General features: G+C 42.0%; 1 protein-coding gene across 1 annotated transcript; it reads left to right on the forward strand.

Moving 5' to 3' along the window:
• Positions 1-927: 927 nt before the first annotated feature.
• On the forward strand, positions 928-65,348 carry CHRDL1 (chordin like 1). Its single transcript, XM_072123592.1, has 10 exons — positions 928-1,127; positions 30,989-31,086; positions 34,430-34,542; positions 38,281-38,374; positions 44,325-44,392; positions 45,385-45,562; positions 47,497-47,691; positions 62,386-62,550; positions 62,660-62,749; positions 64,443-65,348. Exons 2-10 carry the CDS (start codon positions 31,008-31,010, stop codon positions 64,571-64,573), a joined length of 1,113 nt encoding a protein of 370 aa, XP_071979693.1. The 5' UTR covers positions 928-1,127; positions 30,989-31,007; the 3' UTR covers positions 64,574-65,348.
• The last annotated feature ends 56,695 nt before the right edge of the window (positions 65,349-122,043 follow it).

Below are 122,043 nucleotides of genomic sequence, written 5' to 3' on the forward strand. Positions count from 1 at the left end.
ACATTTTTTGCTGTAATGGGAACAAGGATTATCAATAAAGCTTCATTACAGACACCTTACAGCTGATTATTGCAGTCTGGGACTATAGTAAAGCACTTAGAAAGCTTCACCAGAGGTCAGAGGGGTCCGTCTGTAAGTATGGGTTGTCTGTAAGTCGGGTGTCCTTAAGTAGGGGACCGCCTGTACATAATAAAGATGGTTTCCCATACATGAGTGAGGCATATATTTTTTGTAGGTCATCACACCTTCTCACGCAGCCTATAATCAAAGCTATACAGCGGCTCAGCTGTGACATCACATGGACAGCCAACCACCCCAACCACTATAGTCTGAAGCTGCAGTTTGTGCCATTGAGGTGTCATAGCTGAGCATCTGTATACAAACTGACTGGAGGGCATGTGCTGCACCAGAGCATAAAGAGAGGTGAGTATAATGTGTTTGTTATCTTTATAACCCCTAGACCCATATCCAGATATCCAGAAAAACCTGCAATCCTGAACAATCCCCGTAAAGCATGGATAAACCAGGATGACTTACTCATAGATCCAGGCACTGTGACTGTGGTAATCTTCTTATATTTTTTCTGCATGGCCTCCTTTCTTCTAAAATCAACTTTTTAAATTATGCTAATGTCACCAATTGCTCTCTTCCTCCTCCCTCTGCCTGCGTAATCAAACAGCAGCAGGAAGTTTAGGGAGGTGCAGCTGATAATATTTTTCCTCACTGTACTTGTTGCTGTGTTATTACATACAAAATTGCAATTCAAATTAAAAAAAATGAAAATCCTGATCAAATCTCTGTTGCCCCTGTGTTCTCTTAGTGGCTGAACATCTCTACACCTTCATCCAGTGGCAGGTGTCCAGCAAATCCAGAAGAGAAAGAATAAGAGACAGGGAGGTGGGGTGGAGGGAGGAGGAGTGAGGGGAGGCAGGTACCCCTGCTCTGGCAATCAATCAGTCAGATACAAGCTCTGCCCTCACTCTCTACACACTCTCCAGGGACAGCCAAGGAGCTCCAGACTCAAGCACAGGACTGCACTTTGTAACAGACACTAAAAGGACACTGGATTATTAATTAGAAGATCTGCCTGGAGAGACCTACATCAAGCACTGCCACTGCCCAGGGAGGTGAGTAATCTGTCACATGTATTGCTGGAGGGGGTTACACCATAGTATTTTATGCATGAATATTACAATGTACTTCTCCAAATAAGACCATACAACAATAATCATCAGTTCTGTTATTAATAATGATATAAGCATGAATACTATTTAAGTGGATGTTAGGTTTGACACTTTGTTCCAATGATCTTGCTGGAGAAGCTGCATCTACTTTAGAACACATGGTTATTATATGAAGCGAAAAGAATGCAATGTATTTTTCGGCGATGACTTTGTGGAATACACTGTATCAAGTTCTCTCAAATAAAGTTTTATATTTTCCAGCGTTGAACGCAAATACCTCTCTATATTCAGACTTGTCTATAAATGGTCTGTTTGGACGTAGTAAGGTTTTCTTAAGTGGATTTCAGATTTGCCTTCAAGTATAGATTGTGCATTAATAGTTATTTAAAAATGTGTCCAAATGTATTTTGTAAAGAGCCAAATTTAGTTCACTTCCTAGCAGGGGTGGTTTTTTTTTTTACTACGATAGGGGTTGCATTTCACAATAAAATCTATGAGAGGGAGATCTAGTAGCAATGCATATGGGTCATTTGGCTTGGGAGGGGGGACAGAGATCTGCATTTTTAGTAAAGCACTTTTATGCTATGTAAAGGCCTGCAGTGTTGATAACTTTTGTGCTGCACTTGTAGGATTATACAGGCTGGAATAGTAATTGTGAGTGCACTTGTTGTTCTAAATAACTTCCACATCAGTGGTTTGAACACACCTACTTTATGTGTTTGATACATTGGCCCACATTTACTAAGAACAGTGCAGTGTGTACTATGCGCAGTTTGCCTGTGTATAGTGCAGGGGGCGCCAGTTTCATGAATCTGCCGCCCCCTGAACAGCTCCGACAGAGTGCACCTTTAACATGGGGCGTGCAACACATTTCTGTTGGAGTTTGTATGTTAAATCTGGCGCACAGTCCAACACTCCGCTTGTGTGCGACACATTTGTGGTGCAGACACTTCTTATATACCTGTGCAAGCAGTTTGTACCTAAAATAACGTGTAACGTGCAAAGTCCCTAGTAAATGAGCCCCACTATGTTCACGCCAAGTTTAGGCTTTCGGCTACAGAGCGAGAGAAAATTGGTCATGATAATTAAGTAAATTAACCTTTATTTGGAAGTGTAACTGCACTCCAGGGGTGTTTACCAAATAGAAGGTTTTGCAGGTAGAAAATTATTTAATATAATGGGGGTCATTTACTAAGGGCCCGATTCACGTTTTCCTGACGTGTTACCCGAATATTTCCGATTTGCGACGATTTTCCCTGTATTGCCCCGGGATTTTGGCACATATGATCAGATTGTGGCGCATGTGCACCGGCATGCACGCAACGGAAATCGGGGGGCGTGGCTGAGCGAAAACCCGACGGATTCAGAGAAACCGCCACATTTAAAACAATAAAAGTGTTGCTTGGGACGCGCTTACCTTCACTTGGTCTGGCTCGGTGAACTTGAGTGCGTTCAGATGCTTTTCAGCACAGCAGCGCCACCTGGTGGACGGCAGAGGAACTACCGGACCCGAATCCACCGCAGAGAACGCGCCGCTGGATCGCGAACGGACCGGGTAAGTAAATCTGCCCCAATATGTTTTCACAGGAACAAAGTGTCAGTCATTGTGCAGTCCATCTACAGTACAAGACTTGTGTGCTACCTTTAACCTGATATTATTAAGAAACATTTCATATAGCTTCACTGGCTTAGGCTACATTCACATGGACGTATACTGGGTGGTCATACGTCTGGCACGCTGGAAAGGGGGTGGGGTGACCAATGCCCTCTCCATAGAGATGTACGGGCCTGCACATGGGGATAGATAGGACATGTTGTATCTTTTCCCCGTGTACCGAGCGGTATGGGGCCACACGTGTGCCGTCTATGGGACAAACATACGTTCCCCACATGGTCGTGTGAATGTAACCTTATACTGTATGTCAAGCTAAAATCATCAATTGTATTCCAGATACTCCCTTCTACCATCAAAATCCATCACGATAAAACCAGGGACACTTATTCATAGACCTTGGCACCGTCATTTTCTTATATTTGTTATTCATGACCTTTTCTTCTTTTACAATAAATGTTATTATACTAATGAGGAGCTACCCTGGCCCCTCTGTGATCCGGCTTTACAGACTGTCACACTGTCTCACCCTCCCTCCTGCTCCCTCAGTACTTGCTCTGTCAGTAAGTATCCTTGGTTTATCCTGCTTGATTTTGATGGTAGATTTCCTTTAAGATGGATTTTTGTTGCTGTTTTTGTGATTGGACTGGACTTGGTTATTGTAATGCCTAAATGCAAAGGAATTTTGTCACATTTCTGGTGTTTTGTAGCAATTTATTTTCTTTTAAATTCTGTATGCACTTGGCGTGGGATTTATTTATTAGGCTTTTCTATGGGTCTTAAAACACATGTAAATGTTACTGAATATACTTTAAATGCAAGCAAAAATACTTGCCATAGCATACCTGACACAGGGGCGTAACTACAAGGTTAGTAGCCACTATGGGGCCCAAAGTGTCAGAGGGTTCCAGCATCTGGGGTATGGAGTGTGTTTATGCTGTATGTCAGTATATTGTATTTTATGTATGTAATCTATGTGTGTATATGTGATGTGTATATGCTCTATATATGATATGTGTTGTGTCTGTGTATACACTGCATGTACATGCTGTGTGTGATTGTAACTCTCATGTGTGTATACAAATATATTTTTTAAGGGGTAAGTCTGCTATGGGGTCCTGCATCTCCTGACCTTACACACATTGGGGAATATTTACTAAGGTGCTTGCGCCAGTTCTGGCAGACTTTGAATGTTCTTTTCAGTGCAAACTGCTTGCACATGTATTTAAGAAGTGTCTGCGCAAAATATGTGGCACACGTGACCCATTTGTGTCGCGGCTGCACTATTTTTCAGGCAAAATGAGCGTTTCAGACCGTGTGCCACATTTATCATGCACAAGCTGACAGAAGTATGTTGCACGCCCTATGTTAAAGGTGCACCAAAAAAAAATTGGTGCACTCTGTCGGGATAGTGCAGGGAGCACCAGATTCACGAAGAACGTGCGCCACAAATCATGAATCTGACGCCCTCTGCACACTACACAGGCAAAACGCACATAGTACAGACTGCACTCCTGTTTTTAGTAAATGTGCCCCACTGTTTTTGTGCAAAGGTAACAATATATAAAGTTATTTTTAGTGATGTTTTTTTCTGCAGGAGGTACTGGTCCCACAATAACATTGCAATGAAAAATTGGTGCCTACATTGACTACTGAATAAAGATTTGTATTTTCTTCTATATGAAAGAACTGTTATTACTGAAAGTTGCCAAGCGTTCTTTGAAGGTTAGCTTAAGAAAAGGTATGAGATTGTGCAATGTTGAAGAAAGACTATTCTTTAAGGCAAAGTGGCTTGTTGGTATCCAGTGGCATTCAGCACCCCGGGCATATGCCCTGCCAGACACTTCCAGCCACCCTCTAACTTCATTACTAGTTTGTGAGCACCATGGGAAATGGGTTTATTCTATGTCCAGAACCAGAGACAAATGCCCATACTATAAAGATAACAATATACTTAGAATGTTGTGTGGCACCCTTTATCATTCCTAAGAAACACACCTCTACTTGGTAACACCCACTACTTATAGCTTTTGGTAGGAAATAATAAAGGGTAGAACAATGAGAGAAGATGCTCAAATATTCCAAGAGGTGATAGGTTGTCCTTAAATAACATCATATTTACAACTCTTCTTCCCGGCTAAAAATTACAGGGGGTTCGACCCAGAAAGCGATAAAAATAGGAATAATTTCAACCACTCCAATGCGTCCTATTAAGGCTGCAGTTTCTCCAGTTCTGTATTTCAGTGCCCTATGAGCCTGTACGTGTTGTTTTTCAGCTGTATGCGCACGTATTGCACCGTATCCGTACTGTATCCGTATAACCCCGTATAGCTCCTGATTTTCCTAGATACAACCTAGATACAGCATACGGTGGCTACAACCTATGACACCTGTATTTTATATGTTCCCATAGACTTCAATGGGGCATACCACCGCAAGAACATGAGAAAATAGGACATGCTCTAAACTTTTATACGGCTCACATACATTACAGTACGGTACGGTGACAAATACGGCCATTCAATGTATGACCGTATTGCCCATAGGAGTGAATGGTAACGTATTCTGCCCATATATACACCCGTTTTTGTACGGTCGTGTGAAGGTAGCCAAAGGCCCGCTGTATGCCCGCGCTGCTCACCCCCGCCCTTCTCCATATATGTATTCCACACATTGCAGGGCGCCGTATTCCGTAGAGGCATAGGACAAGTCCTATCGTTGTACGGGCCATGGAACGGTGTACGGCGTCACTGTATGGTGCTGTGATGCCATTGAAGTGTATGGGGGTCGCATATACGCCGTATATACGTCGGCCATATATACGTCCCCCATATGTTCGTGTGAATGTAGCCTAACTGAGAGCTTTGTTTTTATAGTAATATTTACTCACCTAAACATATTGCTGTGATTCATTACTAGACTATTGCAGTGTGGGGGATCCCAAATAATTAACAAATTAATACTGGAACCTTTCCATAAATGGACATTAAACTTGTGTTATTGAATAGGAAAGACAATTGTGATTTCTGGGATGGTGGAATAGAGGTGACATATGGCGAGCACCCTGCTAGGTGGCACTGTTGTATCAGAATAACCAGGTGAAAACCTGATGCACAAGGGAATGGACTGGTACATGTATTGCCTCTAGTTTCCTTTAATGCTATAGAAATGAATAAACACCATCAATATGGAATCCCAATATGATGCCGACTGAGACCAAATGTGCTGCCTATTATTTGCTCCTCAGCAGAGAAGTGACTGTGGGGCACACAACATAACCTCCACATGCTTGCCAGCCAGCCATGCAGGGGCATACTGATATTATACCAGACATCATTAATATTAATTACCTGGGTGCTGCGAGTGCATTCATTTTACAACATTGAACGTTTTATTAGATGAATTACCTGGAGTTAGTGGTTTGGCTTTAGTCCGTTTTGAGATTTAATAACATACTTGTAGAACTGGCTTTCTGCCTCCTGTTTCTAAGACTTGAGGATTGGCACTAAGCTTGTTATGACACAGGCAGAGCTATGAGACGTGTTAGTGGTGTCACTAGTGCACTGTTTATGTCTGTAAAAAGGCATAAAAAAATATTTTTTTCTATGAGTTAGGAATTACATAGATAGTTTTAAAGGAAATCTACCATCCAAATCAAGCATGAAGTAAAGTGCTATGGGAAGTTCTCTAGATTCACAGGCTGTTACAATGTCTCCGTTCTGACTCATATGCATCATTTTACAAGTTAATTTTAGAAGGAAGAAGGCCATGGATAACACATATAAGAAGATTACCACAGTTACAGTGCCTGCATCTATCATAGTATATCAGGCTGGGAAAAGATGCAAATCCATTAAGTCCAGTCTTTAAAGGACACCTGTCATCAGTTCTGTGTCACTTGTCCTGTCACTATAACCTGTTGGAGCAGCTCACATGGATCCCATCCCAGCCTTTATCTAGTTAATTTATACATTAACCATTGTAAAATCGTCTTTTCTTTATTATGTAAATGAGGCTGGTCACATGGTCAGGGGCAGTGATGTCACCCTGTTACCCCTCCCCTCTCCTCCCCCTGCTCATGTCTGTGTGTAATGTATAGTAAAGCATTGCTAGTGTCTGTGCTGCATCTGCTGACATGCTGCATCCTCCTAATACACAGAGACACAGACATCAGCTACACATGTACCTGACATGTTCTGCTATATCATGGCTGCCTGGAGCTGTTGCATCTCTCCTACATACACACACACAGGCTGCAGGGGGCGCCAGCACCAGGAAGCACATCATTATACAGCCTCACATCATTGTAGAGGCTGTCAGTAAAGCACTGGGGGTGTGGCTGTACCTCCCACTCATGAATAAGCTGGACAGCTTGAATATGTTAATGACTCATTGGACATTTCACAGGTCATTTGCATACAGCTTTAGGACCTCATTGCTTAAGTTTACAGGCATGTAGAGGGACAATGAAGGGATAGAGGCAATGCTCTCTAATGGCAGTTTATGAAAATATATTTAGTTTAGGGGGGGTTATTTTGCCTGACGGGTTCTCTTTAAGAAATATTTAAACAAATGTATTTTCCCCATAAAATATTTTTCCTCCCCAGAAAGGACGCTCTCCAAAATTTTGATAGATTTCCTTTAAGATATTTTACTACTCTTCAAATGACTGTATTATCATATATTTGCATTCCCTATTAAATAACTATTTTGGTACATCTTTTCTTTTAACCCGTTCACGACCCGTGACGTAATAGCACGTCACGGGTCGGCCGCGGGTGCATGGAGAGGGCTAACGCGCTGAGCCCTCTCCATAGCCGGTAAGTCTTTGCTGCATATTGCAGCAAAGGCTTACTGGTAACACACGCGTTCGGTGCTAGCACCGATCGCGGGTGTTTTCACCTCGATCACCGCCGGCAATGCTGCCGGTGGCTTCAAAAGGATGGCGGCACGTGGGCGCCGCCATCTTTTCGAGGATCGCCGCTCCCCGTGACGTCATCGGGGAGCGGCGATCCGTCGCCATGGTAACCTCGGGTCTCACGGAGACCCGAGGCTACTTCGGGTTAACCCATGCATTACAATGTGCTATCAGCACATTGTAATGTATGAGTAGTAAAATCCCCATATACTGCCATACTGTAGTATGGCAGTATATGATAGGATCGTGCAGACACCCTAGGGTTAAAGTACCCTAGGGAGTCTGAAAAGTACTAAAAATAAAAATAAAAAAAAGTTAAAGAAAAAAAATTATAATAAAAAACCCTAAAAACTCAAATCACCCCCCTTTCCCTAGAACTGATATAAATAAACAGTAAAAATCATAAACACATTAGGTATCGCCGTGTCCGAAAATGCCCGATCTATCAAAATATGATAACAGTTTTTCACTGCGTTTAATCCCGTAACGGAAAATCGCGCCCAAAGTCGAAAATGGCACTTTTTTTGTCATTTAAAAAAATTAAAAAATTCTATAAAAAGTGATCACAAGGTCGAACAGTCCTAAAATTGATAACATTGTAAACGTCATCAAAATCCGCAAAAAACGACACCGCCCACAGCTCAGTACACCAAAGTATAAAAAAGTTATTAGCGCCAGAAGATGGCAAAATCCCCCCCAAAATTTTTGTACAGGAGGTTTTAATTTTTTTAAATGTATGAAAATATTATAATACCTATACAAATTTGGTATCCCCGTAATCGCACAGACCCAAAAGAATAAAGTAGACATGTCATTTGGGGCGCACAGTGAAATCCGTAAGATCCAAGCCCACAAGAAGACGGCACAAATGCGTTTTTTTACCAATTTCACTGCATTTGGAATTTTTTTCCCGCTTCCTAGTACACGGCATGGAATATTCAATACCATCTCTATGAAGTGCAATTTGTTACGCAGAAAATAAGCCGTCACACAGCTCTGTACATGGAAAAATAAAAAAGTTATGGATTTTTGATCATGGGGAGTAAAAAATGAAAATGAAAAAAAAAAAAAGGACCAGGTCCTGAAAGGGTTAAAGGGAACCTGTCACCAGGAGACCCATTTTGAGCACTCCCCCAGTCCCCACAGAGCATAGTACATACACTGCCAAAGTGTTTTTGTATTAAAAATAGGTTTTACAGAAAAAAAGATATGTTATATTGTACCTTTCATTAGCATCTGCTGTGTGACTAGGCAGTTGCCAAACAGGAGGGACTGGAAAGGAGCAGTTCCCCCGCACCCACCCTTAGGGAACAGCTACTACATGTGACCTTTTCAAATATATGAAAACATTCATCACTTGGCTTAGCGACGCCCCCTGCTCCTCTACAGCCAATCCTGATGTGTGGGGAGTTATTCATATATTTGAAATGGTCACATGTCTCCCAAGGGTGGGGGGGACTGCTCCTTTCCAGTCCCTCCTTTTTGGCAACTGCCTAGTCACACAGAACATGCTAATGAAAGGTACAGTATGACATATCTTTTTTTCTGTAAAACCAATTTTTTATACAAAAACACTTTGGCAGTGTATGTACTATGCTCTGTGGGGACTGGGGGAGTGCTAAAAATGGGTCTCCTGGTGACAGGTTCCCTTTAACTTTATGTTGTGTACTTCCTGTTTAATTCTTTATTGAAATATATGAGTAGTATTATAAGTGAATATTACTTGTCAGGGATGTTAATAGTTTGATACAGGCAGTGGATTTTCACATTTTGTGATGTCATGGAAACAAGGATTATCAATAAAGCCTCATTACAGACACCTTACAGCTGATCATTACAGACACCTTACAGCTGATGACCGCAGCCTGGGACTAAAGTAAAGTAGCCAGAGTGCTTCACCAGAGGTCACAGTGGGCAGAGAGGTTCGTCTATAACTAGGGGGCATCTAAGTTGGTTGTCCTTAAGTGGGGGACCACCTTTACTGTCCAATTACAGCTGCCAGTACCAGCCTGTGTTGCAACTCACCTCCAACTAGCAACACCCCCTTGTGTAACAGAAAAACTGAGAAATGGATCAACATTTTTAGAAGTAAAGATGAGGCAGAATAGGGAAAATAGTGTGTTTACTTAAAGAGGATCTATCACACTGATTTGGGACCTGAAACCAACTAAAGGCCCATACGGACCAGTGGTTTAGGGTCCACAATCAGCTTCTACATTGCCCCCATGTAAAAAACCACAGGACTTGCATCTGCAGCTGTGTTTTGTGATGCTCTGTGATGCCAGGATTAGTCCGGGCTTTAGTGTGCAAGTGCCCCACGGCGCATGCACAGTTAAGCTGGGGTGTACTACTCCAGCTTTACCTGCAGCAGGGTGCCTGTGCTTGGGAGGGAGTGTAGGTTTAAAAGTTTTTATTTTAATAGCGCCCTTCTATGAACCTCAAGGACCTGTGGGGGGGTTTAGAATTCCCAAAGGTCCTCCTTAAGCAGACATGTTATTAGAGGGCATCATTCTTCTTCATTTATCTAAATGTGTAATCTCTTTATTAACCTCTTAAAGAAATAAAATATGAAATACAGAGCTAAGCAAAAAAAGGAATACTATGCATTCAAAAAAACTAAGAAAACTGTCTACAACCATTCACCCACCACTGTCTTATCAGTCACTGCAATCAGAGAAAAACAAGTAGGAAGCGAGATCCGTGTTCTATCACATAACGCTTCCATAAAGTACCAAGCTGTATATTTAAAACAATCATTACATTTTTATATATAAAAATGATTATTTTGGTTAAATTAATGAATCTGCAAAATTACGAAAGGTTGTGGGGAATTATTTTTCATTGATAATCAGGATTTGTCCACATTTGAAAAGTTTGAAAAGTTTTTCTGGACTTAGTATCCATTAGAGTGCAACGTATTTCATGAACAGGTGGGCAGGTTTCTTCAGGGGGGGATCTGATACCATCTGTTCACGGTCCCAACCCCGCCCTGCCAAGAGCACCCTTCATAGTTTTGAGTATTACTTGCAAAAACCTTGTAATACTGTATTATACGGGACCCGTCCTCCTGTAATTTTTTCTTTTAATTAGCTCCTTTGAATTTTGTTTAATTTCTGTGAAAGTTGCAGGCCTGCTAAAGCATACCTGGCTGATTGAGAGGCACTTGCTATGGAGCTAGCTGAGCAAAAATACTGCAAGGTACTGACAGGACTTGTTAATAATGTGGCCACAGTATCATAAGTCAAACCATTATTAAAAAATATTAACAACCTATTAATAAAGATCATAATGAATGACACACTTTAAAGGAAATCTACCATCAAAATCAAGCACGGATAAACCAGGGACACTTACTCATAGATCCAGGCACTGTGACTGTGGTAATCTTCTTATATTTGTTATCCATGTCCTCCTTCCTTCTAAAATCAACATTTTAAATTATGCTAATGAGTCAGAAGGGCTCTGAGTTGTTACCAAACCTCCTCTACCTGCTGCTGTCCCTGATTTTCTTTAAATGAGTATTCTGGGAATATTAATGTCTGATACAAAAACCTATGATGCTATAAATAAATGAATATATGTCACGGGTGGTCCCGAGACCCATATCGCGGGTCGCGGGCTCACCCGTGCTCCCCGGGACTCGCAGGTGCAGTGCCAGCGCGACTCACCTCTCCCCGCTCCGGAATTGTGCCAGGTTCCGGCCGCGCACGTCCCCGCCTCCTAGGGCGCGCGTGCGGCATCTTCAGAAAATTTAAAGGGCCAGTGCACCACTAATTGGTTGGCTGATCACTTCCCCTTTAAAAACCCTGCACCTTCCTTACACTCTTGCTGGATCTTTGTGCCTCACAGCCTTAGAGAAAGCTCTGTTGTGATTTGCCTGCGTGTCTCCTGCGTTTCAGTGTCTCCTGCGTTCCTGACTTCCTCCGTGTTCCTGTGTTACCTGAGACCCTCCGTGTTCCCGTGTACCAGTGTTCCTCCGTGTTGCTGTCCAGTGTGCTGTGTTCCCGTACCCTTCTGCTTGGACCTCCTGTTGCTGACCCCAGACCAGACCCTGACGTTGCATCCCTGCCGTCTGCCCTGACATTTTGCCTGGATTTTGACCACAAGATTTTCTGCCGTCTCTGTACTTCTACCTTGGCCGCCACTGCAGACAAGTCATGCCTGAGGAACGACCTGGTGGTACCACGCCGCAGCTTGTCTAACCCACCTTGCGGCGGGCTCTGGTGAAAACTGGGTACCACTTAGACTCCGGCCCCAGGTAGTGGCTTACGTCACCGTCTGCAGTGGTCCAGAGGATCCACACCTGCAAGCCTGACAATATAACAAAACTCAATGTCATTAGTCACAAAATTGTTTGATTTTATGATTCACAAAATTTTATGGCCTCTCAAGTATACAGAGTTATCACCAAGATGGCTGCCCCTTGAAACTAGAAGTCCCATGATCCTTTAGTTCTCAGTAACTCCTCCTCTCTCTTATGCTCTGCTACCAGTGATGATCTAACAGACTTTCTTGCTCAGTTACCATAGTAATGATGTATGTAACTGTCATCACTGCACATCACCACAACACTGGCCATACTGGATGCACAGCAACCAATTGACTACAGTCAAATTGGTGATCACATGACCTGCCCAGGCAGTTTTAGGACATGTGATGTGGACATGTGACTAGCGACCATCTCCTGTCCTGTGTCTCCTAAACTTTGTATGATGCTACGCCCGGGTGGATAATATGACTATATATATTTGAACTTGTATACTTTTGGTTGTGTCCATTAGGACATGATATAGGAGATGCATATGTATTTGACTATTTAGGACCACCACCACATTTCTTTGTGTTTTTGTGGACTTTCTATCATAGTTTTTAATAAAGTTTTCTTGATTGCTGTATTTTGTGTGAATAAAAATTGACATGATCTTATGATCTTATTTCAAGTTGTGTCATAGTTTATGGTCTATGACTTTTAGTAACTTTTGTCCTATATACCTATATTGGTAGTGCTCCAAAAGGAGGAAATCAACGGCCGGTAGCATTTTAATTCTTCATTACATTGTATGTCAACGGCATTTTATCTATTAAAATATAATATAATAATATAAATCTATTAAAATATAATAGCAGTTATTCCCAGCATTAAACCTGGCAGTAAACAGAAAATATTGCCCAAATGTCCCAAATACAACTTTTTTTGCCATTTTCCAACATATAAAATATTTTACCAAAAGTGATCAAAAGGTTGTACAGTCCTTAAAATGGTAGCAATGAAAACATCAGCTCAACTCGCAAAAAAAAGACACCACACACATCCGTACACCATGTCCCTTAGAAACGAGATAGCTTCCTCTGAAACGACCACCTCACGTTTTGGCAGCGGTGGCCAGACATGCACTATTGAGTCCTGCCTGACCTCCTGGCTTCAGCAATCATTACCACAGGACGGCTGTAGGACATGCAGTAACTGCTGGACATTTCATATACAAAAACTTTTTGTTTCTTTATAAAATCCCTCCAGCAGAGGTGGCCGTATCCAAGGACACAGTCTTGTTTCTAAGGGACCATATCACTACATCTATGAGAAATTATCTTCACACAGGTAAATTTTTGATATAACATCTAATTGAAGAAATGTTTATAATGGCAGATTAATGAAACTGAATGTGAATTCCCAGACAAGACTACCCCTTTAACATTTAGTACTAGAGTGTAAAGTCAAGATCATGAAGTGCCATCACACACTATTCAAGTAATCATATGATGGACTCTTGGACTCTCCATAATTGCCAAGTAAACTTAAGCCAACAAAGTTGGATGACTAAATTAGGCTAAGTTTCAATCACACACTATTTCCTAGCCAATAAGTATAATTTGTCATAATAAGCTAATAGCTTATGTATAGTTGTCTGTTTTGGAAAAAAAACGAAAGTTATGAGACCTTGTGACATGCCTGCACCGACCATCGATTCGGTGCAGTTTTTGTAACTATAGAAGGACACTTGTTATAAAAGGGTCGCCTGCTGCTGACATATAGTGGTTTGAAAGAAGAGAACAAAACATGGATGGCAGGTACCAGGTACAAGCAACTATTAGCTAAGAGTAAAAGCAAGTAGTACGTTTATACAGGCAGTCCCCAGGTTACATACAAGATTGGGTTTACCACCACAGGAACTTACCACCACGATTCTACCTATAAAGGTAGATTGGGTGGTAGGTGGATGAATGGTACGTGAGGATAGCCCTTTTTTGGGCTAGTCCTCTCATCCCGGCTATCTTTTAGTAAACTTTAATAAGCGGGTATGTACATTTTCTAAGCGGCTCCTGGGGCGTGGAGTAGCCGCGACGTGTAGCCTTATGTCCGGCTACTCCACGCCCCAGTAGCCGCTTAAAAATATTTACATACCCGCTTACTAAAGTTTACTAAAAGATAGCCGGGACCCTTTTTTGGGCTAATCTTCACGTCCCATTCATCCACCTACCACCCGATCTACCTTTATAGGTAGAATCGTGGTGGTAGGTTCCCTTTAAGTTGAATTTGTATGTAAGTCTAAACTGTATATTTTATAATTGTAGATCCAGACAAATTTCTTTTTTTTTTTGCCCCAGTTACAATTCGAGTTTCAAAATTTTGTGCTTTAATGGGACCAAGGATTACCAATAAAGCTTTATTACAGGCACCTTACAGCTGATCATTGCAGCCTGGGACTATAGTAACATCCAGAGAGCTTCACCAGAGGTCACAGTGGGCAGATGGGTCCGTCTTTAACTAGGGGTCGTCTGTAAGTCGGGTGTCCTTAAGTAGAGGACGCTTGTAATTCAGAATGCTTCTTTTTAGACCTTAGACACTTATAATATGTACTGAAACACAAATATAAGTAGGCCTCTTCAAATTTGGTGACTCACAGGTGACACCTTCTGTGATTTGTGCTCCTTTTTTTCTTTTCTTCTCCATCCAGCCTAGACTGTCATAATGGCTCCTCCTGATCACTTCTAAGATAGCTTCTTCAGAATCTATGGCTTCTTGCTTCTACAGAACACCCCCAGCCTATTTAGGAAGACTTATAAATTCTGACCTCAGACTAGGCCCAGACCCCTGAATTAATTCAGACCTGAAGTTAAACCCCTTAATTGATCAATTAAATAAATACATTTTAATAAATACAGCCTTAAATAAATACACACTCCACAGCAAATTGCCTAGCTAATAGAGGATGATCTAATGGTCATCTACAATGGCTTGTGAATTTGACTTGACTGATCTCTTTTCTTTTATCTGCAGAGTTTCTAAATTTCCATCAAAATCAAGAATGATAAAATAGGGACACCTGTTGATGAGCTAGAATCGCTTTAGAGGGCGCTACCAGATCCCCTCTGTGCTGCAATTTTACAGGTTGTTGCTCTGTGGGCAGGATTTCCCCCATCCCAATGTGTGATGAAACTCTTCTGCCGTAAGATTACATTCAGTAGTGGGAGAGGTTGAGACAGTGTAACAGCCTGTGGAGACAGAGCACAGATGGGCTCTGATAACGCCCCACAGAGCCCTTCTAGCATATTAGCATCATTTTAAAAGTTGTTTTTTTTAAAGAAGGAAGCCATGGATAACACAAATAAGAAGATTACCAGAGTCATGGTGTCTGTATCTAGGAGTAAATGTCCCTGGTTTATCATGCTTGGTTTTGATGCTAGTTTCCTTTATATATAATATAGTTCTAACATATATATATATACTTGTCCATCAATAGTGTTTTGCACTACTTCATCCAGTACTTGGTAATGTAAAGTTTTTGTATAAATAATAATGCTAGTATCAATATTAATTACAGTATTACAGAAATCAATGAGCCCTTTAGAATGAGCTATACTTGTAAATGCTTGTGGCAAGGGGCTGAATTTTATACACCTGATACACATCTTTATACAATGATTGTGTCCATATAATGTATATTTAGAACATATAATGGTATAATGTATTTCCTAAGGTTCCCAGTCTTCTATAGTATGGGTCATTTTGAGTTTATCAATTATAACCAAATATTTCAGACATCTCCTAGCAATATACACCGAGATATTAAAGGATGGGGTCGCATGACAAAGACAAACCCTTTGAAGTGTCCTATCCTATCACTTAATCTGTAAAGATAAATGTATAATAAATCTTCTGGAACTCATTAGTGGGATTTCATTTCTTGGAAAGAGGATTGATTCCTTTCTATAAAACCCTTAAATAATTTTATCTTTAGCTTAACAGCTTGACAGACCAACTTAAAATGATGTAAGGATGTTAAAGGCTGAGAAACAGCAGCCATCTACTACAGCCAAGCAACAAACATAGTGCAGACGGTCCCCTACTTAAGGACACCTGACTTACAGACGACCCCTAGTTACAGACGGACCCCTTTGCCCTCTGTTACCTCTGGTGAAGCTCTGTGGATGCTTTTCTTTAGCCTCGGGCTGCAATGATCAGCTGTATGGTGTCTGTAATGAAGATTTATTGATAATGCTTGGTCCCATCACAGCAAAAAATTTAGAAAATCCCCCCAAAAATTTTGTCTGGAGCTACAATTATAAAATATACAGTTCCGACTTACATACAAATTCAACTTAAGTACAAATGCAAGGAACTTGTACATAACTTGTACTTGTACATAACCCGGGGACTGCCTGTTATTGCAAATAAAACAAAAGCATCATGCAAACAAGATAGCAAGCAAGCAAACATTCCCAGGGGCTCATGTAGGCAGGAGGGTCACCACATGCCTTCCTACCTATAAAAGAAGGAAAAAGGGACAAACCTAACAGTGTGCAAGGTGACATGGCAATGGTCTTTTTCTCTTGGTTGTACCTACTACACACATTTTATGCCCAATTTGTAAATATAATTATAGTCTCCTCTTTTATGTTCTCACAAAATAATGTGATATCCCTTTGGTTCCCCAGCAAAACAGTTTCTTTAAATGGGATGTTGATCCAGAGATGTATTCCTAATGCCATATTGGGATCAGGAAATTAGATTTTTTTCTATTATATGCACTAATTGCCTTCCTCTTGATCAATAGTTTAGGCACATTTACTGACCTGGTCCCTCAGAGTTCACAAAAGTTCCTGTCCGACAATAATGCACTGGGCCGCAATTCACTAAGATTGTGCGCCAAATATCCTGCATGTGTAGCTTTCCCGCTCAGGTCTGCCAGAGTTCACCATCTTCTTCCCGGTGTATGTAAGTGCAATGGTTGCGACAATACCTTTCCTTGAGTCCGTATTGGACTCCAGCACCTGTCATTCGGCCAGAGGCTCAGCTCACTGTTATAAATCCATAGCAAATTCTCCTTCTAAAATCAACATTTACATTTATGAGCCAGAAGGGTTCTGGGGGTGTTATTAGAGTCCCTCTATTCTGTAATTTTACCGGCTGTTACACTGTGCATGAGCACTTCCCCATTGTATGAGATTACAAAAGGCAAAGGGAGGGTCAGAAATGATACCTAGATGTATCAGTATGTGCCTCCAGTTTATCATGCTTGATTTCGATTGTAGATTTCCTGAGAACAAAAAACATCATGAGAATGATAGGCTTATAATTTACTCCGTTTTAGAACAAAGACAGAAGCTAGACTTCACCTACTTCACTGCTGCTGAGAAAGATTTCTAACAAGTAGCTTGTTAGCTTTCCATAAATCTGAAAACGGTAAGAAACACAATATGGACATCATTCGGTTTTTGTTGAAAGGTGGAATCACATATGACAATTTGGTAAAGCTCATTACATTTTGTGTTTGGCTGGATTTACAAACTTTCTAGGGAACTTAATTAGGTAAACTATGTCCATCAATGTCGGAGGTGTTTCATCACAATGCAGCATGCATTAACAGTAAACAAATATTTGTTTATTGTCGAAAGACCCTTCTGTCTGTAACTATATTAACTGATTTTCTGTTTCAATTCAAATTACCATAATTATGAGTCTGTTCTCAAAGTTGAGGACTAGTATGATCACTCATAATTTCCTGTATTGAAATGAGTCCAAGCATTTCAGCCAGATATCATAGCCAGCTCTGAGGTAACAAAGCAAAGAGTCAGCAGTCTATTTATGGACATCTGCTAATTCCCAGTGAAATTGGTGGCTTGGATGCACAGCCAGTCATTTCTTATATTTACAACATAAGTTCTTATGTCGAAGTCAAGTTTTCAATGAGCAACTTATCGTAAAGCTATGCCATCAAGTTCTGTGCCGAGACAACTTCCCTGCTTTAACCCTGTCCAGACGAGCGCCGTACTAAGACAGGAGTGGTTGGACAGAGAGTCCTTTGTCCTTCAGAAGTTAATACACTCAGATATAGATATTCACTTCTACATCATCACCCCTAACCTCTAGGGTTGGGGACTGGTGCTACATTATTTGCTGGATTATGTCATAATCAATAATATTTTTCTCATATACACTGATATACACAGACCACATAGAAGCACCAAAGGGCAAACAAATATTGTAGCTTATTCTAAACTAATACTTAGGGCTGGTTATACTTTCTCCAGTGACCTGTAGTACTACTGTCTGCTTTAGTTTTGCTGGACCTGAAATTCTGAACTTGTACCTAAGCCTGTATCCAGCCTGAGCTAATACCCTGAAACCCTGTCTAAACGTGAACCTGCATCTTTTTTTTTTTTTTAAAAGTATTTATTTTTGCAAATTTTTGGAAAAATTTTTTTTTTTTAACAATTGCAATAAACAAACCAAAGAACAAGATTGTCTGTTACATACTTTCTTCCCCACAATACAGAATAATTGAATAGCATCCGTGGTAATGAACAGGATCTTATTGCGTTCCAATATTAGCTAAGGGATATACCGCGATAAGTGACAGCAGATATTGTAACCAGACATCTTGATACAACACAAATAACTATTGACACATAGACAATCAGTCACACACACACACACCAGCACGCTCAGTCTCCGTCATCATGGAGAGGAGTATATCTCACAAGTGATCATAGGGCAGTATGGGGAGTCTCGCACCATCTGGACCAGATGCGGTCAAACTTCTGGGGACACTTCCTGTTGACATACAGGGACCGGTAGTGAGGAATGACGCTGTTAATAAGTAATATCCATCTTTTTAATGGAGGGGGCTCCTGGTCCTTCCAGGTCATCACCACCACTTTTCGGGCGTAGTATAATACAAACCTAAAGAAAATTTTGTCATAGTGGCCATTGATGACTTCATTTATGATACCGAGGAGACACACAGAGGGAGACAGTAATCGTGGGAAATCAAAGTGTACATTTAGGAACTCCAGCACTTCGGACCAGAAGACATGGACCCTAGGGCAGGACCAGACACAATGCAGGAAGGATCCGACTTCAGCCTGACAGCGAAAGCAAAGATCATTGGGCATTGCTCCCATACGGAATAGTCTAGCAGGGGTGAAATATACTCGATGGAGGAATTTAGATTGGATCAGGAAGTCCCTCGCACTCACTACAGATGTGAAGTAGGACAGTTCGACCTCCCTCCAGTCATCATCCGACAGGTCAGGGATATCCTGTCTCCAGCGTTCACAGGCTCTATCAAACGGTCTGGACTTTTGCTCTTGTAGGAGAGCATAGCACTGAGTGAGTGGCTTAGGGAGGTCCGGGGTACTCATCAGAGTCTCTAGTTTGGAGAATTTCACTGTCAGGCCGAAGGAGCCGAATTGGGCTTTGAATGCGTGTCGCAATTGCGTGTAATGGAAGCTGGCCGTATTGGGTACAGTATGTCTCTCCCTTATCTCGTTAAAGCTGAGTAATTCTGCTTCCGGGGATAAGAGCTGGCCTACAAATTTCACCCCCGCCGCCCCCCACATTGTCCAGCCCGGGAGGGAGAGGAAGTGAGAGAGCCACGGATTGAGCCACAATGGAGTCCTAGGCGAGAGAGGGGGGGGGCTGTTTAGTTCTACCAGGGATTGTGCCCTACGCCAGCACACCGCTACCGTACGTAGGGGGAGTGGGGTATCAGATGGGGACTTATACCTGTACAGCAAGTTTGTAAGGGCCTCGTAGGAACCGACCAGGGCACCAGCCAGTGCAGTAGCTGCATTACCCATGTCTATATCTATCCACCACTGGGCATATACTAGCTGGGAAGCCAGGTAATAAAGATACAGATCTGGGGCAGCCAGTCCACCCCTAGACTTGGGAGCCTGAAGCAGCGCTAGACTGAATCGCGGGGCGCTACTCTGCCAGTAGAAGGACCTGAGAATGCCGTCTAAGCGTTTGAACAGGCTCTTAGGGAGTAGTATAGGACAAGCATGAAAAAGGTATAGAAATTTGGGGAGGAAGATCATTTTGAATATATTAATACGCCCGTATAGGGACAAGGGGAGAGTGGACCAGGCTTTTAGGCGCGATTCCGTTGCAGCTATCAGGGGTGTGATGTTTAGCTCTGTATATGCCTGTACCTTGCGTGACACCTGGACTCCCAGATATTTAAAGGTGGACACCACCTGGACTGGGACGGGAAGGGCGCGTACCCCTATATCTGATAAGGGAAAGAGGGCCGATTTGTCCCAATTAACCCGGAGACCTGAGAACCCCCCATAGCATTCTATCAGGGACAGAAGGGATTCCAGAGAGGGGCCCACATCCCCAAGATATACAAGTGTATCATCAGCATAGAGAGATACCTTTTCAATGATAGAACCTCTAGCAATGCCCTTAATGCTATCAGAGTGACGGATCGCCACAGCAAGGGGCTCAATGGCAAGTGCGAAGAGGAGGGGAGATAGTGGGCAACCCTGTCTAGTGCCCCTGGCCATAGGGAGAGTAGGTGAGATATTAAGATTGGTCCTTACCCTAGCCCTAGGGTCGTTATATAATAACCTAACCAGTGCTGTGAAGCGAGGGCCAATACCCAGCCTGGGCAGGAGGGTCCACAAATAGGGCCACTCCACAGAATCAAACGCCTTGCAATTATCTAAGGATAATATAAACCCAGGGTCTGAAGACTTCTCTGCCTCTGCTACATTCAGGTGTAGTCTTTGAATATTTATGTCAGTACCCCTCCCTGGCATAAAGCCTGTCTGGTCTGGGTGCACCAAGGATAATATTACTTTATTAAGCCTTGTTGCCAGAATTTTTGCTAGTATTTTGACATCTGAGTTTAGGAGGGAAATTGGACGGTATGAGTCGGGATGCAGAGGGTCCTTACCAGGCTTGGGAATAACTACAATAAGGGCCTCTCGCATAGAATCAGGGAGGGAACCGCTGTCGAGCGCATCGGAATACAGGCTAAGGAGATGGGGGACCAGAGTCTCACGGTTATCCCTATACCACTCACCTCCCAGCCCATCAAGTCCAGGTGTCTTACCGGGGGGCAATGATTGGATGGCCAGTTCCACCTCCTCCGCCGAGAGCGGGGCATCAAGCTCCAATGACTGTGCCGGTGTGAGCCTCCAAAGTGGAAGACTGTCAAGGAATCTGGAAATCTCGACGGAAGAGGCGGACAATCTGGAGCTGTAAAGAGAAGAGTAGAATTCGTGAAAAACCATGTTTATGGCCCGGGGTTCTGTGTTTAAGGCTCCGTTACTGTCAAGGATAGATGGAACGGATGCACACGGACGTTCAGCCCGCGAGAGATATGCAAGCAGCTTCCCATTTTTATCTCCGAATTCAAAGATGGACGCTTCCCTGGCTTGCAGGCGCTTGCTGGTGCGCTCCTTCACTACAGCTAGATGGTTCCTCTGCGCTTGGGCCCAGGTCTTTTTATTCCCCGGAGTAGGTTTCTCTAGATATTCCTTTTCTGCAGTCACCAGTGCAGCGGTCAGCCTCTCCTCCTGCGCATTTAATAACTTCCTATGGCCAGCTACACCCGACATGAATGCTCCCCGCACTGAGGACTTGTACGAGTCCCAGACTAGAAGAGGATCAGGATGGGTTGAGTGTACATCCCAGAACTCGCCATGCGCTGCCCTAACAGTACTCTGGACCGCTGGGGATAGGAGCCAGGCCGGGTGCAGGCGCCATAAGCGGGAGTCGCTGGGGGGGCCTATAAGGAGACTGATAAGCAAGGCGGAATGGTCAGATGCACTGCGCGGGCAATAGGATACTTGATCAACATGCTGCATCATATCAGGGGAGACAAAGGCCAGATCAATCCGAGAGAAGCTCTTGTGCACAGAGGAATAGAATGAATATTCTCTCTCTTGAGGATGTTTACTACGCCAAACATCGGCGAGGTCTAGAGAAGTGAGCCACTCATTCAGACGGACCGAGCCTGTGTCTAGGCCGCTTGTGCGATCCAGGGAGGGGTTAGGGACTGCATTGAAGTCACCAATGCAGAGTATCGGACTTGGAGGCATAGCAGCCAGTTTACTGGATATTAGGTGCAATACAGCTGGATCAAAGGGAGGTGGGACATAGACCGACACTATAGTGAAAGTAAAGCCCCACAAGGCACAATGTATGACTACGTACCGGCCAAAGTGATCCGGTGCTACCTGTATGACCTCTATGGGAAGCGCTTTGGATATGAGTATGGATACTCCCCTGGCGTAGACAGAGTAGGAGGAATGATAACCTCTAGCCACCCAGGCCCGCTTCAGAGAGAGGACCTTCTGACCCGTAAGGTGTGTCTCTTGGATACATACAATGTGAGGGGCCTGACGCTTAATGACGTCTAACATCAGAGCCCTCTTGAATTTGGAGTTGAGTCCCCTCACATTCCAACTCATTACCTTAAGTGAGGACATCTTAGCGGAAGGGAAAGGGGTGTGGGGAAGGAGACGTGAGCAACCAAGCATTCATCCTTTCATACCACAAAGACATAGACAGACAGACAACAGTGAGCATAACAAATATAACCAGAACTGTACTAACAATCCCAAGAATATAAACCCCCTGTCTAACACCCTAACAGCAGTAGTGCAGACCTATACCCAATAACAATCAAAGAATAGAACAGTGGTCCCTAACTCAAGACAAACTTACACCATTTGTCCCGGGACCCCTAACCCTCAGAGTATATATAAACAGGAGGTATTTAGGCAGCCATGTTTAAAGAGAGCAAAGGAGGGGATAAGGGAAGAGTAATATGTAGAGGGGAGCGGTAAGAGGATAAGGGAGGGGAGGGAGTAGGTACAAAGAAGGGGAAGGGGAGGGGAAAGAGAAATAAGTGCCATATGTGGCGCACAGGCCAAATTGACCAAAAGAGATAGCACATCAGTTATGGGGCACCATATACGAGGCGTGCGCCCCAATGTAGAGCAATATTAGAAAATTAGAGCAATGATTTAGGACCCCTAAGCATCAATACAGGACTAAGTCCAGCAATGTCATAGCTCATCAGATAAAAGGATATATGAGTCCAGTCACTCAGGAGGTGCGGGCCTTGCAGCGGGAGCCCGTGGAGCTGCATCAGCCCAGTGAAGTGCTTCGGTTGGGCAGGTGAAGAATCGAGTCTTCTGTCCGTCCACAATTCGGAGCTTGGAAGGATACATCATGGAGTATTTATACCCCTTGTCACGGAGACGGGCACGGACCTCAGTGAATTGTGCGCGTTGTTTCCTGACGGATGCAGAGAAATCAGGGTAGAAGGACACTCTGCTGTTGGCATAGAGGATTTCTCCCTTGGTACGGACAGCCCTGAGGATAGAGTCCCTGTCCCTAAAGTGCAGCAGCCGGGCCAGGAAGGGTCTTGGATTGCCCCCTGGGGGGCCAGGGCGGGATGGCACACGATGGGCCCTTTCCACTGTGAAGAACGGGGAAAAGGTATCTGCAGGAAGCAAATTTTTGAGCCAATTTTCAAAAAAGGATACCGGGTCAGACCCCTCCACTTTTTCGGGGAGGCCAACCACTCTGACGTTGTTCCGTCGCAGGCGGTTTTCGAGGTCGTCCGCTCTGTCGATGGATGCAGACATTTGGCGCTGAAGCTCTCTTATCTGTGTCGGCATAGGCCTCTGGACATCTTCCACCTCAGATATTCTGCGCTCAGTTTCGGTGATTCGCTCTTTAGCTTTATGGACATCGTGTCTTAAAAGAACAAAGTCCTGTCGCAGCTCATCCACCTTGGTGACCAGTTTGGATTGGCATCCGTTAATGGCCGCCAGCACCTCTGCAAATTTGCGGTCCAGTTCAGTGGCCACGTCAGGCGGATCAGCGCCCTCTTCATAGCTTACAAGCTGTGGCGGGCTCTGGGAGCCTTCAAAGAGGGAGGGAGAGGAGTTTGGGGACCCCTGAGGAGAGCAGGGCTGTGTGCGGGAGAATCTCCCCAACTTTTTGGCAGCGTTCGACTGAATCTGTGCTAGAACGGCTTGTGATGTGGAGCATTCCTGCGCATCCAGGGGTTCCAGGGACTGGAATGGAGGATCTTCATGGACGGATTCATCATCCGATGGAGGCGCAGACACCCCGGACGCTGCTTTGAGCAATTTAGCCGTCTTCCTCCGGTTACCCATGGCGTCTGGGCAGAGGGGGCCAGTGATAAACAATCGAGGAGCCTAGCGTCCAGTAATTAGCAGAAATAGAATCAGGGCCCACGTGGGAAATTGCAGCGGCACTGCAAGGGTTAATACAAAACAGAACCCGGGCAGGGGGTCACTGGGAGTATGGAGGACTCAGTGCTGGGCTGCACAGCTTGGGGTCCCCAGGTGAGAAGTGGGCAGCAGCAGGGGAATTACTTCCCTACCTTACTCCTGGCTGCAGTCCGGCAAGGGAGAGGTTAACCCTGCGCGCCTAGGCCTCAGGCAGCGCAGGGGAGTCCAGTAGACTGTCGCCTCCGGCAGGCTGCAGGGGTGACTGGAGCGCTGCCGCGATCCTACAAGTGGGTCGGCGGCTCCGTATGTCCAGAGGCGGGGGGGGGGGGTTTCCCTCACCGCTCCGGTATGCAGCCGCGATGTCGGGCGGCTACGGTCCCGCCGCCGCGCTGGGCACGTGGGAGCTGCAGGAGCTGGAGTGCGGGGGGGCCGCAAGGAGCCGGAGACCTCCGTGATATCGGCACCGGAGCGTGGAGGCAGGTACCCGCGGCACCGGGGAGCAGGCTGGAGGGGGCACAGGTGGAGGATGGCTGCCTAGGGAGGGTGATGGGGTGCCGGGTCCCGGGAGCTCCGCGGCGCACGTCCTCCTAGTTCGGCATCAGGCCACCCTCTCCTGCATCTTTTTTTTAAACATATTTTTTTTATTTGGTTTTAACAATAAGTGAGAGGCAGATATACAAAGAGTTTCCTGCTCATCCATTACCCTTGACCCCCAACTTTATCCAAGATGCCACTGTGCCCCTGCGACCCATGGTCGCAGGTGCACCCGTGTACCTCTGTGTGCCCCAGCTTCTCACTCACCTGTCCTGTTTCCAGCAGCGGTCCCCTCGATCTCCGCTGGCACACGCTCCCGTGTCATAGGGCACGCATGCGTTGGCTCTGTAAAGTTAAAGGGCCAGCGCACCACTAATTGGCTAATCTGCCTGCCCTAATAATTTCCAGCCCCTTCCTATATCCCCTTGACTTCCCGTTGTGACCACGATTGCGTTCCTGACTCCGATCCCATGCTGCCTGTCCTGACCTACCACTATGTTCCCAACTCTGATACTGTGCTGCCTGTCTCGACCTTTTGCCTGTCCCTGACCACGAGTTTGCCTCATGTTTCTGTACCACGCCTTGGTCCCCACTGTGGACAAAGTCACGCCTGTGGAACGACCTGGTGGTACCAAGCCGCAACAAGTCCAACCTGCTTTGCGGCGGGCTCTGGTGAAAACCGGGTACCACTTAGTCCTCGCTATCTGGGTCCATTTGAGGTGCTGAAGCGCATCAATCCCGTGACCTATAAGCTCCGCCTTCTTCGCACCATGCGCATCCTGAATTTCTTCCACTTCTCCCTTCTGAAGCCAGCCATCTTGAACCGCTTCTCACGGCAAGTACCAACTCCAGCTCCTGAGGCGCATTGCGACAATGTCTATGAGGTGAAAGAGGTCCTGGGTATGAAGTCAGTCAGAGAGAAGCGGTTCTTTCTTGTTCACTGGCTCTGGTAAAAACTGGGTACCACTTAGACTCCGGTCCCAGGCGTCAGCTTACATCATCGTCCGCAGTGTTACCGGGGGTCCACTATCACCGATCCTAACAGTATGATCCAGCCATGGATCCTGCCTAGGTTCCACAACCAGTTCTGATGGATCTTTCCACCATCGTGGCTCTACAGATCCAGCAAGTTTCCGTGCAAGGTTATCAAATCAGACAACTCTCCGACTTTGCTACCGCATCTATTGTCATCCCAACAGCAGCATCCGGTTCCTGCGGTACCCTACGCTACTGTGGTTGCTTTATCTTCTGCCGAATTCTGGTTCATCCAGCCCAGGATTTTTCTGCAGAGACCGCCCTGCTGAACTTGCATCAAGTGCACTTATATGTCAGTGACTATGCGATTCAGTTCCGTACCCTGGCTTCTGAGCTTGCCTGGAACGAAGCCGCCATGGTAGCAACTTTTTAAAAAAGAATTGTCTGGTCAGATCAAGGACGCCCTGTCTGCATGGGAGATTCTGTCTACGCTGAGTGATCTAATCTCTCTGGCCACTCAGATAGACATCTGGTTTACTGTGCACGCTGAGGAGCTACATCTGGAACAACCACAAGTCAGGATCCGTTGTCTTCTCTGCTTGGGTCCAGTCTTCCAAAGACCACTTCAGATGTCTTCCATGCCTGTTGCAGAGGAGTCCAAGCAAGTAGATAGAGCTTGTCTATCTCCCCAGGAATGTTCCAGATGAAGACAGGAGAATCTCTGTCTCTATTGTGCCAGCCCAGAGCACTTTCTTACGTCTTTTCCAGTCCTTCCCCAGCATCCGGGAAAATGCCCACGCCTGTTGTTGCAGCAACATGCTCCGGTGCTTGACTGGCAGACTGGGGAAATCCTTCGCTGGGGACTGGAGTGCCATTCCCGCTGTCTCATGGCTCTTCACCCTGTGTCCATAATGTCTTCTGTAGACCCAAGCAGCTGGCAGGCCTTCCTGCTGCTTATAAGGATTTTGCAGATGTCCTTTCTGGGAAGAAAGCGGAAATTCTGCCACCGCACTGCCCCATGACTGTCCCATAGACTTGCTGCCTGGTACTTTTCCTCCTCAAGGTTGGGTATACCCACTATCTGTGCCTGAGACCGCGGCTATGTCAGCCTACATCAAGGAGAATTTACAGAAGGGATTCATCTGCAAGTCGTCTTCTCCCGCTGATGCTGGATTCTTCTTTGTAGCCAAGAAGGATGGTTCCCTCCGTCTGAGCATTGATTACCGTGGTCTCAATGTCATCACGGTGAAAAACTGCTACCCTTTGCCTCTCATAACTAAACTGTTTGATCTCCTTTGAGGTGCCAAAGTTTTCACCAAGCTGGATCTGCAAAGGAGCATATAATCTCATCTGCATCCGTGAAGGTGATGGCCTTCAATATTCGTGATGGGCATTTTGATTATTTGGTAATGCCCTTCGGACTCTGCAATGTCCCAGTGGTGTTGCAAGAATTTGTCAACAATATCTTCAGAGGCTTGCTCTAAATTTATGTCGTTGTCTACTTGGACAATATTCTGGTGTTTTCTCCAGACCTATAGTCTCATCTGACCCACGTCCGGCAAGTTCTCAGGCACCTAAGGGCCAATTACTTATATGCCAAGCTTGAGAAATGCCAATTTCATCAGAGTAGTCTTCCGTTTCTGGAATACATCATTTCTGACAAAGGACTACAGATGGATCCTGCCAAGCTGTCTGCCATATTTCATTGGCCTCGCCTGGTAGGGCTACGTGCCATACAGAGATTTCTGGGCTTCGTCAATTGTTACCAGCAATTTATTCCACATTTTTCTTCTCTTATGTCTCCCATTGTGGCACTGACTAAGTATAATGCCAATCTGAGACTCTGGCCTCTGGGAGCTGAAAAAGCCTTCACCAAGCTGAAGTCAGCCTTTGCCTCTGCGCCAGTTCTCACACGGCCTGATACGGCGAAGCCATTCCAGTTGGAAGTTGACGCCTCATCCGTTGGTGCTGGAATGGTCCTCACCCAGAAAGGGCCCAAAGGTCATCATCCGGTCTATATCTACACTGACTACAAGAATCTCCTGTATCTCCAGACTGCTCAGCGCCTCCGGAACGACTGGTTGCTGCAACTCCTGTGGATCTACGGCAGCTCCCTTCTGGCAAAATCTATATCCGACCTGCTCTTCGGAAGAGGATACTAACTTGGGGACATTGCTCTCGTGTGGCTGAGCACTCTGGGGTGTAGAGATCTGTTGCCCTCATATCTCATTACTACTGGCGGCCCGATCTGGTCAAGGACTGTTGAGATTTTGTGGGTTCCTGTGCTTCCTGTGCCCGTAACAAGGCATCACACCTAAAGCCTGCAGTTTCACTGAATCCGTTGCCGAGACCCGGTTGCTTGTGAACTCACATAGCCATGGACTTTGTTACGGATCTCCCATATTCTTCTGGTAATACAGTCATCTGGGTGGTAACAGATTGCTTCTCCAAGATGTCCCACTTTGTTCCTCTGCCAAGCCTACCATCAACTCCACGTCTTGCAAGTCTGTTCTTCCAGCTACATGGACTTCCTCTGCACATTGTCTCGGACAAGGGGTCTGGTTTGTTTCCCGTTTCTGGTGCTCTCTGTGCGGTCAACTACAGGTTAAACTGGACTTCTCTTCTGCTTACCATCCACAGTCTAATGGGCAAGTGGAGAGGGTTAATCAGACACTGGGATGCTATCTCAGTCATTTTGTCTCCGCCCGACAGGATGACTGGTCCACCCTGCTGCCATGGGTGGAGTTTTCCTACAACTCTGCCGGCTCCACTCCATTTTTTGTTGTATTTGGGCGACATCCATGCCCACTTCTTCCTCGGTCAGAGCCTTCTGATGTTCCTGCACCAAGACCCAGGCCGACAAGAGACGCAGGCCTCCTCCAGTCTTCTCTCCAGGAGATAAGTTGTGGCTGTCTTCAAGATACGTCCGGCTGAAGGTTCCCAGTCACAAGCTTGGTCCTCGCTATCTTGATCCATTTGAGGTGCTGAAGTGCATCAATCCCGTGACCTATAAGCACCGCCTTCCCCCACCATGCGCATCCTGAATTTCTTTCACTTCTTCCTTCTAAGCCAGCCATCCTGAACCACTTCTCTCGGCAAGTACCACCTCCAACTTCTGTCTACGAGGTGAAAGAAGTCCTGGGTATGAAGTCAGTCAGAGTGAAGCGGTTCTTTCTTGTTCACTGGCTCTGGTGAAAACCAGGTACCATTTAGACTTGGTACAGGGGATCCACTATCACTGATCCTGACACAAGAACTGCAAACCTGTGCTCTGAACCCTGTTTCAAAATCTGTGTCCTGTTCCTGAGCTTGTTCCCTGATACTTACCATATATACTCATGTATAAGCTGAGTTTTTCAGCACAAGAAATGTCAATTAAAAAAAAAACTTACATACTCACCCTCCTGTGCCCTGATGCTTGTCGCGGCTCCCGACCCTGGGTGCCGCTCCTCCTTGGTCTTCTCTCTGCTGTATTAGCTGGCAGAGATGTGTACATGCGATCTGCCAGCCTGTGTGCCGGCCAGCAGATTGCATGGACGCGTCTCTGCTGGCTGTTACAGCAAAGAGAAGGCCGAAGAGGAGCTGCCAGGAGATGAGCATCGGGGCGCCTGAGGATGTGTATGTAAGTTTGTTTTTGTTATGTGCTGGGCAAACTGCGGGCTGACTGTATACTACTGGGGGCTGGTTGTATACTACATGGGGCTGGCTGGCTGTATACTATATGCGGCTGACTGCCTATATACTACATGAGGCTGGCTGGCTGTATACTACATGGGGCTGGCTGTATACTACTGGGGGCAGGCTGGCTATATAATTTGGGGGCTGTGACCAATGCATTCCCTACCCTCGGCTATTACTCGAGTCAATAAGGTAATAAGGTAATTTAAGGTAATAAAACAGCACAGGATTTTCGTTCATATTTTTTTTTTAATTCAGCTGGGAGATCATTAAAAGATCCTAGCCTGCATGTGGGACACTACTTCACATTTTCTAGCCCTTTCATGTACTGGTGATCTGGGTAGGATTAAGCCTGCCATGAGCCCTGGGTTGTATGCAAACCTTTTAGAGACAGAGTGCCCAAATTACAACCAAACCCACATATTTAAATGCAAAGTGCCAATAGAGCAATTTAAGCAGTAACATATTGCTACCTGTTTTCACACAGTTTTTAATTGTATCGGTGTCCTAAGGACACCAATACAGTTGAAAGAAAGAGGAAAAATTCAGATTATCATTGTAGTTTCCTTCCAGGGTCTCCTGAACAGGAAGAGCTGTGGGGCCCAGAGCAAAAGCTCCAATAATAACGCAGCCTGCACCTCCTTGCTCCTCCTGTAGTCCCAGGCAGCAAAGGATGTATAGCTTAAAAATAGAACTGATTACAGTACACCCTGGGTGGCCAGGGACTGCAGGAGGAGGTTTTGAGTCTTGTCTGGAAACTCTGTGCTAGGGTGAAGGCCTGGGTGCCCACAGAGAGTGCTCCAAGTGCCACCTCTGGCACCCGTGCCATAGGTTCGCCACCACTGTTATAGCCCCTACAAGTCTGGAATTCACTACCTACATATGGTACTAGAATCAATGGAAGATGCATCCCTTCTGCATTATTTCAATCTGTGATTTCAGGACCTTTGGAGGACCTTCAAAAGTCCAAAAATGGCTCTTGTGTACATCTGTATTGATAGCAGGAACAAATTATAAGGATTTCATGGGGAAGACCTTTCTCAGTATAAAATGTTGTTTGGTGGCCTAGAAGGCTTGGGTTCCCGGGCACACTGTCTATATTATAATCCACTATTGCTGGAGAGTGGCTACTTGGAGCTGTAAATCACCCCAAACATTTGTTCCACCTTCCTCTTACACAATGCACAACTGAATTTGATGTGTATGGAGATCTTAAGGCAGTGGTTATTGACCAAACTGTGAAAATGTTTTATTGTTGTTAGTTTTGGTTTATGCTTTTTGATTTTAGTGTTCCCTTATTCAGTATTTTCTTGGCCTTCTACCTTAAAAGTTATTTTTTCTTGAAAAGTTATGATGCTTTTCATTTAAGAACTAAAGGCAAATGCGAAAACGCTAAGCTGTATGGAGAGCTTATCGTGCCTTTCTATACAAAAAAAACTTTTATTTGACCCAGCAAGAATGAAAGTTTACTTTTGGTTTTTATTCCACAAAACAGATCCCTTTGTTTTATAAATTATCAGAAACCAATTTTCTTTTTAATAGAAGACTAAATCCCTTTTTTTCTGCAAATTTCTGCAGGGTGAACTGTCTTGGCACAATGATGGAAGATAAATATACATTTTCTTGCTTTATATTCCTTCTCCTCATGGATGGCTGCAGATTAGAACATGTTAAGAGTAAGTATCATTTTATTTGTCTTTAGATTGGGTACAGAAAGTATTCAGATCCCTTTACATTTTTATTTGCAGCTTTAATTTATTAAACAAGAAAAACTGAAATATCACATGGTCATAAGTATACAGATCCTTTGTCCAGTTGTGTTTAATTAAACTTGATTAGGAAAGGCACATACCTGTCTATATTAGACCTCACAGCTCACAATGACCTGAGGCCCCCTCTGATCAGCAGATTAGGCCCTTTCCCGTGAATAAGGCCTAACTTTCCTTTGTGGGAGAACCCCTTTAAGAAAAAAATCTCACCAATCAAAATGACTTAGATTTAATCTTATCAATATTTGTGTTCCTTGCTTTACCTCATAATTTCGATGAGTTCACAGCTAATTTTAGGTAGAGGAATATAAAGCTTATTTGGATTGTGTGAATCCAATAAAACTGGCTCATGAAGCACCTGCCTAATTTATTGAAGGAAGAAGGTTTCATTTACAGCTCCAAGTACCGAAACATGGCACTTGTAAAGGTCAGCGTCATTAACAGTAGGATTACAAGAGGATCTGGAAGGTTTATGCTTCCTCTTCATCCTAGAAATGTTGTCCATGAATCACCTCACATGTGATTTCCCTTCCCGGGTAATGAGTCAGGTTACGTATGAGGACAGATGGAGGATGAGCCAGGAAACAAAATTTCATACTGTAGATGTACACAACTGTGTGTATGTCTAACAATATCAACAAAAGCCTTACAATAATTAATAATCTATGCAAATTAAATTAATTTAACATTTAAGCAATCTCACAGGAAATTTCCATTGTAAGTTCAAATTAATAGTTAAAGGGGATTTCGTTTTTCAACAAATAATTGACATGGTCTTTTTAAGGAAAAGGTGTATATAATTATACTTTTGGTATCAATTCATCACGGTTTTCTCGATCTCTGCTTGCTGTGCTTCTACAGAAAGCTTCTATGTTTACTTCCAGTGGATAGAAATCTGTCGTTGGTCATGTGATGGGCATGCAGGTGAACAAGCCGTTATTATTACCTGTGTTAAGGAGATTGCACTGGTTTCGGATGCCATCTTGACTACTGTCTGCCATTTTAAGTATTAGCCAGGGGTCACGCCAGGGGTCAAGCACTGTCCAGTTAATGTCATGATTCAAACTTCATTTTATGTAACCTGTTTGACATTTAATGAGAATCCAGTCTGTCCTTCATCTTTAGTTCTATATCTAGGTTCTAGCGCCAGCTTATCTCTTTCTTCTCAGGGAAATTAGTATAAACATGTCTGTGAACAAGGCCTGTTGACCTTTTCGGAGAATGTGCTGGTGGATTCATTGTGGCCAATAGCATTGCAGTATTCTAGTCAATCCTCTTGGATGATTTTTTGTCTGTGATATTATGCAGCTGAGACAAATAAACTGGGAGAAGATTTTTACATGCACTAAGAGACTGACATGTGTCTTGGTTTGTGTTCAAGTCCCGGTACCGGGACAGCCATGAAATATTTAATTTGAAAGTCACCTGTACAACATGAAGTAAGGACTGTTTTGATTCCTAGATAAAAATCTCTAACACCTGTGTGACATCACATGACCATGGACAGATTTCTATCCACTGGAAGTAAGCATAGAAGCTTTCTATCATTTTTACACCTTTTCCTTAAAAAGACCATATCAATTATTTGTTGAAAGTGGACAACCGCTTTAAGTTGACTTACAATGGAAATTTCCTAGCAAAACAGAGTTATGATCTAACACACGTGCTTGTCTTACATGGAACAACCTTGTAGGCTTTTTTATTTATAAAAATGAATAAAAAAACCTACATACATTTAAACCAAGAAGAATGTGTATATAAAAGTGGTATGCGATTTGAGACCCGAGTTGGGCTTGTTCTCCTTTTCTTATCTATGAATGGAAATTTCCTGTAAGAATTTAAATGTTTAAGAAATATTATTTTCATAGATCATTCATTATTATAAGACAGTTGCTTACATTGTAAAACATACCCACAGATGTGTATACCAGCATAGATCTAGAAATTGATTGGAATTGAGGAATTGATACAGAAAATATATTGTAAAATTGTATAACTTTTCCTTACACAAACAATATCAATTATTTGCTGAATGTGGACAACCCCTTTAAATGAAATGTTCACAAAATATAAAAATCCAAATTTAAAATCTAAATATAAAGAAAGAGTTTTTAATATGTATTAATTGAGATTCTGAGGTTGTGAATCACTTATTAATGGAATTTCTATGTTGTAAAATTAACACTTCATTTATACTGCAGTTAAAATAGTGACATACTTTTTACCAAAACAGAATCTGACTCTGATCCTTAGGCCATTAGATCACTGCCACCCCCCCCCCCCCATGCCTCAACTGTTTATTAACACTAATATCTCCAGTGAGGGTTGTATTGCAGTTTTTGTTATTATTATTTTTATTATTATTTTTATTTATTATAGAAATTACATTAATATATTTTCTCGTAAAGAAGAGTAGGTGCTTTCGAAATACTTGTATATACAACCCAAATGAATGTAGAAATAGTTAGATTAATACAGTGTAGAAAAGTGGATCACCTCTCTGTAACAGGAAATCTGCTCTGGATGAGGTGGTTTCTTAAAGAGGGGGTCTTTTGGAGTGGTTTTCCTGTTCTGAGTTGTGCTCAACTTCTGGTCATATAAAGTCAAATTGTAAAAGAAGAGCTTGGTTTTAACCTCTTTCGTGCCAGGTATAATGTGGAGAAGGACAACACGGTTTGCAATCCTAAGTGGTCAGGCATCTTATTTTTATTCTTCCCTGTAACTGTTCCCTTTCATGTCTGCATACTAACATATCATTCTTCAGTCTAAGCTCTATCATGTGTAGGTATATGCTTCTCAGCTGCTTTCTCTCTTTTCTTGGCATTAGACTGGATGTAAGCTGCCAATTTGTGAAAGGTTTTCTTTCAGCTAAAGTGTTTGGCTGCTTGGTAGACTTCACAGTCAGAGGTGCTGACAGCTTTGGGGTTACCTCCAATTTCTGGATCTAATGGGCTGTTCTACTGTGGTCCAGTTTATGGAGTATTCCCAGTAGTCACTGATACCTACAGTGTTCCCTTTAGATTTGCTCAGGCTCCAGAGACTAGGAACATTAAAGGCTCTTTTTGAAAAGCCAAAAAACACAAACCAGAGAACCCACACGAATATTTCATGGACTTTCTATGCATTACTTTTTATAGTGTAGACCAATCACAACCAGGAGAATCCTGACTCTTGCTAAACCATCTCTTAACCACTGATGTGCACTGAAGCTTGAGGATATAACTAAAAGCTGCCTCTGTCATCCCTTTAGATTCAGAGACATATTGTGTCTTCCAAGACAGAAAATATCGAACTGGAGAGAGATGGCACCCTTACCTGGAACCATATGGACTTGTATATTGTGTTAACTGTCTATGTCGTGAGGTAATGCTTTAAGTTAAAGATCTTGTTATTATATATTTTTATAGAATTTTTTAATGCCTTTTAATTAGAAGTAAACCACCTTATATACATGGTCTTACATGACAAGGTTCTTTACTTTTCTCATCTATCAGATTCATTTCCATTTTTTTCTCAACTACAGTACCAATGTGATACTGGTTCTCGTAGTTCTGTAAATGGCACATACTATCATTAGTTTTCCTGCTCTCCCAAAATAAAAGTAAGATATATATTTGAAACAGAGATCTCCTTTGACTGCCCATGTCCCTGCCAAGTCTATGTTATATTTAGGACTAGCTGGTGCACGCTGTTCATATTGCATTTGTGACTAGCGCACCGTAATATGGGCACCTGTGACTGGTATCTGTCGATTAATGGCAGTAAAAAATGAGACATGAAATATGTAATTAAAGGAGCACATATTTTCCAAATTTTAGATTGTACAGTATATAGAATACACATATATACATTCAGGACATTTTTCATCCGTATGCTCACGTATGGCACCGTATCCGTGTAAAATATGGTGGGCTGGCAAATGATGGCTGGCTGACTATTGGCTGGCTAACAGAATGCACCTCCCATCTGTTCTGGACTCCCTGGATACGGCATACGCGGGATCATACGGTGCATGATTGCATGCTGCACGTATGTATAACATATTTTAATACTTTCCCACAGACCTCTATGGGGCGTACTGAATGGAAATACATTAAAAAGTAGGAGATGCTCTATATTTTTTTTACGTCTTGCTCAAAGTATGGTACGCTGCACAATACATCCATTAAAATGGATAGCCGTTATACCCATTGTAATAAATGGGGCCGTATGCTACACATATATATAGCCTTTTTCATACTTTCATGAGCATGAGGCCTAGGAAGCACATCAGGATTTATGGAGAAACCAGAAATGAAGTTACATGAGATGAAAGACGGTTTAGGGGGCCCATAAGGTGTCACTTTCCCATATGCGAAGACTAGTACTATAAACCATACATTATAGTCAGGGGCCTGGCACAGACTTTGCACCAGGACCCATCAGCTTTAAGTTATGCCACTGTGTGCAGCGGTAGGAGACCAGCAATATCAAGAACAGGGTGTGGGGGGATCCCTGAGTAAATTATGCAGGGTCATTTTACACATAATTTATTTTCAGTAGTAAAACCTTTAAAGGGAACCTGTCACCAGGAGACCCATTTTTAGCACTCCCCCAGTCCCCACAGAGCATAGTACATACACTGCCAAAGTGTTTTTGTATAAAAAATAGGTTTTACAGAAAAAAAGATATTATAATATGTTATATTGTACCTTTCATTAGCATGTGCTGTGTGACTAAGGAATTGCCCAATAGGAGGGGCTGGAAAGGAGCAGTAACTCCCCCCCACCCTTGGGAAATATGTGACCTTTTCAAATATATGAATAACTCCCCACACTCGGGATTGGCTGTAGAGGAGCAGGGGGCGTCGCTAAGCCAAGTGATGGGTGTTTTCATATATTTGAAAAGGTCACATGGAGAAGCTATTCCCCAAGGGTGGGGGGAACCGTTCCTTTCCAGACCCTCCCATTAGTCACATAGCAGATGCTAATAAAAGGTACAATACAACATATAATTTTTTCTCTAAAACCAATTTTTAATACAAAAACATATTGGCAACGTATGTACTCTGCTCTGTGGGGACTTGGGGGGGGGTGCTAAAATGGGTCTCCTTGTGACAGGTTCCCTTTAAGGCCACCTTCAGTTGTATAATTAGAAATCGGGACTGTACTGCAGGAAGTTACTAACTGGTTCACAATTCACCTAATTATTTTCCAAAGTAGATTCATGTTATTAATGAAAAACTGCATCCAAAAAAGTAATGATAGCAAAGTTGCTACCAGATGCCCTAGAACTTTGCAGCCATTAAGGGTTTGAAATTATACAATGGAAATAGATTATAGCAGTCAGACTTTTTACTGTACAGATTTTCTACTAGGAGAATACAAAAATTCCATTTAGAAGTTATTTTGGTAATATTTGAGACTTGGATCCCAATTTTACAAGGGAAGAGTCTAATCATTGAGTCACAGTGCCAAATAACATAAACAGACATGAGTAAAAGTTCACTTGGCAGAACATATGGTTATCGAACCAATGAAGATTAACAATAGGTGTTTTCTACATGCAAGGCTCTGAGAAAATGGCATCATTCATTAAAAATAAAATAGTCATCCACTGCCTACTGCAACCTCTTGTCTATCAGGTTTAGTATGGGAGACCAATACCAATCATCACAATATAGAACAAATCCAAAAAGACAAAAGTAAGTACTTAAAGGACATCTACTATCAGATTTGATGCTTATTACTCACCTCCGCATCCCATCGCCATCTAATTAGTTTAGTATGTTTTAGAACCACCGCATTTAGTAGAAAAAAAAGCTTTTATAAAACATGCAAATGAGCCTCTTGGTTCTTCTGTTAAGTAATTTATTCATGTCCAACTGGCGCTCCTACACCCAGTGTGCGCTGGTGTTTAGAGAGCTGGTGACCGCTATGTGCTTTAATAGCAGAATGTAGCGAGGTAATCCCATGATCACATATAGCATGAGTGGGAGAGCTGGTGACTTCACCGGCTCTGTGAACACAATATAGGTGTGCTATCGCGCTGGGGGCTTCAATAAATTACTTAGCGGAGCAGAGGTGCTCAGCAGGTGCGGATGGCACGGGGAGGTGTGTAGTAAGCATCTACCATATTGGTTACAACTTCTGCATATCAACCAACCATGCACTTCCAAAGTTATGTATGTAACAATAACATAAAGTGTATAAATGGCCTTGTTTGTAGACACCTATTCAACAATCAGCCCTTTATACCGATATGCGATAACATGTTGGCTGCAGATAATAAAATAGCCCCCCCACAAAGTCCCAGAATTCCTAATTTGACATTATGATTATAAGATTCCCCAGATGCTCTCTACACCAAGACAGTGGTCTCCATCCAGGGCCGTATTTAGTGTTGATGCTGCCCTAGATACTCTTAGTGCTTACACCCCCTAACACCTCTGCCCATAACTCTCAGTACATAACTAGAATAGATTACTGCAAGTAGTAGGCCCTATCTGACAACCCCTTTAATGTTCAAAGACAAAGCACATGAATTGCACACACATCATTAGAATGCGGACTACAGCTGTGTTCATATTCTGCGCTTGAATTACATTTACAATGACAAGTCTAGCACCGTGTTTTTTCAGATCGCATCTGCATTTACACTGAAACGCTTCCGATCTGGTTCTTCGGTCCAGCGCTGTGCCTCTATCACTCCCGGTCTGTCTGTATGTATACAGAGGTGCAGCAGTGACATCTCATCCAAATCGGCAGCTGATCCAGGTCGCTTACACAGCCCACAGGGTCCGCACATGGAGCAGTGTGATCGTAAGAGCACTGCTGTATCTCTGTATACATACATTTTTAAAATGTAAAAAAAAAAAAAAGTTAAATCCGCCCCACCCAGCCCGGCCGCCCTAGTCATCGTGCTCCCGGTGCCTAGGCATAAATATGGCCCTGTCTCTATCTACATTTTGTAATTCTCTTTCATCTTTTTTTCATTGCCCTTCATCTTTGAGAACACCCTCCATTTAGTGGAGTAAATGTACCTCTAATTTAGTTAGTTTTTTTAAAGGCATCACATTAAAAAAGTAATGCATAAAGATTGACCAAGAATCTTCCATTTCAGGGTGGAAATGTGTTGTGCAGCAGAGTGAGATGTCCCAGTCTTCACTGTAGTAATCCGGTCTACATTCCACAGCTGTGCTGCCCACGGTGTCCAGGTACGCACCAGACTTTTTCGATACAGGCAGTCCCTGGGTTACGTACAAGATCAGTTCTGTAGGTTTGTTCTTAAGTTGAATTTTTATGTAAATCGGAACTGTATAGCTTATAATTGTAACTCCAGTCAAAAATGTTTTTGGTCTCTGTGACAATTGGATTTTAAAAATGTTGGGTTGTCATAAGAACCAGCATAAACAATAACACTTAATTGCAGACACCTTTGATAACTGTTATAACTGTTTATAGTAGCCTAAGGTGCCGGAGCTTATTTTTGTTAGTGTTTTAAACCGCGGTATCGCAGTTTAAAACACTTTTTAAACTTTATAGCCGGCGCAGGGAGGTACGCGCTCGAGCGCATGGTAAGCGCCGAGCGCGTACCTCCCTGCGCCGGCTATAAAGTTTAAAAAGTGTTTTAAACTGCGATACCGCGGTTTAAAACACTAACAAAAATAAGCTCCGGCACCAGCTCACCCTGAGCTGGTGCTCGGTATTTTCTTCTGGAACCTGCCACTTCAAGTAGTAGGTTTCCTTTAAGCAAGTTACCAAAATCCAGGGGTCCGCCTGTATATGAAAATTGTACACAATTTTGTTTTAACCCCTGTAAAACAATTAAATGGTTAACAAACTTCATTAAAGGTGTTTTACGTACGTTGAGGGGTGTAGTTTCTATAAGGGGTAATTTATGGGGTTTTACTATTATTTAGGCCTCTCAATATGCGTTGAAATCTGAGCAGGTCCCTCAAAAGCAGGATTTTGTGTTTTTTATGAACATGTGAAAAATTGCACCTAAAGTTCAAATCCCCATAACATCCTATAAAACTAGATAATGCATAAAAGCATATCGACATAAAGCACACATTTAGTCAATGTTAGTTATCAAGTTTTTTTTCTGTTAAGACTATGGGGGTCATTTATCTTATCTCTGTTTATTTTGGCTATTTTTTGCCTGTATTCTTTCCATCTGATTCTTTGGTATTTTATCAATTTCACTTTTTCCTTGTGGTTTTTTATCAGATCTCTTTTTGAGACATTTGTTACAAATGTCTCAAAAATGTCACACAAATGTCTCAAGTCGTTCTTTCTAAGTATGGTTCCATCTGGAGTTTTTTGTGCCAAAAAATTTCACAAACTTTAGACAATTTGAAATGATAAATGTTATTTGTGACATTTAGCACATCTGGAATAGAAAATAAATGTTTCTTACTCATAAAAAACAAATGGCCGGTGGACATTTCAAAATGTCCCCAAAAAGGCGCAAACATTGCAATGCGCCAAAAAATGTCTCAAAAAAATGACAGAAAAATCAGGAAGAAAAATAAAGATAAATGACCCTCTTAGTTTTGAAAATGAAGACCATTTAGAATTTCGAAAATCGAGAATTTCTCCTAATTTTCAGCAAATATCAGTTTTTTCATAAATAAACATAATAATAATTTCCAAATCACTTGGATATGTCAAAACGTTCCACTTATAGTGACACAGGGCAGATTTGAAAAAAATGGGTCGGGACAGGAAGGTAAAAAGTGGCTCCGGCAGCAAGGGGTTAATACTTGGACCAAATTAAAGTCCATTCAATATCATATGAGCATGAGTTAGTTGGTAAAACAGTAGCTATTTACATAGGTCCACAAGTACACAGATTGGATAAGGACTTATCTACCTTCTTGAGCAAATAATCACTTACACTTCAGAGATTCATCTTACAAAGTCCATTGTTTATCTGCAGAGAATTTACATTTTCCAGATGTTCACAGTTCACACAGGCCCTTGTCATTCTAGTTGTGAGGCTCTTCAATCTTCAGATTTTTCTTTGCCAAAAAAATCAAGACAACTATCTATTTATACAACAGTCTCGTGCTGCAACTTTTTTTTTATATAAATGTGGGATGTGTTATTATGTTATTTTATGTGTCATTTTCTTGTAATGCCAGACACATATGAGACGCAAATAGTCTAACTTTTGCATAATCCAAGTATGTGTACAATTCGTAAGAAGGTGTTTTTCTCCTTCTTTACTTATTTTTGTAGAAAGCCGGACTAAGTTCTACTCTCCTTAATAACAACATTTCTGGGGTGTTTTAATCTCTTCTCTGCATGTGGGGGAAATAACACACACAGGAATGACATAATTCCTATTATGACCAGGGCACTATTTACCACCAGGAATAGTAGGCAAGTGCCAAAATCTGCCAAAATCCAGGACATATAATAGTACCAAAAGTTCATGCTGTGTGAGAGTGTTCCAGTTAGAAAAATAAATAGTCTAAAAATATAAAATTCAAACACAATTCTAGATATCAACTTATTTTTGTTATAAAATGTAACTTTCCTATAATGTAAGTTATCATCGAAGTTTGGATGTCTTTTTTGGGGTCTACAAGAACTTTACTGCATTGATAAGAACCATGATTTCTGCTGTTAGTGATGGACAACCATCTTGCGTGCAGTTTCTACCTCTTCTTTCTCTATCTATCTACTGTATCTACATGCATGTGCATACCCAGCATGTACATACCTGCTTAAATAGTAACACTTTTGTACATAAAATATATTTGGAAATGGACTTGAAAATCTAAATAAATTATGCTTTGGGCCTATAACCTTAGATTATATCTCACCTTAAAAATAAATTGTTTTCACATAGTAAAGTTCCTATAATAACTTTCATTCAATTTGCAACTTATTTCATGTGTCCACTCTGTGTGTGTACAGCACATTTTAATATAATTTAATTTGAAAAAGCACCTAGCAAAGTGTTAATTAGACTGCACAATAAAAGAAAGAACAATCCAAGTATCTGATTTGGGTCACATTATTAAATCCTGGTGCTGCTGCTGCTAAAGTCGCCACTGTGAGCATGTGAGCATTTTCATGTATCCTTGTTTTCACAGTTCATAGAACTTTCTGACCTTTTACATTATGTTTCTATATTTAGACGTCTCCCGTGAACTTTCCCAAGTGGCAACAAACACTTTTACTTTATATGGAGAGTATAAAACATGCTGCAATTTCCAGAAATTGGCCTTGCAGAGAACAGCTATAACCTGAGTGAGCTGTTGGGTGTCTGGGACACAAGCCAAGTGAACACTTGGTGTCAAGAATAAGAATTGAATACCTAAATGAAAAAAACGGAAATATAATGTACAAATCAGCAGCAAAGTAAAATATTATAAATTCTAGTCCACTTGTAGGTTTATTAAAATGGATAACGGCCAGGTTATACACTGGTAAATTTACATTGAATACACAGAAAATTCAGATTTATATAGCTGAGTTGCTGTCTTGTAGAATAATATTTTCCTATTACATCTGTATCTTTGTTCTAAGGGGATTATTGGAAATTGATTCTGGAATGTATTTTAAAAGCCTGTTCACATGTTTTATAAAGTTTCACAACTCCTGGTCTGACTGAAACTGGAAACGCAGACAATCATTCAGAGCACCATGGGTTGCTAAATGTGCCTAATTTTGTTCTTTTACACCAATTAACCCAAAAAACCCTTTTAATTTAAAGGACCACCAGGGTGAAGCATTGACCAATTTGACATGCTTTGTGCAGCACTGCGTAATCTGTGTACGCTATATAAATGAAGAATTATTATTATTGTAAACCAAGCACACTGACATACTGGTGTGTGTCCCCTCTGTCCCCTATAAACTTCTTATGCCTTGGTTTTTATAAAAAAAAGGATTTTATTTATGCAAATAATCCTAAAGGTTGCAGACGTCATAGGTTTTAATTGAGCATGGAGCTCCTCCTGCTCATTTGCATAATTTTTAAAGCCTTTTATTTTTAAACACAAGCTTAAGAAGCTCAAAGAAAAGTGGATCCTGCCAGAGGGAGCACACATCAGTATGTCAGTGTGCTTGGTGGTAGATACCCTTAGAAAAAATGTTTGATTTAGGGGGCCAATATCTACCATTTCCTTTTGTAAAATCTGTTGATTCAATGATAATAAATGAGTATCAAAAAAGGAAAGATTCATCTAAAATCTAGAATAGTTGGACACCTACAATCAGTTTGGCTACAGATTTGGTTAGAAATAAAAAGGGCAAATCTGGGAACATGTTGATCCTGTAACTGATGACAAAATGCAGCTCACGCGAGGCAGATCTACTATGTGCAGAAAATGATAGAAATGATGTGCAGTGCAGTAAAACTAGTGGAACAAAACCAATGATCTATCATTCTCCATTCCAAATCAATTTGAAAAGATTACCTTGACCAGATGCTTGTGGATTATCTTGAGATATCTCCACTTCTAAATGGGTCATGTTATGTGTTATGTCACATTGTTTGCAGCAAATTACTAGAAATTTTATAATATTAACATATGAATATCCTGGCCATTCACACTCTGTGTAATGGTAGACCCATAATTCTGAGGATCAGGGGCAGGCTGTAAGCAGTGGTATCTTCATCTAAAGAAAATCTATCATCAAAATCCATCCTGATAAACCAGGGACACTTACTCATAGATCCAGGTACCATGATTGTGGGAAGCTTCTTATTATATTTGTTATCCATGGCTTCCTTCCTTCTAATATTATGCTAATGAGCTTGAAGGGTTCTGGGGGCCATTACTAGAGTCCCTACTTCAAATGCTGTTACACTGTGCAGGAACGTCTGTCACCCTCACCCCTTCTCCCCTGTGAACCCATTACGCAACTGAAGAGAAATGAGTTGGAGATACTGCCCAAAATATTGCCTACACCTCACACAACCAGCATTACAAATATATGGCACTCTGCTAAATAAATATGCACATTTCAGCTTCAGATTTGTGTTCTTCTTTAAGGCAGTGACCCTACTATTTGGTATTTTGGTAGCAGGAGAGATTGTAAATTTAATCTTTCATATTTATTTTAAAAAGTACATTATTTGCAGACAAGTCAGTTCCAGTTACTCTGGCGCACACTAATAAATTGTTATGTAATCTTTTGAGGCAGCCAGACTGACGCTCAACACTGTCTGAGCACCAAACATAGAGCTCTGAGAGCAGGTTACAAAATGAAGTTCACAAGACACACAGTTTCATCATCATCATGTAGCTTCTACCGTATGTTCCACGCAAGTCATGCATCTGATATATCTATAGATAGGATAACAATGTAAATCCCCCTTTGACCACCTCAGTTTTTGATACTAATAAAAATTAGAAATAGATGTATTAACTGTGGATTGGGAGCTTGGGAATGAAAATAGTGTACTTGGGTATATTTTCTAAAGCATTCTTAATGGAAATTAACCAAAACCACAGGTCATTACTGTACTAAAGCTGGGTTCAAGTCATATTTTAATGTACGTTTAGTGAATAGCCTGAGCCTGTCTGGTCTACATAAGTTCAACACAAAAAGATATGGAATGCCATAGTACACTGTGCTATATGATAGAAAAGTATGCAGTAAAAATACATCTAAATTCCCTCTACGTATATCATTGGAGTGTAGAAGGAAACTCAAGAAATTGTTGCTTTTGTTTAGGCAAAGCAACCAACAGGATATTTATATTGTCAAAAATTATGGAATAGTTTGCCAATTCCAAGACTATTGTTATGCAAGGTAGGAATTGGTGTTCCTCGTGGGAGCAAGTTTTCATTCTAGTTGTATACTTTTCCAATGTATAAAACTCGCTTCAGGCTAGAAATAACAACTTGGTCTCAAACTGTTGTATTTTCATGACACCGTTGTTTCACTGCTGCAATGCAACAGCATTCACTTTTATGACCTGTGAGGAAGGCAGCCCAACATAGTAATCTTTAGCCACAAGATATGTCATGCCGAAACCTGTGTGAAGTCCTAGACTAATGTGCCATTTGGTTTACTCCAGAATCATTCCCTGAAGTTATTGATTTTACCCGTTACTAATACTCTGTATAACAATGTAAACAAGAGCAGAGAAATGTTTCCAAATCCTCGAAATTCCATGGCCTTGTCTTTCTTCTACAGGAGATGGCATGTTCTCTTGGGAGCACCATGAAACAGAGACTTTTCGACAACCAGGAAACAGAGAGGCAGTAAGTGTATAGTACATCCTTCTACTGTAGAACAGTATGTTTATACAGGGAGAATGTGTAATAATCAGGAGTACATACTTCATCAATCTAACAAAGTTATAGAATACACAATAGAAATAATGTAAAATGTGTATTTATGCACCAACATTAACTATTGACACATTTTACAGACCAGATAAATGCTTTTTTTTAATTGGAAAACTGTTATTTGAATATTCCAAATAACGCTTCTCTGGATACTTGAGTAATTCATATTTGGGATGTATGAATTATGTTCTAAATGACCTATGGCATTTACATACTACAGGGGGCCCTGTAGGTATTTTAGGTTATTTTTTTTCTTGTCGATTATACATCCATGATATATTTTTATATTTTAATTTTTATTACATTGTATTTTTTGTCTATTATCTCATCATTCTAGTATCAAATCTAATGATAAATACAGAAATTGATTACTTATTATTTTAATTACAAAAAAATAGGTAGGTTCCAGCACTCATCACCTCTTCCTTATTCACAAGTGAACACTCCCTAATTAATTATGAGTGATGTTTGACACTGTTTGAACAGTGTCATATATCAGAAGAACACAATGGGAAATTCTATAGATTTATAAACCACTAAAAGCTAATACTACACACTGTTTTCCAGGAATTCCAGAAAAATCCCATTTGGGACTAGGGCAGAGGTGCCAAAACAAAAAATGTTAACCTTGCTCTGGATCCCAGTTCCTACATTGTGCCAGTACGTGCAGACTTTGATACCTCCAGCCAGGTCGGGTGCTGGCATAATCCAGGAATTGTAAACCAGAGCCGGCTAAGTACACTTTTTTCTACCTGAGCCTCTTTGATATTTTCCAGAAATTCTAACTGAGCATGTAACATGTTTATTAGTCCTTGCTATGTAAGAAAGCAGAATAGGCAAGATAAGATAAATAATTTTGGGCAACACGGTTAAGAATTTCTTTCATTGTGCTTGAATTCATACAGCGGCATTCTTACCAGCGGTCTTATGATCATGTTTCTGGCTCAAGTGCTTTAAGACAGGCAATGAGCCCCCCCAAACACCCCAGTACAAGAAGTAACCGTGGAGTAGTCGCTGACCCTCAACAAGCTTCAGGAACTATTGTACAGATCGTCATAAACAACAGCCACAAGCACGGGAAAGGTACACTACAACCAAATAATGAGAATCTTATATTTTTTATATTATCTAAATGTTTATCACTAGGACACACAGGCCCACATTTACTAAAAAAAAACGTGCAAACTGTACTATGTGAAGTTTGCCTGTGTAGTGTGCAGAGGGACCAAACTTCAGGCATGAATCTTCATGAAGCTGGTGCCCCCTGCACTGCTCCGACAGAGTGCACCAGTATTTTTTGGTGCACCTTTAATACGGAGCATGCAACACAATTCTCACGGACACTGATAAATGTGGCGCACAGTCCGACGGTGCACAAGAACTCCCCCTTCAGTGCAGTATAGTGCAGCTGCGACACAAACGTGTCTCGAACACTTCTTAAATACACTACAAAAGAATGTGCAAAGTCCAACAGAAAACTGGCACAGGGGCTTTAATAAATCTGGGCCACAGTATTTATTCACCTTATCCTTATTTATTTGCATTTATTTTATGTATAGGTATGGTAATGTATTATTTAAAAATGTTTCCATAGTTAAAACTATAGTAGTGCATAGATATAATATTGTATAGATATTCCTGCAGGGAAATAGTCCCCGCCAGCAAAGGTAAAAAAGAAATAAAAAGCCTCAATAAAATAGATTTTTAGAAGTTATTGAGCAATATAATGATATTTCTAATAATTTTAAAATTCATATTATATTATGCTGTCATATAGTTGTATCATTCATATAAATATACAAAAGAGAAACTATGGAGCTCATGAGCTAAACAGAAGGGAGTCCTGCTGATTTAAGATTATGATTTACTGTGTGTAAATAGTGGATATGAGAGGTGGCATAGAGGGGTAGTCATGTCAATGCTAGTTTGGGCAGCAATTGTAAGAAAGGTTGTAAGTAGTGCTTAGAGGATCCTAACCAAAAAGTTTGGGTTTGCACCGAAATTTGCAGATTCAGTTCCTATGGATCCGAACCGGGACTTCATTAGAAATTCACATTTAGGTATGGCTCAATCTCGCTGGTACTGGCATTGATAGTGGGCATTAACAAGTGAAACAAGTTCTACAGGATAGGGCCTAACTTGCAGATTGGAGGGCGTCTCAGTGAAAGGACCCCAGTCCGATCCCTCATCGCTCCCCGAGATGACCGCAGCAGTTTGTCATGCATGGTTGGACTGTCCCTTTCATCTCTATGGAGCTGACAGAGATTGCAGAGGGCCAGGACTAACTGATCTTGTTCTCTGTGTAGTAGCCAGTGCAAGGAATTGCAGCTTTGGACCCAATTCACTTTTATAACAAGAACTAAAAAGAAAATGGAGCTGTGCTTTTGTATCCATGTTCATATTTATTAAGGGATGAAAGAGAACATATAAAAGTAGGGATAACAATAAAACAGATGGTGAATGATGGAAGACAGACTGTAATAGAACATTGAAATTGAGAACATAAATATAGGATTTTTGCAAAAAAGAGAATTAAAAGGTATTTTAACTATATGAGCATTTGCGTTTTTTTTATATGTTGATTTTAAGAGAGTAGTAGTTTCTTATAACCTTTTTCATGTGTGGTCATATCAGTTTTGTTATAAAAAAAAATCCCATTGGCTTTGTAATGCTGATGAATGCCATGTAATTTTAGCCAAGTTATTTGGCAAAAGCATCTAAATATTTTTATTGCCAAGTAAGAAATCTTAAGTAAGACACAACGGTATAACTTGTTCAATAATTGTCAACCTGTTCTTAGTTATCACATTTGGAGAAGATTTCTTGGAATAAAGGTACTGGACCTCAATGGACTATGATAATGGTTGGTTGGCAGATCCAACATCCCCTTTAAAAAGTAATTGTTCCCTTAAATCACTGAACACTTTATTCATCTTAATTTTCCTTCCTAATAAACTTCACCAAAGAACTGTCAGGTTTCAAGTAACATCTGCTTATATTTGCCATGTTCCCTGCAGTATGTGTCTCAAATGGGAAAACATACTCCCACGGAGAGTCTTGGCACCCTACCTTGCGAGCTTTCGGAATGGTGGAATGTGTGCTGTGTACATGCAACTTCACGAAACAAGAGTGCAAGAAAATTAGCTGCCCGGAGGAATATCCTTGTAAAAATCCCCAGAAAATAGATGGAAAATGCTGCAAATTATGTCCAGGTATGTCCTAAAATGATAAACTTATGATAAACTAAACCTTATAATTATATTAATTTGCAGTGTAACATTGCCGATAGCTATACTCCTCAGCTATATGGAATATCTAACATAGATATAGATCCCCTTGAAAAAAAAATATATACATATTTGTACAATCACAAACATTTATATACTCATATATACACACATTTATATACTTATATATACACGCATAAAGTTCTGCACTCATACACACACTAATACACTCTTACAAACAAACACACATGTATAAACTCATACGCAAGAATTTGTGTTTATTTCACTGCTTCTATGCCAGAAAACTAGACTAGAAGCAGTGATAAATTCTCTCCAAAGTATGTACACATCGTATGCATACATTGTGTATAGTACTTATGCATTATAAACTAAGTGTAGAAGAGACATAGACTCAGAGTTGCTGTAAAGTAAACCCTAAGTTTCTCTAGGGTAGCCAAATAGTAAGTATTAAAATCAATAATTTCAATCGAGCACAACTGCAAATTATGAACAATTTTTAATGAAAGTAAAAACTTCATAACATTTATAAATTATACAGTATTTTATTATTCTAATATGAGTGTAATGCAAAGGCCTTTGCAAATAGCAAAATATCACTAATATAACCACATCCACTTAAGGGCTCATTCACATGTCTGTCGGTGGAACAGCTATGTACATCTGCAAGCTTGCGGCCGCATATATGTCCCCCATAGATGGCTATGACGCACGGGCTCGTAGGGGGAGCGCAACAAGCTCTATCTTTGGTCGTATCTATGGCCATGTGGCTACTATTTTCTATGAAGAGGGGCGGGGGGGGGCAGCTATGGCATGGCGTGCACATGTTATTGTGAATGTAGCACGCTGGCAGACTTTAATCTGATTTAATACTAAGAAGTGACATTGAACTATCATTAATTAAGTGGCTCTGGTAATGTTATTTATACTATTCATATTAAGCAGATGTTGCTACACACTCGAAGTGAGTAGTAAATACTGCTTTATATTTGTGTATTACAAAAGGTATTTTTCTACACTATTGAGCTGTAAAGGAAAAAACAGTAGACTTTAACAGGAGGCAACAGCATATGACAATGCAGTCTCCGGGTCTCAATGCAGGTGATGTGCTATGCAATGTGCTTGTTCCCATGTGTGCTCAGTAATTACAGGAAGCAGCTCATTCATGTCAGATCTCTCCTGTCTAAGGTCTGCCCTCATCTTCCCGCACCCCCTCCTCCTGCAGCTGCTCAAATGTAATCTCATGTGCACAGAATGTCATGGTCTTCAAACCACCTCCATCTCTCTAAATGGCTATAGTCAGGTCAATGGAGATAAGAGAGAAGGATCAGCACAGCAGCCTACACAGGTGATACACAGTGATACAAAGATGAAGACTATTTACTTCTGTGTGTGCTCTGTACTCTCATCCCTCACTTTCCTGGGATGAGGGGAGAGTGATAGTATCTGCTGAACAGTTTGGCTGACACATCCATCATAGCAGATAGTGTGTATAGTAGTCATAAGGCTGTATTAGATTATACAGTAGATCTGTAGGTCTATATAAGTGAGTGTGTATAGTGTGTGTATGAGTGTTTTGTATACAGTGGGTACAGTAAGTATTCAGACCCCTTTACATTTTTCACTCTTTGTTTCATTGTTTCAGCCAATAGGTAAGATCAAAAGAGTTATTTTTGCTCATTAATGTACACTGTGCTCCCCATCCTGACAGAAAAAAAATAGAAAAGTAGATATTTTTGATAATTTATATCAAATATCACTCGATATTTTGATATCATATCGAGTGAAGTATTCAAACCCTTTGCTCAATATTGAGTCTCAATATTCTCAGCCATGAGTCTTCTTGGGAATGATGCAACACATTTTTCACACCTGGACGTGGGGATCCTATGCCTCTTCCTTGCTGATCCTCTCCAGTTCCCTCAGGTTGGATGTTGAACGTTGGTGGAAGCCATTTTCAAGTCTCTCCAGAGATGCTTAGTTGGATTTAGGTCAGGGCTCTGGCTGGGTCAGTCAGGAATGGTCACAGAGTTGTTCCGAAGCCACTGATTGGTTATTTTAGAAGTGTGCTTAGGGTCATTGTCTTGTTGGAAGGTGAAGCTTTGGCCCAGTCTGAGGTCCAGAGTAATCTGGAAGAGGTTTTATTCAGGATCTCTCTGTTCTTGAATGCATTCATCTTTACATTAATTTCAACCAGTTGTCCTATCCCTGCCCCAATAGTATGATGCAGCCACCACCATGTGTCACTGTTGGGATTGTATCTGGACGGTGATGAGGAATGCCTGGTTTTCTCCACACATGCAGCTTAGAATTAACACCAGAAAAGTAAATTTTCATCTCATCAGACCAGAGAATGTTATTTCTTATAGTCTAGGAGTGTTTCATATGTGTTTTTTTGCAAAATGTATGTGGCTTTCATATGTCTTGCACTGAGGAGAGGCTTCCGTTGGCACAACCTGCTATATGGCCCTAATCAGCCAGGTAGAGGAAAAGCTGTGGTCATCCCAAACTTCTTGCATTTAAGGATTATGGAGCCCACTGTGCTCTTGGGAACCTTATGTGCTATAAAATTTCTTTTGTAACCTTGGCCAGATCTGTACCTTGCCACAATTCTGTCTCTGAGCTCCATGGGCAGTATCTTAGACTTTAAGATTCTCTTGTGCTTTGACTTTGAGCACTTTGAGCTGTGAGGTGCGTTTCTTACCTAATCAAGTCCAACTTTTATTAAACACAGCTGGAATCTAATTAAGGAGTAAAACTTTCTCAAGGAGGACCAGAAGGAAATGGACAAAGAGTTAAATATTAGTGTCACAGCAAAGGGTCTGAATACCTATGACCATGTGATATTTCAGTTTTTATTATTTAATAAATTAGCAAAAATATCTACATTTCAGTTTTTTTCTGTGAAGATTGGGGGCAGAGTATACATTAATGACCAAAAGAAAGAACTTTTTCATCTTACCAATTGGCTGCAATGAAACAGAGTGGAAAATTTAAAGGGATCTGAATACTTTTCGTAGCCAGTGTAGGTCACTGTAATGCAAGTTAGTAAGGATATAAAACTGACATTGAATTTATTCAGCACTAACTGAGGAGAGGCTTCATCTGGAGATTCTGTGTCCTGATTGGCTTCGCTGTTAGTGGTAGTGCATGCGAGGAGAGATCAACATCATTGGAAGTGAAGGAAGCTGCTCTGGCCCCAGTTTCCTTTGCTGATGTCACAACCAGGAAGTGCCCATCTGCTAATGGAAGCTAAGGATTTTCTCAGGTTTGGAAGAAGTCAGCAGCATGATATAGGTATTGTTGGAATTGTTGTGGAAGACTCTATTCAGTTGTATTAAAACAATTTTATCAGGAAGGTTTTTAAGCTAATACTGCTTCAATTTTGGTAGATACGTAATACTGTTTATAAATTGGCTGGTTATTATTTTACCAAGGTTTCTTATCTTGTCATTTGGAAAGACCTTTTCAGTTTACTTACATTTTAAATAACTTTTTTTGCTTTGCAATTTCTGGATATCAGGTCTTACAAATTGCAAAATACTGTATAATATATGAATTTTAACTTTGATTAAATATAACTCATACTTTGGAATTGTTTTGAATTGATATTATTGACACTGATCTCATATATGCTTGTTTGGAAATAAATCAGCTGAATGGGCCGGCCAAGGTTTTATTGGTGATATTACTTTTTAACCCTTACTATGTGTGGGCAAGGCTTTTCAGGAAGCCCTGCAGTGAGATGTAACACATGTGGCCACTGGATGTCCTGCAAATATCAACGTGCCCTCTTATCACTACGGGTGAACCACTGTCATATTCAAAGGCTCCTCAGATCACTCAGATCTGGGGCTTTGCTAGCTTATTTGTCATAGAACTATTCAAGGATAATATATTTCCAATACTGTTTTGAGAAGAACATATGTGTACTTTATGATTATTTCGAGATAACCCAGAGATGTATGATGTGAAACATCCAGATCTGTTTTTGTAACCTGCTCACTTTTGCATAACTCTGATTGCCTGGCAGATGTGCGTTATTTTTCCCCAATACTGGACAATGTAAATGTACATAGAACCCATAATGTAACATGTGTTGATTAAAGTTTTTTTCTCTACTGTACAGAAAACATGCATTGATTTCTGATAATTTAACGATTTCTTCAGTTCTAACATTTTAATGGCTAGGTATCATATTGCTGTACATTCTGATTCAATATTTTGGATAAATAGCAGCTTTACTTGGCTCGAGAGAATGTCAAATTCTTGATGACTTTCCACAGGTCAGCTAAGGATATTGCGTGCCTAGATTTTTGTGCTAAGATAAAGGAACCATCTCTGTTCTGTTAACATCCACTGGCAAGGCATACAGCTTTCATGTGGGCCCAGGACTGACACTAGCTACTAAGGTCACAACAACTGGCACACAAACTTGCTCATGGGGAAAAAAATCAGATATAAATAATAGTAAAAATAATAATTAACAAAATTGCATTACCGAATCTGTGCATGTGTGAATTTCATACATATTTTTATTTTATTCATACAATAACACTTCAGAAATGCATGACATGGACTATAAATAATTCTGTGAAATAATTCTCCCGGCTTCGGTATCTTTTACACTAAGATATAAATCAGAGCGATGGGAAGGGGTGACAAAAGCATACAGTGGGTATGGAAAAATTGGGACCCCTCTAATTGTTTTACTCTTTGTTTCTTTGCAGGATTTGCTAGGATCAAAAAAGTTATTTTTTTTGCTCAATAATGTGCACTCTGCACCCCATCTTGACAAAAAAAATCTAAAATGTAGATATTTTTGCAGATTTATTACACAAGAAAAACTAAAATATCACATGTCATAAGTATTGCTGTGAAACTCATATTTAACTTACATGCTGCCCATTTCCTTCTGATTCTCCTTGAGATGGTTTTACTCCTTCATTGGACATGTGTTTAATTGAACTGATTGGCCTTGATTAGGAATGACAAACACCTGCTTATATAAGACAGGTCAAAGTGCATGTTGGAGGACATGAGAATCATGAAGTCTAAGAAACTGCCCAATGAGCTCAGAATTGTGGCAAGGCACAGATCTGACCAAGGTTACAAAATAATTTTTGCAGCACTCAAGGTCCCTAAGAGCACAGTGGCCTCCATAATCCTTAAATGGAAGAAGTTTGGGACAACGTAAACTCTTCTTCAACCTGGCCGTCTAGCCAAACTAAGCAATCGTGGGAGAACAGCTTGGTGAGAGAGGTAAAGATGAACCCCAAGATGACTGTGGCTGAGCTTCAGAGATGCAGTAGGGAGATAGGAGAAAGTTCCACAGTCACCTATCACTGCAGGCCACCATCAGTCAGGGATTTATGGCAGAGTGGCAGCCTCTCCACAGTGCAAGACATTTTAAAGCCGCATACAGTTTGCAAGAGAGTATACATGAAGGACTCCCAGACTATGAGAAATAAGATTCTCTGGTCTGATGAGACAAGGATTTAACTTTTTGGCGTTAATTCTAAGCAGTATGTGTGGAGAAAACCAGGAGCTGCTCATCACCTGCCAAATACAATCCCAGCAGTGACACATGGTGGTGGTGGCATCATGGGGGTGTTTTTCAGCTGAAGGGACAGGACGACTGGTTGCAATTGAAGGAAAGATGAATAATATCCTTCGGAAGCATTGGAATATCATTAAATCGGACCCCATACTTACCAAAATTGTACCAAATAATATTTCATGTATCTACAGAAGAGCCCCTACCATAAAAAATCTACTAGCCCCCAGCATCCCCAAACAATATAAATCCACAGCCATACCTTCGAACCGAAAGGGGATCTCAAAATGCAATAAACCTCTATGTTTATGCTGCAAAATAATAAGAATAGGAGACACATTCCAATCTCGCAGCACAAAAGAAATATTCAACATTAAACATCAATTAAACTGTTGCAGTAGGTATGTCATATACCTCATTGAGTGTCAATGTGGCATGCAATATGTAGGGAGAACGACACAACCCCTACACTGCAGGACCAACCAGCACCGTTATAATATTAAACATAAAGTCCTAAAACATGGATTATCCAGACACTGTGCCATTAAACATAAAGGGGAGGAAATTATCTCCATCACCCCGATCGATCACATTAATGCCGAGGCAAATAAGAGATTCGAGATTTTAAAAAAGAAAGAGATCTACCGGATATACCGGCTCAATACTGTCAAGCCTACAAGTCTCAATGAAATAACTGAAACAATACTGACATAAAAATACTACAGTACCGACATTCCTTCATGAGATCCAGCTATCTTCGTTCTTCCCCTTCTTAACACAGCGACTCATCGATCTTCCACCTTCTCCGAGAGTTCGCTCTCCTGAATTTTGGTCCTCAGCGGCTTCCGTAGTCCTAATCATTACTGACAGCTAGACTCCCGCAAACCATATTACCTCATGTACACTCCATTCCGCAACACAATCAAACATAATCTCAAATAACTAGCCATATTCAAATTTACTAAATAATACCACCAATTAAGGTAATTATCTCTTAAGTGTAACTAATAATCTTACCATATGGGTATGTATTTGTGCATTGTTGAATGTTTTTATTCTTAATCTTTTATCTATTTGTCTATTTATCTATTTATTTATTTATTCATCTATTTAATCATTTATAGCGGTTACTATTTATTATTTTAAACCGATACTCTGAATCAAAGTTTTATGAATGAACACCTCTATACTATATGTTTTTATTTACATCTTGACGTCATGCTGACACGGTACAGACGCATCTGTCCGCGCCAAAAAAACACCATTTAAACCGCACAGTCTATTGTATGTTATGCTTAACTGTAACTGATGAAGAGCCCGGTTCGGGCCCGAATCGTGTTTTACCAAGCTTTATTAATAAAATACGCAATCCAAGAATATCTTTCTCACGACCGAGTCATTGGCGCTGACATCATCCTGGAACCCCATACTTGATCACCGCATCCTTTTCATGAACGCACCTGCCTACATGAAACCCAGGAAAGCGGCCTAATATCACTCTGGACGTGATCCCAAGCGATCTTTTCGTGTTGTACTGGTAGTACAACCATAATAGGTGAGCAATATTTCACTCAAAGAAAATATATCACTCTGCCTAATCCAGATTCACACATGTGGCGCCTGTATCGTGTTTTCTCTCTCCTTCTTTGAATATTAACGAGATGTCAGCAGACACCCACCCTAATGAAATGGCAGCAGACTCCCCTTTAATTAAAGGGCAGCAGAGGTCCCCTTTAATGTGATGTCAGCAGAGGTCTCTTTAAACAGATGGCAGCAGACTCCCCCTTAATTAAATGGCAGCAGTCACCCCATTAATGAAACAAAAACAATAAACTCTGAACTTACCTCACCCAGCGATACCACTGCTTCCTCTCTGGCAGTGTAGGCAGTGTAGGCAGATGCACGTCCATAGGTGCGGCTGCCACACACACACTGTATGATGTGGGGGTAGCGTTGCTGATCACTGTGCGCAGGCACGATGCATAGGCGTGCATCTGCCTGCCTGCGCAACCACTGTAATCAATTGTATGCATATCTGACACATATACAATTGATTCGCCTCACATTTGTTGGGACCCGCAGACTGACGACTGGTGGACTGTGGGCCCTGGACCATCGCCGTGTCCGGTCGCAGTCGCCCCTGCTGTGACCGCAATTGTTACACTACTGCATGTCTGTATTCTGAAAGAAACAGATGCAATAAATTTCATGGTGGGTGATTCGGGCAGTAATGGGCATCTGAATCGCCTGCATTACATTCACCCAGGATGCATACATTTTGAAAACACACATGAAAGACTTCCAGACTATGAGAAATAAAATTCTCTGGTCTGATGAGACAAGGATTTAACTTTTTGTTGTTAATTCTAAGCGGTATATGAAAATCTCATCCAGATGCTCTGGACCTCAGACTGGACCAAAGCTTCACCTTCCAACAAGACAATGACCCTAAGCACACTTCTAAAATAACCAATCAGTGGTTTCGGAACAACTCTGTGACCATTCCTGACTGGCCCAACCAGAGCCCTGACCTAAATCCAACTAAGCATCTCTGGAGAGACTTGAAAATGGCTTCCACCAACGTTCACCATCCAACCCGAGGGAACTGGAGAAGATCTGCAAGGAAGAATGGCATAGGATCCCCAAATCCAGGTGTGAAAAACTTGTTACATCATTCCCAAGAAGACTCATGGCTGTACTCAAAAGCTGTTTCTACTCAATACTGAGCAAAGGGGCTGAATACTTATGACCATGTGATATTTCAGTTTTTCTTGTCTAAAAAATTTGCAAAACTATTTACATTTCCTTTTTTTTTGGTCAAGATGAAAATTGACTGCAATGAAACAAAGAGTTAAAATTTAAATGGGTCTGAATGTTTTCTGTAACCACTGTAACTGTTACCTTGGGAATCTATACATATTTATACATACTGCTCAAAAAAGGGATTTGGAATAGCCTCAAGACAAGCAAGACAAGGAAATAAGGCTTAGTAATGTGTTTGCCTCCATGAGCCTTTATGTCCTCCATACAACACTTTGACATGCTCCTGATGAGGCTTCAGATGTTCTTTTGAGGGATCTCCCCCCAAACCTGGATTAAAGGATCAGTCAGCTCCTGGACAGTGTGTGGTGTAACATGGCAATGGATGGAACAAGACATGATTTCCCTGATGGAGAGCAAGGACAACTGCTGACACACTACAGCTACGTAAGGCTGCATTCACACTACTGTATGGGGGAGGTATGTACAGCTCCTCTCCATTGCGCCGGACGTGTGCCTGCCCTGCTGTTGGTGTGCGGGCATACGTCTGTGCAAGTGCAGCTTAAGACCTATGATTGTCATGCATCAAAAGCAACCCAGGGCACGGTGCACCTACATATCGTCTCTCAATGGGTCTGAGGATCTCATCCTGGTACCTCTGGCGAGCACACTGAGGGCTGTGCAGCCCGCCAAATTAATGCCTCTCCACACCATTACTGACCCACTGCCAAACAGGTCATGCTGGAGGATGCTGCAGACAGAAGAACGCTCTCCACAGTTCTAACGATTCTAAATTCATTTAGAATTCCCGGAAAACTTACAGAAGTTTACAGTGATTTGTGGGAGCGGATTTCAAATGTTTTTCCCCTTCATTAGCAAAATGGCCGCGAATACAACATGTTACATGGGGCAGAGAACTCTGGGAAGAAGAAAGGCAGTGTTCCTCTCTGTATGGGCGTAGTGTTCCTCACTGTATGGCGGTAGAGTTCCTCACTGTATGGGGGTAGTGCTCCTCACTGTATGGCGGTAGTGTTCCTCACTGTATGGCGGTAGTGTTCCTCACTGTATGGCGGTAGTGCTCCTCACTGTATGGCGGTAGTGTTCCTCACTGTATGGTGGTAGTGTTCCTCACTATATGGCGGTAGTGTTCCTCACTGTATGGGGGTAGTGTTCCTCACTGTAAGGTGGTAGTATTCCTCACTGTGTGGCGGTAGTGTTTCTCATTGTATGGGGGTAGTGTTCCTCACTGTATGGGAGTAGTGTTCCTCACTGTATGGGGGTAGTGTTCCTCACTGTATGGGGGTAGTGTTCCTCACTGTATGTGGGGTAGTATTCCTCACTTTATGGCGGTAGTATTCCTCACTGTATGGGGGTAGTGTTCCTCACTGTATGGCAGTAGTGTTCCTCACTATATGCCGGCAGTGTTCCTCAATGTATGTCGGTAGTGTTCCTCACTGTATGGCAGTAGTGTTCCTCACTGTATGGGGGTAGTGTTCCTCACTGTATGGGGGTAGTATTCCTCACTGTATGGCGGTAGTGTTCCTCACTGTATGGGGGTAGTGTCCCTCACTGTGTGGCGGTAGTGTTCCTCACTGTATGGCGGTAGTGTTCTTCACTGTATGGGGGTATCGTTCCTCACTGGATGGCAGTAGTATTCCTCACTGTATGACGGTAGTGTTCCTCACTGTATGGGGGTAGTGTTCCTCACTGTATGGCGGTAGTATTCCTCACTGTATGGGGTAGTGTCCCTCACTGTATGGCGGTAGTGTTCCTCATTATATGGTGGCAGTGTTCCTCACTGTATGGGGGTAGTGTTCCTCAATGTATGTCGGTAGTGTTCCTCACTGTATGGGGGTAGTATTCCTCACTGTATGGCAGGAGTGTTCCTCACTGTATGGGGGTAGTGTTCCTTACTGGATGGCAGTAGTATTCCTCACTGTATGACGGTAGTGTTCCTCACTGTATGGCGGTAGTGTTCCTCACTGTATGGGGGTAGTGTTCCTCACTGTATGGCGATAGTATTCCTCACTGTATGGGGTAGTGTCCCTCACTGTATGGCGGTAGTGTTCCTCATTATATGGTGGCAGTGCTCCTCACTGTATGGGGGTAGTGTTCCACAATGTATGTCGGTAGTGTTCCTCACTGTATGGGGGTAGTATTCCTCACTGTATGGCGGTAGTGTTCCTCACTGTATGGGGGTAAAGTTCCTCACTGTATGGCGGTAGTGTTCTTCACTGTATGACGGTAGTGTTCCTCACTGTATGGGCGTAGTGCTCCTCACTGTATGGGGGTAGTGTTCCTCACTATATGGTGGTAGTATTCCTCACTGTATGGAGGTAGTGTTCCTCACTGTATGGAGGTAGTGTTCCTCACTGTATGGGGTAGTGTTCCTCACTGTATGGCAGTAGTGTTCCTCACTGTATGGGGGTAGTGTTCCTCACTGTATGGGGTAGTGTTCCTCACTGTATGGCGGTAGTGTTCCTCACTGTATGGCAGGAGTGTTCCTCACTGTATGGCAGGAGTGTTCCTCACTGTATGGGGGTAGTGTTCCTCACTGTATGGCGGTAGTGTTCCTCACTGTATGGGGGTAGTGTCCCCCACAGTATGGCGGTAGTGTTCCTCACTGTATGGGGGTAGTATTCCATACTGTATGGCAGTAGTGTCCCTCACTGTATGGCGGTAGTGTTCCTCACTGTATGGGGGTAGTGCCCCTCACTGTATGGGGGTAGTGTTCCTCACTGTATGGGGGTACTGTTCCTCACTGTATGGTGGTAGTGTCCCTCACTGTATGGCGGTAGTGTTCCTCACTGTATGGCGGTAGTGTCCCTCACTGTATGGGGGTAGTGTTCCTCACTGTATGTGGGTAGTGTCCCTCACTGTATGGCGGTAGTGTTCCTCACTGTATGGGGGTAGTGTCCCTCACTGTATGGGGGTAGTGTTCCTCACTGTATGTGGGGTAGTACTCCTCACTGTATGGCGGTAGTGTTCCTCACTGTATGGCGGTAGTGTTCCTCACTGTATGGGGGTAGTGTTCCTCACTGTATGGGGGTAGTCTTCCTCACTTTATGGCGGTAATGTTCCTCACTGTATGGCGGTAGTGATCCTCACTGTATGGCAGTAGTATTCCTCACTTTATGGCGGTGTTTAGAATTTTTAGGTTTTATTATTATAAATTTTTTTTCAAACCTTATTTTATTTTTACTATTTTTCAGACTCCCTAGGGTACTTTAACCCTAGGTTGTCTGATCGAGTATATAGGGATTTCCCTCATTGAGCTGATCGCACATTGTAATGAAGGGGCTAAACCAGATTGCCGCTCCCCGTTGACGTCACGGGCAGCGACGATCCTCGGCAAGATGGTGGCGCCCACACGCCGCCAGCTGCCGGCACTCTGCGGGTTAACACCTGCGATCGGTACCAGCACCAACTGCGGGTGTTATCGGTAAGTTTTTGCTGCAATATGCAGCAAATAATTACTGGCTATGGAGAGGGCTCAGCCCGTGAGCCCTCTCCATGCACCTGCACCCGGCATGTGATATACTGTTACGTCACATGCCTTAATTCGATTCAGTTCGAAACTAATTTTCTCTGAAAATTCGGCGAACCAGCTTGAGTCAGATTCACATAAATTCGCCTCTAGTTTTAAGGCATTCAGCAACTTTTGTACATTGGGTTCTCATACCACCTTTCATGGAGTCTGTCTTAGTTTGAGCGAACACATGGATATTAGTAGCTTGCTGGAGATAATTTTGAAAGGGTTTTGCATTGTTCCTCATGTAATGGTTCTGCTGCTGGGTTGTTGCCCTCCTGGCATCTGCTCCATGTAACTTCTCCATGCATCTGCTCTAACTTTCTTTCCACAGCTCGTATTGATGTTTCATCCCAGATGAGCTACACTATCTAAGCAACATCTGTGGGTTGTTGACACAGCCTCACACTACCTCTATGGGGAAGAGCAAGGACAACATGCAAAAGTGACCAAAACAACAGCCAAAAAGTATGAGAAGAGGGAAATGATCCATGGTCATCACCTATAGAACCACTTCTTTATAGGAGTTGTCCTTCTAGTTGAATTGCATTACTACCTGTTGTCTGTTCAATTAGGGCAACAGCAGGATAAATTGATTCACAATCAGTGTCAAATCATAGGTGGACAGGTTGATTTCACCAAATTGTTATTGACTTAAAGTTACATTGTGCTATTTTAAAAAGTGACCCCTTTAATTTTTTTGGAGCAGTCTATATAAAGATACAGAGTGGTTCTGCAGGTGGGGACCACAGACCACTTCTCAGTAACAATGCTTTCTTGCTGATGTTTTGGTCAATTGTGAATGTTGGTGGTGCTTTCAGACTTATACTAGCTTGAGATGGACTCTTCAACCCACACAAGTGGCTCAGATAGTGCAGCTCATCCAGGATGGCACATCAATGCGAGCGGTGGCCAGAAGGTTTGTTGTGTCTATTTGATAGTGTCCAGAGGCTGGAGGAATTACCAGGAGACAGACCAGTACACCAGGAGACGTGGAGGGGGCCATAGGAGGGCAACAACCCAGCAGCAGGACCGCTACCTCCCCCTTTGTACAAGGAGGAACCGGAGGATCACTGCCAGAACACTGCAAAATGACCTCCAGCAGCCACAAATGTGCATGTGTTTGCACAAGCGGTTAGAAACCAACTCTATGAGGATGGTATGAGGGCCCGACGTTCACAGATGAGGGTTGTGCTCACAACCACCGTGCAGGATGCTTGGCATTTTTGCCATGGCAGCATTGGTAAATTGGCCACTAGCCCCCTGTTCTCTTCACAGATTAAAGCAGGTTCACACGGAGCAGATGTGACAGACTTGAAAGAGTCTGGAGATTCCATGGAGAGCGATCTGCCGCCTGCAACATCCTTCAGCATGACCAGTTTGGAGTGTGTCAACAGTTCCGGCAAGATGTAGGCATTGAAGCTATGGACTGGCTCGCTGGTTCCCCAGACCTAAATCTGGGACATCATGTCTCACTCCATCTACCTACGTTGCACAGAGTCCAGTCCTCCAATTTGTTAATACATTTGATTTCCATTAATGATTTTGTTTTGTGATTTTGTTGTTAGCACATTCACCTTTGTACAGAACAAAGTAATCAGTAAGAATATTTAATTAATTCATATCTAGGATGTGTCATTTGAGTGTTCCCTTTATTTTTTTGAGCAGTGTATGTATATGTGTATATATATATATGCAGAATAATACCTGTATTTTACCGCTGACCAACATTTAAAAAGGGGTGGTCCAGAAATTACATTTGAAGGCCAATACTTGAACTTGGCATAAATGAACAAAAAAATGCAAATAAGACTTCCAGAAAAAAACACCTGTGTCTTTTTAACCATTTCAACAATAACCATTTGCCACCAGATACTACATGACTATGCCCCATGTCAATTGGAAAATCGCACAAAACTATAGCACAAATTTACACACTGCAGAATTAGCCCCAGGGCTGAGCTGCAGATTTCTGGTGAAATCTAATCCTCTTTGCATGGACTGTAAATTCTGTTTTATTTAAATGTGTATACTATGCAGCAAAACTAGTGTTTTCACTCTGTGTGTCTCTTGCCTTACCATCCGTATCCAAATAATATTTTTTGTGACGTTTTAGGAAAAATATGTTTGAAAAGCTTGTATAAAGTGTAGATACAATGCTGTGTTTGGTTGTGAGCAGATTTAGAAACTACTTTTAAAAGGGAACATTTACTAAGGGCCGTGCACCAGTTTTCTGTCTGACTTTTATGTGCAAACTGCTTGCACAGGTATTTAAGAAGTGTCTGCACCACATTTGTGTTGCACGTGACCGCTTTGTGGTACGGCGGCACTATACAAATATCAGCATTGAAAGGGGGCCTTCCTTTTCTCATTCAGACCCTTTGCCAGATTTAACATGCAAAGTCTGACAGAAATGTGTTGCACGCCCTATGTTACAGGTGCACTAAAAGAAAAGTTGGTAGAGACTGTCGGAGCAGCGCAGCAGGCGCCAGATTCATGAAGAACGTGCTCCAGAAATCCTGAGTCCTTAGGTTTGCACTGTAGATGTTTCATTTCCCTTTCTCATATGTTAAAATTACATAAAACAGATTTTACTGAAATGCACTGGTGGTGTACGTACCATCTGGCCGCTCTGCTCGGCTCCTGAATTGTTCTCATCTGCAGAAAAAGTCCTTCAGGAGCAATATATTAGGGATTTGATGATGATGGAATTTCCTGATATTTTATAGAGAGCACTTCCAAGATGGAATATTTTTGTTTCCTTAGTTATGAAAATGTGTAATAACTAATAGTTTCTCTCCTGTGATTATTATAGAGGAGATCCCAGATCCTCAGTCAGGTGACAAAGATTATCTGTGTGAGGAGACCATCCCTGTCTTTGAGTCTGTATTGTTGGAGGAAGGAGAAACCATCCGAAAAATAGCAGTGGTGACTGAAGAGCCTCCAGTTGCAGAAATTCATGTGTGGATAATCCAGAAAGGTAATGAGTATGTGTGACTGCCCTTTTGGAATATCACATTTATCGACAGACATGACTAGACAAACTAACTCTGTTCCATCTAATTATAATGAACCCTTGTGTTTGGTAGGTGTTCTTCGCCAGTTTTTCACTGAAAAAATGTCTAAGGAAGAATTTGAAGATCAACAAGAATTTAAGCAGATAACACGGACAACAGCAAGTGAGTTACAACATGATTATGAAATGCATAAAACAACATAAAAACCATAGATAAGGTATGCGACTGCACCTCAACAGATGGGGATTCTCAAAACTAGGGATTAGATCTTTCAGCAAATGATGCGTCCCTGACTTTAGGGTTTGGTGCATATTTCACACTTTTCATCTTCAGTGTAAATCCAGAACAATGTTTCAGGCACTGAAAATCTTTTATATTAGATTTTACTCTACCCTTTTTGTATTAATTGAGGTATAACTGTCTAATCCCTACTGTGTCATCTCTAATCTATCACATGACACAGTGATACAAGTTTTCTATTCACATAAGACCTGTGTCACACAAGCCTGCTATTTTACTTGACCATAAAACCATCTAATGTAAATGACGTGTTCAGCAGTGTCAAAGAATTTTAACACATAAAAGCCTTTGTTCTCTAGAGAGAAAATCTGGAGTTAAAGGTCTTACTCCTGCACTCTCAGCAAACCAAGCTTGCCTGTTTATGGGGTGGGGGGAAGGATGGTTAGCAATGGATATCATTAAGTGAAATATTCAGACATTAAAGGGGTCGTCCACAACTAATTGATATTGTTTGTGTGATGAAAAGTTATACCATTTTCCAATATGTATTCTGTATCAATTATTTATGGTATTATATATCTCTGCTTGTGGTCATGCAACAGGAAGTTTCATCATTGACTTCCCGTGGATAAACACCGGTCCATGTGATGTCATGCAGGTGCACGGCTTGTACAAAGTAATCGGAGTTGTGTAATATAACGAGCCGTGCACCTGTATGACATCACATACAGCATACGTTAGTGTGAATGCAGCCTAAAGCTGTATCACAGCATGGAGCATTAGACTACCTGCTCTGCTAATCAAAGGTGATTTGTGCTTGACAACCTTGCCCCTAATTGGTGCACAAGACTTAAAATTACATTTGTGTCATTGGGGGTCATTTACTAAGGGCCCGATTCGCGTTTTCCAGACGTGTTACCCGAATATTTCCGATTTGCGCCGATTGTACCTGAATTGCCCCGGGATTTTGGCGCACGCGATCAGATTGTGGTGCATCGGCGCCGGCATGCGCGCGACGGAAATCGGGGGTCGTGGCCGAGCGAAAACCCGACGGATTCGGAAAAAAACGCCGCATTTAAAAAAAAAATTATGTCGCGAAAATTTCACTCACCTTCATCCTGGATAGGCCGGTGTATTTCGAGGCATTCCAGCAGACTTCAGCGCAGCAGCGCCACCTGGTGGACGGTGGAGGAACTACCATCATAAATCCCGTCCGGACCCGAATCCAGCACAGAGAACGCGCCGCTGGATCGCGAATGGACCGGGTAAGTAAATCTGCCCCATTATGTCTAGTGCTGGTTCTATGCTTCTAGTGCTGTTATTTCTTGTGCTATTACATGCGATTATTTCTATTTCTAAAGTAGGACAATTATTATTATATACTCATGTTTATTCTATACTAATGTCATTTTTGTACAATACATTTGAACGTTTTGTAATATCGTCTTGAAAGCATACTTTATCTCTATAAATTATATTCATGGAAACATATCTAATTATACAAAATTATTGGCAGAATGGAGGGACAGCTGTATAAATCCTCATTTTTCTTTTATCAATTTATATTGAAAATCTTTCTGGTTAGGTTTTACACCACTTTCTTATTTACTTTCAGGCCAGTGGAAAATCTTCAGTGAGGGCGAAGCTCGGATCAGCCACATGTGTGAGACTCAAATTTGCCGGACAGAACTGGAAGAGTTGGTGAAGGTTCTGTCTCTGGACAAGACTGAAAAGGGTCATTGTTGAGAGCAAAAACATTGAGCGGGAAGAGAAAACCAGAGGCCGCCTAAAGACATTGGATTTGTAGCCGGACTGCAAGCTGATTCTGCTTAAGTCAACATTGTCGCCAAACCCAGAATGTAGGGACTATTAAGCATGGTGTGTTGAAGAAAAGTAACTGGCAGATCCAAGTGTGTAGGAGTCTGTGAGCAGTTAAATGCTTCCTCTTATGCCTTAGAGGGTTGGCATCAACTGTGAAAAAAAACACAAGTTTCTTCTTTATGAGAAATAAAATGTTTATTTGGAAAGTTAAAATTAATGGAATAAGCATAATTTAATAGAAGAACGGAAGGCCCATAATGTAGAAAATACAGAATTTCTGCGTATATGCATGTGTCTGCCTGAGTATACCCGCGTGCACAACTGGACAGTTCGCCAAGTTTGGCATTTAATAAGAAGGTGACACATAGTATTGGCACTGACACAGCTTTGTCTGACTAAATTTGGAGTTTGCTTTTCACATAACTTTGTTTATGCAAAGGTTTCCATTCTTGTCTTCAACGCTTACTGAGCTTCCATTGTTCAGGTTTTGTGTGGCAGGACAATGTGACATTATAATAAATTAAGGAGTTTTTCCCTATAAATCACAATTCTGGGCCAAAGCTACTTGGACTTAACCGTTCAGGCTCACTAGGATCAGATTCAGATATTTTTCTAAACGACTCTTGATGCCACTATGAATGCAGTGGTTAGACATATACAGTGTACTGAAGCCAATAAACCACCCATTTGTTACATGTCATAGAGTGTGTAAAGCTTATACAGTATATATTTATATACATTTTTATTGGCTATCCCTTACTTGCTGGGATATTCACAGTTTGATAAAATTGTCTCTATAAAAATAAGTAAATGTTTCATTGTCTTTAAACACAAGTTAATATAAAAAGAAAAAAGTAAAAAAAAATGTTTTCTAATAAGTAAAAACAGAGCTGGTTGTCCACATTCAGGATCAGCCAACCATCTACTCTATATGGTTCTTTGTAACTTCCTTCATAGACAGTAGGCATGTATATGGGGGATCAGGAAACAGGTATGAGAAATGTGTTACCTACTTAAATCACTTGGCTCTAGAGTTGGCCATACCTGAAAAACATTTTCTTGGTAGGTTTACTCTTACAGCATGTAAACTCTAAAATGTCTTTCTAATGCAAGGTACCCTAACATATAACTTCCCCAATGTTGCATTAAGAGTGTCTTAAATGCTCATATATAGAGTTGAAGGGGCTGTCCAGCTCTAGAGATTTTTTTAACAAAAAAGGGGGGTGGCCCTAAAATAATATATACTCACCACCTCCAACACTCCCATTGGCCAGCAGAGCCACCGATCACTGGTAGGGATCTCACAACAAACTGCACTTGCTATAGTCTAGAAGACACGTGGCAGTAGTCGGGGGCCACTGCTAACCTCTATATACAAACAGTGGCACAGCAATGAAGGGCGGTGCCTTAGTAGAAAAGGAACACCTAAGTGTTGTTTTTAAGCCCTGCCCCCCCCCTCCCCCCGGCCATATATTTTTAAAAAATTCTATAAACCTGGACAACCCCTTTGACCTTCCTGAAGTGTGGGAAGAAAGGGGGGAGCTGCAGAAATATCTGAAAGTTATACTTCAACATTATACTATCTGAATGTAATACATAATAAGTTCAATTACAGTATGTACTGTATTACTTTTGTTGAACACTACTTCTCCTTTCAACAAACTTTGGAGGATTCTAGGAGAGCTTCAAGGGGGAGATTTATCTGCTGTCTGCCTTGCCAGCAAGATAGAATTCAGCAGTTTTTTCAAAGATTTTGCAAAGACTCTGCAAGATTCTCTTTGTACCACTGATTTAGCAAATTTTGTTGATAAATCTGTTGAGTTTATTTGAAGAAGCATATTATTTGGAGTCAGTTTTTTTTTCTATTTAAAGAGCTCTAAAAGTCAAATCGGTGCAAAACAAATGTTTTTTTGAGAGGAATGGTCTGATGCTCTTAACTTTATACACTGTTGCAACCTTTAGAAAATGTAATTATAATCTTTCTCTGTACCACAGTCATTTCTGTTCTCTAATTATGAACAATCACTTTTTTTGCAAAAAGTTTAGTGCTTTGGTGATTTTGTTTGACACTGTTCTAGTGGCATGGTTTATCCCTTACAAAAAAACATGAAAAGGTTGATCAAGAGAGATTACATTTTTTCTGAAAAAAATTAAATAATCATACATTGTTCTCTAATTTTGATCTCCAGTGTATATAGTTTAGGTTATAGATTATTTCTACCCCAAATTAAAAATATAAAGGTTTTAGTTTTTATCTGCTCTACTTTGCCTGTTGATTACTAAGTTGCAGAGGGAACTAATGACCTAAACCTCAATTTTGTTATCATGTTTTTTAATGTTCGTTTTACCATCTTTTGCTGAGAAACTAAATTTAAATTTACAATCTATATGGTTGCTTTTTTTGCAAATACAACGAATGAAAAATGCAAAACATAATAAATAATATATACATCGAAGGGAACAATAATAATAATAACAATAACAATAATATATACAAAAAGGGAACTTTTTTGTGGGTCCTGTTACAATTTCATGCAGGAATGGTCTTGCAAAATGACTCGTCTGGCAGATTGACAGACACCAAAATGGAAATCCAACATATTCTAGTATAGATTATAGTATTTTTTGTGTTTCATTGGTGACCATTATTTCAAGTTTTTGACACTACCTCATTTTTATTGTTCTACTCCTATAAAAGAATGGAACAATAGAAAAAGGTAATGTTATTATAGGATAGCAATTACTTTAATTTTGCTTCATTTATCTGTGACATTTAACATAACAGTTTGGGTTGGTTGAAATGTACTGTAAATTGTATTTGCCCTGTGTGAATGGAAACACTTTTGCTGCAAATAAATGCTTGTGTCACTCATGCGTATGAAGCTTTACACATATTTCTCTTTTATATGAAATATAATATACATACAGTATATATATATATATATATATATATATATATATACACACTCAGAGATGCTCTTCTGCCTACCTTGGTTGTAACGGGTGGCGATTTGAGTCACTGTTGCCTTTCTATCAGCTTGAACCAGTCTGCCCATTCTCCTCTGACCTCTGGCATCAACAAGGCATTTCCGACCACAGAACTGCCGCTCACTGGATGTTTTTTCTTTTTCGGACCATTCTTTGTAAACCGTGGAGATGGTTGTGCGTGAAAATCCCAGTAGATCAGCAGTTTCTGAAATACTCAGACCAGCCCTTCTGGCACCAACAACCATGCCACGTTCAAAGGCACTCAAATCACCTTTCTTCTCCATACTGATGCTCGGTTTGAACTGCAGGAGATTGTCTTGACCATGTCTACATGCCTAAATGCACTGAGTAGCCGCCATGTGATTGGCTGATTAGAAATTAAGTGTTAACGAGCAGTTGGACAGGTATACCTAATACAGTGGCCGGTGAGTGTATATATATATATATATATATATGATATCCCCCAAATTTCATGGAAAGTATGACCATTCTCACATAATATGATTCCAGTTTAGTGGTTTCAGGGTGTACGCCAGAAGTCCCGCTTTGGTTTCATAGTAGCTAGAAACATGCTTCTCATCTTTTAGATCCCATCAAGCTTGAGCTACAGGACTAGACATACAGGCACTTAAAAGTAGACTGGTTCTGTGATCTACAGAGCCAGAACTAAAGACATAGTTGGAAATACAAGCTGCAGATAAAGATCCAATACCCAAGGTCTAATGTGATCGAAAACATGAGATCCTTATATTTTATATGACACAAAAGCTCTTGAAGTGACACTATCCCTGCAACCACTAAACTTGACTTATCTCAAGTGAAAATGTGGTAAAAAGAGTCATATTTGCCATAAAAAACTATTTTTTTAAAAACATATTTCATACCCTATTTGAGGGGGCTAGCAGTTTACTGGGGTAACCTGGTGACAGATTCTCTTTAAATCCAATGATGGAGATTTATCAGAAGTGTCTGAGGTAAAACTGTTATAGTTGCCCAATCAATCAGAGCTCATTTTTCCCACAGCTTTATCTAAAATTAAAAACTATCTGATTGTTTTCCATGGGCAACTAGAACAGTTTTACCTCAGAACCTTCCGATACATCTCCTCCAATGTCTTCATTATCTCACATTACTATATTGACAAACATTGGTAGGAATAACTTACCGTACATGTTTTGAGCTCTTACTCTTTATGACTAAAATCTGGCAACATCTTGAAATGTGTACGCCATTCGATCAATGTTTTCATAGTTTGATTGTGATCTTCTAAAGGCTTTGGATTTTTTAAGATACATTTGTCATATGTGAAAGTTATCTGACGGACTTCTCCATATCTCCTATCACTGTCTACTGCCATCAAAGTGAAAGATTAAAAAGATCATGTTGTAATGCTGTTTTTCTGTTTTCCTTTGCTGAAAGTTTAGACAACTAATCTTGGCAATGAATCATTCAATATCATTTTAATTGTCCATTTATGGTATAGATAAGAGATGAATGAACCAATTTGGACAAATTGGAATTCAATCCGAACTTCGGGAAGAATTTGATTAGTCACGAATACAAATTTTCTGTGAAACAAAGTTTCCTAAAATGGCACCTTACATGAGGCTTAAAGGGGTATTCTCGCCTGGGCACTCACATTCAGTTTCATTAATCTGCCATATATAAACATTTCGTCAATTGGATGTTATTAAAAATAATGTTCCTGTGTGAAGATAATTTCTCAGAAATGTAGCCATGTTGTCCCTTAGAAACGAGATAGCTTCCTCGGATACGGCCACCTCTGCTGGAGGGATTGCACAAAGAAACAAAAGGTTTTTGTATATGAAATGTCCGGGAGTTACTGCATATCCCACAGCCGTCCTGAGGTAATGATCGCTGAAGCCAGGTGGTCAGGCAGGGCTTAATAGCCAAAGTCTGGCCACTGCTGCCAGAGTGTGACCCTGGTCGTATCCGAGGAAGCCATCTGGTTTCTAAGGGACAACATGGCTACATTTATAGGAAATTATCTTCACACAGGAACATCCAATTGAAGAAATGTTCACAAATGGCAAAAGAATTTAATTAAATGTAAATACCCTGATGGGAATACCCCTTTAATATAGAATTTAAAAGCCCAGAAAGACAACATCACACATCAGGACATGCTGAGAGCCAATGAACACCTACCTACCCCCTATGATGTCACTGGCTTCCACCGCTTCTTTATAGACCTGCCCCTGCACTGTTTCCATAATTTCCTTACTGACTCAGCTTAGGGAAAAATGCTGTGTGCCGGGAGAGAATAGGCAATAGAGACAAATAGTCTTGTGACTGGCTGGTTGTGTAAGGGTCGGGGTATGATTCTTCACTTAGTGAATCAAAACAAGGTTGCACTCTCCTGCTGTTCAGAGATCAGTGGGGTCTCAGTGGTGGGACCCCCACAGATCACGAGAACAGTGGTCTTTTGTACCCCCATTTTACCCAGAATGAGCAGAGCAGTCATTCACACATATGCCCTGCTGCTCTATTCATCTCTAAGGTGCACTCAACTATCACAGTAAGTTCCATAGACAGTGAATAGATTGGAAGCACGCATGTCCAACCTTCTACTCTATTCTTTTGTGGTGCAACAGGAGTACAATGCACCCATATTCTCATGAACCTAAGGAGTACAACCACTGATACTCACCTTCCCCTCACTTAGTGCCAAATCCTGTGCATAATCTGTCAGTTTAATGGGGCTGCATGACTATTGGCAATTGAGGCTCTGTGATTGTTTAGCTACCAGACAGGACTTTGATCTACATTTTACAGCAATGCACAGTGATGTTAAAGAGGACCTGTCACCCATAACAAAAGCACTAGGAGCTGCTTACTAAAGTATGCAGCTCCTAGCGTTATCTCTGATTCAGCAGTTACCCTTCTAGCGTTATCAAAGTAGTCCGGTGTATTCATGAGGGGGCGGGGCTAGGGGCTGTGACTGCTGCAGGACGCTCGCCCCCACCACCCCCCTCATGAATACACTGGACCACTTTGAGTGCGCAGCAGTGTTTGCTAGCATTATTAGAGGGTTCCGATAATGATAGCAGGGTAACACTACTGAATCAGAGATAGCACTAGGAGCTGCTTACTTTAAAAAAAAGTGCTTTTAATGTGCACTTTATAACAAATAAATTTTAAAGCAAACTTTTAGAAAAATTAGGTGAACCGGCCAAAATGAATTTTTGAAAGGTTAGCTCATCTCTAGAATTCATATAAATATACTCAATTGAATTGGGGAAAAATTCAAAATCAGATATATGGTAAGTAGATGGTTAAAAAGCCTTTAATTTAGATTTCAAATCATTTTGAACCAAGCATGCGACACCCTAATATTTTAATTATCCATACAGAAAACAAAGCACCTTCAGCTTAATTGTCCCAGCTGCTACCACAGACAAAGACCTCTCTGTTGGATTTTTGTACAAAGCTCTTTGCTGGCTGAGTTCTACAGAAAGGCGAGGTCCAGTCATTAATGGTTTACGGCCCATGTGAGTTATTTTAAATCCGATGCCTTCATCTCACAGCTGGTCCTTTGAGCCCGGCTTGGATTCTTGTAGCTGAAATCATCAGCAGGTTATAACAAAAGAGAATTTTTCATTTGACGTGAGCCATGCATGTCATGTGTGCAGATTTCACTAGGTGCAAACACGATTCTTAATGAGCTCTTGGCGAGCAATTGGTGCTGTCCATGCTAACTTGTGTCTACTTCACAGCACTGCTAATATGGGCTGCTATGTATGTGTTAAATCTGTAAATGAGACTGGGAAACTGGATGTTGCATAATTTTTCTGGCTTTGATGGGCAGGCGCAACAAAAGCATTCAGTTACCGAGTATCTTCTCATTGTTGGGCTACATGAGTGTTTATATTTCAAGAGGTAAGCAGAAAACAAATATTAAAGGAACAAACATTTTTTTTAAAAATTCCATCATTTTAAACTCTACTGATTTTGTTTGTAGATTACATTTTTTAGAATTCTTTTAAACTCCCATCACATAGACCCATGAATTTATTATTTTCAAAACTGTTGTTGAACAAGGATTTGCCTTAAATAAGTTAGGGTGTGGAGGGCTACTGAATGGATTTGCTATGCAATACAAAGGATAATGACAGATGACAAGTAAAGGATACAAGTACAAAAAATAAAAAAATTACAAATCAATTGAAAATATATGTTGGGAGCTCCAATTCAAAGTCTCCCTGAGACAGGGCTGTTTTTTTTCTCTGCCCTTTAGAAATAAAATATTTTGCCTAAAGCTGGCTTAAAGTGTAACTGTAACGTTACAATGATTTTACCAAATTCTCATATGTGATTCCCCCTTTAAAAACAAACAGAACATATAGTGCCCATATAGTGTTACTTGCCCTTTTTTTTCCAAAGTTATGGCATTTTCTGTTCTGAAAGTGTTTGACAAATCTTTTGACTAAAGTCTTCCTGTATCTGCCCACAAGAGTCCTCAAGAGTCCAATTAGTTTGCTCACAGATCCCATTATGCCTTGTATTCTCTCTCAAAGTAATTTAGCAGCTAATCTAGTGAGATTCCTACAAGTAAAACCAGTGAACACTGCACAGTGTACATACGGGATGTACATAGTGACTAACCTGGCAGCTTTCATCACATGGAGGAGCACGGAACATGTAATAAGTGGTAGAAATCATTAGTACATGATTAAGATATGCTTAAGAAATGACCGCTTCTAACTTATAAATGGATGTGTGATTTACCAGCAATCATTATTATATAATGAGTGATAAATGATCCTGGAGATCAGATTTATGTGTGACCAAAAGTAATAGCAGCAAAAATTTAAAATTCATAAAGTGCTTCAGAGCAGGACACTACTGTACAGTAAGTAGTATCCCTACTTTTATCAATAAAATAATAGCCACAAGGCTATTAACCCCTTACTACCACTCCTGTTTTCCACCTTAATGGCCAGGTTATTTTTCAGGTTTTTTCGTTGTTGCCTTCAAGCTATTAATATTTGTATTTTTCTGTCACTACAGCTGTATGGGGTCTTGTTTTTATGCAACAAAATGTAGTTTTTAATAGCCCAATATGGTGTTTCATCTATTCTACTGATGAACTTTTAGTAACACCTTTTTTTTACAGTATTTTAAAAGACCGCAAATCTGACTTTTTTTCTAATAAAACTTTTTTGCATTTATTGTGGAACCTAATTAACATAATAAATCTCTGGGTCAATATGAATGCAGCAATACCAAATTTATATATATATATATATATATATATATATATATATATATTACTTGAAATGGGTTAAAAATGATAGTGGTGAGCAGAACCAGCTAAATACAGGTGCAGCTACCTCTCTTCTCAGTATCTGGTGGTTGGTCACCTTATCAAGCAACTAGGTGTCCTCCACATAGGACAGAGTTTCAGATATATTAGACATTTATGGCATATCTTGTGGATATTCCTTAAATGCCAACATAAAAATCCCAATTTGAAATTGCTTGTCATGCAGATCACACATGAGATAAGTGGACTTGTAGCTTTTAGCTGTGTGATTTGTAGGTTTGTTTGTGCAGCTATGTCAGGTGATGTCATCAGTTGGCTCTCATTTTACTTGAGATATTTTTAAAAGAAATTATTATAAACAAACATTTCTTATCTAATATTTATGCAAGCCTGCCAAATGAGAACCCAAGGAAAAGCAAGGAAACTAATATACTCTGTATATGACATGGAATTTGTTAGAAATATGAAGTGAACATAGTAATTGTGAATGTTTTTTATGGCATTCATCATAACATTTATAGAGTGTGCTGTAAACTTTTAGATAGTAGAAGATAGGAGAAGCTACTGCTGTCTTCATAGCTGTTTTATTAAGCAGACATTCCCATTTTGTGTACCCTAAAATATGGGCACAACTCGACAGATAGATGTGTTTTGGGCAAAGCAAGAAGTATGTTTAACCGTCTTGTCATGAAACTAGCAGAGGAGTTTCCTAGTTATTTTATATTGCTGTTACAGCTGTGACAAATCTTCTCAATAATTTTAATATCCTTACATATTTGCAGTGAGTGACTCAATAACTTGATATGGTTCTTAATACAAAAAAATATATCTCTAATTATTCAAAATTCCAAATTAATTTTAGGCAAAGTTTTATTCTTTTTTTTTCTTATGTTCTATCTAGCTGTATTCAATCTACATTGACATTTATGGAAAATCCTAAAAATATTTACTGAAACAAGATATAATTGTCATTCTTTTTTACAGTTAGGATATAGCTACAATAAAATACAATAGTTTTTTTATTTCTTTTAGTTTATGTAGTTCAATTTTTTTGCTTTGTAATTACTGATGGTGCCAATAATCAGGGATCTTCTATTGAATTGATTTACTAGAACACTGCAGATTTATTGAATTATACCTGGTGCAGGGCCTGAAGGGGGGAGCATGACTCTAGGAATACAATGAAAATGAGTCATTCTTTAGGCCCTGTACCATGCATTATTCAATGGATAATGAGCTGTGACTGGAGTGTTCCTTTAAGCACCAACACATTCGAAAAATAGATTCTCCATCTATCTTTTAACTTTAAGCAGGAAAAAAATTCAGAATGCAGTGAACTTGACAAAAAAAACGCTTTGGCGCAATTTTCTTTTGGCACTGTGCGCTACAAAAAAGTTTTGCCGTTTTCTGACGCTAATAACTTTGTCATTTTGTCGCTTTGTCACTTAATCACATTTTGATCACTTTTTAAAAACTTATGTGGTGTTTCTGACATTTTGCATGCTATTTTCCATTACTGGGTTCACCACCAGGAACCATTTTTATATATTGATAGATCAGGACTTTTGGCATCTGTGTGTAATGCTCAGTGCGATAGATTCATAAAGAATGTGCGCCGGAAATCATGAATCTGGTGCTTCCCCGCACTGGCCCGTCAGAGTTCACCAGGCTTTTTGTGGTGCACCTTTGACATAGGGCGTGCGACAGACTTTGCATGTTAAATCTGGTGCACGGTCTGACTGAGCACTGCAACGCTCCCTAATTTGTGTTGCATGGTGCTTGGTGCAGCTGCACCATAAAAGGGTTGTGTGCGACACAAATATGGTGCTGACACTTCTTTAGGTGCAAGCAGTTTGCACTTAACAGAATGTGCAAAGTCCACCAGAAAACTGGTGCAAAGCCCTTAGTAAATGTTTATGATTTTAATTTCGGTTTGAGTATTTTTATCTCAGTTCAAGGGAAAGGTGGGTTATATGAACTTTTAGGTCTTTTTTGTTGCTATTTTTAGACCCCAGTGACTTTCTTTTAGACTTTGACCCCAGTGGGTCTGATCAATCTTACCATATATTGCTATTCCGCCGGTGGCACATTGTAACAGATCTGCAGAAATGATAATGCTTGGAGTCTCTAGCCTCATCACTCCTCAATAACATCACAGGGAGCAATGATCGCAGGCAAGATGGCAGCACCCATGTGCATATATAGTAAAGGCCCAGTCCCTGAGCCCTCTTCATATACCCCTAGCCGCACGCTGACATACTAGTTACAGTTTGTGGCAAGGGGTTAAATCTGCGTCCATAAGGAGACATACACACACTGAAACAAATAACTGGAGTCATCCCTCTCATGCAGTGCAGCGGAGCACAGTCATTGGCTTCACCGCTGCTCTCTTTATAAGTTTCAGTGTTCACAATGGCGTCAGTGCTTTCCATTTTCATTTCATTTTCATTTTTTTCCCTCTTTTAATAACGGAAATGTAACAAAAGGTGACTTCACATACATTAGTCAAGACCTTCCATTAACCCTCCATTGTTTCCGTTGCAGTTTCTTAAAATGGAGATCGTAACGGAGACTTGAAGGTGAAGGTTTTCTACTTACCTCTGTTCTCCACTGACTGCAATGTATGGAAAGTTACGTTCTGTTATGCTCCCTTTTTTAACAGCAGAAAACAAGACGCTGGCTGCTGCGCTATATTTTCTGCTTTTGGATAATGGAAGCGGAAACAGACCTGCTGAACACAGGTGTTAACTGAGTTATAGCTGTTTATTGTAGTCTACAGCTAAAGTACAGTAAATTACCAATTACCAGGGGTCCGTTTGTAACTAGGGATTGCCTGTAAGTTGGTTGTTTTCAAGTAGGGGACCGCCTGTAATTGAAACTATTTTTGGATGGGAATGGCAGCCACATCATATAAAGTGGAGGGGCCACATGAGAAAATAGTATGGAGGGCACTAGCACTGTACCTATTCTTAGAGCTACAGTGCACATAATTGGCCGCAGCATAGTACAGACTTTAAGTATTGGGGGCCCCCATCTCTAGTCCCCCCCCCCCACCTTATAGACTGTAAGCTCTTGCAGCCAGGACCTCACTCCTAGTGTTCTGTATGACTGCTTGTACTCTGTAATGTAATATTATATTTGTATATATCCCCTATGATTTGTAATGTGTTGCAGAATTTGATGACCTTGTAGAATTTTGATGACCCTGTAGAATTGCTAAAGTTTAGTTAATATTTTCTAATTATACTGACGTAGTAACCTTATAGTAGCCACAGGAAGCAGAAGCTCAGCTTGAGTCTGGAATAAGGATATTTTCACTGCAGGTGTAGAAACAAGATGGATGCCCCAGTGGTCCAGAAGATAAAGAATTCATTCTTCTTAATTAGAACAAAGGTTAAAAGGCAGGAACCTCGGTAGTCAGATTAAGTGCGCCTGTCTACAGCTGTTTCACGCCTCTCTGCAGTTCTTTCCAGATCAAATGAATTGGAGACTTTCCAATGGTTTTCGCCTTGAGAAATAACTTGTTAGGTGATAAGCATTTATAAACAACTGAGCTTTTCTAAGTTTTGTATGGGATATTAACCCCTTAATGCCACAGCCCTTCTTCATGTCTGTGTTTGTATTTTTCACTCCCCACAGTTAAAAATCCACAACATACTTGTACTATCTCTGGAAGATCCACACCTTGGAATGGTCTTAAAAACAGCAACTAAGAACCAGAATGTATAAATCCTTTATCTTCTCTTAAATAACTTTACAGTTCTCCCACCATCATCTGTTCTCTAGGGTAAGCATGTCTCACATGCTACTTGTTTGAAGTACCGTATATACTCAAGTATAAAATGAGGCACCTAATTTTACCACCAAAAACTGGAAAAACCTATTTACTTGAGTATAGGGTGGGAATTGCATCTGTCACAACCTCCAAAGTATATAGTAAGCCAGTCCCCTGTAGTATATAGGCAGCAAGCCCCCAGCAGTAAATAGCCAGCAACCCTGGAGGATATAGCCGTCCAGCCCCCAGTATGCCCAGCACATACAAAAATAAACTCAGTACTCACCATGCCGATGTCCAAGGCAGGTAATCTTCTTACTTCACATACGGTGGTGCCAGCTCCATGTCAGCGACAGATCTGTGCGCACAGCGGGCACACAAACTATGATGTCAGTAGCAGCGGACATCATAGAGTGTAGGCTGTCACCGCACAGGGAGCTGGCGTCGGGCGTCAAAAAGGTGAGTACTTAGTTTATTTTTTTTATATACCAAGTGGGGAATTTTCAGCATAAATGAATTATTACTATTATTTATAAATTATGAATTCATTATTATTTGGAATACAAGATGGCGCCGCGATAGGTGGCTGCCTGTACATTGTGCTCTGGCATCCTCTCCCCTTTCCCTTTTTTTTCCTGTGTATCTGGCCAAACTCAATATGAGTCTCTCACAGTCATTTCATCACACCAGCCAACGAAAACAACGGGCCTCGGAGACCAAGGAATAGCCCCAGTTTAGCAGGAAACATCCTGGTGCTGCCTCAGCCATCAGAAGATTATGGCCTTAACCAGTGCCCAGCTCTGAACATTGCACCACATTGCCCATCGATGCACCATAGAAAGGACCTATCCGCCATGCAACCTCCATCTGCACTACCCAGATCACTTCACAGGGATGACCAGCTTGCGGCCTCCCATTTCCATCGCCACCTAGACCGACTGCAATTTGATGGCGGAGGGTTCCGTGTACAGATACTGTAATGTCTTGATAGGAACCCGTATGATGCAGAACGAACCGACACTGGATCACTGTACTGCAGGCTCAGAGACAACTTTATTCCATGCTTCTCCGTTGCTCTGTATGTAACAACTGGCCTAAACCAGACTGCTCCTCCTCCTCAGTACATCACTGTTGCTGGGCAGAACATGCAAAACCCATTGACAGTAAACATATTAGCAGAACACATATAACAACATCACAGATACCCTGTTTCCAGCTCCACCACATGTGATTGCCGGTCTGCTCACACGCTGATCCCCACTGCAAGGTGGAGGAACACAGTGGAAAAGCTGCAACAAAACACCTGCAGGCCTCCTCCACAAGGCACACCCAGGCCAGAAACACTTGCCCTACAGTCTCCACGCTAGATCCGCTCTGGTTGATATCATCTTCAGCAACTGGAGCTTCATAGTAACTGTGTGAGAGTCCGCCATAGCAGGAAAAGGTAACAGCCACAGGTCAGAGTACCTACCAGGCCATGCGACCCCCTCCGGCCTCTTCTACAAGGACCTGTTACCCACTTAGCCCCTTCATCCAGGTCTTTTGAGCGAATAGGCCCCACCACCAGGCCCTATGATGTTCAAGGCCCCTTCCTTTAGGTCCTGCAATCACCAGACCCAGCAAAACAGCTGGCCTTTTTACCCACCAGGCCCACTTCTTTAGGCCCCTCCACTAGGCCCGGAGATCTATTTGCCCTCCTCCTACAGACCCTTCAATCCATCGGGGACCCTCTAGACCCTTCAATTCATCAGGGACCCTTAAGATCCACCAGGCCCACTAGGTCACTCCACCAGGCCCTGTGACCTACCTAACTACCTTCTCCCCTTGTACAAACCCTTCAATCCATCGGGGACCCTCCATAAGGATGACAGCAGTGATCAATCTGAACCATGCACACCCCAGCAGTATAATCCCATGCTGAAACCTGGGGATTGCATTAGCACCAGGCAGCTCGGGACCTATCTTACCTACCTATCCGCCATTGGCACCAGGTTAACCACACTACACTACACCTGCCCTGAATTGAGCTACATACCACCACCAGCCCATGGGCCATGGCTCGGCTCCCCCCTACCTCCTTCCTAAGCCATACCGGTACAAGCTGGGTCTCCAACACTAGGCAGCTCACCAGACTGAGCACAACAGAGCGCTGCTTCTTTACCAGGCACCCAAGAGTGCCAGTTTAACTGGAGACCCCGAAATGCTGAAGTGTAGGTGATCCAACTGAGGACCCATCAACACTGGCACTACCAGAGCAGTGCAGAGCACCCACAGCAGCTTGTAACGGCATGTACCCAACATACCCATGTTTGTGAACTGTCTCCTGTGAACCCCAGTGAGTGAACCCCAGTCGTAAGTCACAGTGTTTTGTATCGCAATGTAATATATTTTCTTGTATCTGTATGTATTACGTAACTAGTAACATGTAAGTGAGCACACAAGAGTAACCAAGTAAGGAACACAATCTAAGCAAAATAATGATCATTCACAAAATGGCCTCGTAGGTGTAAGATAAAGAAGACACATGCGGGGACCATAAACTGGTATTGCAACTAGCAAGCAGAACAGAGCTCTTCCTCAATTACCAGATCATGACCAGTGCTGACCACATACAAAAAGAGATTTATAATAGAAAGCAAATGTGGCAGTTAAAACATAACTTTTACTGATATAGTTAAAATGGTTCCATAAGACCCTATTAATCCATGCTTGAATGGCGCCGCACAAACACCAAAGTAATCGTGTCACACAAGGCAGTATAACACATAAAGGGGCTTATGTGTGGGGTACTGGTACTGATACAATCTATTTAATTGTCCACATGTAATACATCTAAAGGATAGCTACAAAGTTCTCACCCATTGCCAGAGTATTAATTTGGCACTATTGGGGTAGCTCATAGGACTCAAAAGTTTTTGTCCCCATTATGTACACATAGAGTTAATAATACAAGAAGAAAAATGGAAAGATCTCACCAGTTCTTGTCATTTGTTTGGTTGCGGTCCCCACGGTACAGGAGAATCACCTGGGATGTGTCGGTCTCTTGCGTGTCCCTAGTGTATCTGTACCTATCGCCCGGACCGTTGCTCCCGTCCTAACAAGGACGGTCCCACACTTGCCCTACAGGCTAATCTGTCCCTAGGTAATCGCAGGAGACAAAAAAGCTGCTATATATCCCAACGCGTTTCCCCCCAAAAGTCGCTGGGGTTCATCAGGGGATTTGCAAAAAACAAAGGCACGGAATGAAGGTTCCCGATGCCTCACTTCAGAGTACCCCCCATGGGTAGAGGGGAGAAAAATAGGCTGGAGTGGCAGTGGGCGTTCCTCCTGCTGGCCCGGCCGTATCAGGCGTGCGGGTCGTGATGCTGGAGACTATGTAAACAAGAGTTTCCCCCAAGGGATCAATAAAGTATTATCTTATCTCATTACATTATTAATCCCAACCACAACATGCTATACCTTAGGTACATGCCTTTAGGGAGTGTTCAGGGGATTCAGATAAATTATGCTGTGGACTCACTTCTAGAAACTTCTAGAAAATATACTCTAGTTGTCTCCAAATTGGGTTTTCGTTTACTGTAGAGAGTTAGATCCTGGGCACACAGGAGGATCCTCAGGTACTCTAGTGGGCCTTTCTGATGCTGCCCTCAGGTGATCAAAGGCAAAAACAGTTGTGACCATGTCCCCTTACACTGGTTGTAATTGGGGGTTTAAGTACAAAAAATAAAATGAAACATAGATAACCGTACGTGGGGCGGAGGGGTAGTTTTAATGTATTGCACATCCAATGGTGCTCAGCACTGGAAGAGGAGCGGCATTCACCAATATCAGTACAAGATGCAGATGAAGAATGCAGTACGTGAGAAAAACAGAGCGTGGTGACAAAAATGAAAAACTATACCATTTATTTTAAACATTTTTTATTTATCTACTCATCCTCTGTTACTCTATAACCTACTGCCTATAGATAAACTGTGCAGATATTACACAGTCATGTCAATCTGTGGGAAATCACAGGCAAGATATTTTTTATAGCTCTGTGCACCATTAAAATTTGTTTGCCTTCTACAAGGGTATCAGTGCATGTATAGCAGATTTTACTGACTAAATTAGCCTTCATGACTTATAAACATATTTTTTATTATTCAGACAAATATCAGGTTTCTTCATTTCCTTTGAGCTGAAAAAGAAAATGTGTTTGATCTTTATGAATCCGGACTATCAAACCTCTGGCGGACTTGGATTTTAACTACTCCAAATCTGCTGCACACCCTAGTGTCACATAAACATCACAGAAAAACTTACCCAACAAAGGTTATTTTTCCATTTGATTCTTCAATTTTTGGCAAAACTTATAAAGCAACATTTTAAAAATGACACGATCCTCCGTGTCCAGTCAACATCCGAAGGATAATATTTCTAATATCCAAACTAGGATTTTTCACATTGAGCATAACTCAGATTAACCCTCAAAGTTTAAGCAGAAATGTGTACTGATGATGAGCACAATAATATAATTCCATGTATAATAATGAATGATTTATAAATACATTTTGATTCACTTGTTTTTATTTAAATGGTCTGTGTTGACTTTTAGTAAATTTATTAATCCAATTCCTTCTTTTAAAACAAATATAACAATGCCCTTTTTTTTGTTTTTTTTTATCATTCTGAAGCAAAAATCTAAACTGCAGAAAGACACAGAAATTTGTGCAGGATCCCATACTGGGAAGGACAACCTGATAGAAAACAGGGGAGACCCTATGACTCCCCTTTTTTTTGCAGGAGACTTCTTTATCCATGGAGCTACACAGACTCAACTCACTATTATTTTTATGTGCTGGGCAAGGGGCTGGCTATATACAGGGGACTGGCTGGCTATATACAGGGGACTGACTGGCTATATACTGGGGGCAGGGGGCTGGCTTTATACAGGGGACTAGCTAGCTGGCTATATACTGTGCAAAAAGTCTGGCTAAATACTGGGGGCAGGGTGCTGGCTAGCTATATACTGGGGGGAAGGGGCTGGCTAGTTATATACTGAGGGCAGGCTATGACCAATGCATTTAGGCTTATAATCAAGTCAATAGGTTTTCCCAGTTTTTTTGTGGTAAAATTAGGGGCCTTGGGTTATATTTGGGTCAATTTAAACTTGAATATATACAATACATTTTTATAAAATCATTCATAATGACCTACATGTAATTGATCATTTATTTGTATCTACTTTGAAATATCTATTTACAAATTTTGCATTTCTGAAAACAAGGAGGTCCTTCAACAAATATTGATAATGATTTTGTTAAAATATAACTTTTATTAATCGTTCATTTAAACCAAGGGGAATTTTTTCCCAGTGTGTAGAGACAAACAAAAAAATTTTTTTTATTAAAAATAGGAATGGTGGGAGAAGATGTTGATTTTTCATTTTGAGCAAGGAGAGGAATGTGAGGAATTGAGATGCACTACCTTTTTGTGTATAAGTTAGGGAGTTGTGAACCCACAGGTAGGTATTGAAAGGTTCACTGTGCTAATTACACCCTTTTAGGGTAGTTAGGGGCTACACAATGTTGGATTTTCTAGCAAGTCTTGACCACATTTGCATTAGGGTGAGTATGGACTGTTAGGAGTGCATGTCCACACTCAAAAGCTACCCCCTCACACTTCGGGGTGTTTAGACCATATAATTCCCTAGGCTGCAGTCACATGCTGGGTGTACATAGTGTTAATGATATTGTCTTAGCCATGCGTAATGGTCTGCGGTAACCGCAGAATGGGTCAGCGCTAAGTACTGGCTTTCTATTTGCAAACACACATAGAGTTCGCTCTCTTGGATGTTTTTCAATTGTTCATTCACTCACAAATTCACTCACACTCCTATTGCTGCTAATCTTGCAACTATTCATTGCCTCGGTTTTCTGGCATTACTAGCTATGTAATCCATTTCCTTGAACACCATTCAATCTAAAATTGGCACACATTCAAACAGCCCCCCCGCCATGTTTCGCCATGAGATGGCGTCTTCAGGGGGTAACGGGGCTGATCTGAGGCTGTCAGCGTGCTCCCATCAGCTTTATAACTTTGGTTGGTGATGTCATGGGACGGGGGTGTGTTAGAGGTTGGCCAATAGGTTGCAACTACGTTGAGCTGTCATCACAGGTGTTGGACCGCCCTTTTTTTTTTTTTTTTGTGGTCTGCCTCTGCAGTTGGTCCAAAGGATGTGTATGGTGCTGCATCATCATTGTGCGCCCGCTGTGGTCAAGGTAACGTAAACAGCTAGCGGTAAGTATTAGAGATCACTGAAAATCGGACAGTGCCTGTTCTTTTTAAGAGAGTCACCATGGTGGTTACGAATGCGCTGCATCCTATTTAGTATTTGTTATTATTTACAGCTGATTTTTGACTCGGCAGGTGTTTATTGATTCAGCGTAAACAATATTGTTTACAACATTGTTTACAATGCAGTAGTGCAATATATTAAGGCTAGATCAATCCTGTTCATTCTAGTGATTAGGGAGTTGGATGTCACCATATCAGGGGACCTCGATAGGGGGAAAAAAGAAGTGTCTCCCATGTTATTGAATACCCTTATGAACTGTGACGTGAGGGCAGACCGGGGCGTGTGTGTACTTTTTGTGAGGGAATCTTAAAGGTCGTAGTCGCTTTCTGATGGTGGATCACCAGAGGGGTGGCCCTGTACCAAACCAACTTTCATATTTTATAGTATTCTATCATATCTGTAGTTACTATGAGAATACTTAGGTAGATCCCGTATGTGTTTCCAAAGTGTATTTCTCGATGTGACAATCAATTGCTTGTTAACACATCATTGTGGAGGAATGATGTTAAAGTGTAACGGAAGTGTATTTCTCCATTGACTGTTCGTGATCTATTTTGCGATCTACTGTAATGGATTTATTGGTGGATTGCATGTCACTATATAAATGGTGTGAATGTGAAGCCCTCATTCAATCCATGCGGGCTACGGCTTTTGAGACGGTATATCCATCTGGCTTCAAGTTGCATCAAATGGCGATCTGTGTTTCCTCTTCTGGGGCTCATTTTGAGGGTGTCAATCCCCCAAAATTTTAGGTGTGTCATATCCCCATTGTGTTTCAGGCGTATATGTCTCGCTAGGGAGGTGTCTTTCCCAGTTCTAGTCGCGCTTAGATGTGCTGAGATCCTTCTCCTCAATTCTTGCACTGTTTTTCCCACAGAAAGCTTGGGATAATTACATCTTGCTATATATATTACGTTTGTGGTTTTGCAATTAATAAACTTTCTGATATCATATGACCTGTTGTCAACTGGATTCGTAAAGGTTTTTGTTTTTTGAATGTATTCGCAGAAAATACAAGTGCCACGGGGAAAAGTGCCCTTTAATGAGCTTTGTAGCCAATTGTTGCCTTCAGAGACTTTGTCTGTTAGGTGACTGTGCACCAAAAGATCCCTTAGATTTTTCCCCCTTCGATAGGTGATACTGGGGGAGATTGGTAAGACCTCTTTAAGGTCTTTATCGTGACTAAGAATTGGCCACCGTAGTCTCAATATTTCCATCACATTTTGTGAACATGCATCGAAGGTGCCTATGCATCTTACTAGATGTTGCTCGTTTTGTTTTGTTCTTGTTATTAGGAGATCCTCCCTTTTTGTGTCCTTGGCTCTTTGATATGCCTTGTGAAGAGTTTTTTTGGGGTAACCCCTTTCCCTGAAGCGTTCGTATAGTCTCTGAGATTCTTTTTCAAATTCAAGTTCGGTAGAGCAATTCCGCCTTGCTCTTATGTACTGTCCGGTAGGAATTCCCTTCTTTAGGGGTTGTGGGTGCCAACTGTTCCAGCTTAACAGATTGTTAGTGGCTTTTCGGTAAATTGTTGTCTGTAAGTGGCCAGTGGGTCTTTTGTGATAGTTAAGTCCAAGAAATGTATGGAGTTAGTGTCATTTGAGGTAAATCTCATGGCTATGTCGTTCTTATTCAGTCTGTGGACAAAGTCATGGAAGGTGGGGATGTCACCTTCCCAGAGGACCAGCACGTCATCTAGGTACCTTCCCCAAAAGAGGATGTGTTTGGTGAAGGGGATCAATTCTTCTGTGAAGACGTGCTGGTCCTCCCACCACCCTAAAAAAAGATTTGCATACGTTGGTGCGCAAGTGGTACCCATGGCGGTACCCTTCAACTGATGGTAAAGGGTACCGCCAAATAAAAAGTAGTTATGCTTTAGCAGAAAATGAAGTAGAGATAAGGTGAAATCATTGTGTTGTAAAAAATGTGTGCTCTTGGTGTTCAAGAAGAATTTGACGGCTGCAATTCCTAAATGGTGTTGAATACTACTATAGAGGGTATCGACATGGAGACTAGCCAAGCAAGTTTGTGAGGTGACCGTGACGTCGTGTAACTTTGCTATGACATCTTTAGTGTCTTTTAAGAAAGATGGAAGTGAAGTGACAAAGGGTTGCAGGATCCTGTCCACATAGCTGCTAATTCCCTGGGTGAGATTATCATTACCTGAGACAATTGGTCTCCCCGGTATGGGTCTGGTGGCTTTATGGATCTTAGGAAGTGCATAAAAGGTTGCAATAGTTGGCTTAGTGTTTAACAAGTATTTGTATTCCTAAATGGTTATTAGATTGTTTTCTTTGGCTCCGTTAAGGATTCCGGTCAATTCTTCCAAATATTTGGAGGTAGGGTCAAGATGTAATATCTCATATGTATCATGATCATTGAGAAGCTTTTTGGCCATAAGGACGTAGTCCGATCTGTTCATAAGGACTATATTACCGCCCTTATCGGATGGTTTTATAATTACTTCATCCAAGGATGTTAGTTCTTGTAGGGCTTTTTGTTCAGTAACAGGTAGATTCAAACCAGATCTCCAATTTTATGGTCTTAGATCCTCCAACATCTGTGTAGCTGTGTTCACAAAGGCTTCAATGTTGGAATATTGTGAGAAGGGCAGGGTATTTTTGGATTTAGGCCTAAGGTCAGTGAGAGGTGCTTGGATCGACCCTGGTGTTTTAATATTTTCAGATTCCAATTGTTGTAAGATATTTAGGACAGTGATGTCGTTGTTCTGTTCTCTCTCAGTAGGGTCTGGAATTGAATAGTTTTTATAGAGGGCCAATTTGCGGGCAAAAAGATTGATATCTTTGATCCACATAAATTTATCAAAGTGTGGTATTGGTGTAAAGGAAAGTCCCCTTCTTAGCAAAAGTAATTGATCTGTCGTCAAAATATGAGATGATAGATTTATCACTAGTCTGTCCTTTTCGTTCAGGTCAAAGATGTTAGGTCATCTCACATTGTACCCCCACTTGTTTTTTTCTTTGACACTGGGGTTCAGAGTGTCCATCCCTAAAAAAGGAGTTCTCGGTGGTGCAATGCTGCTTTCTGCCACCATCAGGGGGAGAAAGGTTCCCGCAGTAGTGGTATTTGTCATTGCTAGTGTTGGATTCCCTAATTGCGGAATCTGTGCGTTTGATGGAGCACTCTGTTGGGGTATCCCAGAGTTGGGGATGACTCCATTTCCCTGAGAGGGTCCAAGCTGTGAAACAGCATATGGTAAGGGGTTGGGGAAATTTCCATTTCCCTGAGGGGGTCCTGGTTGCGAGACAGAGTATGATGATGCATAGGGCACTGAGCTCTTGAAGGATGAACTTGCTTGTTCCCATCTTGGGGCCTGTCTATGAGAAAATGTTTTTTTCGGATTGTGATTGTGATTATTCTTGTGTCTACCCTTGCGTTTTATTCCTCCTCGTTGTGAGGAGGTTGACGCTGTGTCATCAGTACCTGAGGTTTCAGTTTCTGAAATCTCAGTGTGTGAAGGTGTACTAGTGAGTCAATTATGGGTTTGATTGCGACCTCTCCGTATATACACTTGCCCTGTTTCGTTTTTTATCTTGGATGTATTTTCTATGCTTTCTTTCCTTTATTTCGTTTGTTAGAATGTTAATATTTTTCTGTAGTTTATCTTCCAACAGGCCCCAGAAGAGGAAACACAGATCGCCATTTGATGCAACTTGAAGCCAGATGGATATACCGTCTCAAAAGCCTTAGCCCGCATTGATTGAATGAGGGCTTCACATTCACACCATTTATATAGTGACATGCAATCCACCAATAAATCCATTACAGTAGATCACAAAATAGATCGCGAACAGTCAATGGAGAAATACACTTCCGATACACTTTAACTGATTCCTCCACAATGATGTGTTAACAAGCAATTGATTGTCCCATCGAGAAATACACTTTGGAAACACATATGGGATCTACCTAAGTATTCTCATAGTAACTACAGATATGATAGAATACTATAAAATATGAAAGTTGGTTTGGTACAGGGCCACCCCTCTGGTGATCCACAATCAGAAAGCGACTACGACCTTTAAGATTCCCTCACAAAAAGTACACACACGCCCCGGTCTGCCCTCACGTCACAGTTCATAAGGGTATTCAATAACATGGGAGACACTTCTTTTTTCCCCCTATCGAGGTTCCCTGATATGGTGACATCCAACTCCCTAATCACTAGAATGAACAGGATTGATCTAGCCGGCATCTTAATATATTGCACTACTGCATTGTAAACAATGTTGTAAACAATATTATTTACGCTGGATCAGTAAACACCTGCCGAGTCAAAAATCTGCTGTAAATAATAACAAATACTAAATAGGATGCAGCGCGTTCGTAACCACCATGGTGACTCTCTTAAAAAGAACAGGCACTGTCCGATTTTCAGTCATCTCTAATACTTACTGCTAGCTGTTTACGTTACCATGACCACAGTGGGCGCACAATGATGATGCAGCACCATACACATCCTTTGGACCAATTGCAGAGGCAGACCACAAAAAAAAAGCGGTCCAACACCTGTGATGACAGCTCAACGTAGTTGCAACCTATTGGCCAACATCTAACACACCCCCGTCCCATGACATCACCAACCAAAGTTATAAAGCTGATGGGAGCACGCTGATACCAGAAAACTGAGGCATTGAATACAACATCCAAGAGAGCGAACTCTATGTGTGTTTGCAAATAGAAAGCCAGTACTTAGCGCTGACCCATTCTGCGGTCACCGCAGACCATTACGCATGGCTAAGACAATAACACTATGTACACCCAGCAAGTGACTGCAGCCTAGGGAATTATATGGTCTAAACACCCCGAAGTGTGAGGGGGTAGCCTTTGAGTGTGGACATACACTCCTAACAGTCCATACTCACCCTAATGCAAACGTGGTCAAGACATTGTGTAGCCCCTAACTACCCTAAAAGGGTGTAATTAGCACAGTGAACCTTTCAATACCCACCTGTGTGCAACACAGAGAACTCTCCAATACCTACCTGTGGGTTCACAACTCCCTAACTTATACACAAAAAGGTAGTGCATCTCAATTCCTCACATTCCTCTCCTTGCTCAAAAGGAAAATTCAACATCTTCTCCCACCATTCCTATTTTTAATAATTATTTTTTTTGTTTGTCTCTACACACTGGGAAAATATTCCCCATGTTTTAAATGAACGATTAATAAAAGTTATATTTTAACAAAATCATTATCAATATTGGTCGAAGGACCTTCTTGTTTTCAGAAATGCAAAATTTGTAAATAGTAATACTATAGGTCCAGACCACACAAGTGGCCCTAAGTATATCTAATCACTTTGTTTGCTGTTACCTTGTGGACCCCGGCGTCCTCAGATGTCTTATGTTTTAACGCCTGTATAAAGGAATCGTGGATTGAGAAAAGTGAGTGCCGTTCTGTTCTTGGACTTTCCAGTTTTTGAAGCCAAAAGCAGGTGTGGATCATAAAAAAGCACTTGTGTGAACGCGCACCCCAAGCTGCATTTACATGTGGCATTTGCATTGCATTTTATAACAAAAAACAGCTGAGGAGAGGAGATCAGCAACTCAGACCATGCTCCCACCCACAAGGGGTTTTATATCCATCCCTTGTGAAGTACCAAGCACTTGTCCAACCAGCACCCTCCTTCCACACAGTAATTACAGGGCATATCATTGGTCAGAACAGTTAACTCTTACGGCTGCATTTACCAAGTTTACCATGCTAAAGACCTCCTAGTGAGTTGATCAGTCTCACCAGGCAGCTCCTGACATAGAGAGGGAGAAGTTCGTAACACCTATTAACCCTTTGCATACTATAGTCTTCTATACCTTTTTCTAAAAGAGTCTGATACTTCTTAAACAATTCCACATTGGGGTTTCCCATAATAACTTCTAGCAGTATCTGTCATGTACACTCCATTTGGCCTCCTTGAAATACATATCCTGTGGCCAAATCACAATATCTCCCCCCATATTTGACAGTTTGAATATAACATTAGTCCATGATTTCACTAAGGTCATCATGCCCCTCCTTATGATCTGCAGGTAGAACATCTCTCATAGTTATCTATCTGGACCTCATTTTCTCTGGATAGTTCTTCAAAGATTTGTAGAGTCTCTAGTTCTCTAATATCAAAATCAATTTGGCTAGTTTTTTGTAATATGTATAATTGTTTGTTTTTATAGAATTTTTAAGAATCAATGTATAGGGAATAAAGATGTGTAGGGAATAAAAAATGTAAATCTTTGTTTTAGATGTTTAGACTCAAGTTGGTGTGTGGTGTGACAAATTTATAATTTGCATGGTGCCCTCATCTGATTGTGATATTATCTCTTCTTTCCCTGTGTTTTCCTGTTGTATTCCTCTCCCCTCTCTGGGTCCTTGTAACCAGGAGTGTATTTGAGGGGGTGCTGAGGGTGCGGTCACACCTGGGCCCAAGAGGCTTAGGGGGCCCATAAGGTCTCACTTTCCCATATGAAAAGAATAGTACTATAAACCATACATTATAGGTAGGGGGCCTGGCACAGACTTTGCACTGGGGCCCATCAGCTTCAAGTTACCCCACTGCTTGTAACCCCATTTTTGTCTGTCCCATAAAAAAGACAATGTGGAAAATGGCAGACTAGGAAGATTCGTACACTCAGAGACTCAGACTTAGGCAAGGGACACCCAAGTGGGTTTGTTTTAAGGCTCTAGCACAACTTATGTCTTTAAATTGCAGCAGAATGATTTTGTACTTAGCTTTTATTCTGTCCTGCATTAGTCTTAACACTGCTTTATTTCACTCCTGCCTGTCTTAATTGATTTTCACCACACCAATCTTTCATCTCCTCAAGATGATCAAACTTGCTGTGATGGACTGATGCCTCCTCCACCAAAATTCATCCCCTGTAAGTCTAGATGTCAGGGAACTGGTCCTTTCACTTTCTGGTCTGGGACTCTGATATCTCATAAGAAGATAGTCTGCCCAGATTCCAGTGCTTGCTATAAGTCTTCTTTGGAGATTGTTACCGTGTTCTGGACTTCTGTATTTTTGTTCTTCTGACAATTGCTTGTATTATGACCATCCGTTTGTCTCTTGATTCTGTACTGCATTGTCCTCTTAGTTGTATTGACCATTCTTCTGTGTCTATATTGTTCTGGAAGAAGAAGGTGAACTCCGGCGGACCTGAGCAGGGAAGTGACACAGTGCATGATTGTCGGACAATGCACTTTCTGTGAATTCCTCCGGACGTGTAAATAAATGTGCCCCTATATGTTTCTGCATCAGTGTAGCTATAGCATTCTCAAAGTATGTTTGGTTCATAATGCATGAAATCAAATGGTAGATTTCTAAACTGTAACACCCGATGTAGCACTTGGCACTGTCCTTTTTATTCTTCTGCAGCCTATTTACTATAATAGGAGTTGGTGCAGTAATTCCTAGTCCCATTCAGCTGTAAAGGAAACTTGGCAATGTTTGAGAAACCATGTGCAACATCCCCCACAGGGGCCTAGCGTTTCCTTGGGACCAGGAAGCAGCCGGGGCCCAGAATACCGGAGTGGCTGGCAGTTGCGACACGCTAGTGTCACAGTGCTTGGTATGGGGAAGGACAGGGCTGTCCTACAACCTGGCAGGTCTCCAGCAGGTGGTGTCTGCAAGAAATATAGGAGAGGCTGATGTACTGAATCTCCCTGGGGCAAACCACTTAGTGTCCGGAGTATATGTCCCTGGGTGATGGATGTGGAGCCCTTGGTGGTACAGCCTTATCCAGGGAACAGATAGAGGCAACGTTGTTTATTGGAACAACTGCAGGAAACGGCCAAAATGATCTTGGAACAGATTACGGATTACTCGAGATTACGGATTCCTGAAGTGGTCATGGAGAGTGTCCTCAGGAATGATACACCAGCCTGGTAGTAGATGCAGGCTGGGATGTAGCTGTGTTCAATCTGTGGATGCTGCAGCTATGAGTCCTGGGTTTTGCTGGGTGTCAGTGCTGATGGTGCACATACACTGCCTCTTTCTGTGAGAGAATCTGCTCTCCCATGAGAGCTGAGTTCTAAGAGCTAAGAGCTAAGACAGGCTCTCTGCTCTTTACAAGGGACTTGGGCCTAAGAGAACTAGCCCCTCCCTGTCCAGGGGTTTTGTTAACCTGGTAAGGTGGTGGCTACTCTCCAATCACACTCCAGCTTACATAGGGGAATACAATTAGATGACAATTCACATATACTTATACCTTGCCTGCTCAGGTAGAATCTACCACTGCTAATACCTAATGTCCAGGGCCTGGAACCTTCCTGGAGGGTTCGCGACTCCCTCTGTCAGCTCCTAACCTTGTGAGGGCACCTGTTTGCAACTACTCCCTTGCCATTGTATTAGCAGGGGTGTTGCACATGTACATACTACATTGTCATATAGCAAGTATGTATATATACGATTTATCATTATAAATGATCTTTCATAAACATTGTAACAACAATTTATTTACCCTGGAATAAATCATAATTGACCTTTCTCCTGCAATGTCCCAGGGGACTTATGGAGACTGAGACTTACCGAAAAATCCCCCGGTTGCCACACTAATTCCATTCCCCTTTGCACCACCTAAGACAATTCATTGACACCCAGAAGCTTTACCATTAGATTGGAAACTAGTTAGTGGAGTGATTATGCCAGGTTATGTCAACCTGCCCAAGCAGCTGGTGAGAGAAGAAAGTATGATGAAGGCTCATTGAAGAATACTCCTACAATAGGAAGCCTGTCAGCTATAAAGCTAAACAAGGCACATGAGAAATAATCATCTGATCTGGTCTGCAAAAACACTTAAAGGGGTATTCCCATTTCAACAAGTATTGGATATTGTATGAATAATGAAAAGTTATACAAATTTTCAATATACTTTCTGTATCAATTCCTCATGGTTTTCTGGATCTCTGTTTGCTGTCATTCTATAGGAAGCTTCATTGTTTATCTGTGTGCGCTATATAAATAAACAAATTATTAATATTATTTCCAGTGGACAGGAATTTGACCATTGTCACACAGGTGCACCTGGAAATAAAGAATGAAGCTTTCTATAGAAGGACAGTAAGCAGAAATCTAGAAAATCATTAAGAATTGATAAAGTATAGTGAAAATTGTATTATTTTCATCATATAAACAATAACATTAATTTGCAGAAGTGGGAATGCACCTTTAAATTTTCTTATAAAACCACTGTATAAATATTGTGGGTGAAGAGAAACTGGTGCAAGTCAAAGAGCATATAAGTAAAAAGTCATCTACCACAGTCATGGCCATAAGTTTTGAGAATGATACAAATGTTAATTTTTACAGAGTCTACTGCATCAGGCAATTTGCATATACTCCAGAATGTTATAAAGAGTGATCAGCTTAACAGCAATTAATTGCAAACTCAATATTTGCCTAGAAAATGAACTTTTCCCCCAAAAACACATTTCAGCTTCATTGAAGGCCTGCCTTAAAAGGAGCAGCTAACACCATTTCAGTGATTGCTCCAGTAACACAGGTGTGGGTGCTGATGAGGACTGGGCTGGAGATCAATCTGTCATGATTAAGTAAGAATCACACCACTGGACACTTTAAAACGACTGGTGCTTGGCATCATTGTTTCTCTTCTGTTAACCATGGTTATCTTTAAATAAACATGTGCAGTCATGATTGCACTGCACAAAACTGGCCTAACAGGGAAGAGTATTGCAGCTAGAAAGATTGCACCTCAGTCACCAATTATCGCATCATCAAGGAATTCAAGGAGAGAGGTTCTGTTGTTGCCAAAAAGGCTCCAGGGCACCCAAGAAGGACCAGCAAGCGCTAGGACCGTCTCTTAAAAGTGTTTCAGCTTCGGAATCGGGCTACCAGCAATGCAGAGCTTGCTCAAGAATGGCAGCAGGCAGGTGTGAGTACATATGCATGCACTGTGAGACTGCAGAGACTCTTGGAGCAAGGCCTGGTGTCAAGGAGGGCAGCAAAGAACCACTTCTCTCCAGAAATAACATCAAGGACTGACTGATATTCTGCAAAAGTTACAGGGAGTGGACTGCTGAGGACTGGGGTATAGTCATTTTCTCTGATGAATCCCCATTCCGATTGTTTGGAACATCTGGAAAACATCTTGTTCGGAGAAGACAAGGTGAGTGATACCACCAGTCTTGTCTCATGCCAACTGTAAAGCATCCTGCAACCATTCATGTGTGGGGCGGCTTCTCAGCCAAGAGAATCATCTCTCTCTCAGTCTTGCCTAAAAACACATCCATGAATAAAGAATGGGACCAGAATGTCCTCCAAGAGCAACTTCTCCCAATCGTCCAAGAGCAGTTTGGAGATCAACAATGCCTTTTTCAGCATGATGGAGCACCTTGCCATAAAGCAAAGGTGATAACTAAATGGCTCAGGAAACAAAACATAGAGATTTGGATCCATGGCCTGGATATTCCCCAGATCTTAATCCCATTGAGAACTTGTGACAAAATGCAAGCATTGATTGTGCAGGAATGGACTGCTATCAGTCGGAATTAGGTCCAGAAGTTGATTGAGAGCATGCCAGGGAGAATTGCAGAGGTCCTGAAGAAGAAGGGTCAACACTGCAAATATTGACTTGCTGCAGTAACTCATTCTAACTGTCAATAAAAGCTTTTGTTACTCATAATATGATTGCACTTGTATTTCTGTATGTGATAAAAACATCTGACAAACACACATAAAAACCAGAGGGCAACAGATCATGTGAAAATATAATATTTGTGTTATTCTCAAAACTTATGGCCATGACTGTACAAAACCCTGAGAATAAGAGCAGGTTACTCCATTCTGCTATGTAATGCTAGAAAAAATGAGAAGCCAGCAAGTTGCTGCCACCTCCTGGTCCTGAAATGAACCTTAGACTAAAGAAAAGAACTAAGAGTTCCATGAACATGTATGTTGCCCTGTAAAATAGAAAAGAAAACTAATCACCAGCAATTCCATAGATAAATATGGGGACCATGATGCGGCCCCAAATTGTGTGGCTGTATCACAAGTTGATGAGGCTTAGTATTTTATGTACAAAACTAAACTTTTTATTTATGTAAATTAGCTGGTCCTTCATGGTGCATTACCACAACCACTCCAGGCCCTGTGAAATAGCCTCAGCCCCTGGTGCCTAGAGTAGCCCTGGTTCCACTCCCCAGAGCACTTGTACCTTATTTAAATAATGGTAAAACATTGACAGGCAGTCTCCGGGGCACGTACAGGATAGCTTCTGTAGGTTTGTTCTTAAGTTGAATTTGTATGTAAGTCGGAACTGTATATTTTATAATTGCAGCTCAAGACAAATTATTTTTGGCCTCTGTGACAATTGGATTTTAAAAATGTTGGGATCTTGGCCTGGTATAGTTCTTTCTTTCTTCTTATCTTTTTATTCCTTTCTCTTTAACTTACTCCTTCTACGCTCCTTTACCCAATACCCACTCCTATCCTTTTTGTTTTGTGACCTCTCGTTCTACCCTACCCCTATGTCCCTGTTGTCAAATTGTTTCTCAGAAGCATTATGGCCTTGCTTAGAATTTGTCTGTTGATTCTCTCTATGTACTTGAACTCTGGATTATGTGGCATGTCGTCCCATTGCCCATACCATCCCAGGCCACAAATCTCCTGTATCATTCATAATGCATTTGCTTTCATTCTATGACAAACTGTGTTATGGTTTACTGTATTTTGTATGCTTCAATAAATGTTTATTGACTCTAAAAATGTTGGGATCTTATAAGAAGCTTCATTGCAGACATCATTGATAAATGTTATAGCTATTTATTGTAGCCTAAGGCTAAGTTACAATAAATTACCAATTACCAGAGGTCCGTTTGTAACTAGGGGTTGTCTGTAAGTCGGGTGTTCTTAAGTAGGGGACCGTCTGTACCTAAAAAAAAGGAAGCAAAGTTCCTAATAAACATTTTGCTGTATTTAGGACGATTATAGCCTTATTTAGTTGGCGTCCATCCGCTGCCCCTAGCAGCCTACCACGGATCCCTAGCTGTATTCATCCATCTGTATTTACAGACCAATCTTTAAAAAGCATCTAAAACTTGATCAAAAATTGCTAACAATTTTTAACAAATTATTAACAATTGATAACTTTCCCACACTCACAATCTGAGACAGCATCACCATTTGTAGTGTCAGTCACTAGTAGGTCAGTAAATGACACAGGCAGGAGTGACATTTAGTAGGGTCAGTTCCATCAGGAAGTGGATTTCATTTCCACTTGCAGTAACTTATCACTGTAGAATTCGTTGCCAGATGTTTTCATCTCCTCATCTCAGTGTAGCGCATCTCCACACTGTGGCCACAAAAATACCACAGTCACTTATAATGTCACCTGAATAACAACATTATGCTCCTTAATAATATATACCCATTACCACAACTAATTACACTGTCCACCAATTATATATATATATATATATATATATATATATATATATATATATATTGTGAGACACTGAAGGGGTTAACTGTGGATGGACGGTATGTTTCCCCTAGGTTTTCCTACTATGCAAGGCCTTAGTGCTGAGGTTGTGTTGTCCAGCACCTTGGACACAGGTGGCGGGAGCAGCCTAATCAGCCTGCATAAAGCCGCTGAGCAGAGCTGATAGTGTTGTCTCTCTGAAAGGAGGCTGGAGAGCACACAGCCCTGACCTCTGTGCCTGGAGCAGCGACTTATTTTATGTACTAGTGGTGAGTTAGAGAAACTCTGTTTAGTTAGCACCCTGACGGGTAGGATTTTGTTTGTTTAATGACTGAATGTAAAGGCTGTTTTGTTTTGCTGCTGCAATAAACACAGGCTAGACCTGTTTTGGACTGTACCTTGGTGTCACTGTCTTGAACTGCATCCCAACACCCCGCTACCTCAGACTCTACTGGGCCAAATCTCCCACAATATATATATATATATGTGCAAGGCTACATAAATTCATTATCTTATATATAGTTCCTCCAAATTAATTCTAGCATATACAGAACTCCCATTTATTATATAGACTGCACCCCTGAACTGATTACATTCATCATCCCTTAATACATTATTTAATTTAATATATATATACCAAATATATGTAGAGCTCCCTTAAGACTGAATTCACATAAAGCCTTGTGTGAAGTGACACAGGCTGGCGTGTGTGATGACATCATCAAGTGCTGTGCTGCACCGCTCAAGGTAATTACATAGACGATTTAAAAGATTGGCAAGTCCATACTACCGGTGGCGACCCATCACCCCCAAAAAGGTCCGCAATCTGCCGCCTGAGGCAGGAACTTCATCCCGCCTCTCGGCGGATGCGAGCCTGTGTGGTGCAGCAAACTGGACCAACTAATTGGAAGTGCAAAGTCTCACCAGTCTTATACTGCACCATATTAGCCATCTAGAATCAGACAGCCCCCTTCCTAATCTGTATACCACGTCTATCTTACTAATGATAGATGATACTATGGGTACATGTATATATAGTGAGAATCTATAGTGAGGGGTACATGTATATATGGTGTGTATCTATAATGAGGGGTACATGTATATACGTTGTGTATCTATAATGAGGGGTACATGTATATACGGTGTGTATCTATAGTGAAGGCACATGTATATATGGTGTGTATCTATAGTGAGGGTACCTGTGTATATGCTGTGTATCTAGAATGAGGGGTACATGTATACACAGGGTGTTTCAATAATGAGGGGTACATGTATATACAGTAAGTATTTATAATGAATGGCACATGTATATACAGTGTGTATCTATAGTGAGGGGTACATGTATATATGGTGTGTATCTATAATGAGGGGTATATGTATATACAGTATGTATTTATAATGAAGGGCACATGTGTATATACAGTATGTATCTATAATAGGGGTACATGTATATATGGTGTGTATCTATAGTGAGGGGTACATGTATATATGGTGTGTATCTATAATGAGGTGTATATGTATATACAGTGTGTATCTATAATAGGGGCACATGTATAAACGGTGTGTATCTATAGTGAGGGGTACATGTATATATGCTGTGTATGTATAATGAGGGGTACATGTATATATGGTGTGTATCTTTAACGAGGGGTACATGTATATACAGTGTGTATCTATAATGAGGGGCACATGTATATACGCTGTGAATCTATAGTGAAGGGTACATGTTTGTATCTATAATGAGGGGTACATGTATATACGGTGTGTATCTATAATGAGGGGTACATGTATATATGGTGTGTATCTATAATGAGGGGTACATGTATATACAGTGTATATCTATAATGAGGGGCACATGTATATACGCTGTGAATCTATAGTGAAGGGTACATGTTGTGTATCTATAATGAGGGGTACATGTATATACAGTGTGTATCTATAGTGAGGGGTACATGTATATATATTGTGATGGGTATTTGTCGGAAAGTGGAGGGCATAGGCTTTATTATACCCCTGCATAATTTCATATTGTTAAAAAGGAAAAAATTGACTGTGTATTTATCACAGTTTCTCTTTCTGAAAAGTTGGGAGGTACAGATAATGACTTATTGGACCCATTCAGGTCATTTGCATACAGCTTTAGGACCTGAAAGTTTGACTTTACAGGCATGCAGAAGGACAATGTAGAGATTAGGGTAAGGCTTTCTAATGGCAGTTTATGAAAATATATTTAGTTTTGGGTGGCTAATTTGCCTGACAGGTTCTCTTTAGGTTTTAAAGGTCTTTATTCAACTTTTAAAAAAAGATTGATACGGGCTCAGCAGCTTATACACGGAGGATCGCACCAGACAGCTCTGTTCCCAGTGCAGTGGTGAGAATATATTACTGCAGATGGGCTCCCATTCAGTGCCACCAATACACAGAGAATACCAGTGTGTTACTGAGATAAATTGCTATGTACTTGGAGGTTAAGGACCCCTTTATACTTTGCTTGTACTAGGGCCCTCTCTTGTGTTTTGTCAGATAACAACAGCAAACTACAGAAAAACATCCACAGGAATCAAGTAGGAAATCTTTTTTTACAACTTCCTCTCATATATTAGTTTTGATATATTGCCATTTAAAAATTACAAGTGCAAATCACTTGGAATTAATGACATCATATAGCTGCTGGGTACAAAAAAGCAAAACACAAGACAGGAATCCTTAAATCTTAAAGGGCCAGAGCGCCCTGGGCTTATATAGCCCCAACTTTCCTGGGCTTATAAAGCTCTGCACTCCCTATTTACTGGTGCCTAAGCAAAGGTTCCTAGGTATTCTAGTACTAATATATGGTATATGTAGCCTGCTAATGTTTTACCCTTGCCTTGTTCTGTGACTATGTTTCTGATCTGTAATATTGGGGCACATTTACTTACCTGGTCCGAGTAGTTGACAGAAAGTGCATTGTCCGAAAGATAACTAAGATTCACTAAGATCATGCGCCTGATATCCTGCATGTGTCGCTTCCCCGCTCAGGTCCCCGGAGTTCACCTTCTTCTTCCTGGGGTATGTAAGTACATTATCTTGCAACACAATTTGAAAGTTAAATCCCGCGCTCAATCCGAATTACCGTATATACTCGTGTATAAGCCGAGTTTTTCAGCACAAAAAATGTGCTGAAAAACCTCACTTCGGCTTATACACAAGTCAATTAAATAAATAAATTTTAATACTCACCCTCCGGTGCCCGGATCCTTCGGAGGCGGCTCCCGAAGTTCAGCACATTAAATAAATAAACTTAGTTCTCACCTTCCGGCGATACTCACCCCGATCCACGGCGCCGGCTTCCGATCCTCGTTGGTGGCTCTCGATCCCCGGCTGCAGCTGTCTTCTTTCTTCTTTTGCCGGCGGAGTCGCGTCCATGCGATCTCCCCGCCAGCGCTTACTATGATGCGGCGGTGCATCATAGTGAGCGCCGCCGGGGAGATCGCATGGACGCGCCTCCGCCGGCAAGAGAAGACAGAAGACGCTGCCGGGGATCGAGAGCCACCGCAGAGGAACGGGGGTTAGTATCACCGGAAGGTGAGAATTAAGTTTATTTTTTTAAATGTGCTCAACATACAGGGGGGCAGGCTGGCTGTATATATGAGGGGCTGGCTGTATAAATGGGGGCAGGCTGGCTGTATACATGAGGGGCAGGCTGGCTGTATACATGAGGGGGCAGGCTGGCTGTATACATGAGGGGGCAGGCTGGCTGTATACATGGGGGCAGGCTGGCTGTATAAGTGAGGGGTAGGCTGGCTGTATACGTGAGGGGCAGGCTGGCTGTATACATGAGGGGGCAGGCTGGCTGTAAACATGAGGGGGCAGGCTGGCTGTATACATGAGGGGGCAGGCTGGCTGTATACATTAAGGGGGCAGGCTGTATACCACTTGGGGCTGGCTGTATACTACACCCTCGGCTTATACTCGAGTCAATAGGTTTTCCCAGTTTTTGGTAGTAAAATTAGGGGTCTCGGCTTATACTCGGGTCGGCTTATACTCGAGTATATACGGTAGTCGGATCATCTGACGGGCGTCTCCTGATTTCTGTTGCATGAAAGCCAGCGCAGCCGTGCCACAATCCGATCGCGTGCGACACAATCCCAGACTGTAGCTTCTTTCTGATCCTCTGCTATCTGCCTTGAATTTTTGCATGTTGTCTGCAATTGCTTGTTTCCCTCAGTAACTGGGGCTCTTATAGATGGCCTGGTTACTGGTTAAAAAATAGAAATTCAAAAAATTCTAAATTAAAAAAAATTAAAACTGTGGAAATGCCCCCCAGGAGTCTTTTATGACCTCGTGGGAGACATATAAAGTAAAAAATACACACCCAAAATACCTTAAAATAGACCTTAATATTTCTCAATGAAATTTTGAAAATCTTTCTTTAGACTTTAAAAGCATTGCCATAATTGACAGGGCTAGGACGCAGGGTAGGCAGCCATAGGTGGATGTCTAGAGTGCCACCTCTGCTCTGGTCTGTGGGCAGGGGCGCATGTGTGTTTGCGCTAATGAAGTAGTGGGGAAAATGCAGTTTTGAATCACACCGGTGCCCCCTGCAAGGATACAGAAGTGACACCTGTGCTTGCCCACTGTTCCGTGAGTTCCCAAGTCTTCAAGTCTCTCCAGAGATGCTCAATTGGGTTTATATCAGGGCTCTGGCTGGGCCAGTCAGGAATGGTCACAGAGATTTTCTGAAGCCTCTGCTTTGTTATTTTAGCTGTGTGCTTAGGGTCATTGTCTTGTTGGAAGGTGAACCTTTGGCCCAGTCTGAGGTCCAGAGCCTCTGGAAGAAGTTTTCATCCAAGATATCTCTGTACTTGGTCACATTCATCTTTCCTTAAATTGCAACCAGTGGTCCTTCCCTGCAGCTGATATACACCGCCATAGCATGATGATGCCATCACCATGTTTCATTTTTATGATTGTATTTGGCAGGTGATGAGCAGTGCCTAGTCGTCTCTACACATACCGCATAGAATTAACACCAAAAAGTTCAATCTTTGTCTCATCAGACCAGAGAATTTTATTTCACAGTCTGCGAGTCCTTCAGGTGTTTTTTTTCAAACTTTCATAGCTTTCATATATCTTGCACTGTGGAGAGGCATCCTCTGCCATACAGCCCGACTGCTGGAGAGCTGCAGTGATAGTTGACTTTGTGGAACCTTCTCCCATCGCCCCACTGCATCTCTGTAGCTCTTTCCCACTGATCTTTATGTCTCTCACCAAAGCTCTTCTCCCACGATTGCTTATTTTGGCCAGGTTGAGGAAGAGTTGTGGTCATCCCAAACTTCTTTGATTTAAGCATTATGGTGGCCACTGTGCTCTTAGGAACTTTGAGTGCTGCAGAAATTCTAGTGTAACCTTGGCCAGATCTGTGCCTTGACACAATTCTGCCTCAAACTCCTTGGGCAGTTCCTTGAACCTCATGATTCTCATGTGCTCTGACATGCACTGTGAGCTCTGAAGTCTTATATAGACATGTATGTGCCTTTCCTAATGAAGTCCAATTAATTTAATTATACACAGCTGGACTCCAATAAAGGAGTAGAACCATCTCAAGGAGGATCAGAAGGAAATGGACAGCATGCGAGTTAAATATGAGTGTCACAGCAAAGGGTCTGAATACTTAAATTTGCAAACATATCTATATTTCTGTTTTTTTCTGTCAAGATGGGGTGCAGAGTGTATATGAATGATCTTACTAATTGGCTGCAATGATACAAATAGTGAAAAATGTAAAGGGGTCTGAATACTTTATTTTACCCACTGTACATGTGTCTGTATTATAAATATCTGTGTATGTGTGTATGTGCGTAGGTCTATAATATTCATATGTATGTGTCTGTATTATACATATATGTGTGTTTGTATTATACATATATGTTTGTATATACAGTATGTATATGTGTATATGTCTGTACTGTTCATATATGTGTGCCTGTATTATATGTGTGGATCACTGTAATATACATAAGTATAACTGTGCTGTATATATATAGGTCAGCCTCGGGATTTTCACTTGATAAAGGAGTCTTGGTTGACTCCAAAACGCATTGGGGGTCATTTACTAAGGGCCCGATTCGCGTTTTCCCGAGTTAGCCGAATATTTCTAATTTGCGCCGATTTCCCCTGAATTGCCCCGGGATTTTGGCGCACGCGATCAGATTGTGGCGCATCGGCGCTGGCATGCACGTGGCGGAAATCGGGGGGTGTGGCCGAACAAAAACCCGACAGATTCGGAAAAACTTCCGTATTTTAAAAAAAAAATGAGTTGTGAAAATTGCACTTACCTTCAATCAGCCCGGCTCGGTGTATTCCAGTGCGTTCCGATGCTCTTCAGCACAGCAGCGACACCTGGTGGACGTCGGAGGAACTACTTTAATAAATCCCGGCCGGACCCGAATCCACCGCAGAGAACGCGCCGCTGGATCGCGAATGGGCCGGGTAAGTAAATCTGCCCCATTGTGTTCCAGAGATACCAAATAAAAAGTTTTTCACTACAAATCGCTTCATTGCATGGATGCTTGTGTGCACCATTCCTGACAGCCCTTCCTGTACCCTTCCAAGCCGAATCCAGACCGGTGTGGCAACCGTGTCTTGATAACCCATGTCTAAAGGCAGCACCTGAAGGCATGTATACCAGCACCAAACAACCAAAAATAGAGTTTTGCCTAACCTAGCACAACTGAAACTGGTGAGCCTCATTTCAATCTCCTTTTGAGCACCCATATTGGTTACCACAATAATACTACACTATGAACGTTATTTGGTCTCCCTTTTTTACGCCATTCTATATTTTATACCTTTCCCGGAAAACATAAAGGAGACATACAGAAAATTCTATTTAGTAAACAATTTACGTGAAACAACTACTTGTCTTAAAATGAAATTGTTTCACATTTTATAAATGCAACGTTTCAGCCACAATTTACCACTAAAATGACATACAACACATGCCGAAAAAAACAAAAGTTATAACCTTATAAAGCAATGCATGTCAGATTACGAAAAAATTGGGCTGAGCCTTAAACTATATACTGGCTGCGTCCTTAAAGGGTTAAAGCCTTTTATGGTCTGCTCAGAAATTGGTTTTTTTTTTTTAAAAGTATTTATTTTTGCAATTTTTGAAATTTTATACAATTACAATAAACAAAACCAGAAAACAAGATTGTCTGCCACATATTTCCTTCCCCCCATTACAGGATTATTATACAACAGCCATGGTAACAATCAGGTTCTTGCTGTGTTACAAAACTACCTGAGGGATATTACACAATAGATAACAGCAGGATACTGCAGCCAGACATCTTGATACAACACAAACAACTATTGACACATAGACAATCAGTCACACACACACACACACACATACCAGCACGCTCAGTCTCCTTCATCATGGAGAGGAGTATATGTCACATGTGATTATAAGGCTGTATGGGGAGTCGCGCACCATCTGGACCAGATGCGATCAAACTTCTGGGGACACTTCCTGTTGGTATACAGGGACCGGTAGTGGGGAATGACGCTGTTAATAAGTAGTATCCATCTTTTTAATGGAGGGGGCTCCTGGTCCTTCCAGGTCATCACCACCACTTTTCGGGCGTAGTATAAGACAAACCTAAAGAAAATTTTGTCATAGTGGCCATTGACAACTTCATTTATGATGCCGAGGAGACACACAGAGGGAGACATCAAGCGTGGGAAATCAAAGTGTATATTTAGGAATTCCAGCACTTCGGACCAGAAGACATGGACCCTAGGGCAGGACCAGACACAATGCAGGAAGGATCCGACTTCAGCCTGACAGCGAAAGCAAAGATCATTGGGCATTGCTCCCATGCGGAATAGTCTAGCAGGGGTGAAGTATACTCGATGGAGGAATTTAGATTGGATCAGGAAGTCCCTCGCACTCACTACAGATGTGAAGTAGGACAGTTCGACCTCCCTCCAGTCATCATCTGACAGGTCAGGGATATCCTGTCTCCAGCGTTCACAGGCTCTATCAAACGGTCTGGACTTTTGCTCTTGTAGGAGAGCATAGCACTGAGTGAGTGGCTTAGGGAGGTCCGGGGTACTCATCAGAGTCTCTAGTTTGGAGAATTTCACTGTCAGGCTGAAGGAGCCGAATTGGGCTTTGAATGCGTGCCGCAGTTGCGTGTAATGGAAGCTAGCCGTATTGGGTACAGTATGTCTCTCCCTTATCTCGTTAAAGCTGAGTAACTCTGCTACCGGGGATAAGAGCTGGCCTACAAATTTCACCCCCGCTGCCCCCCACATTGTCCAGCCCGGGAGGGAGAGGAAGTGAGAGAGCCATGGATTGAGCCACAATGGAGTCCTAGGCGAGAGAGGGGGAGAGCTGCTCGGTTCTACCAGGGATTGTGCCCTACGCCAGCACACCGCTACCGTACGTAGGGGAAGTGGGGTATCAGATGGGGACTTATACCTGTACAGCAGGTTTGTAAGGGCCTCGTAGGAACCTACCAGGGCACCAGCCAGTGCAGTAGCTGCATTACCCATGTCTATATCTATCCACCACTGGGCATATACAAGCTGGGAAGCCAGGTAATAAAGATACAGATCCGGGGCAGCCAGTCCACCCCTAGACTTGGGAGCCTGAAGCAGCGCTAAACTGAACCGCGGGGCACTACTCTGCCAGTAAAAGGACCTGAGAATGCCGTCTAAGCGTTTAAACAAACTCTTAGGAAGGAGTATAGGACAGGCATGGAAAAGGTATAGAAATTTTGGGAGAAAAATCATTTTAAATATGTTAATACGCCCGTACAAAGACAGGGGGAGAGTGGACCAGGCTTTTAGGCGTGATTCCGTTGCAGTTATCAAGGGTGTAATGTTTAACTCCGTATATGCCTGGACCCTGCGTGACACCTGAACTCCCAGATATTTAAAGGTGGACACCACCTGGACTGGGACGGGGAGGGAGTGTACCCCTACATCAGATAAGGGGAAAAGGACCGATTTGTCCCAGTTAACCCGGAGACCTGAGAACCCCCCGTAGCGTTCTATCAGGGACAGAAGGGATTCCAGAGAGGGGCCCACGTCTCCAAGGTATACAAGTGTATCATCAGCGTAGAGAGATACCTTTTCAATGATAGGACCTCTAGTAATACCCTTAATGCTATCAGAGTGACGGATCGCCACAGCAAGGGGCTCAATGGCAAGTGCGAAGAGGAGGGGAGATAGCGGGCAGCCCTGCCTAGTGCCCCTGGCCATAGGGAGAGTAGGTGAGATGTTAAGGTTGGTCCGTACCCTAGCCTTGGGATCATTATACAGTAGTTTAACTAATGCTGTAAATCGAGGGCCAAGACCCATTCTAGGCAAAAGGGTCCACAGATATGCCCATTCCACAGAGTCAAACGCCTTACAATTGTCTAAGGATAAGATAAACCCAGGGTCTGGAGACCGCTCTGCCTCTGCTATATTCAGGTGTAGTCTTTGTATATTTATGTCAGTTCCCCTCCCAGGCATAAAGCCTGTCTGGTCCGGGTGAACCAAGGATAATATCACTTTATTAAGCCTTGTTGCCAGAATTTTTGCTAGGATTTTAACATCTGAGTTTAGGAGGGAAATTGGGCGGTACGAGTCGGGAAGCAGGGGATCCTTGCCAGGCTTAGGAAGAACTACAATAAGGGCCTCTCGCATGGAGTCAGGGAGGGAACCACTGTCGAGCGCATCGGAGTACAGGCTAAGTAGATGAGGGACCAGGGTCTCACAGTTATCCCTATACCACTCACCTCCCAGCCCATCAAGTCCAGGTGTCTTACCGAGGGGCAACGATTGGATGGCCAGTTCCACCTCCTCCGCCGAGAGCGGAGCATCAAGCTCCGATGACTGTGCCGATGTGAGTCTCCAAAGTGGAAGACTGTCAAGGAATCTGGAAATCTCGACGGAAGAGGCGGACAATCTGGAGCTGTAAAGAGAGGAATAGAATTCATGAAATACCATGTTTATGGCCCGGGGTTCTGTGATCAGGGTTCCACTACTGTTAAGGATAGAGGGAACGGAAGCACAAGGACGTTCAGCCCGCGATAAATACGCAAGCAGCTTCCCATTTTTATCTCCGAATTCAAAGATGGACGCTTCCCTGGCTAGCAGGCGCTTACTGGTGCGCTCCTTCACTACAGCTAGATGGTTCCTCTGCGCCTGAGCCCAAGTCTTTTTATTCCCCGGAGTAGGTTTCTCTAGATACTCCTTTTCTGCATTTACCAGTGCAGCGGTCAGCCTCTCCTCCTGCGCGTTTAGAGACTTTCTATGGCCAGCTACACCTGACATGAATGCTCCCCGCACCGAGGACTTGTACGAGTCCCAGACTAGGAGAGGATCAGGATGGGTTGAGTGTACATCCCAGAACTCGCTGTGCGCAGCCCTGACAGTACTCAGGACCGCTGGGGATTGGAGCCAGGCCGGGTGCAGGCGCCATACGCGGGAGTCGCTGGGGGGGCCTATAAGGAGACTAATGAGCAAGGCGGAGTGGTCTGATGCACTGCGTGGGCAATAGGATACCTGGTCAACGTGCGGCAACATATCAGGGGAGACAAAGGCCAGATCAATCCGAGAGAAGCTCCTGTGCACAGAGGAATAGAATGAATATTCTCTCTCTTGAGGGTGTTTACTACGCCAAACATCGGCGAGGTCTAGAGAAGTGAGCCACTCGTTCAGACGGACCGAGCCTGTGTCCAGACCACTTGTACGATCTAAGGAGGGATTAGGGACTGCATTGAAGTCACCAATGCAGAGTATCGGACTGGGAGGCATAGCAGCCAGCTTACTGGATATTAGGTGCAATACAGCTGGATCAAAGGGAGGGGGGACATAAATAGACGCTATAGTAAAGGTAAAGCCCCACAAGGCACAATGTACGATCACATAACGGCCAAAGTGATCCGGCGCTACCTGTATGACCTCTATGGGAAGCGCTTTGGATATGAGTATGGATACTCCCCTAGCGTAGACAGAGTAGGAGGAATGATACCCTCTAGCCACCCAGGCCCGCTTCAGGGAGAGGACCTTCTGACCCGTAAGGTGTGTCTCTTGGATACATACAATGTGAGGGGCTTGACGCTTAATGACATCTAACATCAGAGCCCTCTTGAATTTAGAATTAAGTCCCCTCACATTCCAGCTCATTACCTTAAGTGAAGACATCTTAGCGGAAGGGAAAGGGGTGTGGGGAAGGAGACGTGAGCAACCAAGCATTCATCCTTTCATACCACAAAGACATAGACAGACAGACAACAGTGAGCATAACAAATATAACAGAACTGAACTAACAATCCCAAGAATACAAACCCCCTGTCTAACACCCTAACAGCAGTAGTGTAGACCTATACCCAATAACAATCAAAGAGTAGAACAGTGGTCCCTAACTCAAGACAAACCTACACCATTTGTCCCGGGACCTTCAACCCTTAATGTATATATGATCAGGAGGTTATTAGGCAGCCATATTTAGAGAGAACCAAAGAGGAGATAGGGGATGGGGGAAGGGGGAGGGGAGGGGGAAGGGGGAGGGGAGAGGAGGAGGGGGGGGAATAGGGAAAGAATGAAGTGCCATATGTGGCGCACTGGTCGATATGACCAAACAGAGAACACAAATCAATCACAGGGTACATTTGTGAGGCACGTAATGTGTAAACAAATATTAGAAAACTGTAACAGTGATTTGGGACCCCTAGATAACTATTCAGGACTAAGTCCAGCATTGTCATAGCACATCAGATAAAAGGATATGTGAGTCCAGTCACTCAGGAGGTGCGGGCCTTCCAGCAGGAGCCCGAGGGGCTGCGTCAGCCCAGTGAAGTGCTTCGGTTGGGCAGGTGAAGAAACGAGTCTTCTGGCCGTCCACAATTCGGAGCTTGGAAGGGTACATCATGGAGTATTTATACCCCTTGTCACGGAGACGGGCACGGACCTCGGTGAATTGTGCTCGCTGTTTCCTGACGGATGCAGAGAAATCAGGGTAGAAGGACACTCTGCTGTTGGCATAGAGAATTTCTCCCTTGGTACGGACAGCCCTGAGGATAGAGTCCCTGTCCCTAAAGTGCAGCAGCCGGGCCAGGAAGGGTCTCGGATTGCCCCCTGGGGGGCCAGGGCGGGATGGCACGCGATGGGCCCTTTCCACTGTGAAGAACGGGGAGAAGGTATCTGCAGGAAGCATATTTTTGAGCCAATTTTCAAAAAAGGATACAGGGTCAGACCCTTCCACTTTTTCGGGGAGACCAACCACTCTGACGTTGTTCCGTCGCAGGCGGTTTTCGAGGTCATCAGCTCTGTCGATGGATGCAGACATTTGGCGCTGAAGCTCTCTGATCTGTGTCGGCATAGGCCTCTGGACATCCTCCACCTCAGATATTCTGCGTTCAGTTTCGGTGGTTCGCTCTTTGGCTTTGTGGACATCATGTCGTAATAGAACAAAGTCCTGTCGCAGCTCATCCACCTTGGTGACCAGTTTGGATTGGCATCCGTTAATGGCCGCCAGCACCTCTGCAAATTTCCGATCCAACTCCGTGGCCGCGTCAGACGGATCAGCACCCTCTTCATAGCTTACAAGCTGTGGCGGGCTCTGGGAGCCTTCAAAGAGGGAGGGAGAGGAGTTTGGGGACCCCTGAGGAGAGCAAGGCTGTGTGCGGGAGAATCTCCCTAACTTTTTGGCAGCGTTTGACTGTATCTGCTCCAGAACGGCTTGTGATGTGGAGCATTCCTGCGCATCCAGGGGTTCCAGGGACTGGAATGGAGGATCCCCATGGACGGATTCATCATCCGAAGGAGGTGCAGACACCCCGGACGCTGCTTTGAGCATTTTAGCCGTCTTCCTCCGATTACCCATGGCGTCTGGGCAGGGGGGGGCCAGTGATAAACAATCAGGAAGCCTAGCGTCCAGTAGTTAGCAGAGATACAGTCCAAACCCACGTGGAGTATTGCAGCAGGACTGCAAGGGTTAATATAAAACAGAACCCAGGAACAGGGGATCTCTGGGAATATGGAGGACTCAGTGCTGGGCTGTATAGCTTGGGGTCCCCAGGGCAGAGGTGGGCAGCAGCAGGGGAATTACTTCCCTACCTGGTCCTGGATCAGTCCAGCAGTGACAGGGTTAACCCTGCGCGCCTAGGCCTCAGGCAGCGCAGGGGAGTCCACAGGATGGCGCCTCCAGCAGGATAAAGGGCTGGCTGGAGCGCTGTCACAGTGCCCTCGGCGGTGGGAGCGATGTCCAGGCGGCAAGGTGCAGGAAAATGTCCCCGGCGATCGGTTTACCGCTGCACCGGGCGGCTAGGAGCGGGCCGCCGCGCGGGTCACGTGGTCGGCCGCGGGGGAGCACGGAGGAGCGGCGCGGTGTCCGTAGCCGCCTCCAAAACGGCACCGGAGGACAGTGGCAGGTGTGTGGGGCACCCCGGGGCGGAGGGGAACGGGCACAAGTGAGGGATGGCTGCCTTAGGAGGGAGATGGGGTGTCGGGTCCCGGGAGCTCCGCGGCGCACGTCCTTCTCAGTCCGGCATCAGGCCACGCCCCCCCAGAAATTGGTTTAAGGCATAGTAGTCTTATTGTATGTAAAATTCTGACTTTGCAGAAAGTAATAAAAGTGCCATAAATACTCTCATTATTCTGGAATTCGGCGACTATAAACAATTTTGGTAAACCTAATTGACCTAAAAGAGTATTATTCTGATTTCATGTCAGCGAGACAAGCATGTCATTTTACATAGTTTATGTAAACTTCTGCTTTCAACATTAAATAGGTCAACATTTTAGATTAGTGGGGGCCCCAAGAGCCCCTCAAAACAACCCTTTCCAGCAGTGGATAAAAGCAGCAGCATGTGAAGTAGAGAGCTTCATTTTCTGCTTTGCTCCTATTCAGATCAATGTGCAGTGACCTGCAGTAACCTTATCTGACCACAGTACAGAGAACTCAGCTGTCTGCTCCATTCTCTGTTTATCACCTGCGGAGAACAGCTGATCTATAGGACTGCGGGACACCTACCAGTCTGATGTTGAAGAACAATTTTATGTTATCAGTTTTTGTTTGTGTTTTTTACCCTGCTTTCTTCATGCAACATTTGGAAATTATTTGCTTTTTATTTAACGTAGTTATGGTTAAGGTAAGTTTCCGGGAGGACCATAGGGATGGTGGTTACTTTGAGCAAGTGGGGACAGATTGGTTCCTTCTGTGTAAGCACAAAACTTTCTGTCCTCCTGTAAAATCACTGTTCCGAAGCTTCCATTTATTTCTCACAGCCTTTCTGAACCTGGAGAGCTACAGGCTCGATTATCCCTTTGCAATCCCTGCTGAGGTATTTTTAGATACCCTAGGGAATCGCCTCAAACAGACTACCTAATGTTCACTCCAAAGGCTTTTCTGTAAAGAAAAATCATAATAATTCCCTTGTGTTCGGTTTGTCTGTGTTCCAGTGAGCAGAGGAAGTGAAAGAAACCTTTCAATAAAGTCTTACAGGAGATCACTGGAAAGCCACCCAACCAGTTAAGTTTCAGAAGGAAGGTCGGCTTTGAATATGAATGAAGCCGACCATTGACTTTGATATGTCATTGAAGAAGTGGGGTTTCCCAAACCAAACCGGACCACACAGAAAGGATGAGTGTGCAGAACTCACTCCAGGACACATATTGTCTTATCCTTTGCAGTTTTCAGGATTTTGTCTTAGCCATCAGTATAGAAATTATGCTGATATATTTTTTTTCTATACGGTCCTATAAGTACTAATCATGGCCATCTACTCCTCTCTTGAAACATTTGCATAAATTTTCCATGGTACTGGACGGTAAAGCTAGTTTTACTGTCCACCAATACCCCCAAATCAGTTGATAAGATTGAAAAATTATTTAAAAATTCAGTTCCATCTACTTAAACCTATAATCCTACCATATTGGTTCCATAAATACCTTCCAATTGGCTAATATTTCGATATTAATATCTTACTATTAATAATGCTTGATAATGATTAATGCTGCACATATTGATGAATAAAGAAAGTCTCTGATTCACTGAAAACCTAAGAAGTGCTGTGAAGCATTGCTATACGATTAATGAAAATGCTTTTATTTTTATGCTTGCTAAATGCTGAAACTAGACTGTGGATGAAGGTTGATCATAGTGCCCTCCTCTGCACCGAGGAATGCAAGATGTTTTACAAATGGCACTAGTGATTTACAGATAATGCCTATTCCAGGGAAAGAGATGCCTTATGCTTCTGCGATGTTCATGTGATAATTTACTAGCCAATGAACTATGGACATTACTTCTTTATCCCCAACTAACCAAGCCCAGGTCCTGCCCTTCTGAAAGTTTCTGTATAATCATTTATGACACAAATAAAGCATCTCACATCTGCCTAGCCTTGCATGGCAAAGCTGCCGGCAGCCTCAAAAAGATAGCGGCGCATGGGCGCATCTTGCCTAGCGGCCATCCGTCTCCATGGTAGCTTCGGGTCTTCCCAAGACCCAAGGCTATTTCGTTTTAACTCCTTCTGATAGCACATTGTAATGAATGAGGAGGAAAATCCCCATATACTGCCATACAGTAGTAGGTGTTTATGCGCATGCGCCAAATTGTGCAACCGAGAGGTAGCCTGGAAGTATCCTGATTTAAAGACACTAGGCGCGCATAGAAGGGGTGTGATGCAAATAGGGAGATGTGATTAGCTGGTTGCACTAGGATTTCTATCTACATTAGTAGACATGCGCAGTGGTATTATTAGAACGCCGGGGAGCAGGATCTAAGAGCTGTGTAGTGTGTAGTGTGTGTAATGTAATGCAATGTGCAATGTATGAATTTGGTAACATCACTGCTGAAGAGTAAAAATGTATCTTTAAATGTACACATTATTCTCACATAGAAAATGTATTGTGGTGTTGATATATGCATTTGATCACATGATAATGTTACATGATTGTATGATATTCGTATATATGAATGAACTTGTGTCCTTGGCACTTGGCTTGAGAAAGGATTCTGAAGAAAATTCGAAACGTAGCACTTGGGTGAATAAAGTACCCACTCTTTTTTACATTTTAGTGTGCAGCCTATTTTTTACTTTTCACATATATTTTCCTAGATATGAGACCCATCTCTGGTGCTGCCAGCACTTGTGCAATGCTTCAGGGAGGTTGCAGTGTACCTGCGCCAGACCTACAGGTGGTTTAGTATCCCAAATCTACAGATAGATTTCATCTTTATTAATCCGTAATCTACCCAGAAGCAAGATGAGAAATATTATATATTATATTTTTAGGGTTTCTTTATTTTTATGTTAATGAAGCACAAGTGCTTCCGGGCCTCTGGCTATTACACAGCCCCGGAAGTTCTTCTTTCCCGACCCTGGTCCTTCTCCGGAAATCTGGCAGCAGCACAGAGTAGTAGCTCATTGCTTTGCAAAATTTCTGTTAGACATCAGGAGTTGGGAACAGAAGGGAACGCAGGTAGCAAGTTCTTTCAGGGGGCACGTAATAGCCAGTGCCCCTGGAGGTGACACCTTTCAAAGCACTTGTGCTTCATTAACATACAAATACATTTTCTAAGTAAAGGAACAGCTACTGGTAAAGAGCAACCATCATTTCAGATGATTTTTGATATTGTGGGGGAGTGTTGTAGACATTTTTCTAATATACTTAATTAAGAAATTTCTGCTTTGTTTGTAAAGCCACAAACTGCTAAGTGCCCCTTAGTTACAATGTTACTTCTACATTGTCTTTGCAAATTGGTTTACAGGATTGAAGACATCTCTCCTCTCCTGTTACACAGCTGTGAGTGTTAACCCTTCCTTCTCTCTCCTAGGCTGTAGTATGCTATGAGCAGTATTTTTACAGATCAAGCTGAAAGTGAAGAGGTTAATCCCCCCTTCTCAGAGCTGTTTAACCAAATATATGAAGATTAGGTGCGAGCTCATGCAGCCTCCATAGACACACACTGTATAGGCTGGTATATGAATCTCTATGGGAGGGAGTAGCTTAATTTTTTTTACAAACTAAGCAGAATTTTTTAATCATATATATTAGAAAATGTTCACCACATACAACCTCACAAAACATTTAAAAAATTATCTCAAATGATGGCTACACTTGGATGGATGTCTCTAATCAGCAGTTTGTTGACTCATTCTAGTCATAACCAGTACAACAGAAAACACAGCTCCTAACTATAGTATATATAGTATAGTATAGTATAGTTATATATATAGTTAAACCATACACCTCTGAAGGCCAGCATGGCACAAATAATTTTTTTGTAATATATCTTTATAAGTAAATTGTATTTTCCAGTTCAAAGATGAACAAATACTTTAAGCAATATTTTAATAGTACTGCATATAAAGAAGTGTTCCATTAGAGTACAACCCAGTCTAGCAGAAGACAACCCAACACCAACAAATACTGGAGCCAATCTTTTACTACTGGGGTCCCTTTACAATAGCATGTCCACAAATACCCATAAGACCTTATTGATGATATGACACCACTATGACAGCCCTCATTTTCACCCATGTACTATATGATATAATTTGCCATTCTCTCTTTCAAAACCAGGTCAAACATCCTTCCTCTTACACAAACAGAGCTTCTTTGCCTAGCGCAGCCAGTGGTTTTCTGCACGATCCAGAACAAACATCAGTGTCCACACGTAAAAATGTCATCTCTGTGCCAGGCTTTCACACATAATATTTGCAGCTCACAGTTTTACAGACTGATAGAAATGAGATGTAGATACAGAGCATTTCCTGCTTAGCATCTCATTAAAATACCTGGCATGGAGCCTCCTGTGCTCATCCATCACCTACTGTCACTGTCATCTACAAAGTGTTTCTCATTCAGAGCTTGTTCTACCGAAATGGATACTGTACTTTGAGTTTTTCAATTACTCAGCTTTCACTGAATCTATGGACAGTTGATTCTTGGAAGAAAAAACGTGTACACCTCACAGAGTTCCTGAGCAGTCTGTCCAGAATTCCCGCAATGTTCTCCTACTTAGATGACTGAACATCCTGCTCTGGAACACTTCTTCCTAAAATACCATTCCACAATAACCTCAACACTATAAATTTCCAGACTATGAGCTTTGTTTTTTTTTATTTGCCCATGCTTTTCCTCTTTATAAGTAATCAAAGTGACTCTGCTTTAAAGTTGGTTTACGAGAATAGACTATTAGTAATATACTTTTTTTACCAGAGGTCATCAAGATCAGGTCGAGTCCAATATGTGTCAAACTCAGAGCTGTGCTTGTCAGAACTATACTGCTCCATACACTATATCAGTGATGGCGAACCTTTGAGAGACTGAGTGCCTAAACTGAAACCAAAGCCATCGCGAAGTGCCAACACAGAAATTTAGCCCAATACTGCCACAATACCACCTTACAATAAGACAAATAATACTGCAATATCATGATGCCACCTTTACAACCACATAAATAGCATCATTCTGGTATTACTCCCATTCAGCGAGGAATATTACCGCCACATACTGAGTAACAGTAGTCCTGAGTAGATGCAGGGACTAGGCCATCTACTAGCTTGGTAATGGACCAAATATTGCCATCTTTACCCCCTTTTTGTTTTTGTGTTTCCATTTTTTGCTTCCCACTGTCAAAGAGCTGTGTGACGGCTTGTTTTCTGCGTAACAAATTGCACTTCATAGTGACTGTATTTAATATCCAATGCCCTGTACTGCCCTGTAGTGGTAAAATATTCCAAATGCAGTAAAATTGGTGAAAAAACGCATTTGTGACATTTTCTTGTAGACTTGGTTTTTACAGCTTCCACTGTGTACCCCAAACGACGTGTCTACTTTATTCTGTGGGCAGTATGATCACATGGATAATATATTTACATAGGTTTAATAATGTTTGTATACATTTACAAAAATTAAAACCTCCTCTGCAAAAAAAAAAATAATTAATTTACCCATCTTCTGGTGCTAATTTTTTTGGTGCTAACTTTTTCATACTTTGGTGTATGGAGCTGTGTGTGGTGTAATTTTTTTGTGATATGAGATGATGCTTTCAGTGCTACCATTTTGAGGACTGTACAGCCTTTTGACCACTTTTCATAACATTTTATTAGATTTTGAAAAATGGCAAAAAAGTGGCGTTTTCAACATTGGATGCTATTTTCCATTACGGGGTTTAACTCATATGTGGTAAATACAAAGAAGGGGCATGGTGAAGGATTGGGGAATCCAATTTGGCAGGTGGTGTATAGGGAAAAGTGGTTGTTGTGGGGTGGAGGCACAGGTGAATTTGGGCTCCCCCATATGACAGCTGTCAGTGGCCAAATATACACTTGCCTCTGTCCGCAGCGACACTGCCAGTGATGCAGCATAGCACCCGGTTACATTGTGCATAGGGTGCTTACTGTGGGGTTGTCCTGGCTTCACTGGCCGCCTTGTGCAGGTGATGAGCTCTTCAGATACAGGCAAGTATATATGTGTCCACAGACAGCTGTCATATGGGGCGCCTTGGGACATTAAACCACAAGTATTTATAGTTGGTTTAGTGTTCAAAAGCCACCTGACAGGACCTCTGTAAGTGTGCACAGCTCTGTGTGACCAGCTCTGGACCTCTTATCTTCTCCTCTGCTGCCTCACTCTCTGTTCTGTTTCCACTGTTTCCACAGGCTGAAGAGGAGGAGGGGCCGCCACTAAGACTCACTAAGACAAAACTAGTGAGAGTAGAGCCGATCAGCTTCAGACTGCAATGGGCCAGTATCATTGGAGCTCTCGGCATGCAATACTACTTCCTTGCCTGGCCGGAGCTCCAATGGTTACCTTTTGTTAAAGCAGGGGAGATGGTACAAGTGCCTGCAGAGAGGGCTCTGGCACGCGTGCCATAGGTTCGCCACCACTGCACTATATAGTATCCATGCCTCATTGATGGAAATAGGAACAGAGCTGTAGTAACCTATCCTGGCCACTACACGGTGTATGGAGCAATTGACTTCCAGTGAACATTTCTCTCCTACTTTTACTGGCAAACAGTCTACAGGAATGCACAGATTTAATGTGCGCCCGCATATGCAGAGGAGAATGAAAAGAGTATGAAAGTCAGCAAGAGTTATGGGAATATACTGCTACAAGTACGGAAAACTGTATATCCTGAAAGTACAACATATATATACAGAACATATCTGTAATTCTAAAGTCCACAATTGTAACCTCTTCTGAGCTCCACATGAACACCTCAGTGAGATCCTGACCAGGTTTTTAGCTCCCATTAAATTAAATTTTCCCAATTTAAGACGGCTTATAGGGGCTGCAAGTCTTCTTATATCTTTTATTCTTACAACCTCTTTTGATCTTTACACTTTGATTTTTCCACTACTCTTCTTAGTTGATCTTCGTGAAGTGACTAATGACCTACGTTTTGCTTAGTCACAAGGTCTTGACTCTTCCTTGATGTTTTAGTCTTCTTTGATACAAAAGTCTATCAGCTAATGAAATAAAATGAAAAGAAATGGTGCGTTCTTGCCTCCTGCTTTCATATTTAATATTTAGTTGAAGTTTATGAGCATTAATGGCCACATATGACTGCTATAGGCTTTCAATGCTCCATTATATTACACAAGTTATCCTAATGTTACAAAAAAGAAGATGCTACAGGATGTCCGACGAAAGTGCGGTCCGACGGGGCCCGTAAGTAAATGAGCCCCAATGGGGGAAATTTATTAAGCCAGAATTCGGCAGTAATTAGGGCCAAAAACTTTCTTGCACCGCATTTATTGAAGGTTTTCCACCATCATTAGGCACTTTTCCAACATGACATGGGGCGTGGCCTTGGAAAAAGGGGGCAGGGCATCACACTAAAAAAGTCTGTGCAACAAAAATGGTCTAAGGCCTCTTGTACACAAACTGTTTTGCAAACCATTTTCGAGCCCCTGTATTTTTTATGAAAAAACCTTCATATGTGAACTTTTAAGATACTTCTTGGTTCTCAAGTAGCATTAAAGTAATTCAAAAAGATTTTTTTTAAAAATGTAGGAGGACTACGTAATAACATTGACAGCATAAATTTCCCTTTGCATAACATTATGCAAAGGGAAATTTATGCTGTACTTGCTGAGATTTTGGTTGAGAAATAAATCATTATATTTTAATTATTAGAATTTGCTACAGAACGCTATTTCGTGTCCTGTATAGCTCTGCCCCAGCTATCCCCCACCACACACTAACATGTACTCATACATCACTTCATACTTAGACTGTACAACAGCTCCCCCTATCAACTACTGAGATGCAATGCATAGCAAATCTGAATATGTTAATAGAAGCAATGAAGAGTTACTCCAGTAATATTAACGAATACAGGCCAATATTGTTCCCTTACCCCCTTCCCTCATCCTAGACACACAATTTGTCATCCATCACCATATTGCATACATAAATTTAAAAATTTCTTGGCCCACAGACAAACCCTCCAGACTATAACAGGTCCATATCCAGACCAATCTAAAAACAAGCACCCATTCCAATTTTCAAAATGGCAGAAGTTGGATCAAGTAACTTAAATGTGATGATCTAAGCTAAACACAAGTGCAGATAGATCTCTTAAAGACAGGCAATTGTATGTGACACAAAGAAAACCACAAAGGCTTCTTTCTTGCTGAGAAAGGTGTTTAAAGTGGAAGATGGATACCTGATAGACTGCAATGCTGAGATTACTTCAAATAGCATCTGTGAATATATATGGAAAACTGATACTTAGAGGGAAAATCGCTGGTTATGTGGGTTAAATAATATATTAAGCAAAGCAACTAAATCCGTGTCCTGGCTCTTTCCATTCAAATTAGAAAGGAAATCTGAATCGATACCCAAATGTGAAATTATAATTCCCTTTGATGTACAGTGTTGAGGAGTGAATAGTGAACTATTTATCTGTGTGCCTGTATTTTGCTCTGCTTTTCTCCTTCTGCTGGCCAACAGACTTTCGTCTCTGTCCACTATTATTTCAACAAACTGAGCATTCACCTCTCAGAATTAGGGTGGATTCACATTGAACCCACATCTCAACATACAGAAATACTGTTAAAGCTGACACTGTTGTATGTTGTAAGAGTAAAACAAAGAGCAAACCTCATGTAAAGCCCCATCTTCACTGGTTCTACCTCTCAGGCACCAACTCAACCTTTCCCCCAACTGATGGGCAAAGACCAGCTGCCACCATGTCTCCCATACACTGCACACCAAGAGAATAGAGATTTTGCTCCCCTCTTTCTCTCATAAAGAGAAGCAGCAACATCAAGATCATTAAAGAACATCACAGGCTATTAAAAAATTCGGCACCTTGGAAAAGTATTCCCTATACAGATCCATGAGTCTATTCCTCTGTCTTTCTCCTACCTCTTCCATTGACATGTAACCTCATCTCTCAGGGAACTGAAATTCTATCTAGGCTGAAACATTCACATTCCCAGTAAGTAAGCCATTTAGGAATCATGAAGAGAGAAGATATAAGAGGAGAAGGAGGACTGTTCTTACACTCACTTGTTCTTTTTAAATTATTTAAAGGTTGTTAAAAACTACAATGAGTCCCTAAAAAGAATGAAATTTCAGTAATGAACTAAATATCTTCAATAAAATTAAGGTATGGTGCACAATTGACCTGATTTACAGCTCTCACATGAAGTGTTTGTTCCAGTGTGACCAGAAAAAGTTTGTTATAAATTACATATTAAAGGAAATCTACCATCAACATCCAGCATGGATAAACCAAGGGAATTTAATCATATATCCAGGCACAGTGACTGTGATAATCTTCTTATATTTGTTATCCATGGCCTCCTTACTTCTAAAATCAACTTTTAAAATTAAGCTAATGAGCCTGAAGGGCTCTTGGGGTGTTACCAGAGCCCTCCGTCCTGCAGATTCACAGGCTGTTACAGTGTGCAGGAGCTCTCCCCCTCCTATTGTGTGTTGAATCTTCTGTGCTGTATGGAGATAATATCAGGCAGAGGAGGGGGAAATTCTTGGGAAGCACAGGTAGAAGGGAAGACAGTCTAACAGCCTGTGAAGCTACAGCGCCAAGGGGCTCTGGAATCACCCCAGGAATTATTCAGGCTCATTAGCATAATCATAAAAGTTGATTTTAGAAGGAAGGAGGCCATGTATAAGAAATATAAGAAGATTAACACTATCACTGTGTCTGGATCTATGAGTAAGTGTCCTTGGTTTATTGTGCTTAGTTTTGAGGGTAGATTTCCTTCAAGCATTATCTATCTAGCAGTTTTGCTAAGTCACCACTTTCAGCGTCCTATCTCTTTTATATTTTATGTCTGTTATCCGGCAAACACCAGATACCAAACTCCAGGCTTCTCTGCAGTCCCAATGACCTTTGTATACAAGATGGCGGCTGATGACTGATTCAAGCAGAGGTATTTTATTTATTAAATTATTTTATTCTGCTCCTTTACAAAGAATGGCTGGACCATTATCCAAGCTCTTATACCTTCTGTGTCACCCCCATATACACATAGAATGTAAGCTCTTGTGTCAACTCCTCATCCTCATAGACTGTAAGCTCTTGTGTCACCCCCTCATCCTCATAGACTGTAAGCTCTTGTGCCAACTCATCATGCTCTTAGACTGTAATCTCTTTTGTCACCCCCTCATCCTCATAGACTGTAAGCTCTTGTGTCACCCCTTCATCCTCATAGACTGTAAGCTCTTGTGTCACCCCCTCATCCTCATAGACTGTAATCTCTTGTGACACCCCCTCATCCTCATAGACTGTAAGCTCTTGTGTCACCCCTCATCCTCATATACTGTAATCTCTTGTGTCACCCCCTCATCCTCATAGACTGTAATTTCTTGTGTCACCCCCTCATCCTCATAGACTGTAAGCTCTTGTGCATTTTTGCGGTTTACACACTCAAGCTGCAAATGTGAACAGCATCCAACCTGTGGATCTATTTTCCTTGGGTATTTGCTGTGGGGAGGAATTCACAGACTGAGATACCCAGCAGTCAGTAGTGTTTCTCCATGCTGAACAGAGAAGATTGACAATCCCTACCCTTTTATTCGTTTTATTGTAAGGTATTGTGCTATATTTGATTCTCTTCCAAGGAACGTTGATAGCAAAAGGGGGTCCTTTCCTATTTTGACTTTTTATGTGGCACAAATTTTCCCAATTTCTCGACGTTCATTCAAGTTCTAATTGTGGGTGGACTATTTCTTATGCACGTGTGAGATCTCTGTGCACTTGTGTCTTATCCTTTTACTATTACATCATTGTGTAGTATTCATGCACTGTGACATCACTAAATGTATCATCCACGGACTGTGATTTCAGTGCATCCTCCCTGTACTGTGACATCACTGTGTGTATCCTCCCTGTATTGTAACATCACTGAGTGTGTTATCCCTGTACTGTGTTATATGACTCTGTGTATCATTTCTGTTCTGTAACATCACTGTGTGTATTATCCCTGTACTGTGACATCACTGTGTGTATCATCTCTCTACTGTGATATAACGGTGTGCATTTTCCCAGTACTGTGGTAAGAATGATCAGACTGTTTAGGGTTAAAGCACCCTAGAGCAGTGATGGCGAACCTATGGCACTGGTGCCAGAGGTGGCACTCAGATCCTTTTCTGTGGGCACTCAGGCCATCAGCCCAGGACAGAGTTCACCAAACAGGACCAAATCCATTAAATCTTCCTGAAGTCCCAGGCAACTTATGAAATGCTGCGCACAGCACTATTTTACAGCGACACTTCATTGACTGTTTGGAACTGCTTGAAAAGTGAGAAGGTGTTGACAGAACTGCATTATCTTTGGAGGTCCTCATGCTGGACCCACCATTCTAACTCTACAGAGAGACCCTGGAGAGAAGCTACAATGATAGTCTGAATTTGCCCACCTTCTTTCAACTGTATTGGTGGCCTCAGGCGGAAGAACAGGTAGCAATAAGTTACTAGTTTAAAATGGCACATTGGCACATCAGGTAAATAAGTGGATTTTGGTTGTAGTTTGGGCACTCTGTCTCTAAAAGGTTCGCCATCACTGCCCTAGAGGGTTTAAAAAATGGTAAAAAAAATGATTTTATATTTTAAAAATTTTTTGAAAACTTAAAAATTCAATTCACCCCCAAAATCACAAACATGTTAGGCATTGCCGCACCCCAAAATGCCTGATCTATCAAAATATAATCATAATCATTCCCGGCGATGAACCCTGTAACGGAAAATAGCACCTAAGTGTCAGAAACACCAATTTTATGCCATTTTACATCACATCAGGTCACTGTTGTTATGGTTACTGTTTTTGTGTTTACGACGATTTATATGTTAACCTATGTCCAATAAGCCTTTGAATGATATGCAATATAATATTCGATTGTAGTATTAATGCCAGCTTTAACATACAGAACATATATGCAAACTAATCCTGTACCAAAGCAGAGAGAAATCTAGTAACAAGACTCAAGGTGATAAACTGTGAATAAAATAAAATAACTTGCTTTGGCTAAGACAATAATCCCAATGTAAAAATTTTTATGTTGGAATATTATATGTATGTTTATGAAAAAATAAATAAACAAGTTTAAAAAAAAAAAATGTAAACCAATTTTGATCCAAAGGTTGCAGTCCCCAAAATGGTAGCAATGAAAACGTCAGCTTATCTTGCAATAAAATGACACTTCACACAGCTCCCTACACCAAAGTATGAAAAAGTAATTAATGTCAGAAGGATTTTGAAAATGTATTTGTCACAGGTGCTCCCGCGAACTCTGTCTCAGATCGCGGGCGCACACGTGGCTCTCCGTGTACCTCCGGTGCCTGGCACCACTTACCTCCCCTGGCTCCAACGGCGATCTAATTGCCGCTGGCCTGATTTAAATTCCAGCCTCTTCCTGTTAACCTTGCCGGTTCTTCAAACTTCCTCTCCTGTGATTCCTGCGTTCCTGTGATTCCTGTGTTCCTGTGATTCCTGCGTTCCTGTGTGCCAGTCTGTTCCTGCGTTCCTGTGTGCCAGTCCGTTCCTGCGTTCCTGTGATTCCTGCGTTCCTGTGATTCCTGCTTTCCTGTGATTCCTGCTTTCCTGTGTGCCAGTCCGTTCCTGCAGCCTTGGCAGCCACCGCGGGCTAGTCGCACCTGTGGAACGACCTGGTGGTATCCCGCCGCTTTACGACGGGCTTTGGTGAAAACCGGGTGCCACTTAGACTCCGGTCCCAGGTCGACTAGTACCATCTCCCGCGGTGGTCCAGAGGGTCCACAGACTCCCAGTCCTGACAGTAAGATCCTGACATGTATCCCGCCAAGCAGCCACATCAGATACAGGCTGAACTTTTCAGTGTTGTCGCCCGGCAGTCGCAGCAGATTGCTGCCCAAGGAGAACTTTTAGGCCAAGTCGCTTCCACTCTTCAACAGCTGCTTGACTCCCGGCCTCAGCAGCAAGTCCCGGTGACTACTCCGGCAGCAATTCCTGCAACTACCCCTGCGACTTCGCCTGTCATCCTGGCTTGTCCACCGGCACCAGAGCCTAGGCTGAGTCTGTCTATGCCTAACAAATA

This window comes from Engystomops pustulosus, chromosome 9, assembly GCF_040894005.1.
Source record: "Engystomops pustulosus chromosome 9, aEngPut4.maternal, whole genome shotgun sequence".
In the NCBI taxonomy this organism is placed as follows: Eukaryota; Metazoa; Chordata; class Amphibia; order Anura; family Leptodactylidae; genus Engystomops; species Engystomops pustulosus.

What these genes read in the sequence shown, in the direction of transcription:
- CHRDL1 (XM_072123592.1), top strand. Translation starts at nt 31,008, where the DNA reads ATGATGGAAGATAAATATACATTTTCTTGCTTTATATTCCTTCTCCTC. An exon ending in TTAACTGTCTATGTCGTGAG is followed by an intron (nt 34,543 to 38,280) that starts GTAATGCTTTAA and finishes CTTCCATTTCAG; the next exon opens with GGTGGAAATGTGTTGTGCAG. An exon ending in ATGCTGCAAATTATGTCCAG is followed by an intron (nt 47,692 to 62,385) that starts GTATGTCCTAAA and finishes TGATTATTATAG; the next exon opens with AGGAGATCCCAGATCCTCAG.